Source organism: Ochotona princeps, chromosome 5, assembly GCF_030435755.1.
Source record: "Ochotona princeps isolate mOchPri1 chromosome 5, mOchPri1.hap1, whole genome shotgun sequence".
Classification (NCBI taxonomy): domain Eukaryota; kingdom Metazoa; phylum Chordata; class Mammalia; order Lagomorpha; family Ochotonidae; genus Ochotona; species Ochotona princeps.
In genome coordinates, this window is record NC_080836.1 from 33,304,157 (window position 1) to 33,448,335 (window position 144,179).

The 144,179-nt window shown below is 39.3% G+C and overlaps 1 long non-coding RNA gene across 1 annotated transcript; it reads left to right on the forward strand.

The window, feature by feature from the left end:
• The first annotated feature begins 11,710 nt into the window (after window positions 1–11,710).
• Window positions 11,711–64,966, forward strand: LOC131480303 (uncharacterized). Its single transcript, XR_009245401.1, has 3 exons — window positions 11,711–11,782; window positions 63,275–63,333; window positions 64,847–64,966. It is a non-coding gene; the product is annotated as an uncharacterized LOC131480303 (long non-coding RNA).
• The last annotated feature ends 79,213 nt before the right edge of the window (window positions 64,967–144,179 follow it).

A 144,179-nucleotide genomic window follows, 5' to 3' on the forward strand; every position in this document is an offset into this window, starting at 1 on the left:
CGCCTTTACCCAACAGAAGGAAAAAAGGAGGGTCCCCCTGGATGCCCCACACAGACAACTGGCTTAATACTTTCCATCTTGTGACCAATAGAAGACCCTTGTGTGGCAAAATTATAATTCATAATCTTACCCATGAAAGGATTTTTCAAGCCACACATTTTGTTGTATTTTTTTAAGTAGCCTAATATGTTAATATTGAAAATAGATGTGTGTGATTTGAGAATGAGTATAAAATACCATGTGTATTAAATTAATAATGTTTCATTACTCACCCATCACAGAGTCATTATTTGAAATAACCATATTTCATTTCAGTGGACAGAGTATAAATGAGAATGTATTTTTATGTAAAGTGGACCTGCATCATTATTTATTCATGAGTTTTAAAAGGATCATTATTTTTGACAGACAGCTCCTGTCAAAAGATTTATGCATAAGAGCTCATGTTTTCCTACAATAATCATCAATCAATAAACTTTAGAACTTGGTACTTAAAATTCAGTGTTACAGAGATGCACATTCTGCTCTAATTAAACACATGTTTGCATTTGGAAAATAAACTGCAACCCCAGTTCAATTATATATAATCTGAAATATCAATATTGTATGTGCAGGGTGAGTCACGGTTTTGGTTAGGGAATAAGCATCTTGTTATGTTAGAAGTGACTGCTTTGTTTCCAGACACCAAGCTTTTTTTTTATATCCCTGTGGGGCAGAAGGGGAAGCTGACACGATTTGCCATTTAACAGTATAATTGGTTATCAGTGATGGTAGTTATCAGAGCCAGGATGCTGTCACTCCCTGATTTGGGCCTGGTTGGAAGGAAACTGAGGGTGTAACCCACACTTTTCAGTGGCACAGGGAACAGTGTATTGCTTTTTCAGTATTAGCTCAAGAAGTGAGCTCAGGAGACAAGGAAGATGATGTGCAGATGATGACATGTAGCTACAAAGCAGGATAACTGTGACTGTGATGGATGGGAGCCAGTTCCCACATCCTCCAGCTGGACCAAAAGCCAGGGAGTGGCCAACATCAAGCAAAAGTTGCTGCTAATAGCAGAGTTCATAGTGATGCTGTAGCCTTAGCCCTGGAGGACATCATTGAAAGGTGGGGAACTCTCCCAGGACCAGCTGTCCCTGCAGGACTTCCACTCACAGTACACCAACACGCTTTCCTCCAATTGCTCTGTCTCCAGATGAGCTGACAGTTCGCAAGACAGACACTGTCTGTAAAGCTCTTCTGAGTAACCTACATCTGCTTGGCAGTGTCAAGTACAGTTCTACTTGGCAATTCTAGATTTCTAGAATTCAGATCATTCATTATGTTGATGTGTGACTTGACTATGGAACATCGGACCCTTAGTCTCCCTGCCTTGAGGGTAGCACACTGAGAGGTGGTTTGTTTATCTCCCCTGACGTCCCCAAGGAGTATGAATGCTGAGCTAAAGCACAGACAGAGCTAACAAAGCACAGAACACTTTTAACCTTTGTCTGGGAGATATGCAAATCTTCTTTCCAGGCTGTTTTTATTTTTTTTTATCACTCACCTAAGCAGGCATGCTAATGAAAAAATGTCTAGCCTTTTCCTTGCTGAGAAGAGAGGGCAAGGCCACTGGGAGGAGGGTGAAGGGAGAGGAATTCAGTCCCAGTAGAGACCGCATTGCTTTTTTCTAACAGCGGGAGGAAGACTTTGAGTGCCTGGAGTGGCAGAGGCTGAGGCTCTGTGGGCACTTAACAGAAAGAACAGCTCTAGCCTAGGTATTCACTCAGTTAGAAGTGTAAATTTCAGAACTGCCCTCAGAATATCCCTTCAGGAACTAAGTGGGCATTTAAGAGCTCATGAATGCTGCACAGGATCTCTGGACAGTGCTGGGACCAGCTGGGGGTGTGGGACGTGACAGGAGCAGCAGAGAACTAGAAAGCAGAAGTCTGGCCAGGGGAGAATGAGCATCTCTGAAGAGCCGAGTATCCTAGGCGAGGGGGAGGAGAAATCCTGATGCTGGCAAGTCAGATGCACTGGAGGATAACCTGCTGGTGAGAAATCATCTGACATAGGATGCTTGTCCTCAACAGAGAAGAACGGAAGGAGAGGTCTGTGCCACCGTTGGGTGGCAGAGGGTCACAGCTGCTGAGGCAACATGAGAGTGGGCCAGCGAAATTAGGGGGAGGTGGGAGAGTGGTGGGCAGGAAGGGAGGGAAGGAAGAGATAGTGACCAAGGCACAGGCCTCAAAACTTCAAGAAAGCCTTCCCTTCGTAGCTCCAGGGAAAGGTAGCAGGTAGGGGCATCCAATTTTAATTGTGGATTTATTTTGTTACCCAACTGTATGATGGACAAAACATGCATTTTGTTCATTTACTGTGCCAAAAAGTGACACTTTTTTGGCATTTGGTTGTTTGGCACTTTTCACTACATGCATGTTCTTAAGGCTTTGTTGTTGTGGTTGTTTTGTGTTTTTCTATTTTGTGTGTGCTATTTAAGTATTGCATCCCTATAACCTTTGCAGATAAGTTTCTAAGGGATAGGTCACCATTTCAAAATAGAGGAAAGTGTGCAAATGTTAAATAGATGTGGAAGAAAGGAAGGTGTGGTAGCTTGGCAGATAAAAGCCAAGTTCCACTCTTGCCTTGCTGGGACAGGATGTGTCTGTGGAGTGTTTACGTCCTGGAGAAGCAGGACTGTGCAGCTCCCAAGGCTGTAGGTTTCTGTCAATACAAAGGGAGCCGGCATGTCCTGCTTTATTTCTGGTAGGTGATTTGTTGAAACACATAAGCATACTTGAAAATGTTCATGGAAAAGTGGAATTAAGGATAGGCCTATTTGGGTGCAAACATTAAAAATCCATACATAGCTTTTTCACAAAATTCATTTTTCATGAAATCTGGAAAAATTCTCTCATGCATAAAACAAGGCATAAATATCTGTAAGCTCATATGTGCTTTGAATCACTTCATTATCTCGTATTAGCATCAAATGTATCTGTGCATTTGATTTGATGATATTCTGAGATGGGGCAGTAACCTTTTCTTTGACATAGCATTGGCTTCATGTCTTTGCTCTCTTTTTATACAATTTTCATTCATAATGATTATTTCTGGTTTCGGTTTTTCTATAGTGGAATGAGAAAATGGAGTGTGGGGATCACCTACAACCACTCTCCCCATCCATGCAGGATTCATTCCAAGGTCTCCAGTGAATACCCAAATAGTAGTGAACCCTATCACCGGATGCCTTTTCCACCTTAACAAAACACCTCTCCCTCAATGTGGCCATAACTTTTGCAATTTAAGTGTGACTGAAAATAGAAAAAAAACAGAACTGGTAACATCCTTCTTCTTTAAAGTTACACAGATACTGAAGATTCATTCTTGCTAACTGCATAGCTTAGCTCTTAATAAGGTCAGTACATTATTTTTCCCTGTACTAAATCAAGAACTTGCACCTTTTTACTTACTTGTGAAATCACTTTGACTTCCCCTTGTCATAACTAAAGTGCCAGCATCACTTCTTTTGTGCTCTGGGACCATTATTAAACGAAATAACAATCACCTGAACACAAGAGCTGCAGCACTGGGACAGTCACGTGTGATAACTTGGAGATCAGTATGTGACTGCTTAGCAGCATATGCAGCAGGTTCTACTGAACTAAGGTGATTCACATTCTTGTGGGATGAAACTAGCAATGAAAATTCTATTATATTACTCCAAAGAATATATGATTTAAAATTTGTGAATTATTGATCGCATTTCTGGAATTTTCTCTTAGTGTTTATGGATTGTTGTTGGCAATGGGTAACTGCAAGGACAGAAAATAAAACTGATGATAAAGAATGACTACTCTGTACATTTTGTTGTTACTCTTTCCCTCATTATTTAATGTAATTCTCATTTTTTAAAGATTTATTTATTTTATTTGAATGTCAGAATTGCAGAGAAAGAGAGAGATCTTCCATCCACTAGATCGCTCCCCAAAAGGCCTCAGCAGTCAGGAATTTCTTGCAGATCTCCTACATGGGTTCAGGGGCCCAAGGACTTAGACCATCTTTTAGCAGGGATCTGGATCACAAGTGGAGCAGCTGGAACACAAACTGACCTTCTTATGAGATGCCAGTGCCACAGGAAGAGGATCAGTGTGCTAACTACTGTGCAGGCACCCGAATGTAATTCCTTATAAATAAGCATTTGAAATTTACTATCAGCAGAAAATACATTCGACATAAGTATGGTTAGTTATGTGGTGTAACCGTGGAAAGAATGTATCAGAACTGGCCCTTCTCAGTTGCTGAAGCCTGTGCTTCAGTGGACATGTAGCAGAGGGCATGCCAAGATGCACATGGGCAACATGACAGATCATTGAGGCCTGCAGACGATTTTTAGTACAGTGGAGGACAGAACAAACTGGACAATACTCCTGGCTGAGTTTGGATGGTAAGTTTCTGGGCAAATTGAGACTCTGAGGTAGACTATGTCAGCCAATGGATTTTGGAAGGATTTCTTCAACCTTCGAGTGAAGAAATCAACAGCATCTCAGAACTATTGAAACCATTTAAGCAGTACCCTTGGAACATACTCCATTTCAGGGACCCTGGGATGACATCAAGTGGCTGTCTCCCATCCCTGAATACTGGTATGGATGGGCTGCTCTCTTCCTCTCTAGAAACAGGAAGAATAGAAGATTGAAAGCAGTTGTCTCATCCACTTTCTCCCATTCCGCGACTCATCCCATCCTAATTAGTGGTTCACATGGACATGCGTGCTTCTCAACTATTTAAACATTACCAAAAATAAATATAATATGAAAAATACGTATTACATATCAACAGAAAATGGTTACAAATTTAATGCATTTTCCACAGCAGAATATACCTTTTCAATAAGGAAGGGGCATTGCTAAGGCTGGCATTTCCCTGGTGGTTAACATGCCACTTGGTATGCCCACATCTCATATCTGAGTGTCTGAGTTGGTGTCCCAGAAACATACTTAGTTCTCACTCCATGCTAATGTGCACCCTAGGAGGCAGCAGATCGTGGCTCAAGTACTTGGCTCTCTTTCTCTGAGTCTGAAATATATGCAATAAAATAAAGAGAAAGAAAATGGATTTGCCAACATTCCAAAGTCCTCTTTGCCCCTTCACAGTTGTTTTCCCAACTCCCTGTCCAAAAGTGATCAACATTTGGAATAATCACTTAGAGATCATCTTAGTTTATATTTGAAAATTGGTGAAGTGCGTGATGTGCCTTTCTTTGTCCAACATCACATTCATGGGATTCATTCAGATTCTAACTTGTGAGCATCATAAACTCCTGCTTATTTCTCAGATCCATTCCATTGTATAAAGCACATTCTGTAAATCATAAACATTTGGGTGGTATACCGGTTCTCCTACTATCAGTGCTCTCTGTTAGTAAACAGGCTGTGTTATACCTTCGTCTTGGATCTATACCTTGGAGTTGGATTGCTAGGGCACAGGATATAATTTGCTTCCATTTCCCAAAGTGGTTGTGTCCATTTATATTCCCATGGTGTAGGAGACTGAGAGATAGTCACCATTTTTAGCACAAGGTCCTGACAGCCATTTTTATTTTAGTCATTCAGGTATACATGTAGTGGTATGGTCTTGTGGTTTGAATTTATACTTTCATAAAAATCAAGTGCTTTTTAAAGTGAGTGTCTTCTTTTGCTAAATATTTGATAAAGGCACCAATTTTAAAAATCAGTTTTTATTTGTCTTATCACATATAGCTAGTTATTTCTATTATAGGTGAATCTAGTGGTTTTTCTACATTGAAACTCTACAAAAGAACTATTTTCAGTACAATAATAAAATACCCGTATTTTTGTGCTCATATTTTAATAGTTTTCACCATACTTAAAATTCTCTTAATTAAAATAAAAGGAATAGTTCTGATAAACCCAAAAGAATGTGAATGAACTTTGATGAGAGTGAAATGTTGAGATACGTAGATTGGTCTCCTTAAAGGAGGTGGGTGTTTATCAGTGATATGGGTCATTGTGTTTTACAAATGTACTTTTAAGGATATCAAGGATCACATTCACTAGATTTTCTGTTAAATGGAGCTTGGTCAATCAAGACAATCATAATGGGCAATCACTTTGAGAATTACAGGAGAAATGAATTTCACGTAGTTCCTACTATTTTTTCCAGGAATGCAGGCACTCTATTTCCTTTCCTCTTCTTTAACTTAAGGTTCAGTATCAAAGATCATAGACTGTTGGTTTGCCTAATCACTGTCATTAATACAACCAGGGACGTTGTCAAATCATTCCCAGAATTATAGCATCCTTCTCAGTAAATTGGAATGACAGAGTGAACATGAAAATTAAGTGAAATGAGATATTTCCACAATAGTGCACGGGGCATGTGTTGGGAGTAATACATTTTGCCTTTTTTCAATAATTAGAATTAATACATGTGCCATCTAAGCTGGATGAGTTTAGGGATGTGTTATCAAGTAAACTTAAAAAATATGTAATATAAACATATAGTATAAAAATAACTAGTATTGGGACCTGTGTGATAGCCTAGTGGTTAAAGTCCTTGCCTTGCATGAGCAGAGATACCATATAGGCACCAGGTTGTGTCCCAGCTAGCCGCTCCACTTCCCATCCAGCTCCCTGCTTGTATCTTGGGAAAGCAGTCAAGAACAAGCCAAAGCCTTGGGACCATGCACCCAAGTGGGAGAGCAGGAAAAGGCTTCTGGCCCTTCCGATTGGCTCAGCTCTAGCCATTGCAGCCACTGTGGAGTGAACCAGTGGCTGCAAGATTTTTGTTTGTCTCCTCTTTCTCTGTAAGTCTGCCTTTCCAATAAAAATTTTAAAAAACCTTTAAAATAAGATTTATTTATTTTTATTGCAAAGTCAGATATATAGAGAGGAAGAGAGACAGAGACGAAAATCTTCTGTCCAATAATTCATCCCCCCAAGTGACAACAACAGCCGGAGTTGAGCTGATCTTAGCTGATCTGAAACCAAGAGCCAGGAGCCTCCTCCAAATCTCCCACATGGGTGCAGGGTCTCAAGGCCTTGGGCCATAATCAACTTCTTTCCCAGGCCACAAGCAGGGGTCTGGATGGGTAGTGGGGCCACTGGGATTAGAACTGGTGACCATATGGGATCCAGTGTGTTCATGGAAAAGACTTTAGCTACTAGAGTATTGTGCCGGGCCCAAGAAATGGACTTTTTTTTTTTTTTATAATCCAATGGTTCCTATCTGTCTTCCAAGTCAGCACCATGCAGATTGTCACTTGTTATGACTAGCCTGACGATTTACTTTATCCTTTTTGAGAACATGGCCTAGCCAGAATTCAAAGTATGCTCCCTTCAATACAGCTTGTGTGTTTATCCTTACTCAAGTGTGGCATAGTCAACTGAGACATTCCTTTTCTTACATGAGCTCCTATGTATATTACATGGCCTTCTTTGAACTCTGCTATTCTCAGAAATCTCTTTTTGTATTGTTCCCATTATGAAATAAGAGAAGAAATACCCTGAGAGTTATCCTGTTACCTTCCCCCAAGGTATCTCCCAGTGATCAGAATCTTTGTGTTTCAATGAGAATCATGTATTTTTAAATATATTTATTCTTTCTGATAATCTGAGAGAAGAGAGAGAGGGAGAGAGAATAAGAAGGAGAGAGGGAGGGAGAGAGACAGAAGGTGAGAAGAGATCTTTATCTTCTGGTTCACTCCCCATATGGTTGCGAAGGCTGAAGGTGGACCAGGAAGCAGGAGTTTCATCCAGGTCTCCCATTTGGATGCAAGATGTGTCATCTTCAGCTGGTTTCTGAGACCATTTTTAGGAAGCTGAATAGGAAGTGAGGCAACTGGAATAAGAACCAGTGCCCATATGCGTGCTGATATTGCAGGTGGCACCTTAAACAACTATGCCACCACACCAGCCCCAGAAACACTTATTTTTATTTTTTCAATATAGAAAACTATAATTTTTGGTACAAGCTATATTCTAGCCTCTTAATATTACTAGGTGACAAATAAAGCTTTTTGATTTAGTCTGTGTTACCAAATCATTTGGGAAAAAGCAAAACTTGGTATATTAATTGCAAGGAATGATTTTTCACCAAAGCATTTCTTACAAGCTGAAGATGTGATTTTTGTGCAATATGAAATATTAAAGGTTAAGTTGAAAGGAATGGAGCAATCATTTGATGAAAGAGTTAAGATAATACCTAAGAATTCCAAATTCCATGTTGGAGTACCTAGCCTCTAGTTCTGCCTCTGTTGGAAGTGATGGGTGATGGCTCGTGTTCCAGGGAGATCCAGGTTGAGTTCTAGCCTGCTGCCTTCTGCCTGGCCTATCCCTGCCAGCTGTAGGCATTTGAGCAGTGAACCAGCAGATGGAGAATTTCTTCTTCTTTAGATATCCTTTTAAACAAATAAAACAAAATAAAAGGGCTAATGTCTTCTCTAATGACATGAAAAGATTAGGAATAGGTTGTTCAACAGGTGCAAGAGGTATATTTTGTTGTTGAAGTGAAAAAACAATGTATTGGGCAAGGTAATGAACTTGATTAGAGAAATAAAAATAATATTTGAAATGGTAAAACATGATGCTGCAGGAGATATCTCAGACCAATAGGGATTAAACAGATAAGAATATTCAGGAGGTATGAACTCCACCTTCACCAAGGAGCTGGTGTATACATCTGGTGAGCCCAGATGCACAGCTCATTTATCTCTGCAGAGTTGAGTAACGACATTGTTCTCGGGATGCCATTTACTCCCCAAGGATTACTCTCTTCCTAGTAAATTTTGAAGTGAATGAATACCTTCTCTAATTTTCTCTACTGTATTTTTGTTTTATCTGAGAGGAGAGGAGGCAAGAGAGGATGGTTTTGTTTTTGTTTTCATTGTCTCTTCTAAACTTTAAGGTTTGTTAGGCCTGATTTTCTACAAAGGTGTTGGTAAATATTTTTTTGACACTGATTTATTTTTGCACATGCTGTCCATTGTCTCTTGGAAACCTCTTCATGAAGGGAACTTAACTATTTCCAGCTCAGTTCCCTGAGGAAGGAAAGAAGACAGAAGTGCCTCACAGCTGCTGTTGGGCAGGGGGAGAAATAAAACACGGAGGCTGAACTCTTCAGAAACAATTAGTGACCTTAGCCACAAATGCACAGGCCTTGACTGAGTGCAGAACCAGTTTCCTTAAGTTACCTAAGTTTCAAAATAAGCTTGTAGAGTTCATTCTTAAGAGAGAGAGAGGATTCTTACAGTGTCAGCTGGATTATTCTTTCTAGTAGAATTTGTGGGTCATACTGAACTCTGTCTCTTCTGTTCCTATCTGCTTGCTCCTGCTGGAAAGAAAGTCTATATTTTCACATGTTTTAACCAATTGTGTGATAAATCTTAGTGACATTATAGATTTATAAAAATACATACATTGCCCTAAAAGAGTAGATTTGTTAAAAATACCTAGCTATTCTGAAGTGAAGAAATACTTTTAAAAATTGTTCTAACATATGGCAACTAAAATCATGGATAAATTTGAATCAGTGTCAGGAGGCTTGTTATATATTTATATTAAATAGACAGTGGCTGATAGACATTCTGATTAAGCTAAATGAAATGTGTAAACTATATAGTGTTTTATGATACTTGATAATAATGTAATGATGATGATGATAATGACAATAAAAAGACTGATGTTTGATTTCATTGCTATTGATGGATGTATCTATTATTCTTCATTATCAATAATGCAAACATAACAGATTGTACATGCAGAGCCAATGGCCAGGGGGGAACATATCATTGTAACCCAGCTTTTCATTTAAATCACAAAGCTTTCAACACTGAAACATAAGCTCTAGGCACAGACAAAAAAGCAAACCACTGCTCGGGGTTTTGTGAATCGTGCAAGTCTTCGCTAAACCCAACAGGAAGCCATCCGTGATTAATGTGGCAGCATCTTGTAAGAGATATGCATTTACACATTTCGTGAAAACCAAGGGGGCACTTGAGGATAAATTCCTTGTGCAATCACATTTAAAAAGAGCTACACAGGCTTCCATGCATTATGACAAACTTTCTGCTGCATCTGGAAATATGCTCATGTACTCGTTAAGAAGAAAATCTTGTTTGTAACTCTAAATTACTTTTGAATCATTGAAAGCAATTAAAATGTTCCTGAAATGCAATTGCTTCCTGGAACACACATAAAGGAGAACGCGCACTAAACCATCACTTGGAGAGAGGATCCCTCCTCCAGATGCATGAGTGGTTATGCTTCTCCACAGCCACACAACTGGATTGTCACAGTCTCTGCAGCTCTTGAAACTGCCGAAAAGATAGGGTATGAATGGTGTCTTCACTTCATGACACCCTGTGCTTTCAGAAGGCAAGAGATTTTTCCAAGCTGTTTGCACTAATGACCTTCAGGAAGAAGATTCTTGAACATGGCATATTGAAAGCACATTTGATCCAAACATGCTGTGGCTTTCAGAGTGTCAAGCCCTTTGGAAATAGAGGCACTCACGACAGCTCCACAAGATCAAAAATGGCACCAGCATCAATTAACACCAACAACTGCAATTAGGAAAGCACAGATGAGTAGGGACAATGAGACACTCTAATTTCCTTTTGCCTGGGATCTCTGTTCCTGGTGACACCTGTCATGTTTCATTGATACGAATACTTTCTGGAGGCTCATCACCATCTCCTTGAAAATTGTATTTCTGACCAGAGCTCCCCATGCACAGTGTCAATTTATCTTCATTTACAATGGCTCCCTGGAAAGATCCCAAGCACTCTCAGGCATGGAGTCTTTACATTTGAAGAATGGTGCAAAGCAGTAACTAGCCATAGCCATGAGGTTGAGCACACACTTTGGGGGAGAAGTAAGATTAGTTGGTACAAACCAAAATCAGTGTCACAGGTACTCAGGAAAATACTGCAGTAATGCTAGGGAAGGTCCTTCTACCTACCACCATTCCAAAATTCCAGATCAAAGGAAGCAGTCCTCTAAAGGGTAATCTTGAGAAATGCATCATCGGGCCCAGAGAAGTCTCCTATTGGCTGAAGTCCTTGCCTTGCATGCACCGGGATTTCATGTAGGCATCAGTTCTAATCCTGGATGCCCTGCTTCCCATCCAGCTCCCTCCTTCTGTTCTGGGCAAGCAGATGAGGATGGTCCAAAGCCTTAGGACCCTATACATGCATGGGAGAGCCAGAAGAAGCACTTGGTTCTTCGCTTTGAATTGGCTCAGCTCTAGTTGTTGTGGCCACTTGGGGGAGTGAATCAATGGATGGAAGATCTTGGTCTCTCCTCCTCTCTGTAAATCTGACTTTGCAATAAATAAATCTGACTTGCACAGATCTTTTTTAAAAAAGTAATAAAGAATGTCATGTGGAAGAATTAAGTGAGGATGTTAAAGGCAGAAAACTCTCCTGCAAAAGCCTCTTCTTTCTTAAATGTTGATTTTAACTATGCACGTAAACAAGTCAATATTTACGGGAATTGAGGGTGAAATGAAAAAAATGTATATTCACACACGCATACAACGTGCCCCATGAAATAACATATACCATGAAAATGACAAGTGGGGGAAATAGTTTTACATCTACAAGCTCTCAACTAAGAGACAAGGTACTCCTACGATACCTTCCTCATGCAGAAATATAAATGCTCAAGACATCATTACATTTTCTTGATAATTTCTTTCTCTTTACCACAGACTGGAAACCCCTGCAAGTCAATTCAAATGCAAGTACTCATTTGACCTCAGATTGCAGCTTCAGATGAAGGTATTTCAGAGCTATCTGATATATGGATGACATTTTATTTTTGTTCCTTTTCTGTTGCTTCAGATCTTCTGAGAAAGCATTTTCTAGGTTTTTAGTTTTAAACTAGACTACCCAGCCAATATTTTACAACAAGGATGTATATTAAAAGCTTAACTTTCTACCAGGTTGGTAATTTTTTTTTGCCCTTACCTAACAGAATTGAGTTTAACACATGAAATCTTGATGGATGATCCTAAGCAGTTAATCAAATCTCATCTTTCCATTAATCTTATTTTATTGTCATAGATGTGGTCTCAGCAGTTTATCTTTAGCAGTAATCTGATTTCATGTTTAAGTTCAATTGGGTTTCAACTTCTACACATTTTCCCTGTTGTGTCTACTTTGATCTGGAGAAGATTAGGATTCACAAAGGCCCTCTGTAGGCCATTTGGCTAATGGTTTTCTACCCTGGGGTGTACCTCAAAACCAGGATGACTCTACTGCAGAAGTCTGTGAGCTGAGGATAAAGGAAAGAAATGGAAAGGGTTTCAAGCCTCAAGGCTAGTTAGACACCTTTCTCATTTGTAAAAGAGAGAGTGGGTTCATGTTTGCTTACAGGGTTGAGGGGATAGTTAAATGAGATGGAAGTTTAACTCAGAGCAGACATTAAGAAATGGCTATTGCTCTCATTATGAAGATCTAAAAGCTTATGCTAAACTGGCATCAGTAGACAAGGGTTCATGCTGCTCTCCTGAAGACATGATCCATTTTTAGAGAGGGAGTTGGAGGAGAGCTCTCAGGTGTCTTCTGTTTAGAGAACTGATGGTGCAGATGAGCATGCTATTCATGGTCATGTAAACGCAGTACTTCTGTGGGCAGGATGGAGACTACGAGCACAAGCACGAGGAGAACTGTAGGTTGTGATGGAGGCAGGGAGTTCCTGAGCCAAAAAGCTGAGATACTGCTGGTAACTTCTGCCCAGAGTCCTTGCTGCACAACCCCAAATCCTAGCCCTTTTGTGCTAATCAGCTTGGCTGCAGGCTGTGTACCTACCTCCCTGGCATGTGCAAGACACCATGAACAGGTGTATGCTGCAGCTCCACCTGGAGACTCCACGTCACCTTCCTGGAGATCATTACTGAGCCTCTACTCCCTGCTCTCTAAACAGACAACCTGAATGTCAACAGCAGCAGACAACATTCTTTCTACTTGGAGAGAAGCTGCCCACATTCACACTTGAGTTGGTGCCATCCCTTTAAATAAATTCTGCACTTCTTTCAGTACATTTTTCTGCGTCTGTGCTTGGAGTTCTTTTATTTGGAGAGAAGCACCTGGAGTGAACACAGATGGGGACCCCACCCTCCACACCACTCATAGATTTGGAAGAAGTGGCGGGGCAAAGGCTGGACATCTCCTGGACTCTTATTCCTCAAGGGTGAAAGAGGGTCTTTAGGCTTTAGGCAATAATACTTCATCAGAAAAAAACTTAAGAGTAGCATGATACCACTCTAACACCTGTTCACCCAAATGGCATCATAGGTAAATATACCAATGCAGATGTCCTTTGCTTTAGACTCCTTGTTTGCTTCAGTGTTGCACTCTCAAATGCCACAGGGACAATCTACCTATGACTGTTGCAATTTAAATTTATTAAAATTAAGTGCAGGTAACTCTTGATTGTCAGTCATGGCAGCTATACTGTAAGTAGTGTATAGCCACATGTGGTGCATGCCTGACACTGGACGGTGCAATCATGAACTTAGAACCTTGTTGCCAGACTCACAGGTGGTAGGTATATCACTGCCAGGCTGCTCTGGAGGACAAGAAAAGACAGTATACTAGTGAAACTCCAAAATAAGCCTGAAATTCTTGCCATTCTGGAAACTCTAAAGCTTCTTGCTGTGTTTCCCCATTGTTTTTCCACTCTGCTTTTACAGCAGATCATGACCTTATCGATTTAATCCTTTCTTATTTCTGTTGTCTTAGGAGAGCTGTTGAAATTGCAACTGCCCAAATGCAGAAGAAACTGGACAGGTGCAGAAAACAGGAAAACCTACTCTGCAGAACTAAATAGAATAGAGCAGGACCTGAAATTCAAACCAATGGATCCCTGCCATCTCAGCTGGAGGAGTCTGTTGAACAGGAGATCCAGTGTTGCAGCCCATCCTCTAAATCCTTAATTCCAAGCTCCTCCTATCAGAATGCATCTTACTGGCATTTGCACATATCAGCTTTCCCTACCAAATCTGTAAGACATTCCCTGGGGCCCCTAGTCCGGGATGATTGGCGTTACTCTGTGCCTTCCTGGCTAGCCTAAAAAGAATACCTTTCACTTCTCTTAAGATTGGTGATATCTCAGGCTGGTCTTTGGGAACACCAGGCATTGGGCTCACCTCATCTGCTAACACTGACAGTGGAGGTGACTTCCTGAAGCACCCTAGGCATTTAGCCACTTCAGGGTTAACAATATCCATCTGGCAAGCTACTGTAAATTAGAAAAGAATAAGAGTCTACTAGAGTGTGTACCCAAAGCAAGTGCCCAATATATGCCCATTGTTATTATTAGTAACAGTAAATGCTAAAGCAGATAAAACAATGAAACACCTCAAGCAGTGATAACTGAATTATTGTGTTTAAGAGTTAAGATCAACACTAATAGAGACCTTGCCAGCAACCTTTCAGTTTGTTACAGTGGTGTGCTTTTTCCCCAAACGCCACCAGTTATAATTGAGCTACGCTTCTGCATGTCGGTATCATGATATACATGCCTTTGCAGTTACATTTGTAAAGCAAGAGAAGGTGCCAGGCAATAGGCGATTTTCTAGGGGAAAGAGGAGCTGGATACAGAGGTTAAATATTCATTTTAAATGCCTTATAAGTATGTGCGAATGCTCTTTTGCTACCAAAATCACATTCTTTTCTGCAGTTATTAAGATTATTGTCCCCCCACACTTAATATGCAAAACATACTGTGACAAAATACATTTTTTCCTCCTGGCCCCAGGCAGGAGAAAAAAAAGGACAAGATTTACTCATTATAATGACAATGAAATAATGCTTTCTAGAAAACAATGTTTTCTTTGGTTTTAACCTATCCTGATAGGAAACTGTGAAAATTGAAGCTCCAATTCAATTCATCCTTTCGTTCCACTTCAAACACATTCCTGACAGCCATGTAAAATGTCTTTCCCCAAACTGAAATTAATATTTTCCAGACTAGTTTTAAGAATAGCAGCTTGTTTGCCTGATTCTCTAGCAACCAACACAATAACCACCATTGCATAACAAAGCCAGAGGGGACTGGCGGGGGCACGGAGGGCTGGTGATAAATAATTCAGACTCCTGGCTTCCTCCTGCGGGATCATCAGACGGTAACGCTGCTTTTGTATTTCGGTCAGCTCCAGTTGTTCTTCTTCACCTCCCTGTAGTGTGTTTTGGGGAAAGATGTCAGATTCCTCTGCACAGTATCCTCTCATCTCAATAAATCTCAGCTGTTATGGGCTCTGCAGCTTTGATTCCTGGTCAGGATTGCCACAGTCCTGGTGGATGCAATTCTAATTCCAACTACTACATATTGAGGAGTTGCTGGAGCTTCTCTGGTCAAGTTCAGGCCTCACTATATGAGCCTTATGACCAGCACGTTGGTAGCACGTGACTCAAGACCATGGCTGTCCTGCTGATGACAGCAGCAGTTCAGGAGTTAGTGGATTTTGATATTATTTAGAAAAATGTTTATGGCAGCATCTGTCACCAAGCAGCAAATAATTTCTTCTGTGTGTTACGTAGGTCATTTTCCTTATATTGTAAAACCTGGTGAATAGGAAGATTTGTCAAGGATTGAGAGATTAAGAAACATACATTTCTATTTCTAAAAGCATGTAATATATCAAATGGTGCTGTGTATGAAAGCATCCATGAGCGGTGATACTAATAATGAAGCCAACATTTCTTGCACTTTCATAATATACAAACTACGGTTTTAGATACTGTATTCGAATGCATCAGTATAGAGATAAGCTTACTAGTTATTCTGGATGTCCAAAAATTGGGGGTGGTGGATTTCTTCTGAGAGACATCTATGCTGAACATTTTAGCAATACAGTAGCAAAACTCTCTTTCAACTTTATAAAAACTTTAAGGATAAGTAATATTCAGAGGCAAGATTACAGTCTTCTGGATACTAAGCTAGTTTTCAGTAAGCAGGTTAGGATGTGCTGAAAAATGTGGATAGTGAAGGCTGGCATCGTGGCCCAGAGGGTTAAGACATCATCAGTTAGAGTCCCAGCTGCAGCCCTTGCAGCTCAGTTCCCTGCTAACATACCTGGGAAAGCAGCGAAAGATGGGCCAAGTGCTTGGAACGCTGCTACCTCTGTGGGAGACCAGCATAGAGTGCCAGGCTCTTGGTTTCAGCCTTACTCAGTTCCAGGGTGTTATGGCCTCCAGGGGAGTGAACCAGCACCTCTCAGTCACTCTGTAAATCTATCTCAACCGAATAAATAAATCTTTTTACAAATGTGGGTAGTAGAATGTCCCTGGTGTTAAGCCCTCAGTTATAACCTATTTGGAATTGCTGTTTCTGGATGTGTCCTTTTTTCTTCTTTGTTCTCATTATGCAGTTCATTTTACAGTTGAGCATATGACAAAGTATAGCAGTAGCCTTCTGAATGTAATTTTTTTAGTAGCATAAGCAAAATAAATTCATATAACAAGAATAGCCCTTGGCAAGGAGAAAGGCCTTTGGTACAATTCGCTGAGACACAAGCCCTGTCTCTCTCTCTCTCTCTCTCTCTCTCTCTCTCTCTCTCTCTCTGGACTTTGACCTAGCCTCCAGGGCCTCCATTAGTGACATTGACTTGTCATGTCCAGCCTGCTGCAGTTCTTGCCTATTTGGACTTCAGAGCCAGTCCACTTGGCTTCCAATCTGGGCTCTGCCAACTCCTTGCTGCCTGATTTCTATCATACTTCCTGATCTTTCCATGCTTTAAGAATATCTTCTTTCTAATGAAATAATCTTGACAGCATTTATCCCATAACATAACTGTGAGGATTAAGCATCTTAACGTAATTTAAAAGATTGAAATAGTGTCTACCAATTGGCTTTTTTGGATCGTATTTCCTGCCTTATTAATGTCCTGCAATGACCCTGTTTTCCCTGGTGTCATCTCTGCTTGGCCTCTTCATTGCACCAGGGACAACAATACAAACAAGAGCCTGGGCTTTTTAAAAATAAGCGCAACATGCAAGTCTTTTGAGAACTAGAATGCAAACATAGCTATAATTTCTGAAATCAAAATAACCTATTAACTGCTCTCTTTTTCCTAATTCAACCTTTATATTTAACAACTTTTCTTTAAAAAAGATTTATTTTTTTATTGCAAAGTCAGATATACAGAGAGGAAAAGAGACAGAGAGCAAGATCTTCTGTCTGATGATTCACTCCCCAAGTGGCTGCCACAGCCTGTGCTGCACCAATCCGAAGCCAGCAGCTAGGAACTTCCTCCAGGTCTCCCATGCAGGTGCAGGGTCCCAAGGCTTTGGGCCGTCCTCGACTGCTTTCCCAGGCCACAAACAGGGAGCTGGTTGGGGAGTGGAGCTACTGGGCCTAGAACCGGTGCCCATATGGGATCCCGGCACGCTCAAGGCGAGGACTTTAGCTGCTAGGCCACTGCGCTGGGCACTATATTTAACAACTCTTAAAGGGATAAATAAAATAAAGTCTAGCTATAACCACACAGATGTGATCTATGAGAGAGAAACCAAAACAGAGAAATCTGGAAGGAAAAAAGCTGAGGAGGAAGGGTAAGGTAAAATAAACAAGTGTTATTAGAAAGAGAAATCGATCTAAAAGCAAAAATAAGGTGAATTAAAGAGATAGAGAAAATGATAAGTTCAGGTGAAAGGAGAACAATTCTAGACTGAATATATTTAATTTAAAAAATATAAAATGATATTAGCCCATTGGTATCTATCTTATGGCAGAATTAAAATTTAAAATTAATTAATTAATTTGAATATTATATATCTACATCTATTTATCTATCCATCCATACGTATATCCATCCATATTTATATATGTAGAGAGAGAGAGAGAGACCTTCCTTCTTGTGGTTCATTCCCAAACATCCACAATACACAGGCAGGAGCACAGCTGAAGCCAGGATCTGGGCACTAAATCTGGATCCCCAGCATGGGTAAGAGCCCCACTGCTGTTTGACTGATCACCGCTGCCATCCTGGGTTTGCATTTGCAGGAAGCTAGAGCCAGGAGCCAGAGTCAGGCTGTCTGATATGGGATGTTGCCATTTTATCCACTAGACTAAATACTTTCCTGAAAACTGATTGGAATGCCAACCATTCCAATCACACATGGGAACAAGAGTATCATATCAACGACAGGATCAAAAAAGCCAGTGATATATGAAGGACTAGATGTGAAACATGTTAACATCAATCACGTACATTTGGGCAGAGCATCCATGACAGTGTTATATTCATTAAGTAAATTCAGTCTTTGGCTTTTGTGAAGCACACCCTGGCTTCACTCCTTCCTCTAAGGCTGAGCTGCACACTCTTCACCCATTTGTCTGTAACACTCTGGGAACATCTCCTTCTGCAACACACCATGATTTGCATTATGTTATGACTGTCTATGCTTCCTATCTTATTCATTAGATGGATTCGTAGGACCACAATCTGTGATTTATTCCCTTACCAGCCATAACATGTGCTCAGGAAATATTTGGAGAGGGAATAGAAAATGTCCCTATGCATATTCTCAGCTCTACTTTCTGTGCACATAACACAGTGGGCAGAGATTTCAAGCTGAGAAGTTGCCATAAGCAATTTTAAGCAACTTGATATTTCTGAAAAATATCTGTACTCTCCATTATTTTACAATATAATCCCTGTAAAGGCCACCTAAAACATGGCTCGTCTGGGCTAGATTTTCACATGTATTCTGTGATTCCTCCATGTGGACTTTAGGGAAGATGACTAGAGTAACTGACTACCCTTAAATGCTTAGACAACACTGGGAAGCCAACGGTACTAGCCTGCATCAATGAGTCGTTGTGTTGCTTGATCTTCTGTTTCTCTGTGCTTCATTGAGAGTTGCTTTGATACTTCAGTGTAGTAACCTTTGTCTTTTACATGTATGCATAGAGAAGATTCAATCCTTGGTGAACCCTTAGAGCATTTCTCTTTTATATATATATATATATATATATATATATATATATATATATATATTGCAAAGTCAGATATATAGAGAGGAGGAGAGATAGAGAGGAAGATCTTCTGTCCGATGATTCACTCCCCAAGTGACTGCCATAGCCTGTGCTGTGCCAATCCGAAGCCAGGAACCAGGAACCTCCTCCAGGTCTCCCACATGGGTGCAGGGTTCCAAAGCATTGGGCCGTCCTCAGCTGCTCTCCCACGCAACAAGCAGGGAGCTGGATGGGAAGTGGAGCTGCCGAGATTAGAACTGGCGCCCATATGGGATCCTGGCACAGTCAAAGCGAGGACTTTAGCCACTAGGCCACGCCGCCGGGCCCAGAGCATTTCTCTTACCATGCATGGGGGTACATGTTAAAAGGTATATGTGGCCACACAATGGCCTTTCTGCCATGCCTTGGCCCCTTTCTTCCGTGAGCTTGCATTATACCCAGGCTGTGACAATTGGAGGCAGAGGAAGGCATCCTGTGGCTAATGGGCAGCCCAAGGAGGTTGAGATGGCCACTTTCATGTTGGATAATGTCCCTCTGCCTCCAGCACAAATGTCCTTACAATGGATCTTTGTTTAGCTCAGAGGAGACTTTTAACAAATGTAGAGTCTCGGGTGAACTCGTGCTTCAGGACAGCTTGGCTGGAGCTGCTGAGTAGCTTCTGGAAGCCGGCTGAGGATATGATGATGATTTCCCATTTTGGCTATAATGTAGAGACAGGGAGAGCCTGATGCAGGTCTGTTTTTATGGGCCTCAAACCGGTGCCAAGAGAGAAGTTTTTGATGTCCTATTTTCCTATTAAAAGGAAGTGACACAACACATGTAGGCAGAATAGACTGAAGCAAAAGAAACGGGAAAGTTTATCTCAATGACCAAACAAAAATGTTAAAGAACAAGATGGGTAATACCGATGTAAACTTCACAGAAATAATTTGCCATTATCAGAGAAACAGTGGCAATTGTTACCAGGAAGTTGACAAAACAGATGGTGAGAGATTTGAAATTCCGCTGCAACTATGATCCATATCGAATGAAGAGTAAACTGGTCCAAGAGTCCTCACAATCAATACTGTGGTTCTGGGTATTACACAGGATGGAACCTTGCAAGTGGTCAATGGTGGAAAGCAGGAAAGAGTCACTATTGTAATAGAAATAGAATGGCCACCTATAGAAGCAGTGTGCACTGCTTGAAATAAGCACAGACTCTAGTTTCTAACTTCTGGGTCTGAAGTTTGGGTCTGTTGTTTCTCATCTGTTGAAAATCATGCTTTTCTCTGCTTCAGTTTCTTCTCAACAATGAAGCACTATGTAGACATGTGATGAGTATATAACGCAGTCATGGAACACTTCCTTGATCTCTTACTCTAGGGACCACATAGTAGCACAGTAAGTTCAGCCACTACTTGCCAAGCGGGCATCCTGTATCAGGGGGCTAGTTCAGGCCCTGCCTGCTCTGCCTCTTCTTCAGCTCGCTGCTATTCAGCCTGGGAAACTGGGATAGAGTTTCAGGCATCTGGCCTCAGCCTGGTCCAAGCTTAGCTTTTGCAACATTTTGAGGACCAAACTAGAAGATAGAAGACTTATATCCTGTTCTCTCTCTCTTTCTATCTGTGTCACTCTTTGAAATAAATCAAAAACATCGTTTAAAATCTTGCTATACAGCCACTGGGATTATGCTTTCTCTAAATTGAAAGGTATTTTTTTATTCAGTGACTTTATGACATCATTCTTCGATGCTGTGGAAGAAAAGAAAAACACACAAAGCATGGACTATGTTTTCCCCAAAATTATAGTCTAGCTGGGAAAGCAGAATATACAAAATAGAAGCTGGAACACTCATAACAAGATTGACATCACTGAGAACACTGCATTAAAACAACAACTACGTAAGACTAGCTTCTGAATGGGCAATTAGACAATAATTGTGACAGCAAATTAAAAGGGAAATGCCTTTGTTTCCAGATTCACTCATAAGATCTTCTGTAGGGAATGCCCTGCAAAGTTATAGTTGCATATGAGGCTACTAGGTCTCTGGCCAAGAGAAATTTACATCATAGGAAAAATTAGAAAAAAAAAAAAACCCTTGGGAGACATGATGTATGCCTGGCTCTAAGGTTTCTTTTTGCTAAAGAGCCTATGTAACCTTGCTCAGTCACTCGTGTAAGCAAAGAATCTATGCATTGCTTATTTAGTAGCAACACATTTTATACCAAGTTTCCCACCAGTTTGTGAGCACAGAAAAAGATTTTCTGTTAATCTTCTTGTACTCTGTCCAAATAAGTACATCTGGTCCCCCATGATATCAGGCTTTGCTTTCCATATAAATCAAGAAAAAAAAGATACCTTCTTTTTTTCTGGTATACAATAGGCTTTAAGATTTGTCTCTGCTGAGGATAGTTAGCTATGGTTACTAGAAACAAGAAAACAAAATCACCAGTAATGCACAGTACAATTAGAAATTATATTTGTTCCCAAATATCTGAGTTGAGCTGCTCATAGAAGCAAACCAATGTGCGTAGCAGCCTTGTGAAGGCTTCTGTTGTATTGTGCCCACATCCCCTCCACCTTCCTTTGCCACATGCAGCACCCACCCCTCCCACCCCACTGCCATGCCTTCCTCCTTCTGCTCTTTGCTCCTCTTATTTTCAATTCTGTAAGGCAGCATTTCTCATGTTGCATAAATTTATCATAGATACCAGAACTTCAACTTTGCTTGCCTGTTAGTTTTCTGATGTTTCCTTAATCTCGTCCATTATTTTATAGTAGGGGGAAGTATGGGTTGCTATTTTTGTCAAAGCTGTGAATTAAAATGTAAAACACTTTTCTTAACATTCTGACTGCTATGGTGCACACCTCAGAGTGTGTTGGTTGTATATCTGCATCATGCCTTGTCATGCATGCTTGCAAGAAGGTGTGATTAGAGTCTCAGCATAAAACACATGAACTAAAACAATCTTGTTGGAACGCCTTAATTTATTTACAATGTTGCAGTTGCTGGATTCTAACCTTCTTAAAACTTGCTGTGTGCTTTTTAAGATCTCCATGTCTTATTAACGTGTAATTGTCTTAAATACCTAGTGTTTTTCAGGATAATACTTTATCTTTAAAATAGGCTTTTGAATTTGTATTTCTCACACCAGGAGCTATGAAGGGCAGGAAAGCTAAGGCTTACTACATGATGTTGAGAGCCAAAATTAAATAAAGAAATTACAAGAATTAGCAACCAACATCCTGAATCATTTTAGCCAAATCATCTAATTGTAAATCCTAGACATGGTTACATGAATATTTGAAAGAAATTCACTAGAGCAATATTCATGTTTCCTATAGTTGTTCTCATAGGACCATTCCATGAAAAAAAGTTTCACTGTTAAAGAGGAAAACATGGAAATCTGGGTCTGTATCTTGGAGATTTATAATGCATGTTAGCCAAAGAATTCACTAGAGAGCTTGCACAGTTTTGAAAATCAAGACATAGCTTATATAGCATAAGTTCACCATTGGATGGGGACAATTCAGTGTTTAATAGTATACACATAAATTGTGTGACCAATGCCATTGTGTAATTCTCTGATATTTTTTAAGCCTCAAAGAAAATTATATCCACCACTACCCTCAATTCCAGTCATTTCCAACAACTCTGGCATACTTTACTATGCTTTATTTTCATTGATTTTTCTATTCTAGAAATTTTATGTAGCTGTGAGCATCTAGTTTGGGAGATTTAGCGTTTAACATGTGTCAGTATTTCAGTTCTTTTTATGACTGAATAATAAAGGACACACTACATTTTGTTTATCCACTTGACAAGTGGGTTGCTTATAGTTTTTAGGTTTTAAAAATAACACGTTTATAAAAAACTGTGGGGAAATTCAAAATGTTAATGGAAAATAAAATTAAAAATAAAAAATTTTATCTTTCAACAAAAGAAACATAAAACTAAAGACATTTATTAAGGTGATACTAGTCATTTGGTCCTTCCCATTAAATCTAGGGTTCTGAAAATTTTACTGTCAATGCAATCTTTTGTACATTATTATGTAAAGAAAAATAGATGCTCTTTAATGGCTCTTTTAGCATTGGTAGACAAGAGAAGGCAAGAGCCAATTCAAGTTCAATAACTTAAGAAAACCTATTTCATCATTACAAATTGAGCTCATGACTTAAATAGGCATTCCTTAAAACAGGTCATGAGAATGTCCAGCATATAATGAAAACATGCTCAGCATCTCCAGTTATCAAGAAAATGTAAATTTAAATCACAGTGATATGCTACCTCACATCAATTAGCATGACTGCCATAAAAAGATCAGACACTAAGTGTTGGCAAGGATGTGGAGATAAGAGAACTACCTACCATGTTGATGGAAATACTAGTTACCATTCTGCAAAATAAATTGGAGGTTCCTCAAAATTTAGACACACACACACACACACACACACACACAATTATATAATCCAGCTACTGGATTTTCCTTATCCAAAGGAAAAGAGATTAGCATGTTGAACAGTTGTCTAAAGAAATCAGCATGTTTCAGGGATGTCTGAACTCCCACCGTCACTGCACCATTACCTATAATAAGAGAGGTGTGAGATCAACCAAAATGTTCAACAGTGAACAAACAGAAAAAGAAACTGAGATACAAATACGCAACAGAATGTTATCCTGTGTCTACAGGGAAAGAACTCTTGTCATTTCTGAGCAGCATGATGAAGCTGGAGGACATGATATTAAATAGAATAAGCCATCTAGAGAGTGAGAAACACTGCAGGATTACAGTTATGAGTATAATCTGGGACAGTACAAGTCTTGGAAACAGAGTGAACTGGTGTTTACTGGAGACCAGAGTCGAGAGGGATTGGACACATGTTTATAATATGTTTGTAACGCTTCAGTTAAGTAAGAGGAGTAAGTTAGAAAGGCCTGCTATGCAAAGTGGTGACTACAGTTCAAATATGTGTTGCACTTGTACAAATTTTGAAGAGATTATGTTTATTTAAATTTTTTATTTAAAATTTTTGAATTTTATGGTACAATTTCATAGGGTCTGGGATTGCCCCCTCTAATTCCACCCTCTTGACTGATTTTCCCCATCTTATTACAACAGCATAGTCCTTCATAAGCAGTCATAAGTCTATCAGTCCTTTATTTAAGTGTGCTTTGACATTGCTGATATAGACAATGTCAGACGGTCCAGCATCCCATTGTCTAGATTTGTCCAACAATTTCACTGGGAGTCTATCTTTGATTTGGAAGTAGGGATTCATATTGCCCTGTATCTTCACACTTGAATATATAGTCTCTATTATGCCATCACTAAACATTCCCTCAAATAAGAATACATGAAACAAAGCCAACAACAGGTAGGAAGTTAAAACAAAAATTTACAGCACCATGGAGTTGAAAATTTTGCCACTAAATAACTAACGCATGGGTGAAATAAAGAAAACACAGAATATTCTTGGATAAATGATGCCACCAAGCGATCCATGAGCCAGCAATGATTTCAACAAGAGAAAACAAAGTATTCGAAAGAAATAAAAATAAAAACAAAAACATCAAAACACATGGGATGCATCAAAAACAGCATGGAAAGGGTTATTGATCTTATAATTTGCATGAAGACTTCCTTATATCAGAGAGAATATATGGTATTTGTCCTTTGGTGAATTACTTATTTCGCTGAGCATAATGGTTTTTAGTTGGGACCATCTAGTTGCAAGTGGTATGATTCCATTCTTTTTAATGGTTGAATAATATTCCAAGGAGTATATGTACCCAGTTTCTCTATTGTTTCCATGTCTTTGCTATTATACATTGTGCTGCTGTAAATATAGGATTACAAATCCGCTTCTCACATGCAGTTTTGATTTCCTTTGGCAATGTTCCTAGGAGCAGGATAGCAACATCATATGGCAGATTCATTTACAATTCTCTAAGCACTCTTCATACTAATTTCCATAGTGGTTGTACTACCCTACACTTCCACCAGCAGTCAAAGAGGGTACCTTTCTTCCTGCATCCATGCCGCATCCATGCCAGCAGGTGTTGTCAGTAGAGTTCTTAATGTAGGCTAACATCACTGGAGTTCGATGGAGCATCAATGTGGTTTTCATTTGTATTTCCCTGACAGCTAGGGAGCCTGAGCATTTTTTCATTTCTCTGTTAGCCATTTGAATCTGTTCTTTTGAAAAATGTCTGTTAATTTCCATCACCCATTTTATCATAGGGTTGGATTTTTTTGTTTGTTCGTTTGTTTTTTACTGTCCTTGGGTTTCTGAAGCTCTGTGTAAATCCTGGATTTTAGTCCCCAATCAGTTGTGTGTTGTGCAATGACTTTTTTCCATTCCAATGGTTGCTTCTTCACTTTCTTAATTGTTTTCTTTGCTGTACAGAAGTTTTTAGTTTGATGCAGCCTCATCTGTTCATTTTGTCATTGAATGGCTGTGCTTTTGGCATCTTTTCTTTTTTTTTTTTTTTTTTTTTTTTTTTATGTATAATCCATTTTATTGTATTGTTGTTGACAATCTTTACATAGTTAACTATAGTTGAAGGAAAATCAAGAAAGAGAAGGAAAAAAAAAAAAAAAAAAGGTTCAGGGGGATAGGGAGGTGGGCAATGCTATTATGTCCATATTGTTTCCATCATGTATCTGAGGTAAAAGGGGATATTGAGGGAGAAGCCCCACCCGGTTTCCCACCCACCCCAAGTCCCATATGTGGGGCATGCTCTGAGATATGTGCTCAAGTGGAGTTAATAGTTCTCCAGTTATGAGTCACTGCCAGTTTCGCTCGATGAGGTGGTCCACTGATTGATATGGTCCATCATGAAGTCTCCATTTGTCCCATATTTCGCTGCCAACATGTAGCTGAGATGAATGATTGTCCTATTCTGTCTTCTGTCTTTTCTTGGTTAGAATTCTGAGTCCAGCAGTTCAAGTGGGGAGATCTCCAAAGATACTTTGAGGTATTCCCAGACCAGATTCTTGTATGTTCTAGCAAGCACAGGGCCCGGCACAGTCCATCACCCTGATCAGCTGGTGGTTGCAATTGCTGTGTTGGTTCTGTTTTCAGTCCCGAGTTGCACTGGAACCAATGGGTGTTGCAGTCCAGTCTGGTTCGGCCCTTACATCAACCAGTGGGAGCTGCAGCCTAGTCGGGGCGACCCACAATAACCCCCACCAAGCCTGCCCCCTACCCTGGTTTGGCTTTTGGCATCTTTTCCAAGAAGTCCTTCCCCATTCTTGTATCTTGGGGAGTGCTTCATATATTTCCATTTAGTAGTTTAATGGTTTCTGTAGGTTTAGGTCCTTGATTCATTTAGAGCTGATTTTTAGATAATGTAACAGGTTGGGTCTTCCTTTTTAACTCTGTCAGCTGCTATCCAATTGTCCCAACAGTATTGGTTGGAGAGACCAGGCTTTTTGTCTGGATAGCTTTCAGTTTTCTTGTCAAAGATTAGTTGGCTATACATGTGTGTATACATGTATACACCCTTCTGGTGTTTCTATTCTGTTCCATTGATCTTCTTTGTTTCTGTACCAGTACCAGTCTGTTTTGATGACCATTGTTTTGTAGTATATTGTCTTCTCCACTACGTTAAAAGGGACTGTACTTATAATTTCTTTCTTAGCCATGAAATTATTTGTGTCCACTAGTAGCATTGATTTGTGCTCATTAATTCTGTATCCTGCTACCCTGCCAAAGTCTCTTATGAGTTCCAATAGTCTCTTGATTGAGTCGTTTGTTTCTGTTATGTAGAGAAGCATGCCATCTGCAAATAGAGATAATTTCAACTCTTTGTTTCCAATTTTACTTCCTTTAATTTCCTTTTCTTGCCTAATAGCTCTGGCAAGGACTTCTAATGCTATACTGAAAAGTAGTGGTGAGAGTGGACATCCTTGTCTAGATCCAGATTTTAGTGGAAAAGTTTCTAATTTTTCCCCATTTAGTATGATGCTGGGATTGGGTTTTCATAAATTGCTTTGATTTTGTTATAGAATGTTCCTTCTTTGCCTGTCTTGCTTAAGGTTTTCAGCATGAAGTGGTGTTGGATTTTATCAAATGCCTTCTCTGCATCAATTGAGAGGATCATATGGTTTTTATTTTTCAGTTTGTTGATGCGGTGTATCACATTTATTGATTTGCAAATGTTGAGACATCCATGCATGCCTGGGATGAATCCCACCTGGTCTGGGTAAATGATCTGCCTGATGCGCTGTTGGATCCAGTTGGCTAGTATTTTGTTGAGGATCTTTACATCTATGTTCATCAAGGATATTGTTTGTAGCTCTCTTTTTCTGTTGTGTCTCTATCTGGCTTTGGTTTTATAAGATGACATTGGCTTCATAGAAAGAGTTTGGAAGGACTGTCTTCATTTCTATTGTTTGGGAAAGCTCATGGAGGATTGGGGTAAGTTCCTCTTGAAGCGTTTGGTAGAATTCAGCAGTGAAGCTCGCTGGTCCAGGACTTTTCTTGGCTGGGAGGGCTTTAATTACTGATTCAATCTCAGTCTATGTTAGAGGTATATGTAGATTATCAATTGCTTCTTTATTCAATTTTGGCAGATTGTATGTGTCCAAAAATCTATTTACCTCTTCTAGGCCTTCTGATTTCTTCCCATATAGTTGCTTGTAAGAGTTCCTAATAATTCTCTATATGTCCAAGATATCTGTTATTTCCTTTCGCATCTCTGATCTGATTAATTTGTGTCTTTTCCCTCCTTTTGTGATTAATTTGGCTAGCAGGGAGTCTATTTTGTTGATATGAGCTAACCTTACAGTTGAACGAACTGGAAAAACGGTAGCAAAGTAATCCTGATTAGTAGAAAAGAAGAAATAACCAAAATAAGAGATGAAATAAATCAAATAGAGACCAAAAGAACAATACATAAGATCAATGAAGTGAAGAGATTATATTTTAAATGTTCTCACTGTGAAATGATAATTACATACCCAGTTCAAAATACATACATATTAAAATGTCATTATATGCCATAAATATCTGTATAATTTTTAATGTTTTTTCAGAAAAATAAATATCTGTAAGTATCTTAATTTTACACTAAATAACAGTAGAGCAAGAATCAAGATATATAGTCATTGCTGTTAAACTGTATCTTAAACAGGCTTTCTCTGTTCTAAAACAAACCAACCAAAACAGCAAAGCCCAGTATCAGCAGCAGAGAAGCCTATTTATGGCAGTCATAAAATGGAGAGGTTTTAGAATGTAGTCACTTTCCAATTCAGGCTTCAGTTCTTCACACACTTGTAGTCCTTCATACTTACATATTTGGTTGTTGATAGCATTGTCAGTGCTATTTAGGGTACACTGGAGAAACAGGACCAAGTGAGTATCTCTATGCCTAAAGACGTACATGTGCAGAAAGAGATTAATTCGTGGAACTGGCTCACACACTTACAGAAACAGCCAAGTCCTATAGCCTGCCTTTTGCAGGCCAGGAAGGCCTTTTGAGTCCTGAGGCCTGAGAAACAGGAGCTGTGATGAGCAAGTACAGGAGGAAAAAGATGGATCTCTAGCTGGGGCAATGAGAGAGAACTCTTGCTTCCTCTGCCTATTTCAATTCTCAGTGTGTCGGATCAAACTCTGCTTCACAGGGGAACATACTCTTTACGGCATCTACCAATTCGAATACTGGTCTCTTCTGGGAACTCCCTGGCAGACACACCCATGAATCACCTTCAGTCAAATATCTGAGCATCTTTGCAAGCCCAGGCAAGCCCAGGACCTCTATAGGTTTTCCAAATGCCCCCAATATCAAGGCTCTGGAAGCTGCATAGAGCCTGATAGTGCTCATTATAAGGGCAAATAGTAACAACGATCAAGAGTGGGCTGGTTTCTCCTGATTCGACAAATGAGCAGTAGTTTAGCAGCAGTGATCAGATGTCTTACACATGTTGATCAGACACACAGCTGCATGTCATCTTTTTTGGGGTGATGGCACACACTTTACATTGTGCCCCTCTTTGATGCAGGCTATGTAAAATTTAGAGCAATATTCCCCCTGTTTGTCCAAATAAATGTAAATGGTTAGAACATATTTGAAGTGGTACGAACTTACTCCCATTTTGAAGAGATCATGGGAACATGTGTTCAGGAATCTTTATCCTAGAGATCTCCTGAAGGATACAGTCGGAATTTCAATTACTTGAGGCATGGCCAGGGGATTTGCCTTCTAATCTGACGTAGGTTTTGTTGACGTCTGGGTTGCTATTTTTTCTTCTCTAATTCTTCTGTGAACATGTTTCAGTCATACACAAAATCAAAATGATATTTCATTGAATGTTTAGCTGCTGAATTCATTGTTGAAACTAAAATAGAATGATTCACCAATTAATTGGATGTTGTAATTACCCACATGCTGATTTTAAAATGCTGATTCCTGCATCCCACTCTCAAACAATGCAATTCAAAATTGCCTGGTGGGAGTAGGGATCCTGGATGGTAGTATTTGTAGAGGTTATCAAATATGATAATGTGCAGTCAAAGCTGAAATAGACTGCCATAGAGAGTTATTTATGAAATGCTTATTCCAAAATTAGCTTTTTTACTGCACCAATTGGCAAGCTGGATTTAGAGTTCTTCCAAAGTAAGAATCAGATGAGATAATGTCTGAAAATGTCTCAACATGATTCCTGGCGAGAATCAGTTCTTAATAAATATCAATGTCGATTTGCTCCCACATTTAAGTACTAATTATTATATGTATATGTGCACAGAGAACAAACACCACTCTCTTATATCAGTATCTTACAATAATGCAAGTTAATTATTTACAGTAATTTTCTACATTACAGATCAATGTAAAGTTTACCCTTTTGAATTTAGCCCTGTTGTATGAAATTATTCTCATTGATTATGGCTCATTTCAGTGCTTAAGACTGAAACTTCTGATAAAAACCTAACTTACTTGGATATTTAGGCATTACTTTAGAATAATGTCAATAATTCATAATGTCTGTTTTCTGCATAAGCACAGGATTAGAAATCTAAATATTAGAATGCAGTTCTTATAAATAGTTGATTTTTTAAAGATTTATTTATTTTTATTGGAAAGGCAGATTTACAGAGAGAAAAGACAGAAAGATCTTCCTTCTGCTGCCAAGTGGCTACAAAGGCTGGAGATGAGCCAATTCAAAACCAGGAGCCAGGAGCTTCTTTCAGGTCTCTCACATGGGTGAGGGATTTCACGGATTTACCCCATCTTCTGCTAGGGCACCAATCAGCACCCATATGGCATCCTGGTACAATTAAGGTGTTAAGGAGTTTAGCTACTTAGCCATTGTGTTGGGCCCCCAAATTAGTTGAAATTTATTGTTAAAAAAACCTCTAATTAATTTAATTTTGAGAGTCTTCCTCTTATCACTTGCAATAGAAAGTGGAAGGAAATCTGGCCAACTCTATGATGAGTTAGATTACAATTATGCTTGATTGAAGTTCTGAGTATTTTTATTTTGAGGCTATAGGTTCATTAGATCATATGTAAATTTAATGGAAGTTGTGCAAGTTCTATTTACATAATGGTGGTGACATTTTTACTGATCAGCAGATTAATATATTTTTAATTCCCCTTGAAAGCCAATTGAGGAACAAGGCTAAATATTTTTTACTAGCTCAGGAGATCAGGCTTGTGTTAGGAGATTCAAGAGGTGTTGTGCAGGGAGAAGTTGATCAGGAACGGAAAGCATTGTGAGTGTGGCCTTGAGGTATAAAATACTTGACATGTTCATATCTAGTAACATGTCATTTAACTTCATGGCATTGTAAATTTCCTCTTTTCTTTCTATTGTTGATTTTGAAACATGACTTTTCATTTAAGGGCATGTACAGTAGTTGTGAAATGGAGACTACATTCAGATGTGAGGATGTAATGTGGTATGCATTTCTGCTTCCAGACAAAGATGGACTTACAATGAAACTGTTTACTATATATCTTGACAATAGGATTCTGGACTCTGCCATTGTCCAGGCCCGCAATGATGGACATATGACTGAGTATGAAGAACTATATGTTAGTAATGATATAGAGGAACTGGGGGGGAGGGAACTGGGGAGGGGATAAGGGAATATGAAACTGTACTATAAAATAATAATAATAATAATAAAATGTATAAAAAATATATAAAAGATAAAAAAAATACTTGACATGTTCAAAATAATTTGAAGAAAGGCACTATGGAATACATTAGGCAAGAGAGTTGTGGAGAGCTTCACATTTATGTCTGTATGGTCTTGATTTTTCATGTTTATTTCCTGTAGTCATCTACTCAGCTTCCATCTGTTTGGAACTACAGCAGAGGTCAAATATGTCTATAGTCATTCACTAGCAAAGCCCTCCAAAATTCAATAACATAAAAAAAGTTACCTATTCGCCCACAACTTGTCTAGAAACTGACTGATCAAAGTTGGGTTTAGCAATAAACTAGTTTGGGTTGAGAACTGCTGCATGAATCTCTCATTTTCCCAGAACCAATGCACTACCCTTGATAATTCATCTTATGGCTGTTGTAAACATGCAAGTGGATAAGTCTAACTGAAAAGCACATTTGAAGTCTCTTTTTGAGTCGGGTCTACTAATAATGTCCCCAAAGCCAGCCACATACTTACTTGACCCTACACTAAGGGTAAGAAAGTGTTATTTATGTATGATTTAATGACTAAAAGCTTACATGGAAACAAGTGTCAAAATTAATCTTCCTGGGCCTAGCATCTTGGCTCAGTGTCTAAGTCCTTCTCTTGTGTGCACTGTGATCCCATATGAGCAGTGGTTAGTATCCCAGTTGCTCCACTTCCCATCCCTGCTTGTGGCCTGGGAAAGCAATGGAGATGGCTAAAAGCCTTGGGATCCAGCACTCGTGAGGCAGACCCATAACGTGCTCCAGGGTCCTGGCTTTGGATAAGCTAAGCTCCTGCTAATATGGCCACTTGGGGGTTTGAACCAGTGGATGGAAGTTCTTTCTTTCTGTCTCTCCTTCTCTGTGTAAATCTTCCTTTCCAATAAAATGAATAAATCCTAAAAAAAAAAAAACCTTACACATCAAGGTAAGATTTGGGGAATCAATTGCCTTATGATACCGCCAATATTACCAAGGTTATCTTTCTGTTTAGGGATCAACCTGGTGCTTGTTAGCCCTGACATTTCATCTGGCCCTTGTCCACCACTGCTACATGATCTAGTTCCAGAAAGAAAAAACAAGAACAGAAATCTCTGTTCATTTACTTAGGGAAAACATCTGGAGCATTATTTTCTGTTTTTCTTTGTGCTTTATCTGGACATTTGGCACTGTGTCAGAAATTTTAAAAACATGAATCTCATTAGTGCTCTATTTCCTCCCTACTTTATAATAATACACTAGAGCCTCACTCAAATTCCACCCTTGGGATGTATGCTAGGAACAATGTTACAAGGAAATGAGCAAAACAAGTTCCTTCCAATGGTAATTCCCTCATGATCTTGCACCAACTGGTCCAGATTACAAATCATCATGGCCAATATTTTGTCTAATTACTATGAGATTATTATTTGCAGGATGTCCTTTGCATCCTTCAACTTAACTAGTATTTTTCACTATTTTCTAGGGACTGTTGGAATCATGGCAAATGAACATCTGCCATTTTTCTTGACATATATTTTTTGAACATCATGTGTCACCATTTGGTGCTACAACTTTATATTTTCAAATTGTACTGTTCTTTTTCATTTTCTTCTGAAAAGTTAATTTTAATAATGATGCTTGAACATTTCTGTTATTTTTTTCATCTGGTTGAGAAAATGGTTATGAACTCAAGTTCAGTACTTGAAATCAAATGAGGCAAAATATCTCTGGGAAGCTATGATATATATTCAGTGACTATATGTGGTCAGCTTAAAAGAAGCAACAAATGTGAAACTAACACCTGGTAAAGTTGAGGTGAATAGGAAAGTTGTGACAATTGGAATGTCCTGTATATCACCAAGTATAGCAAAAACTTAAAAAAACTATAAAGAGATTTTAGGATTCTTTATCAGAACTCAGCAACCAAGAATTTAGAATCCAAGTTAATGTGTACAGCAAGTCTATGTTGTCTCCAGTGGATTTGGTGCTATTAGAAAGAAGGCACTACATATTACTTTGTGTTGAGGGATGGGGGACATCTCAGACTGAGAGTACATTGCTGACTCAGTAAATGCTCAATACATTTTCAGTGATTTGGTGACCAAATATGCAAAACTAACTATACAAAAGTATGAAAATGAATATTGATTGACCTTGGAGTATAGTTTAAGAAACACAGGTCTGCAGTCTGCATGGAACTTGTGGAAGTGAGATAGGCTAATGTACATTTCCCTTTAGTGGAGAGTGGTAATAGCTATGTGTAACAGAGATGTTTAAATCTACACATTAAGGCCATAATGTATTTGAAGATTTGAGCAATAAGATAAGAACTTGACTGGACAATGATCATAATAGCTTGTGATTATAATATTAAAGCAGCACAATAAGAATGTTTTGGTGCATGCATTATGTTGGATTTAGAGTTCTGAATCATTCCTTACAAAGTACAGGAATTGTCCCTCACACACACAGAAGGAGAGGAAGAGAGAATAAGGGGGAGAAGGAGAGAGATTAAAAAAAAAAAAACAGGGAGTGGCAGAGAGAAAAAATTTGATGCAATGGTTCATTTTCCAAACGTCTACAACAGTCAGGTCTGGGCCAAGGCAAAAATCCAGGAGCTGGGAACACCATTCAAGTCCTGTGCAAGGGGACAGGAAGCTTGGGCCATCATCTACTGTTTTCCGTGGTGCATTAGCAGGAATCTAGATTGCAAGCAGAGCAGGTGGGATGCTGATATGAGATGCCAGCATGACTTGAATCTTAACTCATGAATATTAAGGACTACTTGTAGAAATCAACTCCATATTGCATTCTTATAATAAAAAATTTCCCCCATAAAATTAGCCCCCAGTGCCAGCATCTACCAGCTGATGCTATGGCAAAGCCAACCAGCCCATACCCACTCTGGCTTATGCATGCACCAGTAGGAACAGTCAACCCAGCCTGGTTTTTCCCTGATCCAGCTCACATGAGGCCAACAGGAGTTGTAGCCCTGCCAGGTCTGGTCTGCCCTCATTCCAACTCACAATCTCCAGTGGGAGTGGTGGTACAGCATGGAAGCCCCACGCAAACCCTCTACTACCAGCTCTGCTGCCTGCCTTCTGGGTTCCACATTTGCTGGTTGGGTCCTGTGGCCTGGTATGGCATGGCCTGCCTGACCTTGGCATTTGTCAGTGAGTGCTGTAACCTGGTCTGGCCCAACCCACCCCCAATCCAATTCTTCCTATGCAAAAATTAAAAAAAAAACTTCTTTTGTTTTCTTACAAACTCCCACTTTTTTAAGCTTTAATTTTGTTTGAATGGCAGATTTACAGAGAGAAGGAGAGACAGAGTGGGGAAGACATTCAATCCACTGATTTACTCCCCAAATAGTCAAATGGCTGGATCTGAGCTGATCTGAAGCCATGATTCAGGGGATTCTTCTGGGTCTCTGATGTGGGTACAGGGTCCCAAGCACTTTGGCCATCCTCTGCTGCCTTGCTAGGCCATAAGCAAGAGCTGGGTAGGAAGTGGATCATCTGGGACATGAACTGGCACGAAGATGGGATGCTGGTGCTTGAAGGTAGAAGATTAGCCTGTTGAGCCACAGCCCCGGCTCCTCTATTATTTTTTTTTATTGTTAATGTTGATTGGTTCATTTAAAAGAATAGCAATAGCCAGGACTGGGTCAGGAGCCTGGAACTCCATCCTGGTCTTCTGTGTGGGTGGCCAAGGCCCTCACATGTAGAAATCATGTGCTTCTTTTCAAGATGTGCATTATCAGGAAAGTTGGTTACATGTGGAGTAGCTAAAATTTAAGCCAGGCTCTGCAATATTGGATGTGGGAGTCCTGAAGACATGTCTTTGCAGCATAAATAATCGTATGAACTACTTTCTTAAAATACATCAATGTATAGATAGATGATAAATCAGTGCAACTCTCAGGAAAAAATGCTGACAATGTGGTTATGCCTCTGAAATAACTAGTCATTATGCCATTTAATAAAACGTGTTCCATTCATACTTGTAACATATATGATGATTGACTTAGGAAGGACCTTTGAGAAGCCGAGTTACATTCTTATGCAGTGGCTGTGTTAACTGTGTCATTCAGTTTGGCTTCTGGTGTGTCAGCAGTGAGTGCAGGTGAGCTGGAAATGCTGATGCTCAGGCACCATCCCAGAATCTGATTCTGCAGGTCAACACAACAAAGTCCTGGAAAACCATAGGCAATGGGATGAGGTTTAGGAACATGCGTTCGCATGAAAGGTGACATCTTCCTCAGTCTGGAACTTAATGTATTCAGTGAACCTGTCCACTTCCCCTTCCTCTGTCACCCACCTCCCCAAATCACTGACTTTAAGATAAGAGAACTACTTTCTAGTCCCTCTCCCTATTTGTTCTTAAATTCTGTCTGAAATGCTGCCTAACGGCCATTTTTCTTTTAGCTGCTTTCTTTCCCTGTTCTGCAATTCTTGGTAGATCCAGTTAAATACACTTCCTTAGATTTCCTTAACTCTAGCCCTCAACTACCCCCATTGACATAAGACTCTGGAGCTTGGGGACAGGGCTTTCTGGTTTCTGGAGGGCAGACAATGCCTGGGCACTGATTTTTGCCAGCCATTGTGGGAAAAGAACTGGGATCCCAAGGAAGAGAGAAAAGAGATATGGTTTTTGGTTAGTTTTTGCTGTGTTGTTCTGTGTTTTTGTGAATCTGCTTGCTTATATTGTGTTGCAAGTACAAAAACACATTTTGAAATCATGGCTTTCATTTAAAGAAGGAATTTGTCTCAAGTCTCACAACGGATCTTCAAGATTTTAACATTAAAACCTTGCAAAACTAGCCCAACTGGTTCAAGTGGTCAGCAAAAATTAACTGATTTTATTAGAGCGCAAATTACCCAATAGGGGATCACTTGGTCTAGAGAAATATATAACCTAAATTGGAAGAAGACAAAGAGATACAGGCAGATGGCCTGGGAATGAGCTCCAGCATGAATGAAACCTCAAAATATTGCTAATTCCCACTATTAGGCAAAGATTGCCAATATATAAATAAACTTGAAACCTGCTGCACCTGACTATGACCTAATACAACCTTAAAGCATTTGTTTTAACAGTTTCAACAGTATTTAAGCAACTTGGCATCTAGAAGAATTCTTTAGACCTCTACGAGGCTTAGAAAAACTAGTCCGATTTTGTATGCAGCCCTTGCTACTACTGAGCTCTCTCCCTTTGATACTCAGACACTTCCTGCCATGCATCACCTCCTCTGTCCAAATAACGACCCTGAACATCAAAGACCTTCTTGTTTCTACTTGCTGAAGCATTTTCTAGGCACTTTAGCCCTATGGGACAGTCAAATCCCATCTGTGCAGCCTTGTCTGATGCTACAAACATAACTCTGCAAGGTATTTCTTACTGCAGCAAATAGGGGCAGATGGGATGCTGTTGACTCCAATTTTAAATATTATTTGCCAGTGTCTTTACACTCCCAGGAACACATAAAAGCATGTCCAAATCTATAGATGTGGTCAAAGAACTTTTTACTTATACTACCAGATACTAATATATTGTAGCATAGAAGCCCAGCTGACTCTTTTGCTAGTGTTAATGGCAGAGACATCATTAGTAAGTGCATAATAACTTATTATTAGACATCAAATCTTTAGTTTCTCAAACTACTTTTCCAAAATATGGAGGATCTTAGTGATTGATGTATCCTAATGGTAAATATGAGAAGTTCCAACTATGGCCTATAATTTTATATTTAAGTGTTAATTTATTTCTTGAAATGTAACTTTAGACAGAATTTCAACATTTAGAATGGAAAAGTTGCATTGCTGTTAAAAGGAAAAGTAAATCCCAGTTGCCAGCCAGGTTGCCTCTGACACCAACATGGACTTTAAGGTACACTTATGCAACACTGGCGATTCAAGGAATATAATTTTGAAATCATTGATTTACGTGTAACCCAACCCTTTATGTTCTGTTTCCCAATTTTCTTTAGTTCTCATGATGTAACCATTCTATCTCGAAATCATGAATAGTTAAATCTCGTAATACTTAGGTACTTTTCTTGATATTGAAAGACCCACACGTAGAAAAACGAATTTAAGGATGCCTGTGATGACTCATTTAGCTAATCTTCCTGCTTGTAAGAACTAGGATTCCATGAAGGCACTGGTTCATGTCTTGCCTGCTCTATTTTCCATCTGCCTCCGTGCCTATGGCCTGGGTAAGCATTAGAATGCTGCACCCACGTGGGAGACCCGGAAGAAACTCCTGGCTCCTCGCTTTAGATCAGCTCAGGTCTGGTCACTGCAGACATCTGGGGAGTGAACCAGTGGATGAAAACTGTTTCTGCATCTCCATCTCTATAAATCTGCCTTTACAGTAAAAATAAGCAAACCTTAAAAAAAAAGAAAATAGAAGCCAAGTTATTAATATTGATCATTTGGGCCAAAATCTAACATATATTATATATTTCCTAAAAGCTTTCCCAGAGTGTGTGAAGCAAATTTTAATTTTTCATGACTCAAAATAGTACTTTAGAAACTGTAATGTATGCTATTATGTCATTATGCCATGGAGTCCATACAATATTGTAGAAAAGCATGGGTCATGGATAATTTATTTAATAGTCATGTGACCTTAGCAAATAACCATCCTATATATTTTTATAAAAAGTCACAATAGTAAACTAATACCTATTTTGCAGACTAAGGTTAAAAATTAGGGCCCGACGGCGTGGCCTAGTGGCTAAAGTCCTCGCCTTGAACGCCCCGGGATCCTATATGGACGCCGGTTCTAATCCCGGCAGCTCCACTTCCCATCCAGCTCCCTGCTTGTGGCCTGGGAAAGCAGTTGAGGACGGCCCAATGCATTGGGACCCTGCACCCATGTGGGAGACCTGGAAGAGGTTCCTGGTTCCTGGCTTCGGATCGGCACAGCACCGGCCGTTGTGGCTCACTTGGGGAGTGAATCATCGGATGGAAGATCTTCCTCTCTGTCTCTCATCCTCTCTGTATATCTGACTTTGTAATAAAAATAAATAAATTAAAAAAAAATTATCTGTAACAATTCATTTCATATATAAAGTACCAAATAATTGGGGATGTGGGGTAGATGGGTTGGGAAAGTGGAAATGATAATTCTGCCAGTTGTCCTCATAAATCCCTACACATCATAAGGGACTTCAGATTTATTCTAAAGTTTTAGGTGTTTCTGCTATAATTCTTTTATCAGAAGTCACATCCACTCACCATGGGTACCTCTAATACCTGTGGGCCTGCTGCATCTTATGACCAGGCAACAGGAAAACTGAGTGGCAGTGAGAAGCCGGGTGACCTGATTCTGTAAGCTGACAGTCTGCTCTGTAGGGTTGTTTCAGATGTCAGTTGTTTTAGTGAAATTTCTTTGAAAAATGAGTCTGAGACAAAAGGTGTTCTTGATTTTTTCAAATAAAAATTACATATATCCATTGAATAAAATTTAAAATTTTGGCAAATGTATATTTTATGGAATAGGTAATAAGCTAAGTAATATATCCTCTACCTCACATATTTTCATTTTTGGTGGTGATAACATTTCAAATCCACTTTCATAGCAATTTTCAAGTAGACAATACATTGCTAACTATAGTCATAATATTACAAAATCAATTTCCTGAACTTATGCCTCCTATAAACAAAATTTTATGTTTTTTGGCCAACATCTGTTCAGTCTCTATTCCATCCCCATCCCCAGTCCCTGGTAATCACCACTTACCTCTGTTTTCTATCACTTTCACTTTGTAAGATTTTGCGTGCAAGTGAGATCATGCAGCATTTGTCTTTCTGTGCTTGGCATATTTCTATTTAGCATATTCTCTTCTGGGTTCATTCATACCATCCCAGATGTCAATATTTTCTTGTTTTCTAAGACTGAGCAGTGTTCAGTTGAGTCTCTATACCATACTGTCTTCATCCATTCCTTCTGTGATACTTAGGCTGACCCCTTATCAGCTCTTGTGAAGAGTGGGAGTATACATCTCTCTTCCACATATGGATTATATTTTATTTGGCTCCACACATGTTTCCCTGCTTAGGATGTTTCAACTTAAATGCTTTTAAAGCTTTAAGATAATGCAAAACTGATAAGCATTCAATAGAAATTGTAACTTGGATTTTGATGTCATATATTTATATTGGATGAGCATCCCCTGAAATGCTGAGAAATGACACCAAACCACAGATTTTAGTCAGCCACGTGATGGCAACAGGTACCATCAAAACTACAGTGAACAGTAGCACTAAACCATTATATTTGGTAGTTTGAATGCATATTCCATTTACAATGGGTTCATGTGGACATACTCTGTGGTGACTTGAGCATCTGTATAAGCTCCTCAGAAGAATTGCTGGATCACCTGGTGGCTCTATCACATTTTTTTTAAGCAACATTCAAGTGTTTTCTGTAACTTTCACTATGCTACTTCCCTATTAACAATGTACAGAAGATCCCTTTTCTGCACATACTTACCAACACTTGCTACCTCTTGTCCTTTTAATAATGGCCACCACCCTTTTTGGTGTGAGATGATATCTTGCTGTGATTGTAATTTTCTTTTTCCTCATGATTAGTGATATAATTTACTGGTTATATATCATATATAATTAGTGATTTATCATTTGTTGGTATTTTGTATGCCTTCTTCTAAGCAATGTCTTAATGATCTTTTCTCACTTTTAAATTGAGTTACTTGAATTATTTGAGATCTTTATGTATTTTGCATATTTACCTCCTAACAGATGTATGTTCTGCAAGTATTTTATCCCAGTCAGATGTTTTTTCACTCTCTTTGTTGTTTCCTCTTCTGTACATACCGTTAAGCAGGTTTTAGCTAATTTGGAGAGAACAGATTACAACTTAAAAGACCTACTGTTACACAGTAATATGTACAAAAGTTATAAGCAACAAATTATAAGACGTCAATTTGAATTTTGCACATTCAGGGGTTTTTTTTGTACTCTACTCATTAGTGATCACAAATCAGAGAAAAGATTGACCTAGCTAAAGAAAAAACGAGAGAGAAGAACAAAATTAATAAAGTTAGAGATGAAAAAGAAGATGTAACAACAGATATCATAGAAATAAAAAAATCAGGAATTACTACGAACACCTATTTATCAGCAAAGTGAAAATCTAAAAGAAATGGATATATTGCTGAGCACATTCAATTTACCAAACCTAGGCATGAAGACGGAGATCATAAATAGATGAACAACCAACGTAAGAATTGAATTATTCATAAAGACCTCCCAAAAAAGAAAAGCTCAGAATAAGATGGATTCACTGTCGAATTCTACCAAACATATAAAGATAAATCAATCCTAATTCTTCTTAGACTATTCAAAACTGTTGAAAAGAAAAAAAAATTTCAAACTCCTTCTAAAAGACAACCATCACTTTTGTGCCAAAGCTAGAAAAAAAAAGAAAAAAAATTTAATATGCGCAATGAACATGGATACAAAAATCCTCAACAAAATAGCTAATCATTCATTTTGCAAGAAAATGCATGCAACTGGAGACCATCAATATTTAGTGAGATAAAACCAGACCAAAGTGACAAATGCATGCTTTCACTGAGTTATGGTAGTTAATATATAAAGTACGAATGGAAACTTAATGCATATGAACAAGATTGACATCTTATGACTTGATTATCATTTATAGCTCTTATCTATGTTTCTCATGAAGTGTGGTTTCTCCATTTTTGTGTAGTTTAAGAAGGATTACTGAGAGTCTTTGAGAGACAGTAACTTTGTAATTATTACTGATAAAGCAGCATAGCTAGTTGTGCCTATTTTGTTTAGGAAAAAGCAGAATACCTGTATCAGCTGCATTCCATGCCAATCCGTTTTATTCTGGTAGTGCACACAGTGACTTACTGCAAGCAGACATCACTTGAAAACACTTTACCTACTTTTTATGTGACTCTCCCTTTATGCAATGAGCATGCTCTATTAGTAGCACATCAGATATGAAAATAAATCCACTTTCCCACTCTTGAGCATAAGGAAAGCTAGACTTGACATTCCTGGAGGCAGGCATCAGAGGGCAAACCTTATTCCTCTTCTGTTCCTTGCATGTAAATGTCAGTGTTAGACAAACCTTGGAGACTATCTCTGGAGGATCTGTAGAAGGGACTGAACCCAGTTGCCTTCTGTGTTGAGCATTTTGAAAATGATCCATTGGCAGGATTCCCTTCTTTTCTCCCCAGAATTCAACCTCTGTTTCTTAGAGAATCCCTCTCAAGGTGTTTTTGAACAGCTCACAAAATTGACTATAAGGCAATGCTAATGATTTTTGAAAGAGCATGATACTTGACACATACAGAAAAGCCGACACATGGATCGATGGAACAAAGAGTTCAGAACTTAATCTACACATCTAGAGTCAGCTTTTCTGAGACAAAGTTTCCAAGAACAAATAATGAGGAAAGGATATTTCTTCAATAAACAAAGGCTGCTGAAAAATACAGCATCAATATGCAAGAGGATGTAAATAACATTTCACAAACTTTATAGCTACAGTTCTAAGAATCTGATGAGAATTTCCTCTCTCCCTTTTGTTTCCTTTTTTCTTTTAATTTTTCAAAGCACAGCTTCAACTTAGTTTATAATTACAAGCTGAATGCTCTCTTTTAGTCACTGATTGCAATACTAGAGTAGGATGGGACAGCATAGAAGCACATGCTATAGGTATGCTGTTTTTCCTAAACAAAGCAAGCGCATCTAGCCAAGTGACTTTATTAATAACAATAACAAAGTTACTGTCTCGCACAGACTTCTAGTAACTCTTACTAGCAGGTATCATTTCTTACTCCTATTCATGTGCTTTTCTGTGACTTTTTTTTTCATGCTTCCCCCGAAATTCTTTCACCATAAGCTTAAATATCAGTAGAGTATATTTGGAGTTTATGTAAATTAGGAGTATGAAAGGCCCTGAATGAAAGCCTAACATTATCTTTAAATGCACACGATGCTGCAACCTTGATATATCTAAGTGGCCCACACACTGACTGTGAGATGATCAGACAACAAAGGTATAAAACAACACAGAATGTTGTTATGATCATACACTATAACTGATTATGATGATTATTATAATTATTTTCGCAATGAAATAAAAACTAAAAATGCACTCATTATCTTGTTACCAAACATCATACCTCAATTTTATTCTTAAAAATAAACATTTGGTATACATGTGTGAAAGAAATATCAAATTAATTTGGTTGATTTTCAATGAACCTTTAAAAATCACACAACTTCGGGCCCGGCGGCATGGCCTAGCGCTAAAGTCCTCGCCTTAAAAGCCCCGGGATCCCATATGGGCGCCGGTTCTAATCCCGGCAGCTCCACTTCCCATCCAGCTCCCTGCTTGTGGCCTGGGAAAGCAGTTGAGGGCGGCCCAAAAGCTTTGGGACCCTGTACCCGCGTGGGAGACCCGGAAGAGGTTCCTGGTTCCCGGCATCGGATCGGCGCGCACCGGCCCATTGCGGCTCACTTGGGGAGTGAAACATCGGATGGAAGATCTTCCTCTCTGTCTCTCCTCCTCTCTGTATATCCGGCTTTCCAATAACAATAAAATCTTAAAAAAAAAATCACACAACTTCAATCATACACAATAAGACAACATAATGTAAATAGAATTGCCAGTACAGAATTTCCCATGTGTGTGTATAGTTAGGAAGGGTATTTCCTTGTAAAGTGAGACATTTAAATAAAATATCTATTTCCTTTAATACATAGTACAACAAGAAATAAAGTTTAAAAAATCAGTTGGGAAAGAACCAACTGCCACTTCGAATGGCTCTTTGGTGTAGGCTCTAAAAGTTCAAATTAAGCAAAGACTAAAATGCAAATATTGAACTTGGTGTTGGCTAGTTTTCCAGGGTCTTTGAAATATTTAGAAAACAGCCTGCACATTTCATTTTTCTTTTGTTTGCATAGCATATTGTTGCCAGTGTTTCTTTGACTTGCACATCTGGAATCAATAAGCTATGCAGCTGGGAAGAGCTGTTAGTGATAGTTTGTTTTCTTGAGTAAGAATCAGAACCTTGACCTTACCAAAGGGTAATTAGTTGGGCAAAGCAATCACGAAATCCTGAGGGGTGATGACAAGATGAAGGCTCAGGTACTGGCGAGCAAGGGATTAAAAACTGAGTCTATGATTGTACGCTGAATTTTATGAGATGTTGTTGAAAATGCCACACTGTTTTTGTCAAACATCCTGGGTCATGTGCCTGCTCTTATAAGGGCTACATGTCATGGTACTTTCCTTCTTATGCTGGTCATGTTCTCAGTCATAAACACAGGAGTTGAGAAAAGCATGACCCTTTCTCCAATCAGTAGTTGACCCGAAGTAAAAATACAAATCAACAGTGAGAAGAAGCTATAGGGGAATCACCTTGCATCAGTGAAAAGAATGGACAACGTATAAATCCAATGGTTTAGCAATGGAATCCAACAATAGTCCAGAAGAGGCAAAAAAGAAAAATTTGTTTAAATGTGCTAAAAAAAATTTTTAGTAGAACAAACTCACTTAAGGAACATTTTAGTGATAAATACAGGAAGACAAAAGGGAGGAATGTTCTTTCCTATTAACTCACTTATGAACCAAAGGAGTGTTCATAGGTACAAAAAATTGGAAACAAATTTAATAAAATATAAAATATAAATGAGTGCTTGATTCCACCCAGGGACACCTACAAGACTGCTCATGCTGTAATAACTCCACATTGTAAGAAAAATCTATCAACAGTGGAATGGGTCAGTGAATCTTGGGTCAATCAAAGAATAGAAGATTAAAAATAAAAAAAGCAGTAATAGTATCACAAGGATATGGATCAATATCATAAGTATGTTAAGTGGGGAAAGTCTGACATAAAAGATTACAATTGTGGATTTCATTTTACATGGAATTTAAAAGTAGGAAAATGGACATGTTTTGATTAAGATCAGATTAGTGATTGTTCTATGGGCATTGAATGTGAAGAGACGCAGGGAGCTTGTGGGTGCTGAAAATAGAAATGTTCTCTGTCTCTCTTTTGATGCTGATTGAATAGAAGTATATATGTGTATATTATAATTCTTCAGTACTTTTGCATTAAATTTCTGTCCCTTCCTGTAAAGCAAACACACCAGCTTGAGAGAAAGAAAGCACAGTGGTGAATTCTAATAGTACATGGTCAAAGGGTGAAATTGTTGTTAAAATTAATGACATATCAAATCATTATCATATGTGAAAAAAGCTCCATCATGAGAACTATTAATTATAAGAACATTCTAGGTCCAAGCAATGAAATGAGTGAAATCACTTAAAACGAGTAACTTTGAGGCTGTCCTTTCACATTATACTGACATCGCTCTCTAATAGTTGAAAATCTTTTAAAAACTGTCTTCTCACAGTGCTCCACATGGGCATACGTCCTTCTCAGCTATATAAACAACATGAAAAATAAAATAATTTTTAAAACAAAAGTCAAATCAAACGAAACTCTCTCCTTAGATCAGGAGACGTTACTTTGAGTAAGTGCAAGCAGTCAGGTGTATTTCTTTGAAGTGGTTGTAAGATTTTACTAGATATCCATTATTTACAAGATTTGCAGTATGATTAACAACATTTTGTTGTTGATGCCTGTTGAATAATCAGAAGTGCTTAGCCAAAAAATAACGGGAGTAATGATGTTGTCTGGCTCCCAAATTATTCCTCAGGGTGGTTCCAAAGAAAGGTTCTGAAAGCATGCAGAACTTTGTTAGCATCAATGATTAAACATAGACAGCTCATCGGAAACATATGCATTTGTACAGCCTGAAAAGAGCTGGCTCAGAGATCCCAAACAAGTCCTAATCCAAGAAACTAAAGAGTTTCATATTGTTTCTACCAATTCTGACAGGAATTTATCATTGGCTAAATTGATTTTCGTTAAGTCTTACCACCTTATTTTATTCTCTGTGTTAGAGATAATTCCAGAAGCCTCAACTCTAGTTCAGAAAGCTCTCACTCTTCCTCTTCAGAAATCAATGTTTCTTTTCCACCCTCACCTACTTTGTTTAATCAAACAAACACACATTTTTTTACTCACACTTTGCACATGTAACTAGACACTTTCCCTATTTGAAGAAGCTTTAGAGCAATGGACAAGGCTTCCAGTTTATTACCTCACCCTAGGGTGATATTGAAAGAGTTTGGTGCTCTTTCTCTCATATCCTAAAGAATGATAGTGAGGTAAGACCCACCTTGTTAGACCACTGGGACGTCTTTAAGGAATATTCCTTGCCAAAGATCTGGGGAAACTCCCTTGTCTCATCTAGGCCTCATGTTAATCAATCTGCTCATTTGCTATGCATTGAAACAAAGATCAGAACTTCAAGATGAGCCAAAATGAATTTTCTACAAGTCCTTGCCATTTCAATTCCAGATAACATAAAATATTATTTACATATTAACCACTTTTGATTCTTAGCCATTCTTCTGTTTGGGGGTTTATTTCTTACATCACAAAGGTGAAAGTAATGACAAGACAAACATGACACAGCATCTTTCTGATGACCTTTTTCTGTGTAGAGGATAACAAATTAATCTTGTGACTGATTCTCAATTTTATCTTATATTTTCAATGCAAGGCCCCGAATCTGAATCTTGCTTTTCTTTCTAGCATAAGGATAGCAACATGTAAACATATGCATTTATCTTGATGGAGCAAGATATAAACATTCTGATTAATACTTCATGCCTAATGTAATTTACATTATATATATATTGCTTGAAAAAGATAAGGTATTCTTAGAAGTCTAATAAAGTCTTATTTTGAAATGTTTGGGTCAACAACAATGTAACAATGCTTTAATTTCCTTATGCATACATTTTCTTAGGTCATCAACTCATTGACAAGTGTTTCTCAGATTTCTAACTCTCATAGTTATTTGCCTTGTTAATGAACATCTGTAATTTCTAAATCAATGACATCAGCTTCTTTTATTAGTTTGTATAATAAGGTCAGACAAGATTGTTTCACTCTATCCATTCAAAGTTAACACTATTCAATAACTGAAGTATGTACCAATTCATTTCAGCTTTTCAGAACCACTGTGATACTCCTGGAAATCATAAACATTGAACAAAAACACAATATTGTTCCTCTGAGGCATGCTATCTTCCTTCTGAGAAGAGTGCCAATAAAATTTGAGCTTCCTGCTTCCTGGTTTTATAGCACTTAATGGGCACTAAGAGAACATCAGTTGGTTTAATTAAAATGGCATACAAGTAATTGTTAAGCCTGATGCTAAAAATGTACAGGCTTTTTTAACGTTTAAAGTAGTGGTCCGATGTGGCAGCCTTAAAGCAATATCAAAGTTATGCTTGCTCTTTTCTTCTTCTTCTTCTTCTTTTTTTTTTTTTTTGCTTTGGTTTTAACAAAAGATGTAATTCCAGAATTCCCTAGTTGAATCAAAAACACAAATTAACAATTGATGTCCACACAGAGATGTACTCATGTGAAACTCACTTGAGATGTTTCTATTGGAATTCACTTCTTGATAAAGTTGTGATGTTGTGTTCCAGATTATTCCATCAGTCTTGAGGTGCATTTTAAATATTTTGTATTTGTCCCCTACCTATTGCTAACTCTTTTTCCAGCATCAAGCTAAAATCCATGACTGGGCCCAGTTCACATCCTTACTTCTTGTTTTATTCTTTTGCTTATATGGACGGAACACATTTCATGTATTTCATATATTCAGTTTTAAGAGCACAGCAGTGGTTCCCACCCCATACTCCCTCTTTCCCTTATTCTGATCCTTACTCCCCCATTTCTTATTTTTCTTTTAATTTTACAGTGAATATTTTAATTTTTTGATGATTATAACTTAACCCTCCTCTAAATAAAGAATTCAACAAATAATAAGTATAAAAATACAATGTTTTATAAACTGCTTCCTTTGCATCTATTGAGATAATCATATGGCTTTTCTTCTTCAACTTGTTAAGGTGGTGTCTCACGTTTATTGATTTGCATGGTGGAATCATCCCTGTGTGACAGAGATAAATCCTTGTTGATCCAGGTGAATTATCCTCCTGATGTGTTGCTTGATTTGATTAGCTGGTATTTTCTTGAGGATCTTTTCATCTTTGTTTGTCATGGATATGTTCTATAGTTCTCTTTCTGTGTCGTATTTTTTTTCTGGGCTGAAAATTAAGGTGACGCTGGCCTCATTTTGAGTAAGGGTGTCTTTCTGGATGCCAGCTGTCAACATGAATGATTGTCAGTATATGTAAATTAGGCCAGAACCCTTCGTGAGTTTTCTTTTTTTCCTCTTTAGAGGCTGAGCTCACAGGGAATGAACAAGGCTGCCAGAGTTTATTTTGGTGGCTTGCTTCCGAGCAATTCAGATATGCTTTAATTGCTGAAGAGTGATGTATGTACATGCAGAAACGTGAAGGGATACCTGATCTGTCTTTTGGGTTCACATGCTTCCTATTTCTTGTCTTGCAAAGAGGTAGAAATATTGGAATTCTCTTTCTTGTTAGAGTAATCCTACAACTGTGAGTGTAAGAGTATAAAAAAGCCACTAAATATTTATCATTCAAAATAACAGTGAATACCACTGAGTATTCTGCCATGTTAGTAAAAATACTTTATTTTAAATCAGGTATTCCACTGAGCACGTTTACCTTATTTCCATATTATTTATCTACTGCTGGTTTAGAATACAGATAGACAAATTGTAATTAGTATTTGTTCCAATTCAGCGATTACTTTCTGTAGTTAATAAAACAGTTGCTGTCATTCATCATGGACGATAGAACACTATTCACTTGTAATCTGGTCTCTGCTAACAGATAATGTTCAAGCACGTGACGTGGTTCATAGGGAAACATGCTGAAACTACACGTCTGGTCTCGGTGCACAGCCCTCTCCACAAAGGATTGCTGGTCCAGACTATTTCCTCCAGGTTTCTGCAGCATTTCCTCTAGCTTTTGCATACGGCAAAACCCGACTTGCTTGCCACCAAGGAGATAAGTTTTGAGTTCTCAATAATGCTGGCGGGCAGGGTGGTGCTAATGCAATTATGTTGTATTTTAACCTTGAAAAGCAGTAACCTTCATAAAAAGTCATGACATTATGATTGGCTGGTGAACTTGGGACATCTAATACCTAAACTCAAGTAGATGATATTTCTGATAGGCAGCTCAGCTTGAGGCTCAGAGATCTTCCAGAAGTTACATTCCATTGTGCTCTTTCATGTCATGTGTAATTACTGGTTAATCTTGTTGGTGTAATTCCAGCAAAAATTTCTTCAATTGTAATTTCACCTAATAATCTGATATATATTTGCATATGTATCTGACTGTTAATCACTGTCTTCTGTATTTATGGACCTGAAAAGTTGAATTAATTTAGTCATCAAATAAGAGGTGATTAAGAAAAATAGTGATGCTCTTTGGTAATTAAATCCTTCCTGGAGAATAATAAGTTGGAAAATGTCATACAAAGAACATGTGTCAAAAAGGTATACACACACATGCATACACAGGCACACATACCGACAGATAAAACATTTTTTGAAGATCTGTAAAATATAAGAATATTAATAGAATAAGAATTCTGAATTTTAAAAATATTTTCTTACATAATAAATTTATATTTTTCGTATTGAATACACATTATATTCAGGAAAAAATGCTAGAAAAGTGTCAACATAATGAAAACAATTAGATGAGCCATAAGAGATTGTGCATTCAAAACATCTGGCTGATTGAATTTTCCCGTTTCCACTGGAATTTTGATTGTGTAGGCAGTCTTGTTTGTTAGTTTAGGAGCACAGGCATCTATACTGCCCAAACAAAGATGTAGATAGGATTGGCAGGGGTTGTTCATTTTTCCAGGAGACTCACTGTCTGTCTTTAATTCGGTTACCTCTGAGCAGGGCTATGTGGGTTTTGTGTGTGTGTGTGTGTGTGTGTGTGTGTGTGTGTGTGTGTGTGTTGTTTTGTTGTGGTGGTGGTCTCCTGTTTCTTGCAAGTGGTGAGCAGTCTCAGGCAGTTGTCCAAGAAATCCAGATGTGAAGGAAGATTGCTGATTGTAAAGACACAGGAGTATTCCGTACGTTTCTGAGAGTGGAGACACAACAAAGCAGCAACCAAAACCAAATGTTGTCTTCACAACACAGTCATCCGAAGGGTAAACTCAGCCTGCTGCTGTGTTATCATGAAGATCAGGACTTCTGGTGATATGTCGGGTTTCCTTCTTCTTTTTTTTTTTATAATCCCTTTACTCAAATCAAACAAAAAAATAAAAAAAAAGTCCTTTGAATTAGCCCAAATCACAAAAATAAGTACTTGGGCTTTTATTATATATCAATAACTACTACTAAATTATGTTAAGTTACTTAACTTGGGTGGATTATTCCTGTATGGCACTTCATATTTAAAATGGCACAGACCATGTAGGTATACTGTAGATACTGATTTTCATTTGCATTGCCTGATTTAAACTTTCAAACAAGTTTTGAATATGCATTTTAAGGACATTCATAACACTATAGACCATGTAATGTTAACATTCAGAGTAAATGAAAAATTCTAGTGACCTTCTTGAAATGCCACTCTTCAGTAAGTTATTGCAACATATTTGGCCATAATATTGATTTATTTTTATATTTCCTAAAAGAAAAATGCTTTTGCAAAGTACATGTCCTTAAAATACATTAAATAATCTTTAGGTTTCAAAAAAACATGAAGCATCTGCTGCTTCATTATTGCTTGCTTTTCTGCACCACTGGTGTTGTGGAGTCATGTAGAAAATCCATGAATAAACAGAAATAAAACTCTAGAGGATGAACTTAGACCTGCTGAGACAGAGCAAGATAGGGAGGAAGAGAGAGAGATCTGCCATCTGCTGGTTTGCTCTCCAAATGCTGCAATTGCTGTAGGGGCCAGACTGAGCCAGGAATAAAGGATTCCTTCCAGCTCCTTCCAGGATTCCTGAGTAAGTGGAGGAATCCAAACCCTTTGAACCATTCTCAGCTATTTTTCTAGGCCATTTGAAGGGAGCTGAATTCAAAGTATAGTAGCTGGGTCTTGAGTCAGGGACCATATGGGAAGATAACACTATGTGCTGTAGATTAAACTGCTACCCTTAATTCTTGTAATCTCCACAGCATCCCTACTTTTTAAAATGTGTTTATCTGGGCCTGGAACAGTAGTCTAGTGGCTAACGTTCTTGTCCTGCACGCGTTGGGATCCCATATGGGCGCGGACTCTAATCCTGGCGATCCTGCTTCCCATCCAGCTCACTACTTGTGACCTGGGAAAACAATCAAGGACGGCCCAAAGCTTGGGGACCCTGAATCCATGTGGGAGACCTGGAAGAAGCTCCTGGCTTCGGATTGACTTAGCTCTAGCTGTTGTGGTCAATTGGGGAATGAATTATTGGATGAAAGATCTTCCTCTCTGTCTTTCCTCCTCTCTGTATTTCTGACTGTCCAATTAAAAAAAAGAATAAATCTTTTTTAAAAAAAGTGTTTATCTGGCCCTGGTGCAATGGCTCAATGGCTAAATCCTCATGTTACAAGCACCAAGTTCCTATGTTGGCACCAGTTCGTGTCCTGGCCACTCCACTTCCCATCCAGCTCCCTACTTACGGCGTAAGAAAGCAGTAGAGGATGGCCCAAAACCTTGGAATACTGCATCCACATGGAAGACCTGGAAGCTCCTGACTCCTGGGTTCAGACTGATTCAGCTCTAGACATTACAACAATTTGGGGAGTGAGCCAGCAGCTGGAAGAATGTTCTCTCTGTGCCTCCTTCTCTCTGTAACTCTGATTTGCCTTTCCAATAAAAAGTAAATAAGTGTAAATTGTTTTTAGAAAATGTATTTATTTGTTTGAAAGTTTGAGTTACAGTGAGTGTGTGTGTGTGCATGTATGTTTGTGTGACAGAGAGAGAGAGAGAACGGGTACATAGAAATATCCTCCATCCACTAATTAACTTTCCCAAAGAGCCATAGCACCCAGGCCAAAACCAGAAGTCAGGAACTGCAATCCTGGTACCTCGTGTAGGGTAGATATCTAGCTAACATGCAGGCATTCCAAGTAGCAGCTTAACCTGATGTGCAACAGTTCCTGTTCCTGGAACAATGATTTTAAAGCAAGGCATTTGGTACTACTGGAGGAAATTTCTGTCAAAATGATGATATTCCATTATCTAATGAGCCATTAAAAGACATAGGAAATGTTAAAATAATTTATTTTTAAAAAGCTGGACTTCAGAAACTTATCTACCAGCTAACAGGCAAATATTTAATTTTCCTCCCAGAATTTGTAAGAATTTGCAATGCCCTTTTTGCTATTCTGTGGCATGTACAACATGTTCTACAGACTCCCCATGCTCTACAGACTCCTCCTGAACTAAAGCATCCTTGATTCTCCTTATTATAGTCACAGCATGTAACAACGTCTGATAAAGTATGGCAGCGATGTGGTCGTTATTTTTGTAAATCCATTCAGTAAGCGCCGAGAGGGGAGAAAATAGTCAATTTTGCTCATCGATCTGCTAACCTGAACCTAGAACTGTGCCTAGTTCACAGTTTGTGCTCATTAAATCTAGTGACTGAAGCATGTTATATAAAAATATATGATGCACACATTTATATATATACGTATATATGTATATATACATATATGTATATATGTGTATATATACGTATATATATATGTGTGTGTGTATCTCACATATTCAAATGAGATGGATCATGAGCTTGTAAAACATCAATCATTGCATTTACTCATAGAGCTAACTAGTAACATTAATTACATTATGTGATTTACCTAATGTTTGCTAACACATAGTCAAAGAGATTTGTACAATTCTTTTCCAGAAATTTCAGGTACCCTAATTCACACTCTGTGTATTTTTGTCATGCCTGCGCTGGCAATGAAAATTGAATCTCAAAGCAAACCTTTTTCAACTAGGCTACATCCTGCTTAAGAATATGTCACCCCCTACTCCTTCAGGTTGGTTACACACAAAATACTGAGCAAAGTCTCTTCTTTGAGCCATCAGGCTGCTACTTTATATGTAGTAAGATAATGTGTGTTTCTGAGCCATTTAGACATTATTTTGTAGTTTTGCTTTTACTGCTGTTGGAAAAATAAAACAAATGGGATTTGTTTGTTTTCATCTGTGTTTTTATATTTCTCTTCATTGCAAGATACGAATTGGGATTCTTTTTATTTTGTCCCTGTCCCTTACACACTGTCTTGCAAAGAAAATATGTTGGCACACAACCTTTCCCTGGGATGGCATGAAAACCTAAGTTAGCTGTGGAGATTATGCCAGATGTTGCTCAGAGTGTGAAAGCGCTGCCACTGGGTTGAAGACTGGAGGGACAAAATGAGGGCATGCAAATATCCTGGAGTTAGTTGGTCACCGTAAGGACGTTGGACATTATTTGGAGCCAAATGGGAATGTCTTAAAGGGTTGTGTGCACCGATGTGACTTTTATTTCAACAGTATCAATTTATGTCTTTGCGAATAATTATCTGAAAAAAGGCGGACAGTTGCTTGAACAAAAGAATTGGAAGTTGCTACAGCAATCTTGGCAAGAGCTAGTGTTCTCTCAACCCAAACTGATGTTGGTGGGGCTGATAAGTGGTCAACCCTTTGGGAAATGGTTCCTAAATTCATTTTATTTTTGATTAACAAATTATAATTGCTTACACATTTGGAGTGCAATGTGAAATTTTAATTATGCATACAAAGTGACAAGATTGAATCCATGCTTATTAATGTATCCACAACATTGCTTAACTAGCTTTTAAAAAGATTTATTTTTTTTTGTTTGTTGGAAAGGCAGTGATACATGTAGAGGAGAGACAGAGATTAACTCCCCAAATTACCACATGGTCAGAGCTGACACCAGGAGTTGGGAGTTTTGTGTTGGTCTCCTACATGGTTGCAGAGTGCCAAGGTCTTGGGTCATCCTCTGCTGCTTTCCCAGGCCACAAGCAGGGAGCTGAATCAACAGTGGAGCAGTCAGGAAGGATTTGAACTGCTGCCCATGTGGGATGCCAGTACTGCAGACAGAGGCTTAGTGTGCAGGCCATCGTGTAAACCTCTACCTAGCTTCTTAATCATAAAAATTTGAAATTTTCTCCCCTAGATATTTTGAAATATATAGTACGTCACCTAGGATGGTTGTAATATGTTTAACAAGATTTAGGGATATGGTGTTTTGACCATTTTTGAACTCCCTTTTGCTGGGACACATTCAGCATAAATGTCAGATGACTGGGGGTGGGGGTTGTTAAATAACTGCATACTTCACAGATGCTGCCAGAGCAGAGCTAGGCCTTGAACTCTTAACCCTGATTTGATTAGCTGCTTCTCTAATCAATCTAACTAGAGGCCAGGGAACTGCCCAGGGTTCTACCAGATCCTACACAGTCAGAACATTGTCTGCTGATCTCATACAATAGTGTAACAGCTTTGCTTTTGTTGTTGGAATAATACTAAATGTTAATAAAGTGGAATTAGAAAATAAAGCAGAGTTAGAGTTCTGGCCACCGTAAAACATCAACCCTGTCTTTTGTAGAATCATGCAGCCAGTCTCAAAAAATAAACAAGACGTTTTTATATGTCCATTTTGGCAGTCTTTTATAAAATGAAAACTAATTATATATTCTGAATTTAATTACAATTCTACAAGGGATCAATTTACCTTCCGGGCATACAAGTGTATGTTCCAATGGACTTACATAAAATAAAAAAATACCATTTATTACAACTCAGATATTAATAAGAAGTGAAGACAATCACCTCTTGAATAATAATTTTAAACCCTTCTTCACCCAAGGCACAATGTAACTTCACAGGAGAATAGTCAGGTAGAGAAGGTGCCAAGTGTAAGACATTGGCTTTGTTTTTCTAGCAGACTGGCTTTATTAGGAGTTCCCTAATGTGTTATACATTCTGTTACAAAGTGTGACAATTTATGGTGCATTCTGAGTATTTTAGAAAAGGAAAGATCTTGCAAATTATTATCTATGGCAAAATTACAATTTTACAAATGATTAATTTCATTCATCTGTTGCTTTCTTTTTCCTTGGGTTAAGAAGAAAAATTATATCCTGTATAACTAACTGTTAAAATGTGAGCCTCTGGCTTTGGAGGATCTGTACATCAGAAATACAAAAAAATTCTTTATTAATGACCCCGATTGGATAAATAAAAAAGTTATTGTAGGAGACATGCTGTTCTGTTGCTACAATATGTCTTGTAGTCAGATAATATTTACCCAATTAAACTGGTACTTGATATGACTATTATCCATTTTTAGGGATTTTCTAGCATCAAACTGCATGATGTCTACCTATGCTTCTTTTTTGGGCAGGGTACAAATGATGATTCATGTTGCCGTTTGCCATTAAGATGATAATAACAAGAGGTGAATATTTCGATATAGGATAATTTGGATAGTACATAAGATTTTGGAAAATTTTACATGCAGACCCATGCTATGATCAGAAGGCAGGATTTCAATAAAGAAGAGAGAATTTCAAAAGATTAAAAATCAAGAACCATGTGTAAGCAAACCAAGCAATCTTGAAACTCCATGTGTCAATCAGATTGCCACTGTATTTGTAATGTCCAGGGCCTAAGACCTTGACTTGTTACATATGTCCTGTATGTCCTCCTGCCCATAGCTAGGTTGCAAGTACCATTCCTGAAATCATGTTGATAGTCCATTAATAATTTAGAAAAGGAAGAAGCAAATTGGGATACTGAGTAAAGCAGATGATTTAAAATAGCAGTGTCTCGTAAGCTGGGCTATGTGGATGTGTAATCACCCAGCAAACAACAAAACAATTCATACCATGATATATCTCATGAGGAACGTTATGGCTTGTGCACGTTGCAGGGCACAAAATAGAGTGAAAAAAAATGATTTTGTTAAAAACGTGCAAGTTCGGATTCCATCTTAGATATGCTGATTTTAAACTGATCCAACTTCAGTATCTCAATGTATTTTATGCATTTATTTATTTTATTTGTAAGAAAAGCCTGATGGGCCATCAGACATCTCGTATTCACTTCCCAAATGCCTTTAACAGCTGTGGCTGGGCTAGGCTGCTCCAGGCTGAAGTCAAGAGTCAGAGATTCCATCTAAGTCTCCCACTTGGGTGGAAGGGAACCAGTATTTGAGCCACACCTGCTGTCTCCTGTTAGCTTTGCTGACCACCCGATGAAGAAAATACCAGCCGAGTACAAACAGGCCTTTATTGTGCAAAGAGAAGTCCATTGCTGGACCTTTCCCTGTGCAGTGGAAGAGAAAACTATAAGTGGAAAAGACAAGCTGGATAGCGGAGACAAAGGTTTTATACCCTTTCTGACATGGGTGTTGTCATCAGCCCTGCTTAGGCTCCGATAGGGCCAGGATTATTGGCCTTTGTCCGTCATTGGCCCATATGTGGCCTTGCTTGCCTTCAGGGTGTGCCAGATCTCTGGCTGAGGTCATTGTGGTGTCCACCCACTTCCTGTAGTTGCTGCAGTAGCCATCATCTCCCAGGATATTCTTTATGAAGTAGGAAACTGGAATCACAAGCAGAACTGGGATTTGAACCATAACATTCCAATGTGGAAGGAATATTTCCATGCAGTGTCTTAGCAATATGCCAAATGTTTACCCTGGCCACAGTGTATTTTTTAAAGACTTATTGTATTTTTTTATTGGAAAGGCATATATACAGAGAGAAGGGGATACAGAGAGAAACATTTTCTGTCTGTTGATTCACTCTCCAAGTGGCCACACTGGCCGGAGCTGAGCTGATCCAAAGCCAGGAGCCTGGAGCTTCTTCAGGGTCTCCCACATGGATGCAGGGTCCCAAGGCTTTGGGCCATCTTCTACTGCTTTCCCAGGTCACAAGTAGCGAGCTGGATGGGAAACTGAGCAACCGGGACATGAACCGGTGCCCATATGGGATCCTGGCAGTGGATTCAAGGTGAGCATTTAGCCACTAGACTACCATGAAGGGCCCAGACCTCAGTATATATGCAAGAGGGAGGTGCCCACTGTCTCCCTTCTAGGCCACTCCAACTTCCGGATTATGCACTCTCCAGGTGGTTCTGGAATTGAATATGACAGATTAAGCTTCCAATGCCAGTCTCTGCCATCTGGTGCTGTGGCAAAGCCCAACCAACCCTCACCCACTCTAATTTTTGCTTGCACCAGTCAGAACAGTAAGCCTGACCTTGCCCTTCCCTAATCTAACTCACCGGAGGCCCACAGATGTTGTAGCCCTGCCTGGTCTGGTCTGCCTCCATCCCAACTCAACTTTCCAGTGGGAGTGGCTGTGCAGCAGGGGAGTTCACATTCCCCCTGCCGGCTCTGCCCCCTCTCTCCCTGGTTCTCATGTGTGCTGGTTGGGCACTGTGGCCACATCTGGTACGGCTCACAGAAGTAACCCTGAGAGTGGACAGAACTGGGAACACTCAGCTAAGGATGACTGATGCTTTGTTTCTAAGGGCCATTGGGACCCTGCTGGATCCTGCTTTGCTCGGTAGTGATCTTTTTTTTTTTTTTTAATTTTGTTTTATGTCACGGTTTCATAGGCTCTGGGATTCCCCTAGCCCCTCCCTGTGCCCTCCCCCTATGTTGGATTCCTCCACATTGTTGCAGTAGTACAGTTCATATCCAGTCATGATTCCTTCATTGTGAGCATGAACCATGCATAGAGTCCAGCCTCTCATTGTCCAGATAAGTTCAATCGTTTCCTTGGGAGACCATCCTTGGTCTTTAAACCTGGATATTCAGCTGAAAGAGCAGAAGAACTCACGCAGGTTGCCTTCCTGAGAAAGGGAGTTGACAGTAAGGATACATATTGCTGGAACTGGAAGCAATCAGGAGATGAGAGCACCTGCACATTCCTTTGTTATGCTGAGCAAGATGCTCTCTAACCCTCAAAATTTCCCTGCCTCTAGACACATTCTCCTTAGTCTTTTTGTTCAATTTTGTCATTTCTGTTTTTGTTTGTTTGGATCTATGGTGGAGACACCACTTACTCTTTATTTCTGCTGTCTCCACTGGATCTGAAAGAACTGTCCCAGCTCTTGCTGTCAAAATCTTTCAACCTCAGGATTCCCTACTACTTCACTCTGCAGAGAGAAGCAGTTTTAGCTCATCTTTTCACAAGATTAATTCCTAGTTTGTAGATGAAATACCATCCTGTGTGACTGCAGACTGGGGTCATCACAGACGGATTAATTGCAGACAGTCCCTTGCAGAACAGCTGCACATTTGGCAGATACATGGCATCTTGGTGAGGAGCTTCCCACGTCTGCTGTATTTTAGTGTCATCTTTATGAATTCAAGTCCATGTCCTGTCTTCTAAGTTTTGAACTCTAGCAACATACTTGCCATACTTTCCATATTTGTTTCCTGAATACTGCATTCATTTGGACAATTGGATTCCTCTTCACTATCTGCTTTTTTTTTCAGTTGTTATTATTTGTCATGATTTAGTTTGGTGGGTATAGGAATTTCCACCTTCCCAGCCCACTCCTCTTCCCTTCCTCTCCCACCATTCCCCTCCCCGTATAATTTCAGTAGTATAGTCCTTCAATAACAGTTACGAGTTATACATTCTGCTATTGAAGTGTAGGTATATGCAAGGATATAAGCAATGGTAGAAATAGGCAATGACAGAAAATGTAGTATCAAATTGTTAAGATATATGTAACAGTTTCATTGGGAGTCCTTCTTTTATTTGGGAGTAGAGATGCATGTTGCAACATATCTGCACTTCCCCTATACTACTCTGCATTGTACATTTCCTCTATGTGAATATATGTATGTACATGTATATACATGTATGTATGTATACATGTGTGTGTTTATACATATACATATATACATGCACACACATATATATACATACATATATGTATATATGTGTGTGTGTGCCTATTATCAAATTGTTTAACTATCTCTTTTTCTTTCCTACCATCGTCTCTTCATTTTTCCCTGCATCAGTTCACCTCTCCATCCTTATTTCCATGACAAATAAGACCCTGTCATATCACAGTCTGTGCTAGACACCTTGACATCAAAACTGAGCCATATTTACAACTTTCAAGATGCCACTGTTTACTGGGGGAAAGTTATCCATATTAAGATCTTATGTTAAATAGAGCATATATTTATGAGTCAGGTACTCACCCCACCCCATACTTCATAGATTTTGATAATTCTTCATTGTTTTATTGCTTTGCAGAATTTTTTTAGAATATAAATTGGAAGAGGCAAATAATCCTGTTTCTTCTTGGCATTTTGTACATGATCAAACTCCTTGAAAGGATGCTGTGCTATATGTGTCCTAGAGGGGGAGCTGATAGAAGGCATTCCACTGAGGAACCAAGAGAAGAGAGGAACAGAGACCCATGGCTGGGTCCCAAGGCATGTCCAGAGGAGGAGTGGTGCTCTCCTGCCCTCACAGGGAAGTGGAGGATCCCAGAGCAAAGGAATCTGTGCTGTTCCTGGTGAGGCTCTTTGTTTCTCCACATAGTGGAGATAATAAGGGTTATTCTACCTGGAGCCATCCCTCAGGCTGGGACATCGATCCAGAAACAGGAGCTAATGGCAGGAGAATTCATCTTACCTTTTCTGAGGGATGTAAGATCTGGGATCTCAGCAGAGAAATAGCCAAGGAACCTTTCATGGAGCGATTGGACAGATTATGACATTTTATTATATGTGAGGGGCATAGGTGATTTTAAAGACAAAGGGATACTGCCATTTCCCTTTGTGAAACCATACCATAGGCAAACGTGTGACTGAAATAGAGTAAATTGATTTCTGATGGTAGCCATCTCACCTCAGCATGAGGGAAGGGTGATCAAGTTGAACTTTGGGAGACTTTTTCTTGTCTGCTTCCAGTAACCTCAGTGTGAATTTATGTAATATATCCCTTACTATGGTGGAAAAGGTAAAACCATAAACTACACAAAACAAATTTCAGAGATAACATAGTGTGGGGTGACACAGGGGTGTGTGTCTAGAACAAACTGGCATATAAAAACACAAATAATTTATAAAGCCTGGCATTAGTTATGTCCCATAACTATTTCTACTAGTAAAACAGTCGAAGTGTATCAGCCCTTATCCCAATAAAATATCTACCTTGGTTATGTTTTAAAATCTTAAGAGAAAGACTACTTGTCTTAGTGCACATAAAAAAAGCATTATCTGCTTACATGTTATTCACACCAGCGAATACTGAGCAATAAACATACTCAATCAGGACTTAGGCAGGATGTTGAGTAAGCCAGAGAGAATAACTCCAAAGATTCTTGCCCTGAAGGAGATTAGGCGCTTGTAGGGGAGGGCCCTATTACATAAATTTATGAAATTATGGGAAATGTCCCCATGGTCAAGATAATTCTGTTAAAGCAGGAGCAGAATCTGCCTCCCCAAATATGCCTCTTGGCCCGAAGGTGACTGTGTGCTGAGTACAACAGCTAAAAAATGCTAGAAGACTCTCCCTATTGTCTGACAAAAAGGGCACAAGATTCTCTTTGTAAAAGATGAACTCACTCCAGCCCTTGCCCCTTCTCCAGTCACCCCTGACTAAAGAGAGAAGGCAGGGGGTTGAAATTAGAATGAGTTTGCAGACACCGATCTTCCTGAAGTAGCCTTTCTCATACATTAGTTCCTTCATGTCTTTCCTAAGTCTTCCTCATGAAGTATTGTCCCTGGAAACCAAAATACTTCTCCTTTGTTTTACTTGAAAGGCAGAGTTGTGGAGAGACAGAGAGAAAAATCCTCCATCCGTTGGTTCACTCCCCAAAGGGCCACAATATCATCTGCTGGTCTGGTGTGAAGCCAGGAGTCAGGAGTTTCTTTCTGGGTCTTCCACATGGATGCAGGGTACCCAGGCTTTGGGCCATCCTCCTCTGTTTTCCCAGGTTTTAAGCAGGGAGCTGGATCAAAAGTGGAGCTCCTAGGATACAATATTCCATATAGTGCTGGCAGCTAAATGGAACACTGGCACTAGGAATCTTAGGGCCATGATGCCAGCCCTCCCCAACCTCCTTTTTAAGATTTATTTTAATTTGAAATGAGGAGTTATATAGAGAAGAAGAGACAAATAGAAGTTATATAGTCCAACCTACTCTCTTAAATTTCTTCTGCATATAAACTTTTAAAAATGAAGTACTGTACTTTTTTTTCCATTAAACTGTCTTTTGTTAGTTTACTTTTCAAGCTCCTATGCATAAATTTAAGAATCTAGAAGATAAGTACTTTGCTTGCCCCTGCTTCCCCTACAGTGTTTTCAAAGAGAATAAGAATGATGACCTATATTTGAGTAATCCTTGGAAACACTATGAGAAATTGAAAGTTAAGCTGAGTTCTCAGTTATGAAAAGAGGTCAGTCAGGTTGAAGGAGACAGACAGGAAAGGAGAGAGAGGGAGCAGAGAGAGGAATAGGGCACAACAATGCAGTGTCTCAATCAACAACCTAATCTTCCATCTGTGGCACCAGCATCCCATTTGGGTATTGGTTCCTGTCCTGACTGCTCTGTATCCAATCCAGCTCCATGTTTATGGCCTGAGAAAGCAGCAGAGGATGACCCAGGTTCTTGGATCCAGCACCCATATTGGAGACTGGAAGAAACTCCTGGCTCCTAGCTTCAGATCAGCTCATTTCTGTTCCATTGGGATCATTTGGGAAGTAAACCAGTAGATGAAAGGTGTCTCTCTCTCTCTCCCCTTCTCTCTGTAAACCTGCTGTTCAAATAAAAATAAAGACATCTGCAAAAAGTACTTACTATATCAGTTTTTGCAAGTGTTAACAACTTAAGAACCTATCCAATAGCATCAGAGCACAAATGGATTAAGAAATTTCAAAATACCAAGCAGCAGGCCAAGGGTAGAAGTACATGTTCTATTTTAATTCCAGTGCATATGAACTAAATATTATATTGTGTTTGTATGCAAATTAAGGTGGTTTTGCTAAATAATTTAATGTTCTGTTGCGGAGATTAGAGTCCCCTACAGTATGGACGTTAGAAGCCCTGAATGGAATCATAAAAAACTCTCCACAATTACCACCACACACCAAAACCACCACTATTACCACCAATCTAGACTTACTTTTACCTCTTGTAAGAACACAGAGAGGAGACATAGATGGAGACAATCAATGAACCGGGATTCCTTAAAAAGCCAAAGGATAGTCTTGGCTTGGACATAAGTGCAGGGAGTATCCTGAGGGGGAATTGCCCCTATTCAGACTGTCCTCTTTATAAGATGATGTGTGGTAGTTCCCAGGCCCTGATGAAAGACTCAAAGGAGGCAGAGTGCAGGGTGGGCTGCAGTGTCCCTGATTATCTCCAAGGAGGTATCGTGGCATCTGATATATGCTGGAAAGTGAGACTTAGCTACATGGGGGCAGTGGGTATGCTCAACCTTAAGTTATCCTGAATTCACGGAAAAGGATTTGGGTGGTGCACACAGCTTGGGGGTTGGCTGGCTTTAGCCCCTTGATGCTCCCTAGTTACCTAACTAGCAATATAGCATTTCCTCTGGTAAAACTTGTTTATTATAATTTTCCTGCCAATAACAATCTTACGAAGATTGTAATTTTTCTCTTTATTTTTTATCTTTTCTTTGTCATAAGAACAAAAACAAATTTACGTTGCTTACAAAGTTGACTTTCCACCCTTGTTAGATGCTATAGTTAGTAGTTCATGTCTTATAGATCAGAGTCTTCATTGTCACCATGGTAAAGATTTTGATTCTCAAATTGCAATGAATGATAGCAAAATCAGTGAGTGATAGCAAAATCTAAATATTGTATTATTTGTGTTAATATTTCTGATCCATTTAGTCAGACATCACTCCCAAAGCAGCAGAAGATAAATCACAAAGCTGATGTTGGTTGATGAGCAGCCCCATTCCAAAACCACTAGGTGCAACCAAGCAAAATCTTTGTTCTATTACCTTCATTAAGGGGTCTAACCATCATCTTGGACTGCTTGTCTGCAGTGAACTGTACCTCTTGTGCAACCCACTGACTACACCTTCCCTAGCAGTTTCTATTAACAAATGCTGCTCAAATTCTCTTTCCATTCAGATTTCATTACAGCAGTTATTGAAACCATACTACAAAAAACACTTTCAGTTCGTTGCAATTGAATGCACTAATGCTATTTTCTCAATAGCCAAAGCTGGAATAGTTTGGGCAGCAATGTAATATAGTATTTAATTATGACCTCAAGACTAATGACTAACCTCTGAGTGATTCCCCACTGAAACAAACAAATCAATGAATAAATAAATCCATGCATGAGGGAAAAGTGACAAAAGTGCCTAAGAATAGAATTCTAAAACTATTTTTAAAAAGTCACAGTGTGTAGAGCTTGATTCTCTTCCTCTTCCGTTTGGGATGGATTTGGAGACCCACATTGTAATTTATATTTCAGAAACTGAGCAGAAGACAGTAGTAACTCATGGACTGTTAATATCACCAGCAATAAGTTACGCAGATATCATATAATCCTGATTTAGAGAGAGAGGAACACTGAATATCAGATATTTTCTTCCCCAAACTCGTAGCTTTAGTCTAATTATGGCAAAATGCATGAAATGAAGCTGATTTCTATGTGTACTACAAAATAGTTCATTTTCGGAACTAGTATTATTCAAGCTATCAAGATCAGGAAACACAGGGGAGGTCTGAGAAACTGATGTTGGCCACAGGAAACTAAGGAGAGGCGCAGACTCAATGTGAGGGGTTGTTTTGTGTGCGATCCTGTCGCTGGAAGGCAGCCGTAGTAGTCAAGCTTGCAGAATCCACAGAATCGTGGAGGCTTGTGAACAGGAATGTATTAATGTCAGCTCTTTAGTTTGGACAAAGGTATCACGATTAGGTAACTTGCGACACTGGGAGGATGGAGTCAAGCGTGCATAGGAATGCTCTCCAAGCTTTACAATTCTTTAGAAATCGGAAACTACTTCACAATCCAAAGATTTAAAAGCTAAATGCCATGTTACTGTACTTCTAGTCATCAGGTTTTTTAGTAATGAAAGATTTTACAAGATTATAGTAATAATAACCAACATGTATTGACTGTTTTTTGTGCCAGGCTGTGTGCTAAACAAGTCCTTGTGTGATTGAGTTTCCTGCTTTCAATGTGTCCATGAGGTGAGTATAGACATTACACCCATTTTGCATGTAAATCAACACCTCCAATGGGTTGTGTAACTTACTTAGTGTCTTACAGCTAGCAAATTCTATAAAGCTTTCATAGGCCTTTGAATCATCAGAAACCAAATTATTTTTCAGTAGAACCATTGCATTGGAGATTGGGGCTCTGTAGTCTTTAATTGGCTGAGAATTTGTAAGTTTTTCCCCAGGTGTGATATTTAGGAAGAAATATACATTTTCAAAATTATTGTGTGCAAGCATATGTATTATAAATATAAAGAGGCATTGTACCAGTGCTTTGCCTCAGCTCTCCACCTTCAAACACTGGCTTTCTAACAGCAGGAGCACTGGCTACTGTGTTTCATCTCCAGTGAGTAATTCACTCCTGCTGCCCAGTCCTGCAGCCCTGTCTCTGCTCTCTGCACAGAGGGGAGCCCATTGTGTCCTGCAGCCTGACTGTAGGAACATGTGGCTGCAGGAAGGCTGATCCAAATCAATCATTCTGGATGTTGAATATTTACATTTGAAAAAAGGCCGCTCCCAAGGACCAGGCACACAGCTCTCCAAAGAGGGTAACCCAGTGAAATACCTTGTGGAGTTGCTGTTGTTGGGATGTGGGTGGCTTAGCTTTCTGATTCTTTTTTCAGTGACTAAACAGAGTAAATGGTTTCGCCCTGGACTGAGCCAGTTAATTACATGCTTTGTATACAGATCTGGAAAAGAAGGGAAATAAAATCGGGGGGGGGGGGGGAGAGAAATAATAAGAATGTAAAACAGGTAAATCAATGTTCACACCTAATATGTTCTGATCCAAGATTCCCTCCTACTCATATTTTGTGTGAGCTTCTGAATATGGCTAATGAGTGCTTTTTCAGATTTGATATAAATATAACAAGACTCTTCAAATGTAACCCTGCTGTTTGTCTCACTAGCCTACAGTGGTTGTTTACATAGCACGCAGATAAGTGGAAAACTCGATCTATTTCCAGCAACCGTGTTAGTGAAAGAAAGTTAACGAAGAACACTGCCCCAGAGTGTGGTGTGTTTAATAAAATACTTTACACAGGAATTGAAAGAGGCCTCTGCATGGGGGATGCAGCAGCTTATCACTAATTCAGACTCTCCCTTCAGCCTGGGACTTTTGTCTTTCTTCTTCCTACTCGCTGCACTTTCAAGCCTGCTGGCTGGCTTTGTAGTCTTTCCTGCTCTGGAAGGGAGCTCAGAGGAGATGGAGCGAGAGAGTTCATTAGGGGTATTTCCCAGTTGCTGCGATCCCAGGGTCTCTGTCTCATCTTCACAGATCACACTGCTCATGGAGAGCTTTTCTTTATTTTCTCACTTCTCCTTGTACTGCCAGAAGTCTACAAAGACCGGCGCTCCTGCAAGCTTCCATTCACATCAGCGCGATGTGAGTGCCATTCAGAACCTGTCCTGTGCCACTGGTGTGCATTCACTGATTGCAAATCAGCTTATTGTATTTTAAAAATTCAACATTTTCTTCCAAATGCAGCGTTTGAAGATGAAAATCTAATTCCAAGAGAGGCATATCATAAAACGGAAGGATAAAATGAAGAGATGAAAGAGAAAGCAGGAAGGGCGAAAGGAACAACAAAAAAAAACCAGACAAATGGACAAAGATGGAACAGGTAGGCTTCTGTTTCCCAAGCCACAAAGCTCTGACCTATAGAAACTAAGTTTTGTTGAAGATTTTAATTGACTTTTATGTATGGATTTCTTTTCAGAAACCTTCCTCAAAGCCAATCAGCATTGCAAATGCACTGGTCACATTCCAGCCTTGAGAAGTCAAACTGCGCCAACATTATTAGTGCTGCACACAATCAAAGGAGTCAAAGACCCTTCTCCACCAAACGGTCCTCTTTCTGTCTGAGCTGTCTGCATGTGGATTCTTGATTACAGCCCCTTCTCCTAATTATCAAGTCTACTTTGAACACAGGGCTTTTTTCCCCCTAGAAAGCCGATAGTCACAAATGATTTCATCACTGTGGTTTGCAGGTTTAACATGAACTGTTTGTTCAAAGGGAGCATAGCATAGTTAATACTGCTTATCAAGAGCTACACATTTCTGTGCATCTATAGAGGAATTTGTCTGATTTCCCACTGATGACATAGAACTTCTAAGGCTCTCAAGAAGGTTTGGATGAAAAATGAGCTGTATTCTTTTGCTTGGAAACTTGTAGGTCCATGCCCAGATGGAGGATTTGGGCTTTTGAATTTATACTTGCATTAATTCATTCTGGCTGGGCCCAAGCTGATCATTACAGCACCAACACTATCCTGACAGTGAAGCTGGGTACACATGCTTTGTTCCACGAAAGAAAATCAAAATCACAGACAACCTTTTCAAACTTGGAGTGACCTTCTTTGGCTGTTGTTTCCCTTTTTGAGTGGTCAGAAAATGTCCACTCAAGTGTTTTGCCAGCATAAGAATGCTTATATGGACACTTTTTGTTCTAGAAGTACATACATTCATGGCTTTTCCCCAGAGTGTTTATTCAAAGACAGTGGCACTGTGTTTCAAAAAGTTTTAGGTGCTTTGATTAATTTTTCTCCTACCACTGAAGCAATGAGAAAATTTTACATTTTACAACCCATTTCTTGGGTGGCAATTTATCAGTGAGCATCTATTTTGTGCCTACCAGTTCCATTATTGCTCAACTCCATGATGTTACATGATGGGAGAGCCGTTAACAAGATTGATACATACTATGTGCAAGCAATTGGGTTAGTACAATTAGGATGCCGTTGTCCTTTGTAAATGGAACTGAGCCCCTAAGCAATGCCGTGAATACAGATGATCCATACTAGTAGGTCCTTGTCTCCCATAGTTGCCTAGCCTCCCTCCTTCAGTTTAATCTTCTTACCCACTTTTATGTTTGAAAATTCATCTCTACTAAGATTAATATTGTGAAATAAGCAGGTGGTGTATCTGTCCCTGAAAGGTGCCCAATCACTATTCCCACGTGGTTCTGATCATCAGACTCATGCGGTCTTTATTTCTCCAGTAGATAACACCTTAATATGCAGTCTTGTATGTAAAGGTTTCTTTGCCAAGAACTCCAGACCTGAAACAAGAAGTAACTACCATGTGCATGTAGACAGACTGAAAGCCAGTTTGCCATTATCAAAATTCTTTGAAGAACTTAATATTGCTAATTAAAGAAAGGTCACAGTTACCACCCACTAGTTGGAGACCTCAGCCTAGATGTTCCCTTTCAAGCCAAATTCAATCCAGTCTTCCAGAGTTTTCACCCATAATTCCCCAAGAAGCACAGAAATTAAGTAATAGCTTCCTGATTCCTGGTTTTGTACTTTATAACAAATACCTCCTGTCTTTCACCATCATGACATAGCTTACTAACTGTTGTTAAGTAAGTTGACCCAGTTTTGGAGGTTTTCTATCCACTTCTCCAACCAGGTTTGGGATTATCTTATATATTAAGTATAACAACATGATATAAACAAGGATAAAAATACAAACATACAGTATAAGAGCTATGTTGCAAAATATAATAATATAAAATGTGTCACAAGATGTGGAGTTCACTGCCAAGTGTTTGCATATGCATTGATTGTTAGGAATTTAGATGAACAGTGTGAGCTCAGATTGTCTTGGGACAGTCTGAGTGAGCAGTCCTCTTTTCTGGAGCAATCTAATTATGTTCTACGTGGCAAAACAAGCACTGGTCACTTGAGCATACCCTTGGAATAAATTAGTATCACACTACAGTTTTAGTATACGGATTGGCTTTCACCTCAACTTTGTTTTTTCTTTTATAATATTTTCTTTCTTTTTACTCACTTGTTCTTTGAAAGCCTGATCTTAGTCTCAGAGCTTTAATATTCTACATTTCCAATTCTGTTAGTTTTCTCGACAGCCAAATGTGCTTACATTCCTGCTCACCCAGTATTAATAAAAAAGGATGTTTTCACAGCAGGGAAGCCTTTTCTCATTTATCTTTGACCAGAAATGTGAAGAATGGAATGACCTGATGGTCATTATCTTAACCTTATGTGACTGCAAACATTGTGAAGTTGGAGAAGAGACAATTGAACCAGGAAACCCTCATTAAAATTTCCCTTTTTTTTGGCATTAGACTACAGATTAAGTCCCCAGTAACATCTCTTATAAAGCATGTGTCTTTTTGCACTAGAAAACACAGTATTATTTTGCAGTCAACAAAATACTGCCCCCTGAATTGACAAACTGCAAAACTTGAAAGTTCAAAGCTCTCAGTGGGAGCTATTTGGCATATCACTCTCTGTAATTCCTCCCATTCTACATCACATTAAAGAGAAGCATTAAAGGTCATGATAGGGTTCCTCTATTGTCTTGTCCCAGCCATCTGGTGGAAGGAAGTCCTGGAAAACTGTTTCAATCATTTCTTCCATGAGAGGATTATTATATTCAGCTTGTTGCAAATACAATATAAGCATGAATGGGAGAAACAGATAGATGTGTTGGTATGCTCCTCATACAGAACAGAAATGCCAGGACTTTTGTAAGAATGTCTTCCAGAGTAAAGGAAGAATCAATGACTATGCTTCTGAAACAGAAGAAAAAAGTGCAACAAAGGTTGCAACTGTGCACTGTCTGTAACTTCTGAGAAGAAAAAATTCTAAAGTCTTGAACCGAACAGTGGTAAGAAAGTCTCCAGGAAAGGAAGGGTCCAAGCAGTGTGAGTGGAGAAACTCCTGGGCACAGCCAACAGGCTGTGGGAAGAAGCCAGCAGGTGACCACATCTGTGGGCATGCTTATATTTTTGGCAAGGAGACAACGCTTGACTAGGGACTTTAGATGGCACTAGAGAGGTACAATGGAGGACAGGACGACCGGGCCAGTACAGTTATTTTCTAGGTCACTTTCTACTGGGAGCATTGCAACATCACCAAATTCTCATCAAATTCCTTCTGGCTGTTGATGGGGTTACCATGGCACAGCAGGGAAAGTGCAAGGTCCTGTCACACGCAAGCCACAGGCTTCGTGACTCTCTTTGTCATGATGCAGGAAGAATGGGTCCCTTAAGTGTGGATTTCCAACTGTTGGTCCTTCAAGAGGGATGCATTCCCTTCTTCTCCTCAGGTTGCCTCAATTTCAAGGCCATCACTATGCTTCAAAATCCTCTGCTGGGAAAAAAAAATCTAGGCAGTGCTGTTGTAATCTGAGGGTTTTGCCCAGGTGGTTTCGATAGCTCTGAAATGTTGTCGATCTCACTCATCCAAAGATGCGTGAGCACTTTCAATGTCCATTGGCTGACATAATCCACCTTAGAGTCTCCATTCCCTATTCAACTCTGTAAGCATCACCTAAAAACAAAGAAACAAACAAATTAAAAAAAAACCCTGATGATGAAATACAGGACTTGAAAAATGTTCAGGAGAATTAAGGAAATTATTTTTGTATATGCAGTGAATGTAGTTGGGTGGTAAAAACTTAGGAATGTAAAAAAGATGGTAACTTTGGTTTATGTCAAAGCAATAGAACTCAAGAAACCTTGTGGGCAGCTATAATTCCACATGGATATTTCCATCTGCTTCCAGTGCCTACAACAAGTCCTATTGCATAGGAAGTGCTCAACTGTATTGATAGAATTGTGTTGGGACAGGCAACAGAGTTTTGCAATAGTCAACACAAAAGTGGTGGTTCAAAATATCGAAATAACCATAAATAATTCTAAGAATTTGCTACATGTATACTGCAGTATATAGTTTGCACATCTGATTTTTTTCTTGTAAAATCAGATGTTGTTTTGGCTTTTTCATCAAAAGAATCTTGCAGCTAAGTTCAATACATTTTAAAACAATAGTAACAAGTGTTGAACAGGGCTGTTTTGGTGATGGTGGATGAAGAGAGCTCCAGCATTCTGCCTCCTTACCTGGTCTCCAGGAAGGTCCCAGTCACACTTTGTGGAAACCCACTAACCCAAACTCCATGTCTACTTCATTAAGTGGATCTGATTACTCTGAATAGCCACAGCTTGTGGTGGGGACAGAAAGAATTTGTTGGTTAACTGTTACAAATATGCAGTAGCCACCACAGTAGCCGCATGCCACATTCCTAGGACATGAGGAGTCTAAACTATTCTATGAAAGAATGAGGAAAGGCTTGTAAGAGTGGAGTTCTTTATATACACACAGATATCAGGGCAGAAACAAAAACATATGAGACTCAAATGGTTACTGCAATTCAGGATCAACACCTCCCTTCAGTGGTTCCAAGGTTGTGTTTTTACGCCCGTTTTAGGCAGCAGGGTTTGAATGAGCCCTCCAGAAAAGCAGCACCAACATCAGATGTTGTTTCTGTGAGACTGTTAGAATCCTTTTGGCCACAGCTCACATCTGTAGCCAGGAATTTGGACATCAACTCAGAACAGCAAGCTTGGCATTGCCTTTGTGTTCCTTTGGATGCACACCCAGGCAAAGCTCCTTAGGCCAGCCAGAGCCATTTCTCACACTCGCTGGGTGTTTCTCACTCATCCTTTTGGGAGGAAGGCCATTTGTTAACCCTTAGGCAGACAGAGGGTTTGAACCGGGACTCCCACTCACTGCTACATGTGAGCTTGGAGCCCTGGCACCAGAAGTGGGCAGGGCAGCAGCAGCAGCAGCTTCCTCTTTTCTGCCCTCTGTGAAAATGTGTCAGGTTCACGGAAGAGACAAAGGAAACAAACCAAGCTGCCCAGTCCACTGCTAGGTGCTGAAATGTGAGCAAATGAACCCCAGACTTCCTTTCAAAGGGGAGAGGAGCAGACGGGGGTCACTGCAGCCACACCAAAGTTCTGGGTTTTATGCTGTCTCTTCATGACACTGCTCAAGTAGATGCTCTGCAGACACAAAGGAGACAGGGAAACAGTTTCTGCAAAAATGGTGGCTTGAATTAAAAATAATATCCCAATAGGTTATACTTAAATAATATTATGCTTTATTTTCATATTATTTTGTCATTTTATTAAAACACTTAATGAAAATGGATCTATGCTTATTTATAATCATCTAGACCATGAGTGAAGTAGACAGGGTTACCTCTGTCCTTTCTAATATTAGAATAACTTAAGAGCTCAAAACACAAGTCAGGTCACAGTTAGTATTAGACCTTAATAAGTCTATCCCTCACCTGCCTCTTGGCTCGAGCAGCTGCTGCCTGCTTTGATGAGGGAAACCAATAAAGTGCTTTTGTATTCACTGTAGGAAAGCATGCGGCATTTGGTTGGCAGCTCAATTTAATCCAGCTAAGTGCCATGTTTCCCTGGCATGCTGTGTATGCACGCAGTTTAGACATACAGTGAAGAAGCCAAGATGTGCTTAGGTCAGGCACCCGATTGCAGCCCTGGGTCTTGTGCTGGCCCCAGCTTGACAGAACTGCTTGCTCTGTGGTGCCCTGGACTCCTAATTTGATAAACGAGGTGTGGGGCTGCACCTGATGACTTCAAAGGGAACTCGGATCATAGGTGAACTGTGTCTGGAGGAGGTCAGATGTTGCAGGGGAATGGGCTCCCCCAGGAAGGCATGTTAATGACACTTACCCCACACATCGCTCATCACTGCTGTCACTCAGAGGCTGGGTCTGATTGCTCTTGTGCAAATGAGAGCCGCCTCCATAGGTGGTCACAGAAACACAGAGGTGGCAACCCTTACAACAGGAACTTCTCCAATGACCTCTAATTATAGACACAAATGACCTGAAATCAATTCCTTCCCTCTCATTTCTTGAGATTCCTAGGGTTTAAAAAAGCCACAAAAACACTTCCTTTCACAAATGTTACCAATGCATTAGCAAATGGAGGTCACTTGCCCTGATAAAGTGTTTGCAAGTGCATCAGTCCAAATATAAAATAAAATACTAACTGCTTTAATGCTTCATAGTAATTTTATCATCAAAGCTGCAGCATACAGGCCACAGCTGGAAGCCAGAAGGTGCCACGGTCACCTTAGTTCCCTCCTGCCCCAATGTAAACTGGCTCCCATGGGTCTTTGCTGTGGGTTTAAGCAGCAGTGTGCAGTCCCTCAATTACGTACACCCGCTGAGAGATGAGACATGACAAACTCTCATGCTTACCCCGCTAGACTGAGACAAACCCCTGGTCCCACACGATAGCCCATCTGTTCTTCTCGGGGACCCTGAGTGAGGAGTGAGATCCCATTTACAGCAGCTGTGATTGGCTTTAGCTAACCTTCTGCAGAATTTCTGGAATACACAACTCCAAAGCTTCCAAACTTCTTCTATTCTTCTCTAAGAGTAATGAAAAAAGGTGTTGAAATCATTTCCACCTTTCTCTCAGGCTTTCTAGATATGTGGTGCTTTCAGTGAATTGTATTTCTCAGGAAGAGCTAGGGCATCCTGGTTAATGCCTTTGTGCGGCATGAAATTGAATTCCTACAAATGTGCTTGGCCAGCGCTGCCGACTCTGTGTTTTAAGCTTGAGTTGGTGAAGATCTATGATTTTCTTTTTCATTTCTTCAGTGACACATTGGTTATTCAGCAGCATGTTATTTATTTTCATGTTTAAATTCTCCATTTTTCTTCCTGTTGTTGATTTTGTGTTACGACTTTTCATTTAAGGAGATGTATAGTAACTGTGTATTAGACTATTATATACAGATGTGAAGATACAATGGCATATTCATCTCTACCTTCAAATCAAGGGTGAACTCTCAGTGAAACTGTTGAATGTGTCTTGACAATAGCATGCTGGACTCTTTGCCACTGTGCATGCCTACAATGTCAGGATGCACTTCAATAGCAGAATAATGGACTTATGACTGATTGTGAAAGACTATACTATTGTAATGATATGGGGTAAATTAATGGGGTGGGGGAATGGGCATCTGGCAAGAGGGGAAGGAAAATCCCAAAGCCTATAAACCACATCATGGAATAATAAAATAAGTAAGTAATTAAAAAATCAGAATATATCTTATACCAATAATGACTTTTTGGAAATGTAAAATCTATGGCACACTGAATTTCACTTTTATAAAAATGGTAATTGGTTGAAATTAATGGACTCTGCACAGTGTATGAATTATCTGGTCAACTTGGGTTCCCTCTGTGTCCAGTATAAAGTTTGATGCTAAATGTAGAATAGATGTCTGAAACTAGTTAGTACCCTAAGCTAACTAAACAGACTTCATTCATTTCCAAAGTTCCTGGACTCTCCCTAAATTTTAACTTTTGATCTTTGCTCCCAATCGTGGTTTCTTTTTATTTAACACTTCTCCTATGCCCATGACGGCAGCACACACATTTACTGCAACATAGGTCTCACGAGAGGCATTAAGTATATCTTCATTTGGATGCCAGAGGAGGGACACAATCTAGAGTTTATGTTCATTCTGTGTATCCTATGGTGTTTAATAACCCAGGAGAAACTTTAGAGAGGAAATGAAAAACATCCCTTCTTCATGAAGAATCCTGAATCAGGTATCTAGCAGACTACCTATAGCTTTACATTTATATATATTTATACACCCAGTTTGTGTGTGTGTAAGTTAAGGGTCTGGAAACACAAAAGTCTCCATACTTCCTCCAGTTAAAAGGAGTTGCTCGAAGACTCATAGCTAAAGTATACATGACATAGTGAGTGAACACATATGGTTTCTGAACTACAAAGCAGGGTGAGCAATGCTGAGTCTCTTGCTAGATGGCAAGCACTTAAGAACCAGAGAGAGAAAAGGCTAGGGTAAGGTTATTGCAGGAGGCGGGCTTTCAGTGGGGCCCTGAAGAGGAAGTTGGATTTGGACATGTAGGAGCAGTAGAGCAGTCATTCGAGGATAGCCCAGGAAGTGGAACAAAGTGGTTACAGAGAAAGTGGACAGGGCAGTTTTCCTGGAGTCTCGTTTGATCTAAGCTCAAAAAGCAGACATTACTTCAAGTGTTTCCCTGACCACTACCAGAAAGCACATTTCCATGTCTCTGAATGAGGCGCAAGAATCTCATATAGCCATCATTACCAGAGATTCTGGTGTGAAGAAATCACAACAGTTCCCACTGTGAGAAAAACCTGCTAGTGTGAAAGTGATGGCAGGGTCTGGATCACAGCCTTGACATTCACAGAGTTCAAAATTTTTCTGTATGAGAAAGCTCTGCTTTCACTGGCAAATTAACATTATATACTGAGTTACAGGAGGGAGATGGCTTAAAGATGGCACCCAGGAGGGGTGATGGAGGTACCAGGCACAAATGTGGTGAACATGAGAAAGAGAGAGAACGAGCATGGCCAGTGTTCAGCTTGTCACAATCAGGCTTGGCGCTCATCAGCTGCTCTTTGGTTTTCTGAGACGTTGTGAGCAATAGGAAGGCAGATGTTCATGGACTCTCTCCCAGCGCCTTCTCTGCTTTGGCTGGGTGCAAACTCTGCCGGAACTCGGTTCCTCATCTGTGAACTCAAGATGATGCAAACATCTATTCTGGCTTATTGAGAATCTGAAGTTGCTAAAATATTTGAAAGGATTTTAAAGAATTCTGGGTACAGGGAAAATGATTTTCCTTAGGAAGAATGATTCCTACCATGTCTTAAATGGTTTGCAGAGTGAAGAGAATGCTCAAACAAAACACCAAGAGCAAAATCAACTGATTACAAAATGGTATGCTTAGAGTGGTGGCACTTCTAAAATTACTGTATTGTACAAGAGAAAAACAACAATATTTCAGCAATCTTTTTTCTCTGTATCATTCCAGTTTTGGTATATTTGCAGCTAAAGTGAGAAATTACCAGTTTTTCTTGTGATTAGATAATGCATAGCTTTTCTTTGATTCTTCTGTATTTTCAAAATTGACTTCATAGAGAACTACCAAAGGGAAGCAGTTTAAAGCTAAAGGAATCTTTAAAATATTGCTTATTTATTTATTTACTATTGAGTTTAGTTGGAGACAGGCAGAGCTCCTATACCCTGGAACCATCCTCAGATGTTCCCAACATCCAGAGCTCAGCTGAGACCAGAGCTAGTAGCTAGAGACACAATTCAGGGTTCCCTCACAGGCATCGGGAAACCGTTGGCTTGAGCCAATTCCTCTGCTTCCCACCATCTGCATTGACAGGACCTAAAGCATGGACACAGATCAGAAAACTGAACCTAGGGACTCCAGTGTGGGACATGGGCATATTAACTACTGGGTTACAGGTATTTTTTTTCTCAGAGTGCTGATTCTGTTCTGAAACAGGGAAGTCAAGAAATAAAATGATCTTAAGGTTTTCCCTAGAGCACCTCATACTACTTTTATTTGGCATATTCTTGCTTTAAACACAGACTTGCTTTAAAAGAAAAGTAAAAGGATGGACTGTGCACACCAGCCAGGATTGGGTCAGGTCAAAGCTAGAAGCCTAGAATTGCACTGAGTCTCCCACATGGGCAGCAGAGATTCAAGAACTTAGGCTATTTTCAGCTGTCTACCCAGGCACATTATCAAGGAGATAGGGTTTTGGCATAGCAGGGTTTTCCACTGCTATGGGCCTTTTGTTTTGTTTTGCTCTGCTTTGCTTTTCCATTAGATGCATTTTTTAAAAGCTTTATTTTTATTGAAAAGGCAAATCAGATTTACAGAGAGAAGAAGATACAGAGAGAAAGATCTTCTGTCTGCCAATTCACTCCCCTAGTGACTGCAAAGTTTGGAGATGGGTTCATTCAAAGCCAGGAGCCAGGAGCCTCTTCCAAGTCTCCCATGCAGGTGCAGGGTCCTCTACTGCTTAACCAGGCCACAAGCAGGGAGCTGCATGAGACGTGTAACATCCAGGACACAAACTGGAACCCATATCAATCCTGGCACTTGTAAGGCAAGAATTTGAGCACTGAACCATTGCACCAACCCCTAGATGTATATTCTAAGTCCTGGGGAGGGGTGTGAGAAAAATGCCAAAATGCATGTGGTAAATTCATGGAAACTAAGTCAATATATCTCAATTGTTCCAATATTTGTGTCAGATTTGCTTTCAATGTGTGGCTTTTTAATGAATTGTAGTTATATTGTGAGAGGACATAGCACTGAGACTTTTTGGACACAAGAGATGTTAATTATGGAGAAAGAGAAAATGAGAATTTTTGAGAATGGCCAATTTTCATTCAAACAACATGTCTAATCTTGTTTAGAATTTGTCTGAACTTTAAGGTGGAATAGAAAGTCAGGGATGTTCAAAAAGGGAGTTGGTCATTGGGGTGTTCTTGGAAAATGAGACAAGAGCAAGGTGCCTCCAGGACGCTATGCATGCTGATTATAGCTTGACGATAGAAGAAGACCAAACTGCATCTGAAAATCAGGCTTCCTAATGTCAACACAGCTGGCTTCTAGGGCCTGGAAATCAACAAGGTGAGAAAAGGAAGAGGTTGTGCCCTCATTATATACATTACTGCAATGGTTAGAAGGGCAGAGACACACTGTGGTACAAATACAGGGGTGGGTTTCGAAGTTGTTGCAAGGGTGGGAGACATGACCATTTCAATTGGCTTTTTAATTTGTTAATTTTCAGGAGAAACAATCGTTTAAAAGATGAAGGTGACAACTTCCCTTAATATGTAGTTATGTTTGCTGATATTGAAAAGATTGGGAGAAAGTTATAGAAATGCCAGTGGCGGTTGGTGGCAAAGACAAAATATAGCAGCACAGGAGGGTAATAGCTGTCCACACTCCCTTAATAGATCTGCCATGTACAATGCAGAAGAGAATTTTCAAACAATTACAAAGAGGAAAATTGTGAATAAAATGAAGTCAGAAGACTGGTTTCCCATCAGGCTTCCATGTTGATGTCATATTTATTCACCTGGACTTATTTTAGGAAAGCAATTGAAAATACACATGAATGTCATCTAGAAATCACAAGAAATGTTTGTCAAACTCTCCCATGGCCTTTATTTTGGTTTTTGTAAAAATGCTTTTATAAGAAATACAGTATTTGATTTGTATTTCAAAGGTGACTTATTTTTCTATTAAAGCGCCAAGCCCTTTAAAATGTCTGTCATCTGGAATGCTTGATGGTTGAGGCCTAAATCTTGGTATTATGGTTGTGTCATTTCATTTTTCTTATGTTTATTTGTAGAGTTGGAAGATGGGATGAATTGGTTCAAATCAGTAATTATTTTAGTTTTCTACTTCACCTTCCTGGCATGTGACTAACACAATTATTTCCTTAAAAGCCTTTTTAAGCATGTGAATTAAATAGACATGTATCTACATTCACGAATCTCTTGGCTTGCTTTCTTTTAATTTTGAGATATTTTACTGCCACTTAAAATACTGCCTTTCAACTTGTTTCATTCCAATGGGCACTTGCTGATCAAAGCATAACATTGTCTTCTTCAGACCCGGCCTTAACACTAAATCATTGAATATTAGTACTCAAAAACACAGCAAAGACTAAGTGTTCATGCTGTTGCTTTTCCTCAGGTAGACTCACACTGAGTGATTCAGTTCTTACAAGTGAGTAGTCATGGTTGGTTTAGCTGGTTAGTTATGCAGGCTTGTACTTTTAAAGTTCAGTATTATGCCAACTTAGACCACTCAAGTAAAAACCCTTGGGCTGGGTCACTGTTCCCCTAAGAATTTCTGTACCACTGTAACCTCAGCAGAATTACGTAAATACCGAGTATGTCTAATTCCAACCATTAAGCAAAGCTAATTGGTAACAGGAATAAGGAAACTTTGTTCCTGCATGAAGTACTGAACCATACAATAAATGCCCAGAAAGATTCAGATAGCAAACGGCAATGATTTGCTTAGTTTAAACAAGTGGAGGACGTAAAATGGAAGTAGCTTCAAAAGAAAAGCAAAAACTCAACATGAACTGGAAATTAGAATGTAGTTTTTTACTGAATTATTTTCTTATTTCATTGTCTTTTCTTTGAAAAAGTGAGAGCGTGTGTGTGTGTGTGTGTGTGTGAGAGAGAGAGAGAGAGAGAGAGAGAGAGAGAGAGAAAGAGAGAGAGAGAGAGAGAGACTCGTCCTTTGATTCATTTCCTAAATGCTCACAATGGTTAGGACAGGGCCAAGCCGAAACCAGGAGCCAGGAACTCCCTCCATTTCTCCAATGCAGGTTGCTGAACCCCAGTCACTTGCACCATTACCTCTGGCTTCTCAGTGTGCACATAGCTGATGATTGGACTGTGCCAGATTTTGCTTTGTGATGTGGCCAGTTGCACAGCTTTTAAACCATGTGTTTATTATTTTCAATGAAGGAAGAGGATGAGAAGAGAGAAATTGTGAGAAATTAGGCAGTCTCAATAAGAAGGAACTGTAAAGATCCAGAACTGACCAAGAAGGATGGCTTCTGAGATTGTCAGAGCTGCTCCTCCTCCCAGCAACAACCCTGTGCACCACGCAGCCACCTCATCTCTTCTTGGCCTCCTTGGATAGCGCAATTCTCCTTTCTTCCTCAGGCAGGGTCTCAGCCAACTAAATGCCATACACCTAAAAAAAAAAGAAAAGAGTATCTGAGACTTCACTGGATGGAAGAACAGCTATTATGCTAAAGGTTTGCATTGCAAGTATATGCTGTTTTTTTCAAAAAAGCAAAATATCCAGTAGCACATCTTAGAACATAAATAAGAAATAGCAGCTCTAATTATAAGGAAAAGAAGAGCTACAAGTCATTGCTGTGCATGTAGCAGTGTGTCATCTTCCTTTCTAGAAGGCATCACTTTTTCTTTAACAAATGCTTTGCAATGACATCAAGCATGAGGTTGTAGGTCAAAAATACAAGTACTCTTGTCAAGGCGTATCTATGGAAAATACAATGAAGTAACATGGCTTTTATACCTTCTCTTTTCTTCAAGGTTAAGTGGAGGAAGGACATCAATGCCTATTTGCACCTGTTTTCTGTCACATCCTGCTGATGACTTCAGTGACCCATTCTTGGAATTAAGGGTAATGAAAGTTGCAGTGTGGGAGTGAGCGCAGTCCTAGAACAGATCCCACATCTTGCCGCACGCATTGTGTTTGCAATGTCCTGAACGTATGAATCAGTGTGACTCATTTGACTTCTTGACCTGACCCATTGTCAGGCTCTCTGTATTTAACAGGGAACCTGGACAGGCTGTGTGACTTCCTGGATTTTATCTTTCCTCTCAGCATCCTGAACCTTTTACTCAAAATTAAGTGGCCTTCAAACTCCATTTGGAAATAATTTGGTGAGATATTTTTTTGAGACTCTAGTGTTACACTTGAATTTTATGTTTTATAGACAAATGTTAAATTCTTTGGAGTCTTGAGGCTGTTTTCCACCGAATGAAGACACACATGTACATATTCTTCTTTTTTTTTTTAAAGATTTATTTTTATTACAGCCAGATATACAGAGAGGAGGAGAGACAGAGAGGAAGATCTTCCATCCAATGATTCACTCCCCAAGTGAAGGGCAAAGGGCCGATGCGCGCCAATCCGATGCCGGGAACCAGGAACCTCTTCCAGTCTCCCACACGGGTGCAGGGTCCCAAGGCTTTGGGCCATCCTCAACTGCTTTCCCAGGCCACAAGCAGGGAGCTGGATAGGAAGTGGAGCTGCCGGGATTAGAACCAGCACCCATATGGGATCCCGGGCGCGTCCAAGGCGAGGACTTTAGCTGCTAGGCCACACCGCCGGGCCCACATGTACATATTCTTAAAACAAATCTTTTTCACCATGACCAACAGACTTGCCATGGGGAGAACCTTGAAACCGTTATAGAACCCTATTTTAGACTTTCCTGTGCTAGCCTTTTTGCCCCTCCCAGATATGTCCCTGCTGTGAATCAATGATATCAACCTGCAGAGTTTCAGGGAGCAGAAAATCGTAGCCTGGAAAGGTGAGGTGAATCTCTGCTGGCCACCTTGTCCAGTTTATCGGCAGGATCGGTGCACTCAGTACTGCGCCAGCCTTGGGAGGCTCGGGAGAGGGCAGGGCGGCTAAGTTGTACTGTTAGCAAATGGGAAAAAGCTTTCTAAAGCAAAGAAAACGCATTTATACAGCCAATTAGACAAATCGCCCTTAAGGGGAAACATATTTCTTGATTAAAGCCTGCCAGCATGCAGTATTTCCCAATTAGTTCAAAGAACAGCCACAGATGTGGGCCAGAATATTCCATACCCTTTAAAAGTCCTTATATCATGATTAGGATCTCTGATTTTATGAATGAGTTTCATGGTGTGTATACCTGTGTGTGTGCATGTGCATGTGTGTATGCGTTTATGTTCCAAACATAACTATGCCCACTGAACATATACTGATAGCATGTGCGATGTTTAACACTAGACCATTAAAATGAGCAAAGCCTTCAAAGTAAGCCCACATTGTAAGTGTTCCAATGTATGACATCTTTGACCTAAATTCTACTCCAAAATTTAAAGAACAAATTCTTCCTTCTATGAGTAGCCATATTAACAAATAAAAATACAGGACCTAGTTAAATATGAATTTTTGATAAACAAGGAATAAATTCTTAGTATAACTATGCCCCATGCAAGTTGGGAGGCATTCAGTTTGTTTGAAATTAAAATTGACTTCCACATTCCTCATTTTACCTATTAATCCAATCTATGAGGGAAATAGACCCCTAATGCCATAATTTATTGATGAATTTATAAAAAAATCAATGTACAAACATGCAAATCACTATGTGCTTCGTGTCAGATTATCCTACACAGAGGAATTGCTGACCTTCAGACAGGACGTGGAAAGAACCGGAATCAAAGTGCAGCGTCCGTTGAGAGACCTGCAGACTTGTGTCTTGCGACTAGCAATGTGAGAAAAGATGTCAGAGAGAAACATGATGAAGAAATGGTAGGAAAGTGTCCTTTGCTCATGTGTTTGTCACTTCTTCTCTTCTTCTATGAAGTTAGCTTGTACATTTTTCTTTCTTTGGCCCACATCCATTTGCAAGTTCTTCAGCTTGCAGGCAACTGGGCAGGCAACTTCAGAGTGTGCCTCAAAAGATATTGCAGATTAACACCATGAGCTACGAGTGTGGGGAAGACACTTTTTATTTATTCATTCATTCATTCTTTTTTTAAAAAAAAAATCTTTTTTTTAAGGCGGAGATACAAAGAGAAAGAGGCAGAGAGAGAATGACAAATCCCATTTGGGCTCAGTTCCCAAATGGCCACAACCGCCAGAGATGGGTATTCTACATGAGTACAGGAGCCCAAGCACCTAAGCCATCTTTTCTGCTTTCCAAGGGCATCAGCAGGCACCTGGATCAAAAGCGCAACAGCTGGGACTCAAATCAGCACCAACATATGGGATGCAGGTGCTTCAGGCAGTGGCTTTATCCACTGTGCCACACCACTGACCTCACTACCTTTACACGAATTTTAGAATCTTGAAATGTTACAGTTAAAAAGTCCTCGTATTTACGTAGTCATACAACTCCTTTATGTCACGGATGAGGAGGCAACATGGGTCAAAGAAAGCTAAACAATTTGTTCCAAGTCTCATGGCAGGTTCTGGAGGTAGTACTGAGGGGTACTGACTTTAGGTTTATGCTAGGTGTCCATACTCCTAATCAGAGGTCAAAGTGAGGGTTGACCAGGCATGACTACAAAAGAACCAATTTGCATAATATTTCCAACACTAAAACCCTTCTTGCTCCTCCATTTCTTTTACTAGACACCAAAGTAAGTTTGACAGTGATGACGGCTGCTACTGATTTTCAGTGGCAGTAAAGCACAGTGGGTAGATCATGGGCTCTGCACACAAAAGCAGGTGCCCAGTCTGGTTTGATCCGCACAGGTGGTCAGGCATTCCATGAGTTAGGAGCAATATCAACCCTTTGTTCACCTGTGGGATGAGGGGGTGATGCACACCGCCCTCACAGATGACTGTGAAGATAAAATGAAGCACACAAGTAGAGTTGGCCATGTAGGACCTCGCTCAACGTGAGGCCCAGAAGAAACCCTGCTCTTGTTTAAAACACGAATACAACTGACTCTTGTTTTTGCTGCACTCATGTTGCAAGCAGGAATAATAAACATAGTGACCTCTGCTTTAACTGAAATGTTTTCAGGATTTTCCTTGGTTGAGATGTAATTTTCTATGAAATAAACAGATGGTTTGAGGCAATTAGCCAAAGAACCCAGTAAAATAAATGCATCTTTGTTATTTAGAACTCAAGTTTATTGAGCTATCTTTACTAGGCTGAAAACACAAAGGTCAGGTATTACAAACTTTTTTCTTGCTCCTCTAGAATATTCAAAAGTGGCAAGGATGGTCACTTTATTTGGGCTATTTGAACAACTGCATTCAATTAATTTACTGACTCACGGAAAGATGATTGAATAGAGCAGAAACAAATCCACAAAGTCAGCAGACTTTCTCTTGGCAGGACCTCTCCAGTCGTCCTTCCATCTTCTTTCACTGTTTTACACCCACTTAGTGGAGCTCTCACTCCCAAAAGCCTAACCTTGTAACGTCCATACACTCCGAAGGGCCCTAGAGACCCAAATGCCTTTTCCCAACATTATCTCCCTACAAATCCATTAAATTTTCCATTTACCAAGTTAACTAATCATTTAGGCCCTTTGAGGCAAGAAGATGGAACTAATTCAACCCACAGTGTACCAAGTTGATGGCCTAATGAATTCAGTCAAGGATTTACCCAAAGACACAGTGGATGCTTCTAAGTGATAGTGTACTTTGCAGGAGAAATGTCTTAAATGAGAGGGTTTTAAAGCCGTGTGACCTAGGAAGGGTTACCTAAATGCTCCCAAATTCAGGCTTCAGGGATCACTCAGCTCAATACCGACTGCACGGAAGGCACTCTGGCTCGAACAGCCACAGGAAGCAGCTTCCTCCCTCTTGGATGCCCACACGCCCCACGGGATGCTGACACATTGGACATGCTGGCTCATGCTCTAATCTCCTGCTCTGTCTTCTTCCCATACCCCACTCTGCTGCTGTCATTCAGTTTTGTACGCTCAGACCAAACATTGAACCAACAAGCTCCCTGCAACTCTCAAAGTGTGACACATGTGAGATTGTATTTAATACATTTTTATAAGGATAGGGATAATCCAATTTGAATTGCAATGCAAAAAAGAAAAACAAAATTCAAAATGTACTCAAATAAAATTCAAGTAAACATAGTGTTTTTAGTCTGCCTTTCCCACTCTGACTTGGCCTGTCCTGTGTTCCAGGATTTATATTATCTGCTAGTTCTATAAGAATTCTGGAAATAAATCAGTGATACATGTTTACAAAGCCTTCTGCAGGTGGTGCCCAGGCCCAGTGGGTTCAAATGGACTGTGGGTAAAATCACACATGAGTTAATCAGTAGAGACTGACTTGTGCCAGCTAAATTCTTCTCCAGGGCTATCACAGGAAAACATGCTTGGCTCAGAAGTAAGCATGGCTCAGAAAAAATGGGCCTTTCTAGGATCCAATGCTAAAATGCACTTGGTTGAGAAAATCCTCAGGTTGAACCTCTCCTTAAAATAACTGGCCAAGGGTCTGGTGTGGTAGCCTAGTGGCTTAATTCCTTGCCTTGCACACACCGGAATCCCATATGGGCACTGGCTCTAACCATGGTAGCCCTGTTTCCCATCCAGATCGCTGCTTTTAGCATGGGAAAGCAATCGAGGATGGTCCAATGCCTTGGGACCCCATACTCGTGTGGGAGACCCAGAAGACGCTTCTGGCTCTTGGCTTTGGATTGACTTAGCTCTGGCTGTTGTAGCCACTTGGGGAGTGAATAAATGGACAGAAGATCTTCCTCTCTGTCTCTCCTTCTCTCTGTATATCTGACTTTCCAGTGAAAAGAAAAACGAATTAAAAAAAAAAAAAGAACGACTGTTCAAGCCACTTTCTATTTCCTCCAGACTTCATGCTTTGCACTCATCTCCTAGACAAGGACATATTCATTGAGTTATTTACTGTGTAGTTGTGGCGTGCAAGGTACGGGGCCGGCTGCCAGGTGCCGGTGGTTCTTCTCTAAGCGCTGCAGTTGACAGTTCTTTGGCAACATGCATCTAGAATCAACTGTGAACCACAAATATTGCAAAGCATTCAATGCTGTGAAAGGAACGGCCGTGCTTGAAGGGGATCATTGAAAACTGTCTTTGGGCTGGGGGCAGGAAAACACTTCACAGCATGGTGATTAAGCTGAGGAAGGCTAGGAACGAACCAGAGGTGTGAGAAGAATATGTAGGCCCAGATATGAGTGTGGAGTGGGAGTGGGGAGAAAGAAGAGACAAAATATTTATAACAAAGGAATAACATTTGCAAAAGGCTCCAAGGGCGTTTTCCAGGAACTACACAAATAAAGACCAGAGAAATAAAACCGACTACATCAGCAAGAAACAAACAAAATAAGGTACCTGAAATACAGTGAGATAGTGAGCAGAAGGAAGTGAGATCAGAGGCCATCAAGGACCGTGTTTTTTTCTTTAAATGTGTATCTATTTATTTGAAAGGCAGAGTTATACAGAGAAGCATCTGTACACTGGTCCGCTCCCGAAATAACCACAACAGCTATGGCTGGGCCAGGTCCAAGTCAGGAGCCAGGAGCTTTGTTCGAATGGGTTCAGAGGCCATTGTCCATTGCTTTACCAGGAAGCTGTATAGGAAGGGGAATAACTGGAACATGGACCAGCACCAATATGGGATTCCGATGTTAAAGGCTGTGGATTAACACCACAACCCTCAACCCTTGCTGCAGGGATCCCAGTTTAAAGGACATTCACTTGAGTTTCTAGTTTCCATCTCATTCTAACTGGAAAGGAATATTCGTAATAAAAAGGAATGCAATGCCAGGAACGCTGCTTCTAAAAGAAATCCTTCTGAGGCGATCGGGAAAGTGGAGGGGCAGTTATTGGGTCATCCAGGTGAAAGGTCAGATTGAAAATAGACAAGATGGAACACAGTAGGAAGGCTCAGGATGCATTTCTCAACACCAGTTCAGTGCGAGTAGAAATCAGTGAATTCCGGAGGGTCATCATGGCTCCTTCCTGCGTTTTGGCAATTACTCAGGTAGAGGTCGGAAGACAGTCCTGAAGAAGCTGGTTGAAATTCAAGCCTCACTTGCCAAGTGTTTTAGGCTCCTTCTGCCCTTCAGGCTATGGCTCAGTAAAGAATGTTCCAAGTGTCTGGCTTCGCAGCTGTGTGCATATCAGTGCCCCCTTTCTGTGGTGGGCAAGCTGGGAAGTGAGGGGAAGGTGAAGAATCAAGAGGCTTGTTTTGGTGTGTGAGTGTTGGGGTCCCTGAGAGCCACTCGAGGGGATCTGTCGCATGAGCAGCTGTGTTTGCGCATCTGGCCCTTAGAGGAAAGACTGGGAATAAATCTTAAGGAACCTTCTTATATTTGGAATTTGCTCAGTTCTGAGGGAAATCAGACAGGAAATAATAAACATACCTTCTGAAAAAAACAAATAGTGCCAAGCCAAACAGGTTCTCACAGTCTTAACAAGTTTTTACACAATCCTCAGTTTCTACTGAAATTCCACAGGGTTATAGGTAACCAGAAGCCCTCTGGGGCTTTCACTGCACGTCAGATGTCTGATGTTCTGGCAGGAGAAAAAGGACCTGTGAGGATCATTTTTAAAAAGCATGATTTTCCTAGATTTTAATACTTTTCAAAGCCTCTCATGCAACTGCTTGCACTGGTAATTTTGAGGGCAGCAAATGAAACACAGACCAAGCAACTCGACATTTATGATTGTCAAATTTCTCAGGAAAAAATTTGGGAAAAAAAAAGAAATTAGCCCAAGAATTTTAAAAATCAAAGGATTTTGTAAGTTACAATGTGAATTTGGTATTTTAAGATAAATTAGCTATCAGTGCTGTACATTTTCACCTGTATCTCTCAAATTCACACATACTTTTCTGCATTTGGGATTGTACCTGGGAGCATTGCAATTATTGAGGCAATCAGAATAAGAACTTCCTGTATTCTTATTAATCATATGAATAAGCCACAATCATCCTTCTCTAAAGTAACTATATCATTTTTTACTATGTCTTATGTGTTATTCACAAATGCTTCAAGGATGATACAATAAAAATGAAACTAAAGGAAGATACATTGTTTTATTTTCTACCCTCTCACACACAACTCTTACCACTAACATGTGGATGCAAATGTTATAAGATGAAGTTTATTATACACAGCAGTTCAGAAATATGAGCCATGCTAGGAATCTGGCCCATGAAGAAACATGTTTAGAAACAGAACTACCATCTGCTGACCAGAGTGTGTGTCCAGTTTGCAGATCATTATAGTTATTTCAGAATGGGTTGACAGACAATCACATGGAGAGTCAAGCACAACATTTAAGCTGCCTCTGAGATCATCATGGCATGAGCCACACTGATTTCCATGGGCCTGGGAGAATAATTTTCTGGATCATCACCAACCAGTTTACGTCAAGTCGCTTGAGACACAAAAATATTTTTGAGACTTCTAAATCCCAATAAATTATACAAAGGGTCTGTCTAAAGAAAGTTTGATTTAATAGGCACCAGTGCTAGGCAAGACACCCGAGGGAACCAACCAAAACCAATGATAGAAAATACAGAAAAGACCGGAGGGCAAACATTCAACAAGGAAAGGTACAAGAGCCATATGGCATCATGTAACCAGCAGGCCCTTGTTTCTCTAGGCACTTTCACATTGTGTGTACATTTCAAAACATCGTCCAGACTGCTTGAAAGAAACAAGCAAAAATAATGTAGATATTTAGGGCTTCGAAGGAAAAGAGCTAGAGATGAGGGTCTGTAGTTAAACAAATAGAGTTAAAGATATCAATATTCACTGACTTTCTAAATACCTACTAGAGTTCTAAGAAATAAGGCTAAACAAAAAGCAGAAAAAAACCCAGATTCACTTTAACAGAAGCCAAAAGGAGTACAAACCCCCAGTTAGTAGTCATATAAAAAACCAGAATAATATAGAAAAGGCTGAACAAATATGCTAAAAGCCAGACCAATAGGGTTGGAATATGGTCTAACTAGCCAATGTGTTAACACTATAGCTTAGTCTTTGTGACTTGGTTTTCTGGTCTGTAATATGGGAATGTTACTAGGATCTGTCACATGAGATTCTCATGAAGATTAGATAATTGAACTTTCATAATGCACTTAAAATTGTTTAAAAATTAGGTTGCCAATTTTTTATTGTATATTTTGATTTGTAGACAAAACAAGTTACAAAATAAATAATTATTATAGTCAAGGCTTTGCTTCATGTTTTATAAGAAAGCAAGAAGTTTTTGTAAAACTTTGCTAATGGTTCAGGCATGATGACTTAATGACTAAATTCTCACCTTGTAAACACCGGGATCTCATGTGGCTGCTGCTTTGTGTCCCTACTGCTCCACTTCCCATCCAGCTCCCTGCTTGTGGCTTGGGAAAGCAGTAGAGGATGGCCGGAAATCTTGGCACTCTGCATCCGTGTGGAAGACCTGGAAGAAACTCCTGGCTGCTTGCTTTGGATCAACTTATCTCTGGCCTTTATGGTCATTTGGGGAGTGAGTCGGCAGATGGAAAATCTTTGTCTCTCCTTCTCTCTGTAAATCTTATTTGCATTTCCAATAAAAAATAAATACTCAAACAACAACAACAACAAACTTTGCTAATATCTCCATTTCATTTTTTCTCTGCTGAAAACCATGGGTGACATTATCATTTGAGATGATTTTGTTCCTTCACTCTAGTCACTGCACTTGAAGGAAAAATGTGGCTTTGTTTTTCTCTCTTAGCCATTCTTTGTCCTCTGAACCACAAATATTTAATATGCAAATACTTTTACAAGTCTTCTAATATGCCATGGGTCAGCGTATACTCTGCAATAACGTTAGATTCCAGCCTTCAGGTCCTCATAATAAGTCATGTGAAAACCAAATGTGTCCTAGGAAGTGGCCTATGTGCCAGGCTGCGACACCTGACATACAGTACGTGATCAAAGAAAAAATTTCCTACCTCTCTCATTGCATAAACTGTAAGAACTCTTCAGGACATCTTTGAATTATCTATCACCTCATACTTGAAACAGAAAAATAAACCATAGTTTCAAGAAAAAATTTGTTCCAACTACTATCTACTGTTTCATGATTTGAAAGAAAAAAATCTGTTTTCCTTTGTATTAAAGACTTCCTTTGGTGTTGCCTCACATAGAGAGGAAATGAGATGCAGCCTTGACCTATTATGTCATTTGATGGCTATTTTTTGCTTATATAAGATTGTTCCCTGTAGAACAATTGCCCTACTGTTGCTGATATATGTCATGATGTTTCCTCATCTAACTGAAAAGTTAAATGATGTCAGACTTTGTGATGAAAATATTTTACTAATATCAATAATTAATCCAGTTAGAATTAAAAATGATAATTTTTAGTTTTTGAAAACTGATTGCTATCAGACAGAAAAAATTAAAATACAAGTAGAAATTATATTATAAATTAACTTGCTGGCTTATTCTGAAATAAATATTCCGTATTATATAAATAGTGGAAAGTTTTTGTCCATTCTGAATGTAATATCCTGAATATTTGTTGCTATACAAATGAGAAAATCAGGTTAATTTTCTGCCTTCAGTGATGGCGTCCCGTGTGGGTACTCCTTTTAGTTCTGCCTGCTCCAGTTCCGATCCAGCTGCCTGCTTGTGGTCTCGAAAGGCTTCAGAGAATGGCTCAAGTACTTGGGCCCCTGCAGCCATATGGTGGACCAGGTAAAAGTTCTTACCTCTTGGCTCCTGTCTTTGGATCAGTTCAGCTCTAACCATTGCAGCCATTTGGGGAGTGAAGAAGCCAATGGAAGACCTCTCTGTCTCTCACTCTGTAAATCTGGTTTTCAAATAAAAATAAATACATTTTTAAAAAGAAATAAAAAACTAAAGTAATACATTTAGCAATTTCAAAAAAGAAAACATTCCAAAGCATAATTCAAACAAGCTGTAAACAAATATCAATTGTTGCAAGGCAATGTTTTCTCAATATTTTCAAGAATGAAAAATGATAACCATTAAGCTGAACTAATATTTTGTCTTGTAGAATTCTTAAAATAGAGTTCAATTAATTCTTGTGATGGACTTTTTAATTTTGACCTAAGCCACCACCCATGATTTTCTCATATTTTAGATCAAATATCATTGTCCTTCGATATTTTTTAATTCATGAATTTCATTATATATTAATCAATTCACCAGATACATACACTGAATATCAGTCTTGCATCAAGTACTACAGTGAGATCAGAGTTGCAGAAGAGAACAAGCAAACACAAGCATCTGCTCACGTAGACCTGTCACCCGTCTTCCTGAAATTTTGCTCTGAATTCCATGAGGAGTCCACAGAGTCCACAGCACTCAGACAAGAGGGGACTACACAGACAAGTTTGCTAGCAAGTATTTCTTTACTATTTCTTTTTTATTATGATATGATTTTGCATGTATCCAACCTCATCTCCCCTACCTCCCTCTCCACTGCTCCCACACCATGCTTTCCCCTGGACTGTTATAATAGTATGGTCCCCCATCAACAGTCACAAGTCTATAATTCTGCTATTTAAGCATGTCATGGCATTGTAGGTATAAAAAACTGTAGAAAAACATGTATGTGATTGTCAAGGTGTATTTAACAGTTTCATTGAGAGTTCTCCTTTTATTTGGGGGAAGATATGCATACTGCAATGTATCTTCACTTCCTGGTATGCTACTCTGTATTATACAGTCCATCTATGAGAATATATATGAATATGTATATACATGTTCACCTGTATATCTACTGATCTTGTATTTTGCAAGAAGTTTGCCTTATATCAGAGAGAACGTATGATGTTTGTCCTTTTTTTGGTTTGGCTTATTTCACTGAGCATAACTGTCTCTAGTTGAAACCCTTTTTGTTGTAAATGGTAGAATTTCATTCTTTTCAATGACTGAGTAATAGTCCATGGCGTAGATGTATCAGGGTTTATTTATCTGCTCCTCTATCAACAGGCATCTGGGTTGTTTCTATGAATGATCTGTTTGATGCGCTGTTGGATTCTTTTGACTAATTCTTTGTTGAGGAATTTTGCATCCATGTTCGTCAGGGATATCACTCTCTGGTCTTTGTTGTGTCTCTATCTGGCTTTGGTATTAATGTGATGTGAGCTTTGTAGAAAGAGTTTGGAAGGATGACCTCCCTTTCTATTGTTTGGAATAACTTGTGGAGGATTGCAGCAAGTTCTTCTTAGAATGTTTGGAAGAATTCAGCAATGAAGCCATTTGGTCCTTAGCTTTTCTTTATTGGAAAGACTTTCCTTTTGCTCTGTTGTAGGGGAGGCATAAGTAACATTTTTCATTGTGCTTATGCCTCTTATTTTACCCTTGGCCATTGCAACTCTGATCAGCTGATTCTTATCCTTGGAGCCAGTTTTTAAGCTGTGTTATCCACAGGTCTACAGGTTGACTTTACTGATCCTGTTCAGTTCGTGGCACTTTTGTTTGTTGTCAGTTGAGCCACTCTTTCCAGTAAGTTTCAGTCCTGGGCTCCTATGCTTTTGATACCACCTCCACAGCAGGACTCCGAGGTTGCCACATTCTACCCCCTGTGATTTATGTTGTGGTCTCTGCTATCGGCCTGTCCTCTCTTATTTCCAAACGTCATATCCTTTCTGCTTCTCGTTGGGTAATCTGTCTCCAGCAGTTTTGACCTGTCCTCACCCAATTCTACCATCTTGCTCTCTGCCAAACTTTTTATATACTGCTGTGACAATATCATAAAAATATAATTGCTGCTAATACAAACTATACTCTTTATTTATGGAATACCCTTTTTGTATTTGATCATGAATTCAGCATTTTGCACAATATCTTTTTAAACCTCTTTAACATCCTATGAGTTATACCACAATTATCTTCTTTTAAAAAATATTTTATTGGAGAGACATTAGATTTACAGAGAGAAAGAGAGGCAGAGATGAAGAGCTTCTATATACTGGTTCACTCCCCAAATGGCTGCAACTGTTGGAGCTGAGTTGATTTGAATCCAGGAGACAGGAGCTTATTCTAAGTCTCCCATTGCAGGTGAAGGGCCCCAAGTGTATGGGCCATTTTCTACTGCTTTCCCATCCATAAGCAGGGAGCTGTGGCAACTGGAGCAGCCAAGACACAAATTGGTGTCTATATGGGATCCTGTTCTTGCAAGGTGAGGATTTAGACATTGAACCATCGCACCCAGTCCCACCATAACTATTGTTATTCTAAGCATAAGGCAAGAGTGGGTTTTCCAAGCTCATATAACTCTTAAATGACATTGCATGGATTTCAACATAAGTCCCTATTCTTTATCATTATGCTGAACATATTTCTTGATGTTAGAGATAATGTAGCACACTAAATTTCTAAAAGCTAAAATCCTTTGTAGATTAAGAGTTGGTGAGATATTGAGAAAACTCAAAAGTGTTTTGAAATTCTCTAATAGAAAAGCTGGCCATAATACTGCATAATTAGCACTTGTGCAAGAAACTAGGGGTGGTACTTGCATATGGAAGCTATAACGTTAGACAATTGATAAATTGGGTGGCCTAAAGGGAAAACATTATTCAAGACAAGATGATTCAGCATTTTTGAGCTCTCTTTCACATTGGTTTCAGCATTCTTTTGCATTATTTCATGGCATATTTAGAGTCATTCAATAGTCATCTGATTGGAGTGTTGTTTTCTCACCCCTTTTCCAGGCAACTCCCATAGTATATGTGTGACTGATTTTCTGACTCCGTCAAAGGAAAGATGTATGAAAATAGTCTCAGTCTTTCTAAGTTGTTGAAAAGAATTCCAAATGAAGTAGGTCAATAACTCACAGGGCATGGACAGCTGTGGAACAAGTGACAGGTGCTTTGTGCGTCAGGAATAGCTAGAGCGGGTCTCAAGGACTGCGTTCTTTGAAATGTCTGAATACTCAAGTCATGATGGATGGTACTTCGGCTGGGGACAGTAAATTTCTACTTTGTTATTTTCAGTACCTTTACTAAACCTCTTGGTAATGTGAACTAAAATTTGGGATAGTTTAAAAGCAAGACAAGACAAAACAAATTGGAAAGGACTTCTGAGTCCGCATGAAAGTGAGGTAACTACGGGTATCAAAAAGAAAGAGATCAAGGACCCTGAGAGCAATGCCAGCATCAAATTTGGATTTTAGTTAGAGAGCTAAATCCAGAGATTTGGACAAGCTGTTCCGGTGACTACACAGAGCACAAAGCTCAATGGTCAAATTCCGGGTACTCCTATGCACTCAGGAAGAGTTTCTTTTGTGTCAATCCTACTCCCCTCCCAGTCCCACCCAAACTCTGGCCCCGATAAATCAGAGCTACAATCAGACAGCAATGAGGAAGGTGTAGAAAACACTGGATATGTGTTTAGGACTTTCCTTTTCTGTAGTCTCATTTAGATAATACAATTACTCCTCCTTGCCTTTCTGCCTTCAGGATTACACAGGAGCCCATGGAACAGTCATGCATGACCGTGTCCAGAAGTGTGCACCGTGGAGAACACAGTATCAAACTGCAGAGTTAGACACAATGAATATCCTCTCATCTTCCTGAGCTCCTAGAGACAAGCCCTGAGTGCTAGCCTTTTGCTGATTAGGAAAAAAAAAAAGCGGCTGCCAGGAGGATGCACTGGTGGATAACCTGATCTGCCTTTCCCTGGGCTACATCCTCATATTCTTGGCAGAATTACTTTATAGGGTTATTGTAATTGGCCCTAACCTTCACTGTAAAAGTCACTGGACCCCATCTATGTGTTTGTAGCTGGAGTGACAGAAAATAACACAAGCCTGGGCCATTTACTTACTTTGAGTTGATGTAGTGGGGTGCTGCACATCTAGTAGATATTATCATCTGGATTTTACCAATAATTTAAGCAAGGCTCAGAGGTCTCAGTGAACCCACCAAAACTTTACTGCTCATTGCTGAGTAAGAGACATTACAAATGCTGTGCTATCTGACTGCAAAACCCACTCTCCTTAGGGCCAACGTACAGACACATGCCCAGGTGTCAGCTGCACTGCATGTGAGCTGGCTGCAGCATCAATTGGGAACTGTGCGTGGTGTAAACATCCTGATGACCCACCTTGTCATTTAGTTCTGGCAAGCATCTCAGTCCAGCTGAGACCGTTAGTGGAAAACTGAAGCACTTACGACACCTTAGGGAAATAGGATTCTTGAAACTCTGAGGTTTTATTGTTTCTATGTTTTTGTTTAGCTGCTAGATGTTTAATAAAAACAACCCACTCACAATGATTTCAGGAAAAAACATTTTAATGATAATGGAATAAAGGTCACATCCGGGGACTAGAGTAATCCCTAAGCCTTCAGACTCCTCATGATTCACAGGGAGCGGAACCCAGAGTCCCTGGGGTCTACGTGAGTAAATCATTTCACTTTTCTGATTGTGTGAATATTCACTTTGTATTGAGTAGGTCAATTCTTGGCTTCCCAAGGCTATAGAGAATATGTCTAGAAATCTACTTATTCCCACTTACTTCCTTTCTCAAAAACCATGGAACTGACTTCAATATAATAAATTGAATTCTGTTTAGAGAGAGTGCTGAGAAAGCTGAACTGATGACCCCCGCCCCCCCACCAATCTGCTCGTCACCTGCTGTGAGTTTCTGAATTCTACCACAAAGAATAAGGAACTGCCAGGAGTGTCTCAAAGTGTCAAAAGTGTCTGGTTTAATTGTTACTGTAAGGACTTAAAGAGGCTGCTTTCCCTGGTGCTAACACCTCTCATTGATTCTGGAACATTTCCATTTGTTGTTTAACAGAAAAAGTCCTGGTATTTATAGCCCTCTAGAAGGGAAGTGCTTGCAATTTGCACTTTCAATTTTGACTCCTAGACTTTTTTTTTTCTTTAAACACCCTTTAAATGGGTGTCAGACAGCAAGTGAACGATGACTGTGCTAGGGATGGCACACATTGCAGAAGGGCAGCAGGATCCTGTGCTAATTCAGCGATGAATGGATGGGGGTCAGTTTTCTCTGACACTATGATAGCTGGTGAGTGTTGATGTGGACAGGTTATGTGCCTGCTCATGTGCGTGTGCTTGCGCGATGTGGCTAGAATTGTGCCTGAAGGCAGATTGCTTTGTCTAAAGGTGATCACATGCGTATGTGTATCCTGTTCAAATTTTTTTCTTAGGATGTGATCAGGAGTCTTTGTTCCTTATAATTTAACTAGAGCAGATCTCTGTAAATTTATTAGACTAATAAAATGTGGTGGTATTGCTACTACTTGAATTCCAAGGCTAAGTTCTGAGACAAAATGTATATTCTGCTCATTCCTCAGCCTCTGCTTTCTTTAGCATTCAAAAACCATGTTAGGATCAAGATTGAGTCACCTGGAGGATCCAATTGATTGGGTGTCAGGGCCACCAGACACAGCAAAAGAATTGCTGTTAACAGGCTTTCGTTGCATAAAAGACCCTGAGCAAGAAGCATCATGTCATGCCATACCCTACCTAGCAAATAGGAATTATGAAAAATAAAAATGATTATTGTTGTGTTAAGTAATTTTTATCTTGGGTAGATTTTTAATTGTATCACAAGATGCTGAATTCATTTCTCATTTCTTCTAATTTGGGCATCAAGCTGTTCACAAATACATTTTTCTAACTTGGACATGATTTATGCTTAAGCAGTATTCCTGAATCTATCTTTTGCCATCAATGAACCTATTAAAATAGCAGTTAGCATTTATCTTAAAGCGATAGTGAATATTTCCTGTATGGCAGGTGTTGTTCTAAGTACTTTACATATACTAACATATGCTTACTGAAAATAAACCAATGAGCTGCACAGAATGCCTAGGATATATGGAAGCACTCCAGATTGCATGATGGGAAGCTTGGAAATTGAGTGAAGTTGGATCAGTGGGAGACCTGACTCTGGCAGGAAAAGGATAACAAACACATTAACCATTCATTCACTGCTGAGTACCTATACGTGCCAGGCCTTATTCCAGGTGGTAGCGATACAACAGAATAGAAAGGAAACCCTTGCCTGAAGGAGCTGATCTTCCAGCTTATGAGACTGTCCATGCCACCTTCCACTGTTCTGCTGGATCATCCCAGTTTGTAAGAAGGAGTCAGTGTACAACATGCTTAGGGTCATTCTAACACAAATATAAGTAAAGGAGCACAAATGGAAGAGAAAGTCAAATCCAATTCAATTTTTAAAATAAAAAGTAAAGAAAAAGAGAATTTGATAATAACTCCATATGGGAAGAAGGAGGAAGTGATTTTAGAGTATAAGATGCATGTATACATGAAGATTTGATCCATTCAGGGGGAAGCTTGGTTCCATGAGAAGCCATAGAATTTAAGTGAGAAGTTGCCATGGTCTGAATGCAGTTTGTCCCTTCTGAAGATTTCTATAGAAGTTTAAATTTCATTGTGATACTGTTGGGAGGTAAGGTTTTAAGAGTTAATTGGGTCAGGGGCCTGTACAATGGCTTAGCTGACTGATCTTCTACCCTTGGAGCCAATATTCCAAACAGGTACCAGTTTATGTCCCATGCTTCACAACTGATCCAGCTCCCTGCTTATGACATGGGAAAGAAATGGGGGCATATGAATTAAAGCCTTGGGCTTCTACACCCACATAGGAGATCTGGAGGAAGCTCTTGGCTCCCAACTCTGGCTGTAGTGGCCATTTAAGGAGTGAATCAGAAGACGGAAGTTCTCTCCATGTCTTTCCTTCTCTCTCTCTCTCTGTCTCTCTCTGTAATGATGGATTTCAAGTAAAATTAATAAATCTTTTTTTAAGAGTTGATTGTGTCATAAGAAGGCTGGATGCCTTTCTGGAGAAGGGATTGATCAGTTGGCTATTGCCACAATAGGTGATTCCTAAGAGCAGATCTCTTTCCTAGTTCTCACTTACCTTTGTCCACTTTCACTGTGAGATGAAGCTGCATGAGGCCCTCATCTGACTCTGACTCCACACTCTTGGCCGTGGTAGGCTCGAGAACCATGACTCCAAGTAAATTTTGTCTCCTAATAAATTACTCAAACTAATCTAATTTGTAATATCAACAGATGATGAATTAAAACAGAAGGGGGCTGGGTAAAACTCCAAAAGAATATTTGCTTCTTTGGAAGTTATGATCAGAGAGAGCCTTGATGGGGACACTAAAGGGTACAAAAATCGTAGCATTTATAAATTCCCCCCGAGTTGATATTAAAAAGTTAGACTGCATGACAGGTTGCCTACAGTTTTGATTCCACTAAGTGCTGAGAATTTACGAGAGGACGAGTCAAACTACCAACTTCTAAGATACTTCAAATGACTGCTCATCCACAGCAAATTACAGATTTTGCAATTGCCATTGTCATCACAGATGGACTCTTACAGTTAAGAAACTGCAGTGGCTGGGGCTGGGCTGAGCTGATCCAAAGCCAGGACCCGGAAGCCTCTTCCCGGTCTCCCACCAGATGAAAGGTGCCAAGGCTTTGGTTTGTCTTCCACTTCTTTCCCAGCTCCCACAAGCAGGGAGCTGAATCGGAAGTGAAGTAGCTGGGGCATGAACTGGCACCCATATGGGATCATGGCAGATGCAAGATGAAGATTCAGCCACTAGGGTATCATACTGGGCCCTTATACACATATTTTTTTAAAGTATTAATAATTTTTAATGAAAGGCATATTTACAGAAAGGAGATAGATCGAAAGATGTGTCCACTGGTTCATTCCTCAAGTGGACACAACGGCTGGAGCTGAGCCAATCTGAAGCAAGGAGTCAGGAGCTTCTTCTGGGTCTCCCACTTGGGTACAGGATCTCTAGGCTTTGGGCCATCCTTTACTGCTTTCCCAGGTCACAAGCACGAAGCTGGATGGAAATGGAGTAGTCTGGACACAATCCATTACCCATTTGGGATTCCAATGTGTGAAAGTGAGGATTTAGCTGCTAGACTATCACACTGGGTTGGCATATATATGTTTAGAAGAAGATACATGAGTACATATACATAATTTGATGATTAGTGCAGTCAATTTACAAACATACCCATTACATTAGATAGCTATATTATTTTGGTATTTTAAGAACATTGTATTCATGGGCAAGCTTTGTGGATTGTGTGTTAAACTCCTGCCTGAGATGCCAGTATCCTAGCGGTTGTGGCTCCACTTTTGATCTACTTCCCTGTTAATGTGCTTGGGAAATTTATCAAAGATAGCCTGATAATTTGGGCCCCAGCCCCTATGTGGGAGAGCTGGAATAGTATTGCAACACTTCGTTTTGGCTTCTGCCTAGCCAAAACCTGTCTGCTGTGGCTATTTGGGTAGGGAACCAGCAGCAGATAATGGATATTTCAAAGATATTAATTTTTAAATTTTTGTCCTTGATGATTCCTTTAATTATTTGCATTGTAGAGATGACTTATATCATTGAATACTTTTATTCCTAAAAATTTGAGTTTTGGGGGGAACAGTGGTGGAGAAAACACTATAAACACAATGGTATCCTGTTCAGCCAGGACAAGAATGAAACCACATAATTTGTAGTAAAATGTATGAAAATTTAATTAACACCATGACGACAGCAAATGAGAGACACTTGCACATTTTGACAGGGGAAGGTGAGTTTCTTAATCAGAATCTAGAAACAATCCAAATGTCTATTAATAGACAATGACATAGCAACTGCACGCTATTCTTACAGATAAATATTACTCTGTAATGAATGGTCATAAAAAGCAGCTTTGTGCAACAGGGTGGCATTTTCAACGAAGAACTTGAACCAAAGACATGAATGCATAATCTGAATAATTATATATTTACAAAATCCGAAAAATCATCCTTAAAAGTGAATTATCTTATTTGGAGCTACATACTTGTGTAGTAGAACTCTAAAGCAGAACCAGAAAGCTATAACTCTAAAATTTAAGATTACTATAAAATTCAGGATAAAAGCAAAAGTAAGTGGTAATGGGAAGAAATCCATTGTGTGAGAGAACAGCATTAACTGCATTGGTAAAACTCTTTTTATTAATCTGGTTTGTGGCTTCATGAATGATTAAATCATTTAAATTTTTAGATAATTTTAAAGAGTAAAAGATAAAAAGGGAAAGAAAAATATATAAAAGCTGTAGAATCAAGAAGTTCTATCATTTAGCTTGAAGAACTGTCTGTGTTTTCATGTTGCTTCCCCGTTACCTTTCCTGCTCTGGTTTCTAGCCTGTCAGCAAAACTCTGTGAAGGCAACTTTTACTGAAATCTAAGATTCTGGAAAAGAAGGGGAATATGATGAGAAAGTGCAACAGATTCCAACTGCTGGTTCAGGGTCAATGCTTTGTGGAGAATGTGGTGTTTAGTTTTACCAGAGATCATCCCTCCACCCATGAGGCTGCCGGGTGATGAGACTGAGGGCTGGTGTAGGGTTAGGATGAAGCCAACTTAAATGCATACAGCACTCTGCTGATTTCACAAGAGTTTTCATGTGGTCTCATGTGAGCCACACTCAAGCCTCTTGGGAAAAGCTAGGCTGCTATTTCACTGCTACTTTATTGTCATACTGTGGAGAATTATGGAGACTGGTACAAAGTCACAGATTAGGAAATGACATGATGAGAAATCAGGTGTTCTTCCACAGAATTTAGTGACCATTCATGTAGTTCCACAGAAAAAACTGCTGATTGTAACTTACATGTGATGGGAGAATCTGTGATACTGAACAGGCAGGATGCCAGTATCTCTTTTTATACCCCAAGAACATTTTTTGCACCCATTACAATGTAAACATTGTGTATTTTACCACATGCATGCTCTTGTTACAATATTTCAACACTTCATTTTATTCTCTTTAAAAGAGAAATATGATGGTATATGCAAGTTTGGCTCTTTTCTCATTAATAATATGTCTGATTGTACAGATCATAATGAAAGATGATGTGGACCAAAACTGATGAACTTTGTGGCACCTATGACCATTAGAACAACGTGTTTTATTATCTTGAGAGGAACCTAAAAGGGAGAAAGATCCTTCCAGTAACTCAACACATTGTGTGAATCTTTTAAAACAAAATACAGAGAGATAATCACATTAAGTTTCTTCAATGCTATCAAATGTTTGAAGTGTTCTCTTATGTGGGACTGTCTTGTGATTTTGCTTTAAAAGAATCATTTGCATGAAAGAATTCTGCTTTGCAGGCATCAAATGTGTTCCACTAAGACCAACCTGACATGTGCCAGTAGCCAGCAGGCTCTAAAGGGGTTGCACAGAGAAAATGGGTCCAATTTAAACTAATCACTGTACATTTGAGAACACTTTGTTTTTATAAGATTTGTAATACTGTATAGTAAAAAGACAAAATTTATTTGTGGTGGTTTATGCTGCTTACCAAAGTGCCCTGTTTATCTTCCAAATGGTTGATATTCCATCCCACTATCCCCAAATACCAACATTGTCTTAGCCAAACCTCAACTTCGTAAACTCAAAGTAATGAGTTAGTTGGTAAATCATTTCAGATCAACAGACCTCATTGGATCTCTGTGTGGACTTCATGCTGAGGAAAGTGTGCAGACGCTAACTGCTGCATATTGCTGCCCCCCATACCAGTTTGACCACTTGCAATATTGCTTCTGCCAAGAGATTCCCTTGAGTGCTCATATGGTTTCAACAGAGGATATATGAAAAGACTGAACAAATATCATAGTTTTATCCTCATTTCTGTCCTCAAAGCCTGGGCAAACTTCGGCAAGCTGTTTCTAAGATCTCAACAAATTGTGGGAGTCTCTTGGATCAATTCCCAGTGGTGGTACTTTGAGTTTGGGGGTCATAAGGTAAATGTTTATTTACATAGCTCAACTGTTTTAAGAGAGTAACTGAACTAAAGTACGAGTTAAAACTGAATCAAAATCAAGGCCCCATCAGCATTGAGATGAATTCTTTCTTTCAATTTTTTCAGTTATTTTCTTGAATACAATGTGCTAGAGATGTGGACCAATGAATTAACGATTGTGTAGGATACATAGTCCTGCCTTTACCCAGGAGGACAGTTTGCAACACCTCTCAGTGTGTGAATGAAACCAGGAGGAGCATCCGATCCTATACTTCTTATGTTATTTCCTATTAACCTGTACCTACAGTGAAGTGACCATTTAAAACAGTAATTTATTATTCGAAGTTCTGAGAAAGCAATGTATCTCTTGAATGAGTGAAGAGGGACAATTTTCCTGACTGGGTTGAGAGCGGATAACTGAATTCTGTAATGCAGAACCACGGACATAGAGAAACAGCTATGGTGGTAGAGGGACTGAGAAAGAAGACTGCACAGGTGCGGTGGGCTTACTTGTTCTCATGGAGCTGCACAGGATGCTGGATCTGAGCCTAACACACTCTGTACTCTTAGAAGGGGCTGGACTCTTAGTGGATATTTTGAAACAGTGCTCAAATCATCTTAAACCCACCCTCCCGTCCTGAGAGCTACCTTCCTAGTGGCATCATACACACCCTCATCACCTAAAGTAACCTTTCCACCATGGCCATTCTTCTAAAACACTGTGCAGGAGGAGAAGCCATTGAAACAAGGATTCATCTTTTTGGAAGAATCAGAAACTTCCTACTTGTAGAGTTTATCTTCGAACTAGAATGGCAAGATAGACAAGCATGGCATTTATTTCATTTCTAAGAGTCAGAATTAAGTAACGAAAGGCTATGGAGGGCATGATTGTCTCTTGAGTTAGAATTCAGTGATACAGACCATCCTAGGACATTATTCTGGCACACAAGATAACCACCGTCTTCAGAGTGCAATCCCTGTACATCTCCATGCAGATGGAAGTGCCTCTGATGAGAGAATATTCAAGGAAATCAAAAGAAACAGTCTGGATTGTCTAAGGATTAGTACCTGCAGGAAGAGTTTAAGCATTTTCAGATCTGAAGGAAATCTTCAGGAAGAAATGCTATGAGGCTTTGAACCAATGCCTCTTATTGTCCACATCTGTAAAATGGAGATAATAACTACACTTGCTTCCCTGTGTTTTCTTGATAACGTTATAATAAATATAAATGACTTAGTAAGAAATCAGGCACTTTGTAATTATTAATAAAAATTAGAAGTAATAATTACATTTACACTATTTTTCATCTAAAATATTTTCTTGCATATGAAATTTCAAGGATGAAACTTCAAGGTTGGAGTATTAATAAAGATACAACCTATAAGAATACAGAATACTGTGCTGTCATTTACAAACATATTTTCTTCCATATGTCGTTTATTGCTTGTAGTGACCTTGAGATTCTATATTTTCTTAATCCAGGGAAGAAAATTAAAGCTGTTCTCTCTGGAGAGTTAATAAATAATTATGAGCTGGAGTAGTGAGCTCCACTGCTTTCACATACCCACTGTGCCAAAATCAGGCTTGGACTTATCTAGAAACTGGGATAGACTATTTTTAATGAATACACACTTGAATCATTATAATTTTAGTCATAACAAATGTTATTTTATAACAGGCCTATTCATTGTGTCTTTCAACGTAATTACAGAGAGAAGAAGAGAGAGAGACAGAGAAAGAGAGGGAGAGATCTTCCATTTACTGGTTCACTCTCCAATTGGCTACAACAGCCAGAAGCAAAGGGCTTCCTTTGGGTCTCCAAAGGGGTGCGGCTGCCCAAGGAATTGAGCCAGCCCCTGCTGTTTTCCCAGGTTAGAAGCAGGGGGCTGGATCACAAGTGGAACAGCCAGAACAAGAACCAGTGCCTATATGAGATACTGGCTCCCAGGGAGTGGGTTAACTTGCTATATCACCATGCCAGACCTAACAAAATGTTATTTAGGTCATCTTCTGACCACTGTGTTCTAGAGGTTTCCTAGTCGAAGGAATTTCTTTTATTGTCTTTTTGTATCCCTTTTTAAAAAGAAACAGTAAAAACCTAAGTTTAGGAACATGTCATAAATGCAAAGGCACCTCATGGGATTTTAATCAGCAGGTATTTCAGGGCAATTTTACCAGTGAGATGAAACACAGGTACAAAGAATTATAGTCGCTTTGTTTATTAGCTTGTTTTCAAGAAAAGCTTTTTCCAATTAACGAAAGAATAGGCTAATGATAATTTATTATAGGCAAACTGTTAAGTCTATGAAGTGCTGCTGTTTTTATGGAAATTGTACGGTGATTAAAAAAATGTAATGGTGTCTTAAAATAGCAAATGGCACCAATTCCAGGTAAGACAATGAGCTAGCTCAATTCTGCCTGCACATTGCAATCACCCGAAGCTTTTGGGAGTTAGCGTGTTTATATCCCACCCCAAAGAATTGGGACCTAATGGGTCTGCAGTAAGACAGGAGCACAGAAGTGATTTAAAAGCTCTGGAGGTATTTCTAGTCTGTGGTCAATGGTTTGAAATCACTTCAATAAGACCACAATCAACGAACAAAGAACTAATAAAACTGAACCTCCCCTCAAGGAACTTCAACCTCTGCTTAAGGGAAACATGCTTTAGAATGTTGTTGGCACACTTCAAAAAAGTGTAAAATGTCTTGGTTACTGGTAATTTGCATATTCATTTTCTCTTTATCTGTTGCTCAAGTAATAAAAACAATTGGAAGCATAAGAAAGCAGTATAGTACCGTGACACCAATAAGGCCAAACCAAAAACCCAAGGCCACTTAAAACGAGCTCAGCCACTGTCGTGAATAACTATGGATGCTCAACGCGTGTATTCACTGTGAAATGGAACCCTGAGAATGAATTGTGCAGGCTCTATTTACAGCTGTGTTGCTTCTCATTTGTTTGGTGACAAAAAACAAGATCCAGAATCCTTTCACTGCTTCCTCATCCTCTCTGCCTTCCCCACTAAACCACATGGAGGTATTATAACTTTTCCCCAGTTTTGTTATTATCCAGTGAGCATCCCAGCTTGTTGGGTTCACAGGCCATGCCAGAAGCTGAAAACATCCCCGTGGAGGGAATCTGATTTCAATTTGGGGATGAAAGTACACTCCCCCCTGCCAGGTTTAAATTAAGAGCATATTACTTGTTTTTACTTAATTTCACAGCCTGCAGAATAATTTGGCACATATGTGCAGTATATATATTCTATCAACTGCTTCTTCGGGGATCATGACCTTGACAGGCTTGTTGTAACTGAGGGGAGAAATGAATAAACAAGAACCGTGGTTAAATTCCCTATTTACGTAAGAAAACACATGCTTTAAAGTAAAGAGAGGGTAACAAAACTGAGAGAAGTATATGAATAAATGTTTCTCATTACTAACAAATTTTAAATTTATTCATTCACTGAGAGACAGACACATGTACATGCATACTGACACACACACACACACACACACACACACACACACACACAGGGAAAGAACCTGCATTCATTATTTTGATTTTCAAGTATCTTTCAAAGGCTTAGACTGCAGATCAAAATTCCGAGCTGAGAGCTGGGAACTCAACCCAGGCCTCCCATGTGGGTGGTGGTGACCTGCTTACTTGGGATCTCACTGATGGCTGTCACGGTCCGCGTTAACAGGAAGCTGGAATCAGAAGCATAGCTGAAACTCAAGCCCAACATTCCAAAATGGGATACCCGTACCCCAAGTGTCAGCTTAACTACCTAAACCTGTCCTCCACTCCCATGTGCTAGATTAAGACCTGAAGCACAAAGGGGACAGTCAAGTAAGATCCCACGGCTCTTACAACACTGTCACTGCACCTGCGAAGACAAATGATTGCAGCAGGTCAAGGCGGGAGAAGCCCTCCTACTCCTGGGGAAACCATACCTTATGGCATGCTGTAAATCCAGCGCCTTGGACACAGATGAGGACTGGTGGACAGCAGGCCCTAAGGAGATTGCACAGGCAATCCTTTCCATCTGTATTAAATGCATTCCTTTTAAACATCAATAATAGTGACCTTCTCCTACCTGACTGTAGCCTTCCTAATCCCAAAAACACCTGTGCTGAAAAACATCTTCAGAGAGGAGTGGATGGCTGGTGTATCAGTCAAGATACCACTTGGGACACCCACAAAATGTAATATCAGATGCTGCTGTCCAGTCCTGGGTCAGACCCCCAAACTATGTAGCATTCCTCAGATCCCACCCTGGCACGTCCTTCTCAGAGACTATGCTTGCTGGCATCCAGTCTTGTTCTCAGTTCACCAAGATTCTCCCTAACACCCTTCTTCAACACCTTGCCTTTTTCTATGTCCCCACATAATAATTATGACTTTAATCTATACAGATTCCTAATATATTGAAAATTCCTGTTAATTAATGACTTAAACTAATGTTAATTCTTTGATTACTGCCCTGTGTGCTCTAATCCATCTAAAAAACCCACTTACAGATCTTTCTTTTTTCGCAGAGCAGCCCACTTGGAACCAGGAGCTTAACCCTTCATCACAACTGAGGCTGAGAACTCTGTTTTTGGTTCAGGGTAATGTTGGCACAGCTCTTGGAATTCCCGCCAACCCTTCCCTTCCCTTGGCCCTGCCCTGCCCCCAAGGCCTTATGAATGACACTGCCACTCCAGGTGATTTCTACATCAGGGAAAGTGTTGAGGATGGGAATTTGGCTTTTGCAGAGTTCAGTTTTGTTGGAAACATTCTTTTTTTTTTAATAATCTTACTTAGTTTATTAGGAAACAAAGTGTCAAGGGCTACAGGGTGAAAGTGGGTAATACCATTGTTTCCACAGCAATATCATTTTACCCTGTATCTGGGGTCAGGGAAAAAAACAAAGGGAAAAGCCTCACCCAACCTCCCACCCATCCCAGATCCCCAACGGGAGGCACGCTCTGAGGGTCCTGCTCATACAGTTTTGATAGTTCATCAGTTCTGGATTGCTGCCAATCTTTCAGTTTCAATCGCAATGAAACCTATTCAGAAACACAAGAGGGAGTTCTTTTCATCCACTGTTTTGCTCCTTCAGTTGCTTTCAGAAACAGGGCTGGGCTAGGCTAAAAATCATGATACAGAAAATCCACTGGGATCTCACACATGGGTAGCAGGAGGCTGACTCCTTGGGTCATTTTCTGCTGTCTCCCAGAGCATTAGCACAAAGCTGGATTGGAAGTGGAGGTGGGACTTGAACGCATGCATGCAGGGATGGGATGCAGCCATTTGGGAATGACTTAAACTGTAGTACCACAATCTTTGATTCGGGTCAAGAGATCTTAAGCTAAAGTATCTCTCAATGGGATTTAATAATCTGAAACCCAGTGAAGAATTTGACTTTGTGTGCACAAAGGAATTAGTGGAATTATGAGGCATACTATTTATCTGCTGGTAGTCCTTTCCTGGATCGGTTTGCTTTTACAGAGGAATTAAAATGGACAAGATTCAAGAACAGTTACGGCTCGTCCTAAAATTCAGAAATCTGGTTTAATGTCTCAAGATTATACTTCTTTCATTGTTTTCCAAATTGATCATAGCCCTGGCTTCTTATTAGGTGCTCAATAGTTACACAGTGCCCGTACCTTATAATGCACCTATGATTTTTGAATGTCATAAATGTTCAACTCTCTACCTTTTGAAAATTAACTTGTAAACTTGCCAGAGTGTAGTCATATTTTTGAATAATGCCAAGTAATTATTAAACTTTTCAATAACCAGCATTATGTCCTACTGGTTAGGACTGTGTATCAGGATCGAGCACTCTAAGTCTGTAATACAGCTCTAATGCTAACCAGGTGCCTAGAAAAGGCTATTGAACATATCTTGGTTAGTTTTGTTGTATGTGAAATGGGGGTGGTAAGTACCTATCTCTTGGGTTTGTTGCAGAAATGAAATGAGACAATTCCTGTCTAATACTTAAAAGCATGGCTCTTCATACTGTTTTCATGCAGATATCCATGTAATTGACATGGATATCGCAGTGATTCTAAATTGAATGCAGATATTACAAAGAAAGGCTTAATCAATTGGTTACAGAACTCTAAAACTCCCAGCCTCTTAGAAACCATTTATATGCAGGGAAGAGAAAGGGAAGGGATATTTATGACAGCCTCTTCAATAAGAGTTGAAAGTCATTTTTCTTTCAGATTCCTAAAATTTATTTTGTGGAAGGTGGTTGGGCTTGTGATCTTGTTTGCTTGCTTGCTTGTTTGTTTGTGTTTACTGTTTTTGTCTGATTTTGTGTTCACTTTGCAGTTAGAAGGGGTTACAGCGGTACCAATTTGAGACCTAGATGTACTCTACTTACATCTGGACAACACTGGGGAAGAGGATCTGATACCTGTTTCATTGATGAGGAGAGCAGAATAAACAGAAATGAGTGCAGTGTGTGGATAATAGAGGGGAGGTTTATAGGAAGCCTGCAGAGCCAGTGTTCGGCATGAAAAGCTAGGATTTGGGGGAGCCTGTTGCTGACTACCAAACAGAAAGAGTCCTGGTGCCTGGACTCAAAGATGGAGTTGTGTGAGTAGATAGAATCTGGAGGAAAGCAATCATGTGTCATGGCAAGCAAATGTAACCACTCCATGTGAGGATGCATCTGTCAGCTCTAGCCTGTTGCAAGAGGGTCAGTCCACCCAGCCTTCTCAGTGAGACTTGGTCAACGTTTTCAACAAATTGGCAACCACAGGGGAAACATTGTCTATTCTGTTGTCTCTTTCTCTGCCACAGCTACTCATGCATCAATAGGTTAGAGACTGGCTGGGAAGTTGGATAGTTGTATTGGTCAGGGTCTCCCAAGGGAGAAAAAAAAGCTGATAGGCTATTCATGTGTGTATACATATTATGTATACATATTGAGGGAGAGGGAGAGAGAATTGTTCAAAGGAACTGGTTGGTGTAATTGTGTAAGTCAAATAGTCACTGCATAGTCGGGCAGGCTGAAGGCCCAAGAAAGAGTTTCAGTTTAGCTGAAGATATCGGTCTACTGGCAGAATTCCTTCTGGTCCCAGGACGGTAGGTCTCTGCAGCTGACTGGACAAACTCTTATTATGGAAGATGCAGCGAGGGAGGGCGTGTGTGTGTGTGTGCAATATACTATACTCAACATCTACTCATTCAAAAGCAAATCTCGCTGAGATTTTTTTTTTTTTTACAAAAAAAGCTGCAATAATGCTTGGTCGAATCATGTGGGAAATGTGGCCTAACCAAGGAGTCACATACATGTAACAGCTAACATGCAAGGAAGAGGACAAGTGCTAAAGCATGAGAAAGAGTGACTGAATTCGGACCTTTCCTACCTAAAATTTGCAACCTGAGAAAGGGGCGGGGGCAAGATGTGGTGTTTATTCACATGATGCATTTGATTTACCACATGCTGGATACTCCAGGTTTTCATCTAAAGGTATCTGTATAAGTTAAAAAAAAAATGGGTACAGCAGAAAAGAGAATCACGATCCCATCACACCAAAGACAAGGCTAACCATTTTCAAATTGACAGTGAGAGTCCAAAACGACAAAACAACCCTAGTGGCTTGTTTACAATAAAAATTCTTTGGGTGAATATTCACTATTATACATAATGATGAATTGTAAGTAACACCTAAGATCTATACTCACACACATGATATGCTTCAAAAAGTTGGTTGGAACATCTGTTAGAAAAAGAAAAGCTACTCATGGATTTCCAAAGTTTTGGCATGAAAACAAGCTTTTTAATTCCATTTCTATAAACTTCTGGTGCATCCTTAATGACTACACATAAATTTAACTTGGCAACATGAAATTGTGGTACACCTTTTCCTGAACTGCTTAGCATGTGACAAGGTGCAATTTTCTAATGTATTTACTTCTTTATAAAACCGTATGCTTTCTAGTCTGGCATTTCACAAAAAGATATTGCCTGAATTTGTTCTTTTGAAAGTGTCTGTTCATCTCCTTTATCCATTTCTTCACAGGGCTGTTTGTTTTGCTATCACTGAGTTTCTGAAGCTCTTATTAAATCCTGGCTATTAGACCCCTATTGGTAGTGTAGTGTGTAAAAGTTTACTCCCATTCTGTTTGTTGGTTCTTTGTTGATCAGTTCCTTTGGTGTGCAGAAGTTTCTTAGTTTGATGTAGTCCCATTTATTTATTTTGGCTTTGGTTACAGTTTTGATGACTTTTGTAAGCAGCTTTTACCTATGCCTATATCTTGGAGAGCATTTCCTATATTTTCTTCTAATACATTAATGGTTTCTGGGTGCAGATTTAGGTACTTGGTCCATTTATAGTTGATTTTTGTGTAAGGTAACTGGTGGGGGTCTTATTTCTTACCTCTGTGGGCTGTTATCCAGTTGTCCAAACAGCATTTGTTGAAAAGAACAGGCTTTCTCCTTGGATTATTTTCAGTTTTCTTGTCAAAGATTAGTTGGCTGAATGTGTGTGTGCTCCCTCACGGGGTTTCTATTCCATTCCTTTTATCTTCTTATCTGTTTCCGTACCAGTATCAGAATGTTTTAATGGCCACTGTCCTGTAGTATGTCTTGAGGTCTGGAATTATTATTCCTCCAGCTTGATTTTTATTCTTCAGATTAGCTTTGGCTATTCGTAGTCTCTTGAGTTTTCAGATGAATTTTTGTGTCATATTTTCTATTTTTGAGAATAGTGTTGGAATTTTGATTAGGATTGCATTGAATCTGCATATCAATTTTGATAATGTGGACATTTTGATGACATTGATCCTACTGATCCAGGAGCATGGTAGGTTTCGCCATCTTTTAATGTCTTCTATTTCTTTTTTAAATGCTTTATAATTTTCATCATAAAAGTCTTTCACATCTTTGATTAGGCAAATTCAAATGGGTGGCAGTTCATATCCTGGCTGCTCCACTTCCCATCCAGCTCCCTGCTTGTGGCCTGGGAAATCAGTGGAGGATGGCTCACAGCCTTGGTGCCCAGAAAGCACGTGGAAGATACAGAAGAAGCTCCCGGCTCCTGGCTTTAGGTCAGCTTAGCCGTGGCCATTGTTGCCAGTCGGTTTGTGAACTAGCAGATGGAATATCTTTCTCTCTGTGTATCCTTCACTCTGTATACCTGCCTTTAAAAAAGGATGTAAAAGGGTTTACATTAATAAATCATAAAATTCTATTTTTTACATAAATACACCCTTCCCATTATAGCTTTAGAGGGGTTAATTCATCTATGGGCTTCTTGATAATCTTTTTTTCACTTTTCCTGTTTTGTTTTATTTATTATGTATTATTATGGAATAATGGCAGAATATGCAAAATCTTGCTCAAGATTGTAATAGAAATATTTACCTTATATTAATTTTCCTTGCTAGAGTACTAGCCCGAGTCAGTCTTCCATCCGCATAAGATGTATGCATGAACCAATGAGATCTACAACCCCAAATTAAGGTAAGGGGCCATCATTTAAAACAAAGGTGGACTGTTATGGCATTTTGCCAAAGTTAAGTTTTACCTTGCTGACCAATAAATTGAAAGATGCGACTGTATCCTTTGACAACACACTCTGTGTTAGACAATTTGTGGTTAAGGTTTAAACAAGATTCCTGCTGGAAAATCAAGCAATTTCAGCAGCCCTACTCTCAGACCACTCTGAAATTTCGATGCTGCTAAGGTTTTGCAAGTGGGATAGAAAGAATGTAAGGCTGACCACTGACTTTTCAGCACTGTATAAATCAAGAAGCTTGCCAACCAGAAGGCAGCATGAACACCAAATCTATGTTGATGCAGGCAATTGCTGTGGTGAGGGTTGAGACTGAGAAATTGAAGTTGTAACACTGTGCTTATATCAAGCAGCAGGCAAGGCACAATCCTCTATTGATGTTCTATTGATTTTGTTCTATTGATTTAGTTTGCTCATTTCTTTTTATCAACGTTGGCTTTTTGTTAAGACTCTGAAAAAACACTTTGTAAAAAAAAAATAGCATTATTACTTCTTTCATTGGCTCTTAATAAATCATGCTCAATGTACTTCCTTGAACATTTGTTAAGAGCTTTGATAGATATTAGCCATACTGGATAACATTTTAATATGAAGGAGAAATACAAAAACTGGAGAAACTTGCATGAAAACATTTTAAAAACTGGGTTTAGAAATAAAATGTGTGGTGTGAAGGAAGTCACGGTCCAATTTCAGCTTGTGTTTGCTGTGACTGCAGAACGTTGCCAACTCACGGCCAGTCACTCTGTGCTCTTTTCAGAGCCTGAGATGATTTTTAATCACAGCTTCTAAGATGTCCACCATTCCTGTTCTCAAAGGTGATTTCCCTAGGCATACACATTTTGTAGGTGAATCTTATTGGTGCTCCAAGAGCTAAAGATGTAAGAAAGTAGTACTGCAACAGGCTGAGGGTGTCCTTGCCAGCAGGACCAGGGTCTTCCAAGGAGGCAACCAGGAGAGTAAACATGCCAAGGGACAGAACAGGAGGTCCTCTTGGGTAAGAGAACTTGATTCCCCATATGACCTCCATCTGGTTTCCCAAGGGGAAGAGCCAAAGTAATCAGCATGTCTTGCCAGAGGGATCAGCATCATTGACAATTGGAGCCCAGAAAACTCTGGCCCTCGGAAGGTGCAAAGCAAGGACATGCATGACAGCATTTCTAGGCAGAATGAAATGACATCGCCACTGCTGGGCTTATTTATTCTGTCTCCACTACTTGTTATATCTTTCTGGGGGCAAACAGCAATCAGACTAAGAGTGATTTGTTATGAAACCTATTTTATCAAGTAGACACAGAATCATTACAATTTGACATATACAATATATGAAAATGCAACTTCATGTTAATTATAATTGGATTCCTAATGAGGACAAAGAACCTTGGACTACTGTCATAGATTTTTTTTTTGGGGGGGGGAGATATATTTTGGCACATACTAGAGGCAGTCACTCTGAGCACCTTTCTTTTAAATACAATGAATAAATATGGAGTGAGACTTTTGGGGCCATATTGGCATGCATATCATTTAATTTCTTCTTGTGCTTCTAGCCAATTAAATGAATGGGTGCCTATGGTAATTAAAGTCACTTTGATAATATAGGCATTAAGGATTCTTAAATTGCTAGATGTTAATGAATACTTTCCCAGTATGTTCCCTGTATCCTTTGAGCTGCCAAGTGGAAATTCCCCTTTATTACTAAATATAAAGTTCTTCCAAAAATTCCACCGAGAGAACAGAAAGTAGAAATAGAGAAGTAGGTTCTGTTGCCTCTCCTTGGTTGATGAACTTGGATCTAAAGCAAATTTTCCTACAAATCAGACACATTACCTTACTCCTGGGAACTTGGGAGGGCCCAGCTAACAGCATGCAGATTAAAACAATGTTTTAATCTGGGCAGAACCTCTGCTCATCCAGCATTGCCTGCATACGAACAGTTCAAAAATATCACTGCATTTGCCAAAAATTTAGGTGAGGAAAGGATTTGGGCCAGTTGTAGTTGTATCCTTGATGCAGAAATGAATAGTGGTCCTGCTCTGGCTATCTATCCAGGAGATAAATCATTTAAAATCTGAAATCTGTGGTTTTCATTTTTCCTACAAATGATTTTACCATACTATGTAATTTATTCATCAGGCTCATTGTGCAAATTAGTAAATCAAAATGTACTTAGTGTAAACACATTATTGAAGGAACCATTTCTAGGGCAGGACTTATATAGAGTTATCTATATGAAATGTTTCAAATGTTCCATATTTACTTTGAATATTAATCAAGTTCCTTACAAGAGGGAACAAGGCACAAGATAAGGAATTACCTTTTCTTCAACAATTTTATGATGGCCTGATAACTGATATCAACCCACCACTAAATTTAGATGGTCGAAGCCTACTCAGGACTCTTCTGGCATTAGATGGGGAAGTGAGTGAGTAATCATAAGACCAGAGCATTCACAAATGGATTCCTGTGCTTATAAAAGAGGCCCCGGGGAGCTTCCAGAAAAAAAGATGGTTCTTACCAGGCCACAAATCTGCTTGTACATGGATCTTGAGTTTCTCAGCCCTCACAACTGTGGGAAATAAATTTTTGTTTTATGTATGCCATCTAGTGCATCATATTTTGTTATAGCAGCCCTAATGGTCTAAGAAAATCTTTTATGTTCCAAACCCTGTTCTGGCTCCTCACACATCATGATTTCATCACTGAGGAGCCTTGACATGTTGATGAGTGGGCCCAACCTAATACAGGACTAAACCACATGGGAAGTAAGTAGTTCAGCATATTCACCACCATGCTGATTATTTCAATCAGCAAATCTGTAGTCCAGTCATTTCAACACCATTATAAGAGAACTTCCTGAGACCTGGCTATGTATCACTCTAATGATCCTGCTGGGTCTGACTGACACTAGGATTAGGCATCATAAGATAAAAATGGTTATAGCACAGGTCCTAGCATTTAATAAATGTTACTTTCTTTTCTTCCTTCCTGGCAGAGTAAAAAGCATTCAGTGTTGGTGTGTGCTCAAATTTAGTCTTAGATCATTTTTTAACAGATTTATTTTATTTTTACTGCAAAATCAGATATATAGAGAGGGGAGGTGAGACAAAGAGGAAGATCTCCTGTCCAATGATTCACTCCCCAAATGGTAAGCCAATAAAATTTAGGAAAGATTTTTCTCAACCCTGATGCAATGAAGCCAACTTCATTTCAGAACTATCAAAACCACTCAAGTAACATCCCCACATCGGGGTCTCTAAGGTGTCATCAAATGGTTCTCCTCTTGTCCCCATGGGTTGATACAGTTTGACAGCAAGGAATGGGCCCCTTTACAGACACAGGAGGAAAACAAAGAGGAAAAAAAGAACTGAAACATTTCTCTCAACCCCCTTCTTCCATACCTAGACACCCTCTCTTCCCCCACAACTGGAGGTCCATATAGGCATGCATCCCTCTCGGTTATGTTAAAAGGATTAAAAATAAAACAAATTGCTAAAAACTATTGCGTTCCTAATAATCCAGTGTTACCAAAATCAAATGAATGCAGAAAAAATGTGCTGCATTGCTGAAGAACATTTAAATGGTGCATGTGGAAGCTGGAAAGAATTATTGCTACTATTTCTGTGCTGGTCAAAATATAATTATATATTCTTTCATTGTTTCAGTAATTAACGACTTCTTTTTTATATAAGGTTTAGTTTTATTTGAAAGGCAGATATACAGCGAGGAGGAGAGACAGAGAGGAAGATGGTTAACTCATCAAGCGGCTTCAACACCTGGAACTGAGCCAATCTGAAGCCAAAAGCTCAGAGCCTCTTCTGGGTCTCCCACGTAGGTGCAAGGTCCCAAGGCTTTGGTCCATCCTTAACTGTTTTCCCAGGCCACAAGCAGGGAGCTGGATGGGAAGTAGGTCCACCTGAATTAGAACCAGTGCCCATATGGGATCCCTGCACATTCAAGGTGAGGATTTTAGAAACTAGGCTAATGTGCTGGGCCTAATCAAAGACTTCATTAATTGATTTTAATAATTTCCATTTTCAGTAAGGTATAATGATAACTCCTAGTTCACAGAATGAACTTCACCTATTTGCTTCTTTGGTTGTTACTAAATTAAAGATTGGAAGCTTCTGGCTCTGTAGGGAAATGTGAAGAACATCCCTATCACTCTTATAAGGAAGAAATGTGAGTTAATCGCTATGTTGAACTCATCAGACGATTGAGGTCTCACAGTGGACAATTTACCTGGAATACAAGAATAGCCATGTGCCTCTTGGGGAAAAAATGAACCTGAGCATTTGCTTAGATGTGGCACAGTCTGTTAGATACCGCCAGAAATGGGAATAGATATCAAAAATGCTTCTGCAAATTGCTAGAGACTGACTGTGGGTTAGTATCCTGTGCAGAAACTCTGAGTGTCATTGTATTGGTAATATTCAGGAGAGTTCGGGAGAATCCTAATAAAGCTTTCCTTGTGGTACTGACTTGAGAAAGGAACCAGCAGCTTAAGCTCTGCCCAATTCCAGCTCTTCAACAGTTGAATGACTTAATTTTCAGAAGAAAAACAAGTGGGAATTGCCAACTTAGACAACTGGTAGAGTCAGTTAACTTGATAAAATAGATCACAGAGAGTAAGAAGGGTGAATGAAGAAGAACAAAGCACTGAATATTGTAGGACAATCTCAAATAGAATAATGTATGTTCAGTTTAGATCCTAAAAGGAAGAGAAAAAAATGGGATAGAAGCAATATTTGTAAAAAAAAATAATAATAGATAGGCTTACAAAATTAATGAAACATAAAAATACAAATCCAGAAAACTCAGAGTTGAACATGAAATGAATATCACACACAAACACACATATATGTAGGTCTAATTGTATGAAATGAAAATTTCTGAAAGTGAAAGAAAATCTTGATGTTAGCCAGAGAGAAAAAGCAATATCTGTAACACTGGTAATAATTAGACTTCTCGTTAGAAACAATTCAAGTAGAAAGACAGTGTATTAATGTAAAGTGTTGAAGGTTGGGCAATTGGTTACAGGATTAAGAGTTCTTGTTAAGCCAAAATTTTTTTAAGCTTTATTTTGGAAAGGGAGACCAGATTTACAGAGAGAATGAGAGAGAAAGATCTTCCATCTGCTGATTCACTCCTCAGGAGGCCACAACGGCCAGAGTTGAGCCAATCCGAAGCCAGGGTCTCCTCCAGATCAACAACATGGGTGCAGGTTCCCAAGGCTTTAGGTCTTGCCATCCTCTATTTGCTTTCCCAAGCCACAGTAAGGGAGCTGGATGGGAAGTGTAGCAGCCGGGAAACAAACCAGTGTCCAAATGGGATGCTGGAACTTGCAAGGTGAGATTTTAGCCACTGAGCCATTGTGACAGGCTCAGCCAGAATTCTATTTCTAGCAAAAATGAGTAAGGAGACGTAAGGAACAACCATAAACCGACAATTCATTACCAGATACACTCCAGAAGAAATGTGGAAGCAAATTCTTCAGGGGAAAAATTAATAGTCAGGAAATTAGTTCTATATAATGAATTATAAACAAATGAATTAATAAAAGCTAGATAAAATTTACCTACTGTACTAATTTTAATTGCTATTAAGAAAAGCTCACTAGTGCAAATGGTATGTAAAGTAACATACATGAAATAGAACACAAAGAGTAGAGGGAGAGAATAGGGAATATTTTCTCAAGAGTCTGCTTTATTTTTACTTGAAAGGCAGAGCTACAGAGAGGAAAGAGGGAGAGATTATTATTATTACTATCATTATTATTATTATTTTCCATTGTACAGTTCTGCAGGTATAGGGTTCCCCCCTTTTCCTCCATTTCTCCCCTCCCCATTGTCCTCTCTGTTTTGCAAGAATACAATCCTTCAGCTGCAGTCTCAACTTCAGAACTCTGATCTTCACATGTGTCATGACATTGTATGTGTAAGCAATGGCATGGAGCCTGATAGTTTTTGTCCGGGTATATTCAGCAGTTTTTTGGGGGATCTACTTTTATTCCAGAGTAGAGATGCATATTGTTGATTTTCTTCAATTCATGGTACTCTGGTCTCCACTCCATACGAAGCACTCCCCAAATGATTGCAATGGCAGGAACTGAGTCAGTTCCAAGGCAGGAACCATGAGCTTCCTTTTGATCTCCCACATGGCTCAGGGTTCCAAGTACCTGAAACATGTCCCACTGCTTTCCCATGCCATAAGTAGGAGCTTGATCGGAAGTGGAGCAGCCAGAATTCTAACTGATGCCTAAATGAGATGCTGGCACTCTAGGTGGAGGCTTAGCCTATTACACAAAGGTGCTAGCCCTGAAAATGAGCTCTTGTAATCACTTTAAACTTCAGGTGAAGCAGCATAACGTATTATATTGGAAAGTAGAATTAGATTCATTTAGAATACGTGTTGTACGTCAGGATATTTGCTGAAAACTTTTTTAAAATATAAAAGTAGGTGCAATAAATGGATCATGAAAATACTTAGTTGCTCCAAGACAGACATAGAGAGACAGAGAAGCAGAATAAATGTCAGAAAACAACTAGCAAGATGTTGGCAATCACTGTAAATGTGATTTATCTAACTCTACCAGGTTAAAGGCAGGACTGACAGAAAAACACCAATATGTGCTCCCTAGGAGAAACTCACCTTAAACACAAGGATAGTAATTTATTTTCATATATATTATGAATTGTGAAAGCCAAAATACTATTAATAAAGTGGATCATTAACTTCTGTGAGTTTATTTTGGGGCATATGCATATGCAGTTCACACATGTTCATATATTTCGCCTCATTGCAGTATCCTATAATACACATATTATTATCCTTCACCTTGGAGATGATAAATCTGGCTAATGAAGTTAAACAATGCATTCAGTGTTTCTTGTCTGGTAAATGGCAGAGGTGGAATTAAAATGCAGGCTGCTTGATTAGAAATAGTACACAATGGCTCACTATTTGGGACTGCCACTACAGATAGCCTTCAAATATGAGTTTAATAGCGCCTGTGAATCCATTGTTTAAGAATGATTTCACAAGATTTTCTAGTTCCTCTGAGTACTTGCTTGGAGTTATTAGGGAAACTGGTCTGTTTTATTACAGAAAAGTTTGGGGGAGAGGGGAGAGGAAAACATGACTTCAGCCTGAAATAGTTCCAATCTCACATGTCAATATTTTATAAATCTACAATAACATATTTATAACATTTTAACTACCCAATTTTATTTTACCCTGGTGATATTAACTTGCTGTGTTCTCAAGTTTTTAAACACTAACTGCATTATAATATTTATCTTATTATTTTCTTAACACTCCTCTGCTTTAAGAGTAAATATTGCTTAGAACACTACGTACCTTTATAACATCCAAGTTTCCATAAACTTAGCATAAGTATCAATTTTTAAAATATCTAATGCTTGTACACATTTTTATTTATTAAGCTAGATTCAGCTATATTTCCATAAACAGGAAATATTTTTCTGGAAAGATTTCTAGACTTCACAAAAAATATTAAGTAAGAAAATCAACACCAAGAGTTTAATTGGATCTTTTTGTTTAACTTTTAAAGTTATACATTTTGTATTTTAATTTTTACTTTAGATGACTGAATAGTCAGCATGCAAAAAAATCCTGTGTTCCTCACTTAATAGTCACAAGGGTGTATTTGGAATGGAAAACTTTAGTTTAATTTTTAGCTCCAGATGGTTGTCATAAAGAATACTAAAAATGGTCATAACACAATTGGCCAATAAACACAGAAAAAAAAAACAATAAAGTCTATCTGGATCAAACTGGCTTTAATAGCACACACCATCCATTGTATTCACCAGTATCATTTTTAACAAGAAGCAAATGGGTATGAACTTAGAGAGCGTTCAGTTTTAATCTGAAACCCTAACCAAGAGGGAGCAAAGAAAGCCGGAGAAAATGTCTCATCTGACTGACACTCATCCCGCCCTTGTATGACAGACTACACACTGTCGCCCACTCTGGACCTTTCCTAATTTCTCAAGCCGATCTTTCAGTTTTTCTGATTGATTCCACTATTCAAGTGGTGAAATATATTCTTGGCTATGCTCTTTGGCCCCTATAGCTACCATCATGCTTCGGTGCATCCATTAGTGAGAATAACAAATTGGCACAAAAGAGCAATAGATATCAACCTGGTCTCTGCAGCTCAAGGATATTATTGATGTGCTGTGTTCTCACGATGCTCCATGACATGAACAAATGCCACATGTTCACCTGTTTTTGGCTTTCAATCTAGCACAAGTGAATCCCACCCAAAACATTTTCTTCTGCTGATAGCTGAATAAAATCCCTTTGTTTATGTCTGTATTTTATATTTTAATATTAATTTTTATTGTCTATATCAGGCATAGAAAAGTCATTTTTACAGATTTTTCTACATGTAATATATACAGCACTTCTTAAAGTAGAATTGATAGGATGATCATAATATTGTTGAAGAAAGGAGGAAATCAGGGCCTGTTTCCTTCAGGTATATATGGCTAGCATTTTGTGAGCTTGGTTTAAATCACAATGACTTTATGTCTCCAATATACTTTCAATGACAGCAAAGGCCCTGTCTACTTACTGTATTTCCATGCAGAACACGCCTTGGCACATCCTTGGTGCTTATCAAACATTAAACGTGTAAATTGTTTGAAGAATTTTAAATGTGCTAATGATTTTAGTAATTTTAAATATTAAATCATTTCATATAATCAGTGTAAGTTCTGGTTACAGATTGTGTCTTATTTGTTCTTGAGTTTATGTATAGTGACCCTAAAGAATGAGCAGTAAGACCTATTCTGCATGGCCAAAATAGTCAGTCTTCAAGCAGGTACTTTCATGTGCAAGGTGCTTAAGGTTCCTAGGATAGATGATCAGGAAGTAGAGGAAAGGATATGTGATCTAAGACCTGTAACTCATGAACTGATGTAACAATGGGGTCATACAATTAAAGGTGCACAGTGTATTGGGCCAGCAAATCATTTGTATTGCTATAGCTACAGGCATGCGTGAGAAAAGGAGGATTTTTGGAAACACAGACTATCTAGGTCCAAGTCATATATAAACTTGTTAACTACAGAAAGTCATGAGTTTAAGACTTTGATGATGGCCAGGTCCTTGAAAATATTTAAACAGGTAATATGACATGATTGGCATTGCAGTTAGAATCATAAGACAAAACAACAGTTAGGATGAGTCACCAGAGATACTTAATATCTAAAACAATGCTAGTGAAATTCAAGAGAACAGAAGAGCAAGTAAAGGGACTTCAACCTAAAAAAATGTTTGTGATAGAGAATAAGTGAAGATATTGATATGAATGACTAGGTGGAAGGTAAAGTGATTAAATTAGAACAAATTAATTGGAACAGGGAAAGATTGCACATATTTAGTTTTAGGATCTTTGATATAAATATATATATTCTGGAGGATATATTTGGGACACATAATATTTCATCATAGTTTTCTCCTTTAGAGAAAGTAAGGAGAAGATAAACGACTCAACAATGAGAGCTCACTTGTTTATAAGGAGCTTATCAGAAAGCAAATGTTGATTAATGAAAAGGAGAAGTAGTGTGCAAAGAGACAGAAATCGAGGGGTTAATGCTATATTAGACGACAGAATTAGGGAATTGAAAAGAAGAAAAAAGCAGCAGTATCCAATGCAAAAGAAAATATATGGTTAAGCATTGAAATACAACTGAATTTTGCAATAAGAAGATTATAAATAACCTTAAAGAAGACATATTTGATCAAGAATTAGAGGTGAACTTTCAATAATAGCTGATTAAAGAATAAACAGAAGATGAAGTATAGATATAAAACACAGAAGACTTCCTCACTTTGAGGAATTGGCAGTTTCCATAGAGACTATCTCTGGCTCCCTGCTATGGTAAAAATTTTTCTCACCTTATTGATTTTTTTCTCTTTTTTTTTTTAAGTTGTGAGAAAATCAGACCTGCTCATAGATTGCAGGCACATTTGCTGAAGGAAATTGAGTAGTGGGATTGAAACCAGTTATGACGGATTGAAGAGCAGATGGGGAGTTGAGATGACAAGGTAGACACAGGCTTGATTGCAGCCAGAAGGTTATGTAAGCACAGATGAATGAGACTATGATGTGTAATGAGTTCAGAGCGATGAAGGATAGCCTGCTTTCTATCTCTTTTTGAGTGAGCCATAATTAGGACAACAAATGTACACTGCCCTACAGCTTGCCTTCATTTTGCCAAATTTGTTTCCTCAAGCACACTCACACCTTATTGAGGAGCCTTCCATTTTGCTGCCACCACTGCCATCCGTTTGAGTGGAAGAAGGCAGACAAGGACTATTATCCAGCATCCCACTGGAACTGCAGTCTAAGTCACCTACTGAATGAGCTCTCAATGACACATCATGGGGAGGGTGTTTGGCAGTTAGGAATTTGCTTAGAATGCCCACGTTCTGCACTGAAGTGGCTAGATCTGAGCCTCAACTCCTCTTCTCACTCCAGATTTTTGCTAATGCATCTCCCAAATGGCAGCAGGTGATGGCTCAAGTCACTGGGTTCTACTACCATTGTGGAAAATGAGATTGACTTGTTCCTGGTTTTTCCTGGTTCAGTCTCAAATTCTGTGGGCATTTGGAGGGAGTGAATCAGTGGATGGAATGTGTTCTCTTATTAGACAAAAGTAAGTTAAAAAAAATAAGATATAATGTAAAAGAATATGTAAAGTAAGACATACAAATGATATAAATAATAATATACAAGAAGTAATAAAAAGGAAAAAAAGGTGATAATTCATTAAACTGAATATGAGCCTCCAAATGCACAACTATTAACATGGGTCAGAGGAAGTATGAAAAAGCAGCACAATATTGTGTTCCAATAGGAATATATAATCACGCTTTAGTTATTAAACTCAAGCAAGATTGATAACGATCCTGATAAATCAAAAGAACGATTGCAAGGATGCTTAAGGAGGCATTAAAAAATACAAACAGTTCCATGGAATTTAAAAATACACACATGATATGAATGAGAAACTCAGAGACTAGATGGAGCTTTTGATAAAAAGACAGGGGCTGGCCCTATGAATTAGTAGTTAAGTCTCTGCTTTCTGCTCCAGCATCCCACGTGGGTGCCAGTTTAACTTCTGGCTGCTCCACTCTCGATCCAGCTCCCTGCAAATGTTCCTAGGTAAGCACAGCGAAGGATGGCCCAAGTGCTTGGCGCCTGAATACAGGTGGGAAACCCAGAAAAAGCTCCTGGCCATTCGAGGAGTGAATCAGCAGATGAAAATCTCTCTTTGTCTTATTCTCTTTCTCTCTGTTTCTCTTTCTCTGTAACTCTCCCTTTCAAATAAAAATAAGTAAATATTTCTTTTAAAGAAAAAAGAGAAATCTTAAAAATGAACAATTTTGAGATCTATTGAAGAGCATAGCTAAAAACCTCAACAGCAGATTAGAACAAGCAAACAGACAATAAATGAACTTGAAGTCAGGGCTTTTGAAATATCCTAATCTGACCCAAGTAAACAAAAATGAAGGCAGTGTCTAAAAAAATTGGGACACCATTCAACAAATAAATATTTGAATATTTGTAATTCCTAAAGGAAAAGAAACAGATACAGTGACAGAAAACCTATTGAATAAAATATTGTTGAAAAACTTCCATATCCGGAGAAAGAAATGACATTCAAGACCCAGTTGATCCTTAGGACTGCAAATAGAATTAACCATGAAAGATACCCATCCTCCATCCATGACACATTACAGTAAAATAAAAACTCAAAGAATTTACAAGTTCCAAGAGACAAGAAACAAGTCTCTTTGGGAGAACTCCCATTAGATTAATAGCAGATTTTTAAACAGAATTCTTACAGTGTAGAAACGAATGGAATGATAAATTCCAAGTACTGAAAGAAAACATGTGTTAACCGAGCATGTTTCACCCAGCAAAGCTATCCTTCAAAAATGAAGGAGAAACAGACCTTCCAAGACTAAGATTGAAGGAATCCATCACTACCAGAAAATGTGCTTTAGAGTCAAAGAAGGAAAGATAACTACCAGCATGAAAAAAAAAATGAAAGTATTAAACATTGTAGAGAAAACATATTTTAAAAACACAGAAGATTAAAAAGCTTTTACATTCTTCAGTTTACAAAAATTATGAGGTAGTAATAAGACTTAGAAATTAAAAGAAATGAAACTAAGTCATCACTTATCAATAATGGCCTTCAATTTAATTGGTCTGAATCTCTCCAGTGAAATGGTGCAGTCTGGATGAGCGGCTAAAGGAAAAGCCCAATAATACAGTGGACATAACAAACTTACTTCATCAGTAATGACACACAGACTGATGGGGAAAGAACGGAAAAAAATACTATGCATTTGGAAACCAAAAGTGGCCAGGATGTGGCTTATTTATCATCATTAACTTTTTTGAGAGGGCTTATTTTTATCAGATAAAATAGACCTTAAAACAAAAACTGTAAAAGGAAACAATGAATGTCTCTATAACATGATCGAGGGTTCAATTCCACAAGACATAATAGCAAATGTAGCACTTAATGATGGAGTGTAGTTTTACAAAGCAAACATTATCAAATCTGATTGTGAGATAAACTCCAACATAGAAAGAGTGGAGGACTTGAACACCCATTTTCATCAACACAAACATTATCCAGAAAAAAAATGTCAACAAAGAAACATCAGAATTAAATGGCACTGCAGACCAAGTAGACCCCAACATACATTTACAGGGCATTCCATTCAACAGCTACACAACGCATTATTGTCATCAGCACATGGTCCAAGTATTAGACCACAAATTGAATTCCAAAAAATAAACAACTCTATACCAACCAATTGGAAAATCTTTTTTTTTAAAGATTTATTTTTTTTAATACAAAGTCAGATATACAGAGAGGAGGAGAGACAGAGAGGAAGATCTTCCATCCAATGTTTCATTCCCCAAGTGAGCCGCAACGGCCGGTGCGCGCCGGTCCGAAGCCGGGAACCAGGAAACTCTTCCGGGTCTCCCACACGGGTGCAGGGTCCCAATGCATTGGGCTGTCCTCGACTGCTTTCCCAGGCCACAAGCAGGGAGCTGGATGGGAAGTGGAGCTGCCGGGATTAGAACCGGCACCCATATGGGTTCCCGGGGCATTCAAGGCGAGGACTTTAGCCGCTAGGCCACACCACCGGGCCCCCAATTGGAAAATCTTGCAGAAATGGATAAATTAGGTACACATTCGGTATTGCTAGTCATCAGAAATGCAAATCAAAAACATAGTGAAAAATGTCATCTCACTAATCAGAATTAGTATTAACAAATAGCAAAAGAAAGTAAATGCTGGTGAGAATATGAGAAAAATGGAACACTTAGACATTATTGATTGGAATGCAAATTAGAAGAGTCATTATGGAGAACAGTATGGAAGCTCTGCAAAAGAAAACTAAAAATAGATCTACCATATGACCTAGCTATGCCACTTTTGGGTATATATCCAAAGGGAAAGATAGCATATGGAAGAGATAATTATATTTCCATGTTCATTGCAGTATAGTTCATAATATACAAGCTTTCGGAGTCTTAGGTGTCCATCAATGAGTATATGGATTATTTATATGCATATATATTTATGCCTATGTGCATATATACATATACATATACTTATCGATGGACTGTTATTCAACCATAAAGAAAGAATGGGATTCTGATTTTTGCAGCAAAATGGATAGTACTAGAAATTGTTATGTTATGTGAACTAAGCCAGACACAGAAGGAATAATACCATATGCTCTCTCTCATGTGTGGAAGATTTTTTTTATAGCCAATCTGTACTTAAAATAGTGATTACTCCAGACCTTGAAGGGAGGGATTAGGAGAGATGGGAATGGTGGCATAATAGGTACCAAAACAATCTCATGAAAGTAACCCTTCTGTGTTCCATACGATAGTCAGGTGATAAGAGTTCACAATCTCATATTACACGTTGTACAAGGAAAGAACTAGAGGTGAGGAGCTGATAGATCCCACACACAAAGAGAAGGGAGGGAAATGGAAAGTCTAAGTTTTTGACATGACTAGTCCACCCTGTGTATTTCTATAATATCTTGGCCTATCCTGTCTAAAAATCTTCAAGTGTTACATGTTAGTCCAAAATTTTGAAAATATATACTAAAATAATTCTAAATACATCCTCCAAAAAGCTTGATTTTTGTGAAAGAGAAACAAGTAGAGGCAGACATTGTGGTATGGTTCGTTAAGCCACAACTTGCTGCCTCTGCATCCCACTTCAGAGTACTTGAGACGAAGCATTCTGCTTCAGATACAGAATCCTGTCAGTAAGAACCAGATGGAGTTCCTGGTTCCCAGTTTTAGCCTGGCCCAACCCCACATGTTGCAGAACTCTTGAGGAGTCAATAACTAGACAAAATGTCTGTCTCTCTCTGTCTTCTCTCTCTCTCTCTCTGCCAATCTTTCAAATAAATGTTAAAATGAATCTTAAATAGAATTTTAAAAAGAAAATAAACCACTGACGTTATCTGCACAGTTCCATCTACTTATAAAAATGGGAAAGCTATATTTAATCCCTTAATGTGTATAGTCTAATAACAATTGCAGAATAGACCTAATGCCATTGCAACAAAGGAGGTCTTAGTGTGACAAATGCAGCAGATTCTACTCTGGTAAAGAAAATCTAGAAATTAAATCATATGCCTATAAAAATTATACATTTGGCTTTATAGTAAAAATAGAGACTGTTTTGTGATTCTCTATTACTCTGTTATCTTTTCCCCCTCGTATGTCAGATAGATAAGATTTTATGACAGTTCCATGTAATATGAGACATTTAGTGTGTTATGTATTTTTATGTTCAAACTTACTTGGCTTTATTTTTTGTGTTCATTTTTTTCTCTAGTCATATCTGGCCAATCTTAGGAATCAGGAAAACAAATGCTGTATCTTGCCAGGGACAAAGCAAAAATAGAATGATTGATATTACTTGGCACCTACTGTGTTGAATGCCTCAAGTGCAAGGCTGCAGATCAAAGGCAGACCCCTAATTTGTATACTGAATTCATAACCAGACAGCCACTGTTCTGATGAAAACAGACAGGTTGTGTGTGTATAGAAACTTACCACCGGGGAAACACAATTTGCACAAAGATTCAACAACATCTTCTGTGACTTCCATTATGATGTTTGAACGTGAAGTGGCATTCTCACAGAGGTACGTCTGTGCGTGTACCTCAGCCACAGCACTCTGATCTGGTTCTGAAGAGAACAAAAAATAGATTCAAATGTTTCAGTGACGTTGGCACCTGTATGGTTTATGTCTTTATTAAAGCCATCCCAAACATGTAATTCACAGGAACATGCTCTAACAGAAACAAATAGACAATGCATTTCATTGCCAGTTTCAATGGAAGAGTATTTCCTTTCTAAATATGCAACTCATTTTAATAAGACAGGATAAAAGGCAACAGTGATTGCTGAATTCCAACAAATTCATTATAAAACTTTAAAACAAAAATGTTATCCAAAAAAACGGGAGAAAGTGAATGGATTTGGAGCAATCGTTCAGACAATTCACACCTATATGAAGTTCTTTTTTTCATTTATAAATAAGATAAATTTATATGTCAAGGCATTTGCTGTTGAAACTATAAATCACAATTCTGTGCTTTATAAGAAAGTCAGGTAGTAGAAAAGCTGGTTGATAATGTGCATAGGTTGTGTGTGTGTGTGTGTGTGTGTGTGTGAGAGAGAGAGAGAGAGAGAGAGAGAGAGAGAGAGAGAATGTTCGAACATGCATTTGTTTTAGTAGAGGAGACCAGGTGGAAGATTAATAACTCAGAAATGTTGAAAACTTTCCTTGAAAGTCGAAGATACAGTTGACAATGAATGCTTACAAATGTCCTCTAACTTGTTAGGTAGCAGCAGCAAAAATAAACAATCTGGGACCCAGTGCAGTAGCCTAGCTGCTAAAGTACTCGCCTTGAACGCACCGGAATCCCATATGGGCGCTGGTTCTAATCCTGGCATCCTTGTTTCCATCCAGCTCCCTGCTTGTGGCCTGAGAAAACATTCAAGGACAAACCAAAGCCTTGGGACCTGGAAGAAGTTCCATGCTGCTGGGTTTGGATTGGCGCAGCACCGGCCGTTGTGGTCACTTGGGGAATGCATCAGTGGATGGAAGATCTTCCTCTCTGTCTCTCCTCCCCTCTGCATAACTGACTTTTCAATAAAAATAAATAAATCTTAACAATAAAAAATAAACAATGGGAGAACATTGATGTATGCATACACCTCACAGAATTAGGCAGATGAACATGATCAATTATTTTCTGAGGCTATTCATTTGATTGGTAAAAATAGTCTGGAAGCAATGAGACAGCACAGAATGTATCTCAAATCTCTAGCATGGTTTCCAGAACTAGTAACAATAGCAATATTTATGGCATTATGCTTTCATAGAAGTCTGGCTCTGTGTGGGTTAGGGGCCTGTCTGTGATCTCTCATGGCTATGAATATATTGATCATATTCCAAGTCTATTTCAACCATCTATTAATGAGCTTCTTGCCTATTACTCCCTAAACACTGAGAGCAAATGCTGTGTTTTGATCTTTGCCGTACTAACAAGTTTCCAGAGTGAAGTAGTTTGTTAGAGAACTGCTATTTATTTTTTTGCTAAAATAATCTATCTTCTCTATTCCCATCTATAGCATAAAGATGACCTAATGAAAACATAAAATATTTACACGTTTTAACAGTAATTTCTGGGGCGGCAGGGCGGCACTGAGGAGGGGCAGGATGCCGCCAGCCATGGGCGGAGGTCTGGCAGGGCCGGAGCTGCCTTCCCGCAGCGCCCACAGTGCAGCTCAGGCGGCTCTGGCGGTGGGGGCAGAGGCCGCGACACGAAGCCCCAAACGGCCAGCTCGGGGCTCGGTGCGCTTCCAGGGGGCCGGCCACTGGGCCGGGCCGGCCACTGGGCCCTGCTGGCCCTGGTGACTCTGCTGTCCTTCGCCACCCGCTTCCACCGACTGGAGGAGCCACGGCAGATCCTTTGGGATGAGACTCACTTTGGGAAAATGGGAAGCTACTACATCAACCGCACCTTTTTATTCGCCCGTGCACCCGCCCCTGGGAAAGATGCTGATTGGTCTCGCTGGTTACCTGAGTGGATATGATGGCACCTTTCCGTTCCAGAAGCCTGGCGACGAGTATGAACACCACAGCTACATGGGAATGAGAGGAGCAAGCTTCCCGACTTGGTCCAGACACACCGAACCCGAGGACCACAGTCAGGCCGAAACATGACAGTTCCAAGGCCTAGGGTGGTGGCAAGTGCGGCTGAAAGGACTTTGGGGTGGGGAGGAGGGGGAGTGGACCCTGCCCAGTGATACAGATATTGAGAACCTAGCTAGGGTAGAAGGGAAAGTGAGGCCACAAATAAGGCGGAGATTTGAGGGATCGAAGCAGACACATTCTGTTCCTTGTTAGCCCTCCCGACTGTGGCATCAGATCTCAGGGGGAGGGCAGCCTGGGGTGGGGCAGGCGGGCCTCTCACATCATCGGTGTCTGGGCAGCCACAGCTGCTCTTCTCCTGTAACCTCTGAAAGCCCCTCTTGAAGGTTGTGTCATCCTGTAATCCATCGTGAGGTTCCTGCTGCTGTCCCAGGGAAGGTGGAGTTTTGCAGCCTTGTTAGACAGGATGCTGTATGTTCACGCTAGTGGTTCTCTGACCCAAACCCCAGCACAAAGACCAGGACGGGCTGCTAACACTGGGAACCTATAGCTGAAGAAGCCAGCCTCTGCAGCTAGCATGCACTTTGCATTCCTTGAGAAGGGGCTCTCAAAACATTTTAAATAAATGGCTGTGTGCTTATTTGGGCATATATTGGACAATTCGAATAACCAGATCATGACATTTTAAGTAAGCAGTGTTGGATTCAGTTCTAAGCACCCCTTGGAACTCCCACCTGTCTTCATGGATTCCAGCTCCCGGCTCATGCTTTCCTCTGGGAGGCAGCAGGTGGGAGCAGGGGGGTTCTAGTGGTTGGTTTCCTGCCACCCACGTGGGACACTGGGGCTGAATCCTTGGCTCCTGACTTTGAACCTGGCCCAGCTCTGCCTGTTGTGTCCTCTGGAGAGTGAACGGAAAATGAGAGCTTGCTCTCTTTCTGTGTCTGTCTCTCTGACTCTCAAACAACAAACAAATAAATAATAACAAATTTTAAAAAACAGTAATTTCTTTTAGTCCACACTAATGTATACTTGTTCTTCCCAAGGCATTCAGATAGTTGGTATGTGAATGCTGTATTTGATCATTGTAGCAATCTGGTTATACAATCCGAGGTTACACAAAAACCCTGAGTTTAAATCCTGCTCATGTAACTGTATGACTTTTAAACTAAATCACTCCTTGCCTCGTCTTCCTCATCTAGAAAAGAGGGCTAATAATCTTGACTCATTTACTGTGCTGTAAGGGTAATTGAACCGAAGTATAGAAAGTCCCTGATCCAAACAAGGGCTCATTCAATAAAGGCTATTGTTTATTATGTAGATTGTGTCAGCAAATGCTTGCGTTTTCCACATTTTTGTGCGCCTTCCCAAAAGTTCACAAAACTTAATGAACGTCAAATTTTTCATGTAACAGTTTAACTAAAGCCTTGTTTAGGCTAACACACACACAAAATCACAAAACAGTCTCTATATATCATTCTGTACTTTTCTTCCGGCTTCCTGACAATCTCCAATTTCAAATTCCATCGATAGGTGTAGACTGCATAACATAAAACTCAGTTGGCAATATATGAGTCTTTCTGTTTGCTTTGGCAGACGGCTCATCTCTCTTAACAAGACTTAGGGAACACACAAAAATCAATAAAATTACAGTTGGTTATGAACGACCAATGTCCTAAGCCCATTCAGGGTTTGAATTCCTCCACCTAGGAAATAAAAATTCCACAGATTTTATGCCTGAGGGGTGGATCAGTGCAGTTACTTGAACAAACAAAAGAAAAGGATTAACACATTGTTTATGTTAGTGGTTTCCTCAGGTGTTCACTTTCTCTTTAAAAAATGGCTGCTTTAGATATTCTAGGGAAATTCAAGCATTCTTGGGGCAATGTTGCAGTTTATTCCTTTAATCCCATTTCTTTGTTTTTATATCATTTGTTTTCAGTACCTTTTCAAGGTGTCTTTGGATACTCTCCAGCTCTTAGCACTTAAGCCAATGGCATATGTACGTGAGGGTTCCTCCAAAATACCAGGGGTATATGAAGTTTTGTTATGAACATTTTCCATGGACTTTTTGAAAACTCATTTTTTTCCCCACGTGTGTACACAAATTCTTCTGCAATTCTCTGAGGAATAATTACATTTAAATATCTTTATTTCGAGCTCAAGAAGGCATATGAAAAAAATCTGTTGAGAGTAATTTATGTAAACAGTCTTGAATCTGATCTGGATTTAATTCAGTAAATCATTCTTAAGCTGTACCTGTTACTGCTAGCGATTTGCAGCACAACCCACATCTGACTGCTTCACTGAGGGGTTGCTCCGCTGAGGTTCTGTTCTGGTTTTTTACATGGTGATGAAGTTTGACCTGCTAACCATGATGTCGCAATGTCACAGTATATATTCTCAGTTTTTAAACATTCCTCATAGCCAATCAACTTGCTTTACTCTTTAGAAGTGTGTTTTAACAAACTCACCCATCTGGGCCCAGCCCAGTGGCCTAGCGGCTAAAGTCCTTGCCTTGAACAAGCTGGGATCCCATATGGGCACCAGCTCTAATCCCAGCAGCCCTGCTTCCCATCCAGCTCCCTGCTTGTGGCCTGGGAAAGCAGTTGAGGACGGCCCAAAGTCTTGGGATCCTGCACCCGCGTGGGAGACCTGGAGGAAGTTCCTGGCTGATGGCTTTGGATTGGTGCAGCACCGGCCATTGTGGCCACTTGAGGAATGAATCATCAGACGGAAGTTCTTCCTCTCCTCCTCTCTGTATATCTAACTGACTTTGCAGTAAAAGTGAATCAATCTTAAAAAACAAACAGAAAAACCTCACCCGTCCACCTCTTTTCAAAGTTTGAAATTGATATGTCCATCTGAAAGCGGAACCATTGATTTCCACAATGAGAACTTATCTTTGTTATTTTTAATCTTAGTGTAAATTTTACAGCTTTGAACATGCAGACTACAGTGTCATTAGGACATTTTTATCTTCATGTTGCCAACAACTGGCTCAATGATAGTAAGTAGATGTTGAATTTATATGAAAGAGCATTGTAACTGCCTATTTTATTTGTATTAATTTTTTCATTGGAAAGTTAGTATACAGAAGAGGAAGATCATCCATCCGCTGATTTACTCCTCAAGTGACTGCAACAACTAGAACTGAGCCAATCCAAAGCCAGGAGACTATTCTGGGTCTCCCGTCCTCGACTGATTTCCCAGGCTACAGACAGGGAGCTGGATGGGAAACAGGGCCATCAGGAATTAAACTGGAGCCCATATAGGACCCCAATGCATGCAAGGCGAGGACAGGCTACCATGCTGGGCCCCTAACTACCCAATGTTAAAAGCAAAATCTTTGTGTTCTTTAAAATGTTGGGCAGTTCACATCTTATGACTTAATATGTATGACAAATTGTTTGTCAGGGATTTGAAAAACAAAATAAAGAAAGGGACATTTGTGTTCATCAGGAGAAAGGCTGAAAAACGTTGTGGCAGAAAAGGATGGTGTGGTATCTCTCCTAAGCAGCTCAAAGGAAAATCTGGATTATAGACAGAAGCAATTGCGCTTTAAAACGAGGACAGTGTTTTTAAGGACTATGAGATGCTGAGGGCTGGATGTTGGAAGACAGAGAACAAGCACAGCGTAAAGCTGGAGATGGATGAGTTCTCTTCACCTGACCCCTGGAAAGCACTGCATTAGCATCATGCAGTCTTAGGGGTGTGGAGTTCACCTCCTGGTATGTTTGTCCAACTCCCAATATGATTTGTGTTGGCTGTTTTCTAAATTGCCCACTTTTCAAACATTATCTATCCTTGTGCTTTGAGTGGTTTTTTTTTTTCCTGACTGATGATTTGGGAAGTGTACATCCTCCATTTATAGGATTTGCAGAATTAGTGATTACAAATTTGAGCAGGAATATTAGTGCTTATTCTTTCGTCCTTTTACAGTGTCTCTGAACCAGCTCCCTTACAGAATGGGTAAATTGGAATGTTTATATTTTTCTTGCAATCCTTCTCTACACTATCTCCTTGTGTTGGTTGTTATAATGACTTATTTTTCCTTATGATCTCTTTATGTTTTAAAAAATGGCTTTAAAGGTTTGTTGCTTAATTTTTCTGATTAATTAGTATCAGTTCCATAATATGAAAGATCAGAAATTTAACCTAATTATATTTCCTTGTGGTATTCTCTGCTTTCAAAAACATACTGGGATTATTTTAAGTGCTTGATGTTATAAACATTGACATTTTAGTGTAAAACCATAATTCTTGCATTTGATTGTTGTTAATGCTGTATCTGAAAGGAGTGGTTGTTTGCATCAGGGACTTTCTCATAACTTCTCTCTCATTCAGTTATAAAGATCAAGTTTAAGGGATGCAGCCAACATTGTCTTCAACCCCTGAAAGTGCCATTAGAATATAAATGAATAGCGGGTCCATTAGAAATATGCCCTGTTGTTTCAGGACACTACTTCACTAGGATGATTTTAGTGCCATATGATAGAATTTAAACCACTCAAATAAGCGTTGTCTTACATAATGAAGAATGAACAGATAGGTACTTTCCACATGACCAATAATGAGACAGCAATCCCTGCCCCTCATGACTCAGATAATTTGAATCAGGTTTTACATTTGATCAAGTGCTTTGAGATGCCACTTGGAAAACTAACACCTCCATTTGGAGTACTAGAGCTTAATCCCTAACTTTCCTCTGGAATCTCGCTTCCTAAGATGCCGTGGGAAGTAGCAGATGATGGCTGAAGTATTTGGGTCCCTGACATCCACATGGATAACCCAAATTGTGTTCCTGGCCACTGGCTCTAGGCCTCTAGTTCCTGGCTTTGGTCTGGTCCAGTTTCAACCATTGTAGGTGTGTGAGAAGTGAACTAGGAGATGGAAACTCCCTCTTTCTCTCTCACTCTCTTTCTCTTCTCTCCTCCCCTCTCTCTTTTTCCATTTTTCCCAGTCAAGTAAATTGAAAAATGCTTTTAAAGAGCCTTTACATTTTTTAATGAATGTCAAATGTAATACACTCACTCTCTCTTCACACTGATTCCCTTTATATTCCCCCAAACAAGAGCCACTTCTCCAAAAGTCACACAGAAATTATAATATTCAGACACTGAAAGTGCTGTCTTACCAGAGTTCCATTTTTAAACCAACCAAAGATTTTCAGATATACACTGCTAGGATTGTGGTACTTCTCCATTTCAATTTAGGATACATTGTGAATATAGACTCCATGACTAATCATAATTAACCTCTAAAGTTCATGGCCAGTACAAATCTACACAAAAGCAAACATTTGCTAACTAAGAATGAAGCCAAAGACATGGGATAGCCCCAGAGGAGTGTTGGTGGAGGGAGTAGTTATTGAGGAGACGAGTGAAGGGGTCTTCCATGGCTGAGACAATGTTGGTGCTCTGCAGAGTACGTGCCCATAGTTGCCATTCACCTTCTGTATGTAGAAGCTATTGCTCTAATCATGTGGCATGCAATTGTTCAATTTTCCAGCCTCGTAGTAGATCATCCTTCCCTCTTATCGTCCTCTTTTGTTTTCCCTTCCATTTTGGTGTTTTAGAACAAATAATGAGAAAGAGGAAATCTATTTTGCTATCTTGTTAAGCTATAGAGCAACAAAAGGGATATTAGCTTAGATGTAATTAATGAGACAAACAGTGGAGGAAATTACACAGGAACACTCACTCTCTGAGTTAGGGGATTAACCATTTCTGGTTTCTAGATGTCACAAAGGTGAAATTTCACAATTACAAGAATATGCAGAAAAAATTTCCTATTAAGTGTGATAGGAAAAATTAAAATTCCCTGCAACGGTTTCTTATCATGTTTCCATAAAGTGACCATTGAGAAATCTTGCTTATTGATAACAGATTACAGAGGCAGATTCAACCCACACTCCATAGCTGGTCTGCTGTAGGGAAACTTGGCTAAGTGTTTCAGCAAAGAAGGGCAGATGTTTACACTTTTTATAGCCTTTCTGGGTCAGAGATTGAAGGCCCTTGATGAAATCTCACAATCTCCCTGTGGCCTAATCCCATTAAACTTCACCAAGTGGGAAATCCCACTAATACTATACAAAGGAAAAACTATCTCTCTAAATAGATTAGAGAGCATACATCGAGTAAACAAACAGAAGAGCTCTGACCAGGGCTCCTTTTGCAAACCAAGCAAAAGCAGATATTTTAAAGGAAAGGAATCAGTGACCCAGGGCCAACTGGCTTCAGAGCAAAGTCTGTGATCTCAGAGTACCGCTTTCCTGTAATAACAATAAATTACTTACATGGCTACTGCCATGAGTGATGAGGCATTGCCTCACACTGTCGGGCAGGAACCTAGACAGGACAACAAGACACTACACTAATGAAAATTAGGGGGGGTGTGCAGAGAAATCTTTCATACCCCAGTGAGGAGTAACTAATCTGTTTGTCCCACCCAGTGAGTTATAAGTGCATCCCCGCTGGCTGTTTCCTGTCTGTTTCTAAGCTTTCCTTGTTGTTCTCCGTCTATCTATTCTAGTTTTGTTTGTTTGTTTGTTTGTTTGTTTTGAGGGGTTTCTGGAGCGCTCCTGATGGTTATTACGAGAGGGCGTGGGGACCCAAAATTGGAGGCAGGCAAGGACCAGAGAAAGCTCCTCTCCCTAGTCCCGAAGGAAGTTTATTGTTCTTCTGTTTCTGCGGACCACTCAGGGATCCTGGCTGTTGTTCCAATGAGCTTGGATCCTGCAAGGCAGGATTTGGGCTTCATCCATCCCATGTGGTAGATCCAAATGGGGGTGGGTGACCTCAGAGTTCTTGGTCTCCGAAGGCACTCCATTTCCCCGTGGTCTCCTTGGCAGTAGGGATGTAGTCTTTGTGCTCATACTGATAGTCCTTGGTGAGGATCTAGGAATCTTCAGGGTTGGGATAAAAGCTCCTCCTATCCACCTGCTCCACACTGGGAACAGAGGTAAAAGAGAACCCATCATCATTTGTGCATGGATGCTAATTCAAGTTTATGACTACCATCAATTTTATGAGATTTAGGAGTATTCAGATTATGTATGTATATTTTTTTAAAAAAATATATTTATTTATTTTTATTGGAAAGGCAGATATACAGAGAGGAGGCGAGACAGAGAGGAAGCTCTTCCGTCTGATGGTTCACTCCCCAAGCAGCTGCAACGGCTGGAGCTGAGCCAATCTGAACCCAGGAGGTTCTACTGGTCTCCCATGTGAGTGCAGGGCCCCAAGTCTTTGGGCCATCCTCGACTGCATTCCCAGGCCACAGGGAGGAAGCTGGATGGGAAGCGGGGCCACTGGGATTAGAATCAGTGCCCATATGGGATCCCGGTGTGTTCAAGGCGAGGACTTTAACCACTATGCTATCGCACCAGACCCATATATGCATATTTTTATTTAAAATCTTCTAAGCACATGATTCTTTTTTTTTTTTTAAAGATTTATTCATTTTATTACAGCCAGATATACACAGAGGAGAGACAGAGAGGAAGATCTTCCGTCCGATGATTCACTCCCCAAGTGAGCCGCAATGGGCCGATGCGCGCCAATCCGAAGCCGGGAACCTGGAACCTCTTCTGAGTCTCCCACGCGGGTGCAGTGTCCCAAAGCTTTGGGCCGTCCTCGACTGCTTTCCCAGGCCACAAGCAGGGAGCTGGATGGGAAGTGGAGCTGCCGGGATTAGAACCGGCGCCCATATGGGATCCCGGGGCTTTCAAGGCGAGGACTCTAGCCGCTAGGCCACGCCGCCGGGCCCTAAGCACATGATTCTTAAGAGAGATTGATCTCCACTACTTCTCAGAACACTTTTGCCAAAATGAACTTAAACTCATTTAGTGGGGAACCTATCCTGGAGATCAATGAAGGCAGCATCTGTGACATGGGTGAATACCCTAAGAAATTTTTGCCTAATAACTCCGTATGACACCTTTCTATAAAGGCCTGCAAGTGTCAGGCGCTTAGCTAACTACATGAAGAATTGGTTGACCTCTCAGTTAATTGGACCAAAAAATAGAATCGAAGTTGCAATTTGGCGCAGCACATGAAGCTGCTGGCTGCAATGCTGATATTCCCTGTGGGTACCTCTGCTTGTTTTGGCAGCTGCATTTCCAATCCAGCTCTTTGTTAATGGGACTGGACAAGGCAACATAAGATCGCCTAGGAATGTTGGCCTCTGCTATGCACAATGGAGACTTGGAGGAAACTGCTTGCTCCTGGCTTCAGCCTGGCCTCAACACATCTATAAGGATTATCTGGGAGGTGAATCAAAGGCTAGATGATATCTGTCTTTTTCTCTCCCTTTCTCTGTGTAACTTTGCCTTTCAAATCAATAACTGAGTCTGATTGTTTTTAAGTAGAATTAGCAAAAACTCCATAACTGCTCTGATCTTGGGCTAATGGTCCTGGAGTAAGGCATGAAAGAATAATAAAATTATTATATTGATTATTCTTTGCCCAACAGGCACTTTTGATGTCGGATTTGTTTGTGTGTGTCCAATAATCTCCATTTTGCACTTCTATGGTGGAAAAATATGGGCTTTTGAATGTTTTAGAGGCACTTTCAGCTTTAGAGATAAGGTCTTGAACGGGCAAATGGGACACATTAACTACTATGATTTCCTTATTTTGTTTTAACTTCATCAGCCTTGTCTTCAAAAATCAATCAACAGGAACTATCTGATTTTGGTATCTTCCAACATACTTTCTACAGCAACTTTGAGAAATCCCTTTAAATTGAATTTCATATACATAATATTTGCATATATATATATATGCTCATATGCATATGTACATACATATATTATCTTTAATGAGAGAAAGAAATGTGGCCTTCAATTTTTGAGTTATTGTGATAATCATGTCTTATTTTTCCTGAGGATCTATATTTGTAACAAAGACAAACAATTATGTAAGTTTAAGTGCTTAAGGAGGTGAAGCACAAGATGCACCTGTCTCCATGATGCTTGTCTCCATGCTACCTGGTTAAAAGAACACGTTCAAGACCAGTGGTTCTTTAACCTCTATTTATCTCAATATTAACTAGGCTTAATGTAATTTAAATCAGACATTTTGTTTGAATCTTGCATTTACAGTAATTTCTTCTTACAATGTTCATTGTGAAATGGTAACATAATTCAGTTAATGATATGAGATTATTTCTAAACCATCAATTTAAATTGACTCACCTCATCTTTGCTCCTGCCCATCAAAATATGTGCAAATTGCATCAGCAAGGATGGTATATACTAGAATTGTAAAATGACACATAATATTAATAGGAAGACTACAGCTTTTTAGCAATAGATCCTTTAAAAGGGGGTTTATTATTTTACCACTGGCTACTTAACTTCTCTGTAATGTAATCTGAGCTAATCTTTCCCCTCTTAACTATGGTTGTTTTTTTTAACCATGGCTAGTTTTAATGTGTGAAAACAAACACTGAACAGTGACAGTTTCATGAAACAACACATTAGCATATTAAAATTAATAGAGTGAGCCAAAAGAAAATAATAATAATAAAGCAAGTGTTATAGAAGATGTGTTAATTGATTTTAGCTGAAATGAGAATAGGACAAATCCTAAATCTGTTACATTATTACGACAATAGTCTTGGAGGAGAAAAGTGATAAGACAAGCACTTACTACACTTGCTAGGCAGTTACTGTTCACTGGTCTAAGACTTATACACATATCCTTCAATTTTATTATGCAGCATTACAACCATGATGTAATTAATGTAGGTAGAAAGAAAGATACAACGAACATTCATGACGATGTTACTCGTCTCATCTCATCTAATACTGCATCAAAACCTGCAAATTTCATCCAAATATTCCGTCATTGGACTGCCTCACTTTGGTCTTGCTTTTTCTTATGCTTAGTTTCCTATATCCCAACAACAATCTTCAACTCAGCAAACTTCTGGTGACTTTTCTTTTTTTTCCCCTTTTTTTTTAAATTATTTTGCATTATGTTACAATTTCATAGGTTCTGGAAATCCCCCCCCCCCCACGCTCCTCCCCCCTGGTGGTTTCCTCCACCTTGATGCAGTATTACAGTTCAAATTCAATCAAGATTCTTTCCTTGTAAACATATACCAAGTATAAAGTCCAGCTATTTATTGTCCAGATGGGTTGAACAGTTTCTTGGGGAGACCATTTCTGGTCCGTTGTTAGAGCTGGCAGAATATCATCCCATTCAACCAAGAGTCCCGACATAACATCAACAGCAATTTGCAACATTATGGAATTGACATGGTTGTGAGTAACCAGTGTGTTACAAAAAAAAAAGCAAGCAAGTTCTTAACCACAACCTATGATTAGCCCATTGACATTTCAGTTTTAGTTTTATATACAGAACCGACTGCTATATACCTTAAAATGGCTATAAGGTACCATTCAGCTGTCTCGTGTCTATTTCATTTTAGTATTTAGCCATTTGCTGTGTTGAAGTATAATTTTGCTGATCTTGGCAGATTTTAGGGTAATTTAGACTGACTTTTGTCGACAATTAAGGTGCAGAACATTTTTTTGTTTGTTTGTTTGTTTTTTGGGGGGGTGTGCAGGGAAATCCCCAACACCATGGTGAGGAGTGACTAATCTTTGTGTCCCACCCAGCGAGGCATGAGCCAATCCACGCCAGCTCTTTCCTGTCAGATTCCAGGCTCTACTTTTTGTTGTTTGTCTATTTATTATAGGTTTTTTTAGTTTGTATGATTGTTTGCTATGAGGGGTTTTCGGAGCGATCCCGATGGTCATCGCGAGAGAGGGTGGGGGGTCCAGAGGTGGAGCCAGGTTCAGACCAGAGAAAGCTCTCCTCCCTGGTCCTGAAGGACGGTTATCGTTCTTCTGTTTCTGCGGACCGCTCAGGGCTTCTGGTTGTCTTTCCGATGACGTTAGCTTCTGCACGGTAGGACAACACAGAATTGTTAAATAACCCCCAACACCAGTAGCTATGAATGTGAATCCCAGTCTCAGACAGATTGTCTGGCTCCAGATCTGTGCTGGAGAGCATTTCATACTTATGTCATGTATGTATATTGGACAAGATAGATATGAGGACAATGTGAGCATTTTCTACCATGCATTTCTGTTCTATTTTGTTTCCCTGGGTCGCGGTGAACATTGATTAAAGTCTAGAGAAAGGGAAAGCGGATGCAAGCATGTGTGGGGTATAATATAGCAGGACAGAACTGTTTCCTTGATTTCTAGCTGGTATTCACTTACCAGCAGCTGGAAGTGTACCTGCCTCCCACACTCCCCCCCCTCCAAAAAAATCAGGAGCAGGTTTCATAAAATTGAGTAATCTTATCTACCTTATCCTTCTCTTCCTGTTTTGCTTTTGCTTAATCAGAACTGATTTTAAAGGTGCACTTACAGTGAATTATTTACTATAGAAAAGACCTACAATGCAATGGAAGGTGGTGCTGCTCCCAAGACAGAGTGTAACTGTGCAGAAAAGGTCAACCAGCACATAAAACAAAGAAGTATTAGGCTTGGATGTTTTTATAGGCTGTTAACATACAGTGTTTCAGGGAAGAAGTCCTTTGAGTCATTTTAGTTATCTGAGAGATCTTTGAAATGAGTGGGACCTTGGGAAAAGATCTAGAAAGACTCAGTTGTATGCATTATTGGGTTGCTCTTCAGTTAATACAATTCTAGAACTTACTCCCCCATCCTGCAGAGGTATGCTTGTGTAAACTTGTGCTTTCAGATAATATTGCAGTTGGACAAGATTTCCAAATCTAAAACACTTTAAAATAATGCTTTTATCTTTACTAAAAAGGGACTTGTATAGTAATAGAGTTGAAGGACGTGGCACTAGGAATCGGTGGAACAAATTTACAGGATACTGAAATAGTGTATGCAACAGACAAGATGGAAATTTAGTTGCCTTCAACATTTGCCTAGGACTGGCCATGGTCAATCTTAAGAACATCACAAATATCGAGCATTCTAAATGATAGACTTCTCTAGCTAGAATATTAATTAGAAATATTGTATAAAAGTGTTGGATCTCTGAATCCAAAGCCTGTTCCAAATGATTTGCTTTTGTTTTCCATCGAGGCCTTTGCTAGACCAGCAACCTCACCCTGAGCATGTGCAAGTGCCATAAGAACTCATACCTTTGATGAGGCCTGAGTACAATTAATTGTTTCCATCAAAAGTGGTATCCAAGACTCCATGTTTTACAGACTTCTGTAGAATATTCCCTGAAGGGGAATCTTACTTTTAGCCCCATTTTGAGATATTAAAGTTTAACAACTTTTAAGCATCACTACTGGAAAGGTAAGAATCACAACAGGAAATGCTTTTGAAATTCAGCCCTGGCTTTAAACACAGGACTACCCCTTATGATGCCAAATGAGTAGCTTAAATATTCTGTTTATTCAGCAATTATTCTCCTGTATTTGAAAAAAGTATGAGAAGAACACCTACTTGGTAAGATCATTGTGAAGATAGATTATGTAATAGCCAAGAACTATTTAGCTCAGTGTCTAAATCATATAACTGTTGAATCAATGGAAGTTGTTATGCTGACCAAAATAATCAAAATTATATTTACACATCTTCAACACAAAGCACAATCCATTTTCCAATGGGAATACTATGGAATGCCTACCTGTAAACATGTGGCCTGCAAAATTCTCTAACCCAACAGGAATTACAGGTCAAATTCCCATTTCCAGATCTGCAAGCGCCAATTGGAAAGTCTCTATGTACTGGGCTTTTTGCTGAATGAAACGTTGTTCCAATACCAATAATAATATCATATTTTTACGTAGCTCAAAACATTTTCACACTGATTAACTCTCAATGAATTATTGCCAGTAGGCTTGAAAATTTCCATGTTTTGTAGAGACTTTTGTATGAAAATTTGTTTTAAGTGAGTTTAGCTGGATCAGCAACTGAGGTAAAACAATTAAAATGGCCTATTTCAGGGAGAATTCTTGGTAGCTTTCCAGCATGCCATTAGTTTTGATAATCAAGCTGTTATATGATTTTTTTCATTATGCATGAGCAAATAGACGCCACTACACTCAATTTAAAGCAATTATTGTCTGTGGCACAGTATAATCAAAAGGCTACTGCTATTTGTTGAAGGATTCTTTGTTTGCCAAGATTATTAATAAAATTATGCCAGAAGAACATACAGTACTGCTTGGCACTCTGCAACTGACTCTGGCAATAGGAAAATAAGTCAGATTCTTGATGCTTGTATCTTTCAATATTTCTGCCAGTGTGTGTATTGGAGAACATTTCATGTTAAGTAGCACTAATTGCCTTGATTGGCTACAGCTAACAATCTCACTGTACTGCTACTACATAGTCCATGCCACTGGGTTTATTGGGAGATCTTGGATACTTCTAGCTTCTATAGTTCACATGGAACACACGGAGCCAGATAGTTGGAATGTGTGCATGGCTCCTGCAGAGATGTGGAAATCTGAGTGTGGAGAGGGTTGGAAATCTCTTCTGATTAGCCCATGTTGATAACTCTGCATGCAACCACCCAAAATAAACACCTCCTTACAAAGAACACGTGAAGATGCACCAGCCAGTCTGATCAACTGCCAGAAAAATGCACAAGCAGGCAAATGTTCATTCTTGAAGGATAGCTGAGGCATAACTGAGCTCTGCTTTTAGGGTGTCAAACAGCACTTCATGGTTTTCAACTAATGCTGGTTTGCTTTGTTTAAACATTGGTGCGATTAAAAACAAACAACTGCTTATTGTGACTATGGCATTTAAGTGGTAATTTCAGTACTTAATGATATTTATATGGCAGTGGCTCAATAGGATCCAGAATAATAAATTTTGCATTCGTAGCTGCAAGTAAATCTGAAATTTCAGTTTAGGAAGAATTGGAGTTCCCCTGTTGCAATGGAAAAAAATCTATGAAGTATCTTGGGTGCATGTGGTCAGCAGGCAAGATCCTGGATGTGAAAACAATAGCCAGGACAAAACCCAGTGCTCAGCATATAGATATCAGTGCTACCTCCCTGATTGGCAGATGTGTGACTTCAGCCTTATTTCCCAATGTGGCCTCATGCCTTGTCCCCCAATATGAGCACAAGCCTTTTGTTCCCTGTCTGCCTCTGGGAGACACTCTTAACCCACAAAAGCAGAAAGACATCATTTTATTTGGCATTTTCAAAAACAAGAAAAAAAAATCCTTATTTGTAGTAGGGCAATTTAGAATGTTTCTCCTCTGCTTGGATGTTCTTACTAAATTTGAAGTTTATAATCATTTCCCACCCACCCTTGTGCAAAATGAGGAGCATCTGCCCCAACAAAAAAGGAGAAAATGAAAATGAATTGTGAAAATGATGACAAATCAGGGACAAGTTCCTGTTTTCAAAGCTGTAGGTTCTGAACCACATTCTTAAATCAATAAAAGCAAGAGTTATGAAATTCTTTTCTTTCTTCTGTTCAATCAAGTTTTAAAATGTTAAAAGAAAATCACAGAGAGAGATAATTTCTCTTCCGGATAAAAGGACTCCTCACTATTGTTTGCAGTGTCAATCAGCTTGAAAAATAGCACAGGATAATAGCATTCTCGGGAAAAAAATATTATTTTTAAAGTCCTCAGATTAGTTTTCTACCTCTTTGGATGCCATGATGAGTAAAATACCTTATAAAATGCAACTGCATTCAGTTTTCCATATATTCAACAGAAATCTAGAAAGGCATCAGCTTCTGTTAGGCCTTGAACTGGGTACACAGGATATAAAGGCAATTAAAGCTATGATCTTGCCTCAGGTGGCTCCAGATTTACCATGAAAGACACTGTATTTTAATTTTGTTTAATGATTATGTAATGATATTTATAAGCAATCTATGAAGCAGACTCAAAGAACCAGTAAGGGTACTGTGATAGAAAATCAGAAAGCCAGACTAAGTTTGGCTCCTGGTGAGTTGATCTGGTGGCTAACAGTGTCACCAGGACTTTCTGAGGTTCCATTCTGCACAGCTGCTAGCCTATGTACCCCATCTTCAGATTGGCTGTCCTTGTGCCTATGGATGTTAGCTGGTAGCCAGTTTATTCACTTGTGGAAAAAATAAATAGCGTTCTTTGGTTCTTAAGAATTATGAAGTTCTTTTTCCAAAAGGCTAACCAACATAAACCTCATCGGTTTACATTAGTTCTAACCTATTCTTTCATAAAAGTCTGGAAATGGCCAGTGTTGGCTTGGCCTAGCCAGGGTTCCTTCAGCAGCAACAAGATAAATCAATACATTAAGAAAAAAGAGTCTAGAGGCATTAGTAGCACTCATCTCGCTGGGTCCCTCCACAGAATGGTTGATTCAGGAATTTTTACTCCAGTCTGCAGCCATTGTGGACACTAACAAGAACCACTGTACACGATGATGGATGTATCTAACAGAAATTTGGCAGCCACTATGATTATTGTGATGGTTGGAAAATCTTACTTCAAATGTTGCCACTTGAATGAGGCACAGCTTTTCACTTACATTACTATTTATTTTCAGGTACTTGGTTAGCCTGAAGACATTCTCCTTCATTTGGACATGGCTTTGTCAGGTTAAATTAAGATCCCCCAATATCATTTGAAAGCAATTACTGCTATCAACCTACTAAAAATAGTCTTCAATACCGTATATTTAAAATGCAAACAGTTTAATAACCAAGCTCTAAGATTACCGTACCTATTTCTGCAGTACTGAAAATAGCTGTTGTGCAAATATCTGTTGCATTGTGTTGGAGCTCTTTTATACTGACAAGAGAAACTGTATTACTGAAAATATTGGAAAACTAAATTGTCTGGGGAATAACAAGATGATGAGGTATTGACTATCCACATGTTGAACATTCTATTTTTGATGTTAAATATAGCAATTTAAACAACTCTTTATTGCTCCATTTTCCTGATATACTTGTTTAATTTAAGCAGTAAATTTGTTGATTTCTGAAACTGGAAATGTTGCTACATTTTCCAAAACAATCTAACGTATCAGTTGAATCACATAAGGAGGTAATGCTAGAGTCGAGGTGATAGTGAGTATTTACAGAAAGCACTGTCAGTGCAGGGAAGTTACTGTTCTGGTTACTGTATTTGTTTCACTATTAATTTATTATTATTATTATTATTATTATTATTTGTAAATAGGAAAATCATCATGAACCAATAGGAGCTCTCATCACATGCTTTCATCGTCTTAAGCTTCTGCCTCATTAATTGCTGCAACCTGAGTGTTTGCGTTCCCCAGAATGAATAGGTGGGAAGGTAATTGGATCAGGAAGGTGCAGACCTCACAAATGGGATGAATGCTCTTATAAACTAGATCCAAGAGAGCTATTGTGTCCCTTTGACTGTGTGAGGACACAAGAGGGTGATAAATGTGAACCGGCAACTGGCTCACCAAGGGCAGGTACTTGCAGTTTCCAGCACTATGAGAAATGGATGTCTGTTGATTATAAATCACCTCATTTGCCCCATGTGTCATACCACCTCAAACAAACTAAGACAGGAAAGACCATAATACAAAGCAAAGATCCTTTAAAATGTCTTTGCTCAGCCCAAGCAGCTCCTGATCACTCAGGGCTTAGAGGTCTAGTTATTTAGTGGCACAAAGACCACACTTGAATGCCTTCCAGATAGAGCCTCCTGGGCCTCCATTTGCTCAAAAGTACAAGTATGTCCACCCACTGATTTTCCTTCAGTGGTGGGGTAGAGCCAGACTCCCACCCGCTGTGTGGTCTCCACACACACCCTTCCCATCCCTGAAAGTCTCCCTCATATCCCTCCCAGCTTGATAATCTGTCTTGCTTGACTCTCACTTTCTCAGCCAAGATTTGCTGGGTCATTAGCAGTTACGAAGTGAATATATGAACACACATATTTAAGAACCTGTCGTATGCCACATGGCATTTCATCCTTCTGTCAGCTGATGAGGCAGTTAGAAGCAGGCACTCTCACATGTGAGGGCTATGATTTGTTCAACATTGTGCTGGGCTGATGCTGAATGTGAAGCCTCATATGGTTCTGGTAAGCAAAGAAGAATGTTTTCAATTTCAGCAGAGCAAACAGGATTATCACACACTGTCTGCCTTGGTTATGTATGGTCTAGTATTTTCTAGTAGAAGGTGTGTTTTGTTCCCCCACACGCTATCACTGACAAAAAAGGTTGTTAAGTTTTTTGTCTCTTTCCTTCTCAATATTTGACTTACTGAACTTACTAAAAATAATATAAATTTAAAAGATTTGGTAGTAAAATCATTAAACAAACGTACAGGACAGTGATATTTCAGGAATATCCTGAGATTTTTCTAAACTGTGCAGCAGAAAATTTGAATTTTGTCAGAGAAAGATAATGATAATTCATGAAGAGAAATAAACAACTCAAAACTATATTACATTCAATGAAAATGTTTCCAATTTTAATTTGGAATTAATTTTTTAAAGAACAACCTTTTTTTCCTCAAAAATTTCTATGACTTTTAGGAGAACTGTGCATTTAAGAGATCCTGCATCTTAGCTAGGCTATTACATTTAATCCCCTGGTTTCATTGCATTGTACACACTTCAGATCTACAATCTAATTGGATCTTTGTCAAAAGGAATTGTTCAAGCTCAGCACTGCCTATTATTCTCAAGCAGCTCAGTCCTATGTTACATATATTCTTCTGTTACCAACTATTACTGCATTCTCTTTAAGTTCCTAGTGTTCTAATGAATAGTAACCAAGATGTGATTTGAAGAAACATTATGCAGCAACAGAAGAAAAAACTTAAACGTGAAATTTCAACATGCTTCTCAAAATTTCAGAAATGTAGTAAACACACTATAAAACCTAAAAATTAGAGCATGTTTATAAGAGATAGATGAATCAAAAACTAAAGACTTTCTCAAAAATAGCCTATGAAATATAAAGTGGTAAAATTTTTGTTTTTACCAAATTAAGTTAGGCTTAAATTATGCAGCCATGTAAAGTTTCAGGAATTTTCCCTTTAACGAGTTACTTTATTATTTCTTTTTTAGCCCACCTTATTACCACTGACCAGCATATGTATTTTTTAGAAAACATTACATTGTTAAGGACTCCATACATTTTATGAAAATAAATCCATATGGCGTAGTACTGTAATGAATTTTCTGGTGGAAATTAATTAGATGTGTGAATGTGTGGATGCTAACATATATTTACATCTCAGGCTAAATGTTCCAAGAGGTGTATGTTAGGCACACAATTAGAAGCAACCATGCATTAAATAGGCCACCAAGAAATAACATTAATTTTCATAGTGCAATGGGAGCTCCTTGGAAAAGCCAAGATAAGATTTTCTCTGCCCAGTTGCTTGCTTTTG